Source organism: Pinus tabuliformis, chromosome 5_1 (genome assembly GCF_031772625.1).
Source record: "Pinus tabuliformis cultivar Carrire ecotype Pingquan chromosome 5_1, CPIR1, whole genome shotgun sequence".
NCBI lineage: Eukaryota > Viridiplantae > Streptophyta > Pinopsida > Pinales > Pinaceae > Pinus > Pinus tabuliformis.
This window is the reverse complement of record NC_142305.1, coordinates 810,042,848-810,187,026: the sequence shown is the minus strand read 5'-3', so window position 1 is coordinate 810,187,026 and position 144,179 is coordinate 810,042,848. Positions and strand designations below refer to the sequence as shown.

General features: G+C 38.8%; 1 protein-coding gene across 4 annotated transcripts; it reads left to right on the top strand.

The window, feature by feature from the left end:
* The first annotated feature begins 84,951 nt into the window (after window positions 1-84,951).
* LOC149167398 (Ribosomal protein L31) lies at window positions 84,952-133,738 on the top strand. Of its 4 annotated transcripts, none has more exons than XR_016260922.1 (3): window positions 84,952-85,525; window positions 130,611-130,696; window positions 133,388-133,738. XR_016260922.1 is itself a non-coding variant. In XM_089432970.1 (2 exons), exon 1 carries the CDS (start codon window positions 85,306-85,308, stop codon window positions 85,510-85,512), a length of 207 nt encoding a protein of 68 aa, XP_089289096.1. In that variant the 5' UTR covers window positions 84,957-85,305; the 3' UTR covers window positions 85,513-85,525; window positions 133,388-133,738. The 4 variants fall into 4 exon arrangements, 1 of the variants encoding a protein (XP_089289096.1); XR_016260924.1 differs by having other exon boundaries at window positions 131,054-133,489; XR_016260923.1 differs by having other exon boundaries at window positions 130,973-133,489.
* Window positions 133,739-144,179: the final 10,441 nt, after the last annotated feature.

The window sequence follows — 144,179 nt, the reverse complement described above, 5'->3', positions numbered from 1 at the left end:
TCAGTTTTTGCAGGTACCAGAGAAAAAAAAACAAAAGCAATCAAAAGTCTTTCCATTTCATGCCTCGTAGGAATCGAGATAAAACAGACAAATTCTTACCCAACACCCCCACTACATCACTGAGTCACCCTTCTCTCTTCTTCGGTGACAGTGATCCAGAAGAACCTATAGGTGAACCTCTTGAGATATACGAAGATCCTATAGCAGAAGAAGAGTTAGAGACCATTCCATCTGAAGCTATGGCTGACAATAGGGGAGAAGATGAGAGAATAGAAGGTGCCTTCCCCATCCGAGAGACCAATGGAGACATGAAAATGAAGAACATTAGCCCCTCCGCCTTACCTCACTTCCATGGACTGACTACTGAAGATCCTGATACCTTCCTGTTTGAGTTTGTTGTCCTTTGTCGAACCTATGACTATACTGAAGATGAACAGAAGCTGAAACTCTTCCCCTCAACCCTTAAGGATGCAGCATTACGCTGGTTCATGGGCTTACCTGGGAACAGTATCACCACTTGGGCTTAGATGCAGCAAGCTTTCAACACCAAGTACCGGGACTACTGTAGGTCCAAGGAAACCAAGGGAGAAATCTTTCGTATGACCATGGGAAATGATGAGTCCTTAGAGGATTACGAGGAAAGGTTCCAACTTAGCTATAAACGGGCCAGGTGCACACTTGACCCTGAATCCCTCAAGTTGGTCCTGCTCCGAGGAGTCCCTAAAGACCTCTTAGATACCCTTCACATGTTAGCTGGAGGAGATATTTACCAACTGCCTTATGAGGACATAAAGACTGTGTTTAGAAACCACTCTAGGGCAGCCCAGAAACGGGGTAGAGGAAACCTCCTCTCAGCTGGTATTCCTTTCTCCAAACATGAGTTTGCAAATCAATTAGAGGATCTCAAGAGTGAGGTGAGACAGACCATTGCCATGCAACTTGATACATTCAGGATCCAGCAGAAGAAGGAAGAAGCTGAGAGGGCCTTGGCTATCTTCTGCCCTAGGTGTACAAGGAAACACCCTAAGAACGAATGCCCATTACATTCGGTTGAAGTATGTTTTGTTTGTGAGGAGGACCATCCCACCAACCAATGTCCAACCTTACCTGGGCTCAAAGCCATGTATCAAGGGACAGAAGCCCCCACCGAACCTCTCTATTTCCTCAACCAAAGGAGGCCACAAGGACCTAGACCTTACCAGCAGGGGATGCAAGGGGCACCCCAAGCTTATTACAACCCCAACCAATCTACTCCTATGCCTTCCTGGGGTCCTCCTGCTCATCCTTCCTGGTCTGTGCCTCCTCCATGGTCTTACCCACCTCAGTACCATACTCAACCCACTACTCATTTGTATCACTCGCATGCCCAGCCACAGCCTCAGTGGAATGCACCTCAATCGGGGTGGAGGCACCAGTACAACACTCCTCCCGCCATTTTGCCTCCACCACCAGTTCAACCTCAACCATTACCTCCTGCTCCTCCAAGGCAACCTCAAATGCCTGCTCAACCGAACCCGAACCCCAACAACAGACAGGCCCAGCAGGTATATACTAGGGAAACATCATGCCCTACCTATGCTGTGGAGATCCAGGAGATCAATCTGCGATCTGGAAAGACTCTTCTGGATCGCCAACCTCCTCCCCCGGAGGACGAGGAAGACAAACAGGAAAGTGAACCAAAGGCTATTCCACCCTTTCCTGAGAGACTAACAGCCACCACAAAACCCAACCCAGAGGAGGATGAGCTTCTGGGAGAGCTCAAACAGTTGTGTGTGAAAATACCACTTCTCCAAGCCATCAAGGATGTACCAATATACAACAAACTGGTTAAGGAAAAGTGTTTCAGACACCCAGGCAGGCGAAAGAGGGATGCTTCCACCATCAATGTCATAGGACAACTGTCTGACCTTATGTTGGGACAAGTCATCTGCCCAAAGTATCTAGATCCTGGGAGTCCTGTAGTAGATGTCCACATCAATGGCACCATCATACCTCACACCTTGATTGATCTGGGAGTTGCCATTAATGTGATGACCAGGGATACCATGCTCAAACTCAACCTTCAGGGTTCCTTGAGGAAGACCTCGACAGTCCTACAACTAGCAGATCGCTCCACCGTGACTCCCGAAGGGATTGTGGAGGATGTCTTGGTCTCTGTTGACTCTTGGGAATACCCTGCAGATTTCTTAGTGCTGCAACCAAAGGAAAAGCTCACTGGATATCCTCTTATTTTGGGAAGGCCTTGGTTAGCCACTGCAGATGCTTACATAAGTTGCCGTGCAGGAAACATGACCATAAAAAATGGTCCTATGTCCAAGCAGCTAGTCCTATACCCTCCTGCCCAACCCTCATTAGAGCATGACTTACCACTTTGGTTGGAGGAAGGAGAAGAGGATGAGGTGTACTCAGCACCTTTGTGCACCCTAGACACCACTAGGGGAGACCCCCCAACTGAGGACGATTTGATTGAGACCTTGATCCAGAATCCACCTCCTAGTGCACTATCCTTAGAAAAATTGGTGGAGGATGCCCAAGCCAGCACCTTAATGGACCTTTGTGAGACCAACCCTGTCACTCCCAGAGTCAAGAATGTGGAGTTCGGCCCTGAGAGAACGTTAAAGATCAGCTCCTCCCTATCTCCTTCCCAGGAAAAGGAGCTGTGTAGTCTGTTGGCCAGTCATATAGATGCTTTTGCTTGGAACTATAAGGAGATGAAAGGAGTCCATCCTTCGGTCTGTACCCATCACATCTACATCAAAGAGGAATGTAAACCGGTTAGGAAACCCCAGAGGAGGATGAATCCAGCCCTTAAGGACATTGTCAAGGACAAATTGCAAAAATTGTTGGATGCCGGATTCATTTACCCCATCTCTGATAGCGAATGGGTGTCCCCTCTGGTGTTGGTTCCCAAGAAAAATGGGAAGTGGAGAATCTGTGTGGACTACCGAGAACTGAACAAAGCTACCAAGAAAGACCATTTTCCTCTACCTTTCATAGATCAAGTGTTGGATGGACTGGCAGGAAAGAAGTTCTTCTCTTTCCTAGATGGGTTTAGTGGGTACAACCAAATCCAAATCAGCCCAAAAGACCAAGATAAGACCACCTTCACTTGTCCTTGGGGTACCTTTGCCTACCGAGTTCTTCCCTTTGGGCTATGCAATGCTCCTGCTACCTTCCAGAGAGCCGTCCTGAGCATCTTTTCTGAGCTCGTCCATGATGCGGTGGAAATCTATATGGATGACTTCACTCCTTATGGGTCCAACTTCCAGGAAGCATTGTCCAATCTGGGAAAAGTCCTAACCAAATGCATTGAGATGAACCTGTCCCTTAGTCCTGAAAAATGTGAATTCTTGATGAATGAAGGGACCGTGCTAGGCCATACCATTTCTTGCTAAGGGTTACAGGTGGATCCTAACAAAATTGCTCTCATCAAGAAGGTTCCACCTCCTCAAAAGGTAAGGGATGTTCGGAGTTTCTTAGGATTAGCAGGGTATTACAGGAGATTCATTAAAGACTTTAGCAAGCTAGCCTCGCCATTGTTTGGCCTGTTGGCAAAAGATGTGGAGTTTAAATGGACTGACGATTGTCAGAGGGCTCTGAATGAATTAAAGGACAAGTTGGTGTCTGCCCCAATCTTTAGAGGTCCAAACTGGGCCCTACCTTTCCACATCCACATTGATGCCTCGAACAAAGCCATAGGGGCAGCCTTAGGACAAGTTGAACAAAAACTTCCGTATGCCATTTACTTTGTTAGCAAAAACTTGTCCAAAGCATAACTGAATTACACTGTAACTGAGAAAGAATTCTTGGCTGTGGTCCATGCACTGAACAAGTTCCGACATTATATCACTGGCTATCAAACATTTGTACATACTGATCATGCTGCAATTAGATATTTAATGAATAAACCAGTTGTGAATGCTTGTATTATTAGATGGTTACTTTTGTTGCAGCAGTTTGATTTAACTATCGTTGACAAACCAGGTAAAGAAAATGTTGTTGCTGACCTTTTATCTAGATTGGATTTATCTGCAGATGAGGATGGAACAGTGGATGACCAAATGCCCGATGAACATCTGTTTTCTATTTCAGTACTCTCTCCATGGTTTGCTGATATAGCAAACTACCTTGTTTCAGCACAGTTCCCTCCGCACCTATCCTCCCGAGAGAAGAGCAGAATCATCAGAAAAAGTGCCTCATTCACTTGGATCGGGGGCAACCTGTTCAATCTTGGCCCTGATCAGATCTTAAGGCATTGTGTAAGGGAGGAGGAATTCTTTGATATCCTCCTCACCTGTCATGATGGACCTTGTGGAGGACATTTTGCAGCAAAGAGGACTGCCTTCAAAATCCTGCAGGCAGGTTACTATTGGCCCACACTTCATCAAGATGTCAGAAGGTATATCAGCCAATGTGACCGATGCCAGAGAATGGGGAAACCGACTCAAAGGGATGAGATGCCTCTCCAACCTCAAGTGACTCTTGAGCCATTTGAGAAGTTGGGTATGGATTTTGTGGGTCCAATCAACCCTCCTTCGAGGCAAAGGTCTTACATCATTGTGTGCACCGACTACCTGACAAAGTGGGCAGAAACTAAAGCAATCAAAGCAGCGAAAGAAGAAAAGGTGGCTGAGTTCTTAAGGGAAAACATCTTCTACAAGTTTAGCTACCCAAGAGAGCTAGTCACCGACCAAGGAAGCCAGTTCACATCCAACTTGATTGAAGACCTACTAGCTCATCACAAAATCAAGCATAGGACTTCCACCCCCTATCATCCTCAGGAAAATGGGCAAGCGGAAGTCACCAATAGAGCATTGGAAGGGATTTTGACTAAGGTGGTGAGCAGCAGTAGGAAAGATTGGGCAAATCACCTGGTTGAGGCCACATGGGCTTACAACACCACTTGGAAGACCACAACCGGCTTCACACCTTATGAGCTGGTCTATGGGAAGAGAGCTCTGTTGTCAATTGAATTTGAATACAACACTTTGAGGATGGCAGCTCAGCTGGACCTAGATCACAGCCATGCCCAACAAGAAAGGTTATTGCAGCTGAATGGATTGGACGAGCACAGAATGCAAGCCCTCCTTCACTCAGAAGTGGTTCAACTCCAGAGAAAGGTGTGGCATGACCAGCACCTCAATGACAAGCAGTTTCAGCCAGGAGATTGGGCGTTGTTGTATGATTCCAGGCATAGATATTTCAAGGGGAAACTAAGAACCAGATGGCTGGGACCATATGCAGTGGAAAAATGTCATGAAAATGGATATGTTCTTATTCGGACCATTGATGAGGAGGTCATCCCCATGCTTGTCAATGGGCATCGACTGAAGATCTACAGGAAACCTCTCTCAAGACAAGAGTTCATCAAAACTGTGGAGAAATCAGTGTTGGTCATAGAGAAGGGTTCTGCCTCTGTTTTGGGCCTACCCTGAAAGATCTTAAAAATAAATAAATAAATAAAGATCCTTGGGTGAAAACCTTTCTGAGGTTCCCAAGGCAGATGGTAGGGGTGAAACCTCATTGAGGCGCCCCCGCTGTCCTTCAAAAAAAAAAAAAAAAGAGATTTGAAAAAGATCCTTGAGTGAAAACCTCTCTGAGGCGCTTAAGGAAGATGGCAAGGGTGAAAACCTCATTGAGGCGCCCCTGCTGTCTTTCAAAAAAAAAAAAAAAAAAGGAAGAAAAAACAATAAGCAAAAAAAAAAAAGACAGGGACAGCAAGTTGACAATGTGGCAATGCATGCAGGTTGCATGTATTCTATGAAGGAGGGGAGGTCTCTCAACTCAAAGTCAAGGGTCCTTATCATGCTACCAGGAGACCTCACCAGCACCTCCTCCAAAAACACTCATCTTCTCCGAGGTATGGGCACGATTTCATCACAGCCTAGTCTTCTACAGGAAGCTGCAGACTTTCTACAGGAAGTTCTGTATTTCTACAGGAAACTTCCTGTAGAAGTTCTGGACGGCCCAGAATTCATTGTGTGGGGAGATCTAACGACCAAGGTTCGACATGGATGCATGCAAGCTACTATTTCCTCCATCACACGTTGTTGTCACCTCCTTCTACCACCCCAGTTGACATGCAATAAAAGTACCTGCACAATCAAAACAGATCATTGAGTTATCAAGAGGAAGTGATTCTGAAATGGAAAAAAGATGCTGAGATGCCATGCAATACCCATCACAGCTATCCAAGGGCCCTGTGAGCGTGATCGTGATGCCAATGTCTTCATCATTCAGCATGCACCCGAGGAGGAAAAACTGCTACAGGACATCCTGCAGGAGTCCCGTAGCAGTTAAGCCAACTAGAGTGTACACCATTCAACCACCTGCAACATGCAATAGTAACGCGGGCACATGCAGCCGAGTCATAAGCTTCATCATCAGCAGCCTGCACAGAGGGACCTCCGGGCCTGTGCGATTAAGCAGCAGCAAGCAAATATAGTCATCGTCGTCCTGAAGCCTGAGAAATCGTGTCGCGGTCGCACAGGGAAGTGCCTCGCCCTTTCTTTCGTCGAATTACATGAATATTACTTTGAAATGTTTGCAAGTATGAAATGAATGGGTTGAGCGGGTGTATGGCCATTCGACTGGCCACGTCGACCAGTCAGATGGTCTAGTCGGATGTGTAAAAGGTGGTCGTGGCAAAAAGGAACGGGTAGTGGACACGTGAGAGCCATCCAGTCGGGGAGAAGCGCGTTTTAACAGAAATGACGGCGGCGGATCTGCGGAGAATGATGCGGCAGTCAGGGAACTTGCAGGAGAATGATTAAGTGACGTCGTCCAACGGTCCGGCAGGGACAGCTCACCCCCGCGCCACGGATTCCGCCGGATTCAAATCTATCAGCTAGATTGCCACCCCACGCATTTATCATCAACCGTTTAGAAGTCGAGTGAGCATCCGGATTCCTCTGAAGCTCGACACTCCAAGTCTTCAGCCGTTCGAATGTCTGATAGCAGCACAGAGAGCGCAGAACCACTGCAGTGTTCTCCAGACCCCGTGCGCTGTTTCTATAGGAAAGCTGCTTCTACAGGAAGCTCACTGCCACGAGAAAAAATTGGGCTCCTCACGTCAAAGGTGGCGAGTTAAAAAGGTAAGCCTGAACCTTGCCTTCCATGCAATTGGTTTCGAGGGTGGCGGAGTCGACGTTCTACAGTCTGCTCATAAAAGAATTGCAAGTGTTGTCTGTCGTTTGCATGAATTGTCGTCGGGGTGTATGAAAAGTTTCCTACAGGATATGACTTGTGATTAAGCCCTGTTAAGACTCATCTGGAGATAGTCTTCGTGAATTGTATGCGTGGCAGAGGCGTAAGTCTACGCTCTGTCCCAAAAGGCTAGTTTTTGCATCCGCCACCTCCAGCTAACGTAGCAGTTTTTCACCATGCCAGGTGGGTAGAGTTGTTCACTCGCGCGCAATGGATGTCGTTCTGTGACAAATGATGGGTGGCAGAGGAGTTCTTGCGGGCTCTGAAGCCAAAATCAAAGACATTAGCCACTGTTAATTTCAGGGGTTTGAGTCTTAGACTCACCCCACAATTCATCAGCCGAGTTACTGAGCTCCCAATGGGGGTACCATGGGACAAAGAAGAGAGGAAATTAGGCCAGCAGGCTAAGAAGGAATTCTTCCCACCAGAGGAGCAGTTCTCGGAGGATAAGAATGGGGTTCGCAGGACTAGCTTACTGCCACTGTGGAGCGAAGTCAGCCTCCAAATTATGAAATACATCACCTGCGAAGGTCGGTTTAGCATTGTGTATGGGTACCATTTTCGGCTACTTACATAATTAAGGCATCAGATGGACCTACCTACGGAGAACAAATTAAGTATTCCCTACTTTCTACTGCAGTCTATGACTGAATGTGCCACCAAGTTGAGAGAAGGCACACCAGACCAGGTAGCTCATCACGGGCTTATTAAGCTCCTCGTGGAGGATGCACTCCACACATACAAAGTCCCTCTCTCATGGGAAGCCTTCCGAAATTTGACCAAGGATGGCGATATAAAAATGTTGACTGAAGAGCTTGGTTCCTCCAGCAGCGAGGAGAAGGAGTCAGTACCCGCAGGGAAGAAAGAAAAAGGCCAGAGACCCACGGCCAAAGCACCAAAGACAGAGAAAAAGGAGAAACAAGAGAAAAAGGGTGCCAAAGAGAAGGAGGACACACCCATATTAACGCCCAGAGAGAAAAGATTGCAAAGCAGGGTGGACAAGACGGAGCAGGTCCACGTCAGCAAAGGCACCTCGACAGCAGCCTCGACCAAGTCAAAAAGCAAAACACCCTCAGCAAAGCAAACTAAAGTGGTGCCACCTGTTTCTACAGGAAAACCAAAACCGGCTTCTACAGGAAGCCAGAAATCAGCTGAAAAAGGGCCTTCTACAGGAAGCCCTGAGAAAAGAAAACCCAAGGAAAAGAAAGCCGACGTTCTTGCAAGGGAGGCAGCAGCCGTGCTGGCCGCCCTCAGTACACCTCCTAAGCCAAAGGAAAAGAGAAAGAGGGAGGCCCCTCTATATTTTAAAGCTAGGAGAAGTGTGAGAATAAAAACGGGCAAGCCACAGCCTCCATCCAGCAGCCCAATCACTATAGATGATGCCCCTACTTCGCCCAAGGAGAGGTCCCCCTCAAAGATATCAGTCACCTATGAGAGGGGGAGCCCGAAAACAACTACTTGGAAAGAAAGATTAGACCAATTGGCTTCAAAAGCCCGGCTACAGGATGCTGAGGCTGCTCTACAGGAAACCTTAGCCCGGCTCAAGGAGACAGAGAGAATGGAAGGAGAAGCACCCTCATCACCACCGAGGGAAGACGAAGTAGAGCCACCAAGAGAAGAAGAAAAATAGCACATTCCGGAGCCTAGCCCTCAGCCAAGTCTGAGCTCATACTATAACTTCTTAGAAGCTGGTAAAATTATACCACAGAAATTCACTGTGCCACTGTTCTTTGCATTGGAGGAAGAGAGAGTACGATCACACATGTGGATGAAAATAGCCAAATCAAAAGGTGTGGTGGACATAGGCCCCTTGGAAGAGCAACTCAAGGAAGCCAGAAGGGAATTAGCTATGGTTAAACACGTGGAAAATTGCCAACGGGTGTTCCTACAGGAAGAAAACGAAAAACTTAGACTACAGCTACAGGAGCTGAGGAGAGGAACAGGCACATCCTCCGGGGACATCATAGCAGAACAGCAAGGCAAAAAGGAACTACACATCGGTCTTGGGGAGCCAACCACGCATCTACAGGAAGCAGAGCTGCAAGCACAAATTGAGGTGCAAGCTCTCAAACAACAGCTGCAGCAGAAGGAGGCACAATTGGCCTGCATGGCCAGTTGGGCCATGGATGCTATACAATGCAGACAGCCGGCCAAATCCTATGGCCTGTACCTGAGAGACCAATGGCTACAATTTCAAATCAATACCTTGGCGCAAAGGGGTATCTCTCAGCTCCAAGACCCGCAGCAGTTCACTGAATTATGCAATACCAGTTCATCAGAGGATAAGGCCAAATTATCGGAGTTCTACCTCCATAATTTGGCCCTTCCTAATGTGACTTCATGGGATCCCAACACGGTCTTAGGGGACATGCAGTTAATGGCACTTGCCTCATGGTTGAACCATGAAGACAAAAGAGCAGCAGAAGCCAAAGCGGTCATGAACCGAGAGCTGAATGAACCATTACTAATTAGAGCAGAACCAGAGGATCCAACTGCATTAATATCAGCACACCAACACTTATCCACCGACCCTCAAGCTTCATTGAAATATATGGATCAGCAAGCCCAGGCCATAGCGCATTTTGATGATATGGAGAGACTGCTAGGGGACAACTGTGTTCACGCTTGCACCCGCAGATGGAATACATTGGCCCACAGTCTAAAAATCAGAGAATATCATACTCCAACTCGAATGAGGGAAGCTCTAGTACGGGTGCCCCTCTATAAGAAATCCATGCAAAACCTCCAGGCCAGCTGGATTGGCCTCAAGCTAAGCCCACCTCTGCTGTTAGGATTGATGGAAGGCAGCACAGAGAAAGATGAGCATGAACAGTGGGAAGAGGTGGAAAGAAAGGCTAGATTCCATGTCAGTAAGGAGGACACCACTGCAAAAGCTTGGGATGTGAGGGTGGCAGTAAAGGCAATGAAGGATGAGGAGCTGGATTAGTTGCTCAAGGATGAGCAATCATTTTAGCTGGGGGGTGATGATGAGCCCCAAATTTGGTAACATTTTGGGCTCATTTGGCCTACTTACCCTTGCTCAACCCTTCATTTTTCATAACTTATGCATCATTTTTTAGTATATTTATGTTATTTGTACGAATGAGGGCAGTCACTATTCCTAGGTGGCTAACACATGTTTATTTCAGGTTTTTTTGACATTTAATGGAGCAAAACCACGCAGATGAGGGCTAGGAGACAGCCAAGATGGGATTGAGGTTTTGTAGGAAGGTTGTCCACAGCATTGAATGGCCTTCCTCGTGATCTCCACCCCAACTCCGAGCTCCAACAGTCACCACCACCGAGCTAGAAGGCAGCCAAACGGATTGTGAGGAAACAGCAGATTACTCTTAGTTTGGACAGCCAAACCCCACTAATTTAGGAGGCCAGCTTGGCCCTTGTAATGTATAAATGATGAGGCTGTAGCCTTCGATGGGGACTTTTGAAACTTTGTTGCATATTCTGGATTACGAGCTGATAGCTCTGTTTTGCTCTTTGTAAGCCATTTTTGGCATGTTATTTGACTTATGACTATTATCTTTTAATGAAAAGCAGGAAGATTTGAGTTCAGTTCTGAGTTCTTAGAGGAGCCATAGCTCTCAGGGTTGGGCCCAACCTGAGAGCAATAGGCCTCCTTTCTTTGTATTGTTACTTTTCTTTCAGCATTATATTTCTTTTCCTTTACATGCACTTGGAAACACAGGTTGCTGAGTTGAACTTCTTGGTGTGATTAAGTAGGTTAGTTTTATGAACAAAGTTGCTTTCAGTAATTTAGATTAGCGTAAGGAGATTAGAGTAATTAGAGTCCAAAAAGGGTTGACTGCACGCTCACTTCCACCTCTGTTTAGAGACTGGGATTGCAGACCGTGCCACCCACCAAAAACACTGTTTTATACGTTCATGCAAGCTTTGATGCAATGTTCTCGTTCGTAGCAGCATCCATGCGTTCAGATCTTGTGGAATGAATCTTTGCTTCAATACCATGCAAGAGTTTCCTTACAAATTCACGTTGTTGTTCGATGGTTTTATAAAAACAGTTAGAATAGGTTGATGAAATCTCGGTTTTGTGCAAGACACGGATGATTTGTTTCATTTACACTGTGCAGTACTACTTCCTCACTCCCCTATCCTTCTAAGTCGTGCCTAGGCTATCCACTCATCCCTCAGTTAGACCACTTACCTCCTAACTCTTCTACCACCCACGTGACTGTACCTTTTCGGCCTTCCATTTCCTCTAACCTCCCCTAGGCCAACCAGCTTTGCACACCCCCTCTTCATCTCATCTCTCTCTCCATAAGCCATCACAAGCTCCCCTCCTACCTCCTTGACCATCCGTATAGCCTCTTCCACTCATCCATCACCCAAAAATCCTATTGCAGAACATCCTGTAGGAATTAGTGAACTTCCTGTAGAAATCCTGAACATCCTGTAGAACCCCTGCAGACTTCCTGTAGAAGCTTGTAAACTCGGTTGCCAAGCATCTGGACTTTATGAACTTCTCTGAAAGGATGCTAGGAATCCCTTAGACCCTCTCTGAGCCTCCCTAACCTTTTCCAAGCATTTCCCTCCTTGATCTATCCCTGCACAGTCAAGACCCAGTTAGAAGCACACACATAACAACTCCAACAACTTGAACAAAAATACAAAAATATGCTTTCTTTAGATCAAAGTAGTCTAGACACATGCATCTCACCTTCCTAGAAGTAATGGCACCTCTTTCAGTATTTTTCATTCCCACCTTTGCATCAGTAGGACTAGCTGGTAGAATTAGGGTTTGCTAGGGTTTTCATTTCTTGTTGGCTTTCAATTCCTTCCTACAGTAGGTTAATTTCCTTTGAGATAGCTTTCGTTCATCGGTTAAAAAGCTTCTTCTGAGAACTCATAGAAGTTGGCTTGAGCCCTAGCGGACTTGTGCCAGCTGACCAGGTGACAGCTGCGACAAGAGCTAGTACTTGTGCATACAGCACCGTCGCTTCCAAGTTTGTTACGAACTACCGGGTTGATAAAATTAGAGAAGGAACCTCCAGGAGTTGTAGCATTATTGCTACAATACTGGAGCCCACCACCCATCCCATTATGCTCAAAATTATTCAGTAATAAGAGTACATAAGTGTGCTAACAAAAAGAATGGCTAGTTTCCCCTTCAAGGAAACATTCTTCTGCAAAGAACTCTCACTCTAAACACATGACAACCTACAGTTAGTCATGAAACAATTAGCAATCTAAGGGCTCTCAAATCAAGACCCCATACTCCAACTTCCAAGAGCATAGACAATACTACAATCCACTTAAAGTACTTAAGAAACTCTCTTTCTCTAAACACATATAGAGAAAAGAAGAAATAAAGCTACAACATTGTTGTAATGGCTGGTGAAGAAAACACATGGAGGCTGGAAGACCCCTGCAAGGTCATCTCCATCTTCATACTCCTCCTTAAACTGAACCAAAACTCTGGTTGACCATGACACCCATATGCTTCACTTTTCAAAAATCCTATCCAGACATGCTCCTTTGATCCTGAAACCTATTCCAATCAGTTCATAATGCCCAAAAATGGCTATCTAGCCTCTTTTTGCATCCCATTTGGTCGAAAATTGTCTTAGTTATGACTTTTGTCAGTCTTTCCACAAATTTCTCCTCCAAATCTAGCTTACTGCCAGTTAAATCCATTTTCCGGAGCTAATTCTGGCAGTTCCGTCGAAATTGGCGGTCCCCCCAACTTCCTTGCCTATCTTGCAGTTAAGGCCGAGTGTTCACATGCAAAGTGGTTGTCCGACGGAAAAGGTGATGATTTTGCAACCATGTCAGATATCACAATTGGCGGAAAACCTCAAGTCCAAACAACAGGCACTCTGCAATACACGGACCTGTCGGGATTATAAAACACAACATATAGAATATCACATTTGAGGACACTATCGCAATCGCAATTGGCGGCAGCTGGGGTGTTACTCCATGCTCCCGCTACGATCTGTGATTGTGATTTTGTCGCATCACAACCGAGCTTCTCCAGGGGCCGATTCTTGTTCCTCCTCCGACCTCCAATATACGATATCGCAATCACAGCCGGGATCCTGCCAGGGGCCGATTCTTAACACTTCCCTTTGTGTGATTGCGATATGCGATTATTGCATCGCCACTTGCCTAGGGTTGATTCTCCTTAAGCCACTCCTCTGTTTTTCTCCGATATGAGATATGCGGGATCCAATGGTAACCTGCCACTTGGTGTTTACCCATTCACTAGAACCTTCTCCATGTCATCCAATCTTACCACCTGGACAAGTCAAACCTTAACTTTGACTTGCTCTCACTCCTGCATACAAGCTCTGATTTGAGTGTCATTCACACCATTGGATTCAGAATAACGAGATCTTTGATCTGAAGCTAAGCTTATCAAGATTCTGACACTTTGATTTTTTGGAAAATTTTGAGCTCTTGATCACTCTTCCCTACTAAAAAACTTTTGGTCTCCAAAAGTTTACTTTCAATTGTTCAACATTTGAAGGTACAGTTCCTTCATTTTTCCAAACTCAATCCAATTGATGTTTGCAGTGCCCTGACTTGTACTTGTCTTGGCTTGTTCTCAACTTGAACTTAAAATATAACTTGACCAAAGAATTTGAGCTTGATGTTCTTCTCGACTTGTCCATGTCACTATGGCCATCCACAACAACATCCTTTCCAAGAAGAATTCCAAGGTGCTCATCTACAAAATCCTTATCAAGGATAAGATCCTAAAAGACTCTGCCAAATGAACCAAAACAAGCCTCACATAGTGAATACTTGTATAACTTGAGTGCTAAACACATTTGGAACATACTAAATGTGTTGCGACTACTCATACAACAATTTTAAAATTCTTTCTCAAACTACAAATAGAAATTAATTTTTACAAAATGGAATAAACTTGACTCCCAAATTTTTCCACTCAAATTGACTATCAACAAGCCAAACTATCATTGTAATGCTTAAAGAAAACATTGTTGCATATAAGTGATTTATTTATGAACATCACTTTTACAAGTGACCCAACTATGGGGATATGCAACTAGTGCAAAATAGAAATTTACAAACTTTAGGTGGATAAATAGTTTGCCCATTTCTTACCCACCCAGGTGAATGAACCCTCTATTTGAACTTTCTCTTCTTTTGAAGTTGCTACATGGATGGTTGCATCTTGTGCCACTTTTTCTTTTGTCTCTTCCTCTTCTGGTGCTTGCATGATTTGCTTTCCTTTACCAGGATGAAGTTGTGGAAACAATTTCTAACACTTCTCGACCCAATGTCCATTGATATTGCAGTGAGTAAAAAAAAAATTTTGAGCTATTAACACTTTCCTTTGTGCAATTACGATATGAAATTATCACATCACCACTTGCCTAAGGTCAATTCTCCTTAAGCCGATCATCTGTTTTTCTCTGATATCCAATATGCGGGACTGAGTGGAAACCTTCCACTTGGCACTTCCCCATTCACTGGAACCTTTGCCATGTCATCCAATCTTGCCACGTGGACAATTCAAATCCAAACTTTGACTTGCTCTAAATCCTGCATACGAACTCGGATCTGAGTGTCGTTCACACCATTGGATTCAGAATAATGAGATCTTCGATCTAAAGCTAAGATTATCAAGATTCTTACATTTTGATTTTTTGGAAAATTTTGAGCTCTTGATCACTCTTCCCCACTGAAAAAAATTTGGTCCCCAAAAGTTTACTTTCAATTTTTCATCATTTGAAGGTACAGTTCCTTCATTTTTCCAAAATCGATCCAATCAATGTTTGCAAGGCCATGACTTGTACTTGTCTTGGCTTTTTCTCAAGTTGAACTTAAAATATAACTTGACCAAAGAATTCAAGTTTGATGTTCTTCTCAACTTGTCCAAGTCATTATGGTCATCCATGGCAACATCCTTTCCAAGAATAATTCCAAGGTGCTCATCTGCAAAATCCTTATCGAGGATAAGATCCTAAAAAACTCTGCCAAATGAACCAAAACAAGCCTCACATAGTGAATACTTGTATAACATGAGTGCTAAACACATTTTGAACATACTAAATGTGTTGCGACTACTCATACAACAGTTTTAAAATGCTTTCTCAAAATACAAATAGAAATTAATTTTTACAAAATGGAATAAACTTGACTCCCAAATTTTTCCATTCAAATTTACTATCAACAAGCCAAACTATTGTTGGTTTACTCCAAGGCCTCCTCCATTGTAGCCCATCTTGGTCAAGCGCTTGGATCCAATGCCTTTATTATGTTTTTCAAAGGCTGCAAATGAATTTATGTCAACACTTTCGCATAAGGAAGAAGCATGTAAATTCTTGCCATTTGCCACATCATTTGATTGACATACAAAGATGTTTTCAAACTCCTTTTGATTCTGGATGTGTCCTCTTGGACTCTTTATCTCTCTTCTTTAAACTCCTTGGATTTGGGTGTTGATAGAACCTCATCTTCCACATCATGTGGACGAAAGGTACAAACTTGTCCATCTACCTTCTTTGAGGAACTTTCTACACTAGCATCTTGCATAAGAGTTGTAGAAAAACATGAAGATTGTGGAGAAGATGGTGGTTTATCACCATTCTTGTTACCTTCTTCCGTTGGAGAACATTCTCCTCTTGGAGGTCTAGAGCTTTCACCTTGCAATTTGGTATTCCTCTCTTCATAGACGATTTTCACCATTGATGCCATGTCTAAGAAAGCCTTTCTAAAAGCCTTCACATCCTATGACATTCTTACAAGCTCACCTCCTTGGGACATGCTTTGCTTGAAGCTTCTACTCATGTGCTGGTGTGTGTGTTCTGTGTTATTGAAGCAACGGATCGATCAAATTGCCAATACACAGACAATAAAATGGAAAGACAGCAGAGAAATACAGTAAGAAAACACAAAGACACAAGCAATTTTAATAAGGATTTCACCCTATTCTCCAAGGCTACATCTCCAGTCCAGCTTTCAGTGGTGGCCTTGTTTTATTGTGACTTTAAGCAGAGAAATTACAATACATGGACTCAATGTGAGTTCCCCTGAAGCAAGTTTTGCTTGGCAGGGTGGTTCTTGGATTCCCCAAGCCACTTGAGTACACAGACTTCTTCTTCCTACCAGCTTTGTGACCTTCTGGTCTACAGGGGAGAGCCCAATGTGGTGCTCAACCCGGACAGATCCTTTCTGGGACAACTTGGATCTCTCAAGCCTCTAGTGCTCGATGTTGCCTCTAGTCAGCTCGACCCTCTGTCCTCTTCTGCTTTGCTTTATTGTTCCCTGTGTTCAGTCCTCCTCTCTGGGTTCACTATTCCACTTCTTCGTCTCTCGACTCTTGCTGTCTTACTTCCTTTTTTTATTCGACTGTCTATGTTCATGGCTTTAGCCGTTCAATCCCTATGCCTGTTTGGTTCCTCTTCTGCCTTTGTCTCTTCACCTTCTGTAGTTGCGCTTAGAGTTCTTAGTTCAGCGTCATCATGAATGATCAGGGAGTGTCCACTTGTCCTCCTCTAAACGGCGCCATCATACATCGTCAATTCATTTCTTCAGTTACATCGTGGATGAATATTTCCTCCACCATGGCGGTCAAAACAGATTCCAAATCCCTTCTAAAACGCGGCGTATTCCCTTGTCGATTCTGCTTCCTCCGTCGGGCGCGATCTCAGTCGTTCGATCTAGGCCCTCCAGATCCGATGCCATACGCACATTTTGCGCAGTTGACTTGCTCGACCGATAGCGCGATCAACGGTGGTTTTCTCTCAGCTCCGCTTGCCACGCGTCAATTGATGTATGGAATTGCTCCACTCTCGTCCAAAACCTCTTACCATTCAAGGGCGCCCCGATCAAAACCGCAGGTTTTTCCAGAGCGCGGGTCCCACCTTTGTACTTTAGCACTTTTACTTTTTCCGCCCGTGGTCCTCCGGTTCCCAACGCGACCGAGTGCCCAGGCTTCCTCCATTTCAGCCCTGTTCACCCAGTGATGCACGATTAGTGCTAGGCGCTAATCAGGCCATCAAAATCCACCTCCGTTTCCCAATCTGAGGCTCCCAGGGGCTACTTTGACCTCCCGCACAGTCTCCATGGGCCTCAATCAGCGCGCTTTGACCGAGGTCCTCTTCGTTTCACGCTGGCTGTCATTGCCACTGGTTCAGGGTGTTTTTGATCGTTGTTTTGGATTCTTTAGAGATTTGTTCCAACCTGATACAATCATGGTTATTTAACAGTCTTCTATGGATCCAAATCAGATCACGGCCTTCCCACTAAAAAAGCTTTTGGACCACCAAAAGTTGGTTTTCAAGCATCGACTAAGTGAGGATACTATTTCTTCACTTATCCAATCTCAATCCACTTTGCGTTGCTCGGCTTTGAACCTTTGAGCCCAATCCTGAGGTACTCAACATTTCCCCTGCACGTCATCCTTACCTTCCTTTCCAACACTGTGTCTTCCTACAACTCATTGAGGTATTCAGGTAGCAGGTCATCAATAGAAGGCAATTGACTCTGCTCTTCAAGGTCCTCAATCATTTAAGGTTCAAACAATCTCAAGCAATCTGCATTTACGACTGAGTAAATGTGCATGTAAGCTGGTAAATCAAGGCGAAAAGATTTTTCACCAATCTTCTCAAGTATCCTAAAAGGTTCATACCTGATAGGCTTTAGCTTTTTACCTTCATCTTGCATCCTGTCCTTGCTGATATACAGCCAGACTTGGTCTCCAACTTGAAAACTATGCTCCATCCGATGCTTGTCATGCCTAGCCTTATACTTGGCTTGGCTCCTTTCCAGCTGTTCCTTTACTGCTTGGTGGATCTCCTGGATTTGTTCAATGAACCTAGTAGCCTTGTCCACATCACTGTGTCCATCAACCATGGTATCTTTACCAAAGACAAAATCCAAAGGAGACCTTGGTGTGAAACCAAAATAGGTCTCAAAAGGAGATTTTTGTGTAGAAGAGTGCTTGGCTCTGTTGTAAGCATGTTGCACATAACACAAGTGTTCATCCCAAAGCTTAGGATGTTTGCTGCAATAACCTATCAGTAACTGGATCACTGTCCTATTTACTACTTCTGTCTGGCCATCTGTTTGTGGATGAAAAGTTGTGCTTTTCTTTAGTTTGGTGTCCATCAGTTCCCACAGACTTGACCAAAACTTCCCCACAAATCGGGTGTCTCGATTACATACAATGGAAGTGGGTAATCCAAAATGAACCCATACATGTTCAACGAACACTTTTGCAGTTTGTTTAGTTGTGATCTATTTACTACAAGGTATCAAAATACACATTTTGCTGAACCTATCCACAACAACATATAGATAATCATGACCTTTCCTAGATTTAGGCAGTCTTCCAACAAAATCCATGGAAACACTTTCCCAAGGGTGAGAAGGAACTGGCAATGGAGTGTACAAGCCTAGTTTTCTATTGTTGGGCTTGCTTTTAGCACACATGGCACACCCTCTTACATATCTAGAAATTGTCTCGTTCATTTTCGGCAAATAGCAGAACCTTTGCAGGTGTGCAATTATTTTACTTACCCCAAAGTGACCTGATATCAGAGAAGTGTGTGCTTCCCTAATTATCTTTATCCTCTCAATTTGTGGAATGCAAAGTTTCCCACAATGATATAAGAGTCGGTCCTTCACATGATAGTCCAATTCTTCTACTCTTTTGCCTTGACTCAAAGTTGCATATACATCTTTAAAGTCCATATCCTGAGCATAATGTTCTATGTAGCTTTCATGTAGCACAGAATTATGCTTAAGTATGGTAGATGCATTTATAATGGGTCTAGATAACATGTATGCAACCTAGTTATGTATGCCCTTTTTATGTCTGATGACTAAATGAAACAGTTGTAGAAACCCCATCCATCTGTAATGTCTTGATTGCTGCAACTTAGTTTGGGAGTGTAGATATTGGAGTGGCTGATGATCAATATGTATTACTGTCTCTTTGCCCATTAAATAATGTTTCCACTTTTTCACACTTTGAACTAATGCATACAATTATTTATCATATGTAGGATAGTTAATTACTGCAGGATTAAAAGTCTCAGAATGATAACATATGGGTTTACCGTGTTGTAGAAAACACTGCTCCCATGGCATAGTCACTGGCATCAGTTTGGATCTCAAATGGTCTTTGTAAATCTAGTAGTGCTAGTACAGGTGTTGTACTAATTTTCTCTTTCAAGGTTTCGAAGGATTTCTGATGTTTGCCTCCCCACTGAAACACCTTATTCAATCCTGTTAAAGCATGTAAGGGAGCTGCAATCGAGGAGAAGTTAGAAATGAACTTCCTCCAATATTCTGTTGCTCCTAAGAAGCTTCTCACTTCTATAGCAGACCTGGGTTTAGGCCAGTTCGCAATGACTGCCACTTTAGAGGGATCTATTTTTAATTCACCTCCCCCTACTATATGACCCAATTACTTTAGAGATGTTTTGCCAAATTCACATTTTGAGAGTTTAACATAAAGTTTTTCTCTTTTCAAAACATCTAATGTCTGCTTAACATGCTTTAAATGTTCTTCCCACGTTTTACTAAAAATCAGAATGTCATCCAGATACACAATAAAAAAATCATCAAGAAAAGGTTTGAGTACATCATTCATTAATCTCATGAAAGTAGCAGGAGCATTAGTTAAGCCAAAAGGCATAACCAGCCATTCATACAATCCCTGCTTTGTTTTGAAAGCAGTCTTCCATGCATCTTGCTCTGCAACTCTGACCTGATGGTATCCACTGTGCAAATCCAGCTTGGTGAAATAAACAGCTTCCTTTAATTGATCTAGAAGATCATCTATGCGAGGAAGGGGATAACAATTTTTTATTGTTATCTTATTCAGTGCTCGGTAATCAATGCACATTCTCCACGAGCCATCTTTATTTCTCACCAAAACGATTGGTGACCCACATGGTGATGTGTTAGGCCTGATGAAGCCCTTCTCGAGCAACTCCTGCACCTACTTCTTGATTTCAGCATTCTCTAAAGCAGACAACCTATATATCCAATGTTAGGCAAAGGAACATCTTGCTACAAAATAATATCATGTACTATTCCCTTTTTGAGTGGCAGACCTTTAGGTTCTTGAAACAAGACATCATACTCTGAAACAACCTTTTCTATATCAGCTTGATGTTCAACATTACAGCCCTCAAATACATTGGTTTTATCAGGTTTATTTTCCTTTACAACCATCAGTAAGAATTGTTTGCATGAATTTATCATTCTTTTCATCTGTCCTAAATTTATGAGAGTATAATTATTCTTGAGCTTATGAGCTCTTACAAAGTATTGGATTCCATCTTTAACAAGTAAATACTTGTTCTCAGCTCTATAGAAAATAGCCTTTCTATCATACAAGTAAGGGCTTCCTAAAACAATTCCACATATATCAAAAGGAATTATGTCTAACTCAACCTCATCTACAAATGCTAACCCAAAAGAAAACTTGAGTTTGCACTGTCTAGTTACTTGTAGTTGTGCTTTATCATTCAACCATCCTAATGGGTATGGTTTCTTGTGAGGTGTAGTTGCTAATCCCAATTTCTTTACAATTGCTTTGGAAATCAAATTTACTTGTGAGCCACTATCAAACAAAGTATCAATCTTTTGATTGTTGGAAATAACTCGAATATGGAAAAGCTCGTGTATTTTTCTCTCATTTTCTTCATCAATAACAGGTTGAGCAGAATTACTAGTAGATGCTTCAGAATTCTTACCTTTTATACCTGTGGCTGCTATAGTTGTTTCATCTCCTGAGTCTGACCCCAAATCTTTCTGAATAGCTACAGCTGTCGTCTTCCTCTTGCCCTCGGACTTCTTAGGTCTCAACTTTGGATGCAGAATCCAACAATGCTTATCATCATGCCCCTCCTTTTTACAGTGAGTACATGAAGCTTTGGCTTTCTGTGCAGTGTTAGCCTTCCTTGCTTTCCACTCCTGTTTTCTTTTCTCCTTGCTCTTGCTTACAGTGGGTTGGGATGGTCCCCCAACTTCTAGATTTCCATTCTTTCCTCTAGCTTCTAGATGAGTAGCTTGTACAGAACCTCATCTATACTAGTGGGATTAAACATGAGGATGGTATGCCTCATGTAGCTGTGTAGACCATCAATGTACTTCAAAAGATTCTTTGGTGAGTCTAATGAGATACCCAACATCAATGCTCTCTTTCTGAACTCTTGAGTATACCCTTGCACACTTTGCCCCATTAACTGTCGAAGAGTTTGCCAACTCATCATGGCTTGTTGCATGTAGGCCAATGGATAGAACTGCTTTTTTATTGCAGAAACAAAGTCACTCCAGAAAGAGATGGTCTTACCATGTCTTTTCATATCAGCTTAAGTTCTGCCTTCCCACCAAACCAAGGCAGTGCCTCCTAGGCGTAGGCTTGCCAACTGAATCTTACTCTTGTCTGAGTTTATGTTCTATACCCTGTAATACACATCAATTTGTCTAATCCAATTGTCCAACTTTTCAGCATTCAGCTCTCCATCATATATAGGAAAATCAAATTTAACATCTAGCTTAATCAAAGATGCTTTCTTATTATGCACAGGGCTATTAGGAGGTGTGAGAAAGCTTTCCTTTGGAGTGGTCATGGCAGTGAGACTCATCTTCTTCTTTGTCTTGTTTATAACCTGATGAATCTTCAACCTTTTGCTTTCTAAAGTCTCTGTACATTTCTTCTACCATAGACTTTATAGCTAGGAAACTCTCTATGAATTGAGGGTCTGGCCCAACAGAACCTTCCTCTGACATTGTCTTCCGAGAATAGACTCTCCCACTTTCAGGATTAGTTTCCACCAACTCTCCGTCTCCTAATTTGAGCTTTGATCTTGTGAGCATTCAGAGCTAAACCAACACAAGCTTGTCTAACCTTACAACCTAATGCTCTGATACCACTTGATCTGATATTCACCCTATGAGTGACATCAGTTAAAGATTTATTAAACTAAGGTATTACAGACTCATGTGCTGGTGTGTGTGTTCTGTGTTATTGAAGCAACGGATCGATCATATTTCCAATACATAGACAATAAAATGGAAAGACGACAGAGAAATACAGTAAGCAAACATAAAGACACAAGCAATTTTAATAAGGAGTTCACCCTATTCTCTAGGTCTACATCTCCGGTCCAGCTTTCAGTGGTGGCCTTGTTTTATTGTGCCTTTAAGTAGAGAAATTACAATACAGGGACTTAATGTGAGTTCTCCTGAAGTAGGTTTTGCTTGGCAGGGTGGTTCTTATATTCCCCAAGCCACTTGACTACACAGACTTCTTCTTCCTACCAGCTCTATGACCTTCTGGTCTACAGGGGAGAGCCCAATGTGGTGCTCAGCCCGGACAGATCCTTTCTGGGACGGCTTGGATCTCTCAAGCCTCTAGTGCTCGATGTTGCCTCTGGTCAGCTCAGCCCTCTATCCTCTTTTGCTTTGCTTTATTTTTCTCTGTGTTCAGTCCTCCTCTCTGGGTTCACTGTTCCACTTCTTCGTCTCTCGACTCTTGCTACCTTACTTCCTTTTTTTATTCGACTGTCTCTGTTCATGGCTTTAGCCATTCAATCCCTATGCTTGTTCGATTCCTCTTCCGCCTCTGTCTCTTCACCTTCTGCAGCTGTGCTTAGAGTTCCTGGTTCGACGTCATCATGAACGCTCAAGGAGTGGCCACTTTTCCTCCTCTGAACGGCCCCAGCATATTTCGTCGATTCATTTCTTCAGTTACGTCATGGATGAATGGATTCCAAATCCCTTCTAAAACGCAGCGTATTCCCTTGTCGATTCCACTTCCTCCGTCGAGCGCAATCTCAACTGTCCGATCTGGGCCCTCCATATCCGACGTCATACACACGTTTCGCGCGGTTGACTTGCCCGACTGATAGCACGAGATCAATGGCGGTTTTCTCTCACCTCCGCTTGCCACGTGTCGATCAACGTATGGAATCGCTCCACTCTCATCCAAAACCTCTTACCGTTCAAGGGTGCCCTGATCAAAACCGGCGGTTTTTCCAGAGCGCAGGTCCCACCTTTGTACTTTAGCGCTTTTACCTTTTCCACCCGCGATCCTCCGGTTCCCAATGTGACTGAGTGCTCAACATTCCTCCATTTCAGCCCTGTTAGCCCATCGATGCGCGATTAGCACTAATCACACCATCAAAATCCACCTTCGTTTCCCAATTTGGGGCTCCCAGGGGCTACTTTGACCTCCCGCACAGTCTCCATGGGCCTCAGTCAACGCGCTTTGACCGAGGTCCTCATCGTTCCACGCTGGCTGCCATTACCACTAGTTCAGGATGTTTTTGATCGTTGTTTTGGATTCTTTAGAGATTTGTTCCGACCTGATACAGTCATGGTTCTTTGACAGTCTTCTATGGATCTAATTCGGATCATTCAATGAGCTTCAAAACACATTCACTTGCAAACAACAGTCAATTCCTCCTTGCACAAAGCAAACATAAGCTCTGATACCAACTTGATTTGAAATGAAGCAGGTTAGTAATGTTGTGCTAATTCCCCATTCAGAATATAAAAATGTGCTTGAGGTTTGTACTCCAAAATAGCAAGTAAAAACATGAATTTTATGTGTGTTTACTTAAGTTAGTTTTCATGAAGAAAACTTAAAAAATGAAACCAAAACACTGAATGGAAACATGTATCAAACAATAATACACCAACCATTGTTAAAGGAGTTCACCCCTCCTGGGCTACATCTCATTGGATCAGCTCTAAAGGCATGACCCCTTCTCATTATGCTCAAAATTATTCAGTTATAAGAGTACATAAGTGTGTTGACAATAAGAGTGGCTTATTTCCCCTTCAAGGAAACATTCTTCTACAAAGAACTCTCACTCTAAACACATGACAACCTATAGTTAGTCATGAAACAATCAACAAGCTAAGGGCTCTCAAATCAAGACCCCATACTCCAACTTCCAAGAGCATAAACAGTACTACAATCCACTTGAAGTACTTAAACAAGTCTCTTTCTCCAAACACATATAGAGAAAAGAAGAAATAAAGCTACAACACTGTTGTAATGGCTGTTGTAGAAAACACATGGAGGCTGGAAGACCCTTGCAAGGTCATCTCCATCTTCATACTCCTCCTTAAACTGAATCAACACTCTGGTTGACCATGGCACCCATAGGCTTCAATTTTCAAAAATCCTATCCAGAAGTGCTCCTTTGATCCTGAAACCTATTCCAATGAGTTCAAAATGCCCAAAAATGGCTATCTAGCCTCTTTTTGCATCCCATTTGGTCGAAAATTGCCTTAGTTATGACTTATGTCAGTCTTTCCACAATTTTCTCCTCCAAATATGGCTTACTACCAATTAAATTCATTATCCGGAGCTAATTCTTGTAGTTCCCGCCAACTTCCCTGCCTATCTCGTAGTTTAGACCAAGTGTTCACATGGAAAGTGGTCGTCCAGTGGAAAAGGTTACGGTTTCGCAGCCCTGTCAGATATTGCAATTGGCAGAAAACCTCAAGTCCAAACAATAGGCACTCTCTGATACACGGACCCACCGAGATTATAAAACACAACATATAGAATATCGCATCCGGGGACACTATCGCAATCACAATTGGCGGCGGTCAGGGTGTTACTTGATGCTCATGCTGTGATCTGCGATTGCGATTTTGCCACATCACAACCGAGCTTTGCCGGGGGCTGATTCTCATTCCTCCTCCAACCTGCAATATCGCAATCACAACCGAGATCCAGCCGGGCCTCGATTCTTAACACTTCCCTTTATACAATTGTGATATGCGATTATATCATCACCACTTGCCTAGGGCCAATTCTCCTTAAGTCACTCCTCTGTTTTTCTTCGATATGCAATATGTGATATGCGAGACCCAATGGCAACCTGCCACTTGACGCTTCCCCATTCGCTGGAACCTTTGCCATGTCATCCAATCTTGCCACCTGGACTAGTCAAACCTAAACTTTGACTTGCTCTAACTCCTGCATACAAGCTTGGATTTGAGTGAAATTTGCACCATTGGATACAGAATAACGAGCTCTTCGATCTGAAGCTAAGCTTGTCAAGATTTTGACACTTTGATTTTTTGGTAAATTTTTAGCTCCTGATCACTCTTCCCCACTGAAAAAACTTTTGGTATCCAAAAGTTTACTTTCAATTGTTCATCATTTATAGGTACAGTTCCTTCATTTTTCCAAACTCGATCCAATCGATGTTTATAGTGCCCTAAATTATACTTGTCTTGGTTTTTTGTCAAGTTGAACTTAAAATATAACTTAACCAAAGAATTCAAGTTCAATGTTCTTCTCGACTTGTCCAAGTCACTATGGCCATCCATAGCAACATCCTATCCAAGAATAATTCCAAGGTTCTCATCTGTAAAATCCTTATCGAGGATAAGATCCTAAAAGACTGCCAAATGAACCAAAACAAGCCTCACATAGTTAATACTTGTACAACTTGAGTGCTAAACACATTTGGAACATACTAAATGTGTTGTGACTACTCATACAACAGTTTTAAAATGCTTTCTCAAACTACAAATAGAAATTCATTTTCACAAAATGGAATAAACTTAACTCCCAAATTTTTCCATTCAAATTGACTATCAACAACCCAAACTAGCATTATAATGCTTAAAGAAAACATTGTTGCATATAAGTGATTTATTTATGAACATCACTTTTACAAGTTACCCAACTTTGGGGATATGCAACTAGTGAAAAATAGAAATTTACAAACTTCAGCTGGACAAATAGTCCGCCCATTTCTTACCCAACCAGGTGAATGAACCCTCTATTTGAACTTTCTCTTCTTCTGAAGCTACTTTAGGGATGGTCACATCTTGCGCCACTTTTTATTTTGTCGCTTCCTCTTCTGGTGGTGGCATGATTTGCTTGCCTTTACCAAGATGAATTTTTGGAAACAATTTCCAACACTTCTTGACCCAATGTCCGCTAATATTGCAGTGAGTACAAAATTTCTTTTGAGCTCCTCTTGGCTCACTTGCCTTTAATTTTGGATGAGATTTTCTCTTTTCGCTCTCAACTCTATTAGACATAAACATCTTCTTGATGATTTCTTTCCTTTTATCACAATTATCTACACAATGGTTAGTTGAAAGGAAAAAGGTGCATGGAAACATATTCCTCAACACGTTATTCAAATCTGCGTGTTTTTTTCCATTATGAATAGCATTCGAATTAACAAAACGGATATACCTTTGTTTGTTGTCCTTTGGCTTATGTTGCTTGCATGAGGAAATCACGTGGCAAGAATAATTTAGCTTCCCTTCTTCTTCAACGTCTTCGTCTCTTTGGAGACATTTTTCACTTCAAGTCCTCCTTATGCTTGAGGAACCAAGAAGGAACCAATTTTGGATGCAACTCCCAACATCTTACCTCCTCATGTCCTTTCTTATGGCAAAAGGAACACGATACCCATGAGGTGTCGCTAGAAGACCTTTCTTCTTTTGTGACATAGCCTAAGCCTTCATATTTAGGCCTCTCCTTGGCCTCAATTGGATTTGAATGCCTTGCTGGTTTACGCCAAGGCCTCCTCCCATGTAACCCATCTTGGTTAAGAGCTTAGATCCAATGCCTTTACTACATTTTTCAAAGGTTGCAAATTAATTTACGTCAACACTTTCGCATAAGGAAGAAGCATGTAAATTCTTACCATTTGCTGCATCTTTTGATTGACATATGAAGATGTTTTCAAACTCCCTTTTGATTCTAGATCTATCCTCTTGGACTCTTTGGCTCTCTTCTTTCGTATCCTTGAATTTGGGTGTTGATATAACCTCATATTCCACATCATGTGGACAAAAGGTACAAACTTGTCCATCTACCTTCTTTGAGGAACTTTTTACACTAGCATCTTGCATAAGAATTGTAGAAAAACATGAAGATTGTGGAGAAGATGGTGGTTTATCACCATTCTTGTTACCTTCTTCCTTTGGATAACATTCTCATCTTGGAGGTCTAGAGCTTTCACCTTGCAATTTGGTATTCCTCTCTTCATAAAGGATTTTCACCATTTCTTCCATGTCTAAGAAAGCCTTTCTAAAATCCTTCATATCCTTTGACATTCTTGCAGGCTCTCCTCCTTGGGACATGCTTTGCTTGAAGCTTCTACTGCAATTTGAGGTAGAAATTGGCGCTAGAGATTGTAACAATATTTCTCTCCTTTCCAAAACCTTCTCCTCAATGAGCTTCAAAACACATTCACTTGCAAACAAAAATCAATTCCTCCTTATACAAAGTAAACCTAAGCTTTGATACCAACTTGATTTGAAATGGACTAGATTAGTAATGTTGTGTTAATTCCCCATTCAGAATATAAAAATGTGCTTGAGGTTTGTACTCCAAAATATCAAGTAAAAACATGAATTTTATGTGTGTTTACTTAAGTTAGTTTTCATGAAGAAAACTTAAAACATGAAACCAAAACACTGAATGGAAACATGCATCAAACAGTAATACACCATCCATTGTTAAAGGAGTTCACTCCTCCTGGGCTACATCTCCTTGGATCAGCTCTAAAGGCATGACCCCTTCTCATTATGCTCAAAATTCTTCAGTAATAAGAGTACATAAGTGTGATGACAAAATGATTGGCTAGTTTCCCCTTCAAGGAAACATTCTTTTGCAAAGAACTCTCACTCTAAACACATGACAACCTACAGTGAGTCATGAAAAAATTAGCAAGCTAAGGGCTCTGAAATCAAGACCCCATACTCCAACTTCCAAGAGCATAGACAATACTACAATCCACTTGAAATACTTAAACAAGACTCTTTCTCCAAACACATATAGAGAAAAGAAGAAACAAAGCTCAACACTATTGTAATGGCTGATGCAGAAAACACATGGAGGCTGGAAGACCCGTGCAAGGTCATCTCCATCTTCATACTCCTCCTTAAATTGAATCAACCCTCTGGTTGACCATGGCACCCATAGGCTTCACTTTTCAAAAATCCTATCTAGAAGTGCTCCTTTGATCCTGAAACCTGTTCCAATTAATTCAGAATGCCCAAAAATGGCTATCTAACCTCTTTTTGCATCCCATTTGGTCAAAAATTACCTTAGTTATGTCTTCTATCAGTCTTTCCACAATTTTCTCCTCCAAATCTGCCTTACTGCCAGTTAAATTCATTATCCGGAGCTAATTCTGGCAGTTTCGCCAAAATCGGAAGTCCTGCCAACTTCCCTACCTATCTCTCAGTTAAGGCCGAGTGTTCACATGCAAAGTGGTCATCCGGAGGAAAAGGCGATGGTTTCTCAGCCTTGTCGGATATCACAATCGATGAAAAATCCCAAGTCCAAACAACATGCACTCTGCGATACACGGACCCGTCGAGATTATAAAACACAACATATAGAATATCGCATCCGGGGACACTATTGTAATCGTAATCGGCGGTGGCCAGGGTGTTACTTCATGCTCCTGCTGTGATTTGCGATTGCGATTTTGTCACATCGCAACTGGGCTTCGCCTGGGGCCGATTCTCATTCCTCCTCTAACCTGCGATATGTGATATCACAATCGCAGCCAGGATACTGTCGAGGGTCGATTCTTAACACTTCCCTTTGTGTGATTTTGATATGCGATTATCGCATCGCCACTTGCCTAGGGTCGATTCTCCTTAAGTCGCTCCTATGTTTTTCTCTTATATGTGATATATTGGACCTAATGGCAACCTTCCACTTGGCGCTTCCCCATTCGTTGGAACCTTTGCCATGTGATCCAATCTTGCCACTTGGACAAGTCAAACCTGAACTTTGACTTGCTCTAACTCCTGCATACAAGCTTGGATTTGAGTGTCGTTTTCACCATTAGATTCAAAATAACGATCTCTTCCATCTGAAGCTAATCTTATCAAGATTCCGACACTTTGACTTTTTGGCAAATTTTGAGCTCCTGATCGCATGGTTAGTAGGGGTCCATTTTAGTCCTTGTTGATGTTTTTGCAAATGTATCTTTGTTGCACTTTGAAATTTTATTTCTGAAGGTGTCATTGAGTTTCGGGCAGTGACCTGGGCTCTGGGCATGAAAAAGTGGCACAAATCCTAGAGTCACAGGCACAGGACTAAGGAGAAATGTCCCTGAACACTCACTTGCCCTCGTTGTGGGAGCGTCTGGACCCTCTTGGATGCAACATGGTACATATCATGGGAGTGTGTAGGGGTTTGATGCATTAAAACTTTAGTTGGTCTCATGGGTTGGTTACTTGAGTAGGTTGGGATGGCTCCTGGGAGTTATGTTGTTGATGTGGAAGGTTTGTGTGAGGTGTTTTGTGGGTTCCACTTCCTTAACTGACACATAGGGAGTCAAACCATATCACAGTAACTTCTCGTCACATGTTTACCTTAGTTACTTGGGTAGATGTGGGAGGAGGGTGTTACAAGAGCCCTGTAATAGTTTGGGGTTCCCGATAGGCTTTGGGTTGAGATAGGATCCCTAAAACCCTGTAACGACTTGGCTCCCTGGAGGTTGTGGGTTGAGACAGATTCTCTAGAGCCCTGTAACACCTTGGGTCCATAGAGGCTGTGGGTTGAGACCGAGTCTATGGATTCCTATAACAGCTTGGGTCCCTGGAGGCTATGGGTTGGGATGTAATCTATGGAGCCCTATAACAACTTGGGTCCCCTGGATGTTGTGGGTTGAGATAGTAGACTTTGAAGCTCTGGACAACTTAGGAAGAGACTAATCCTAAAACAACATCTATAGAAGACTTGACTAAAGAACTCGGTTACTGCATTAATGTTACAGTGGATTATGGACTCCCTGGAAGGGAGTGAATCACTGTGTATGCACTTAGGGTGAGGTGAGAACCTCTAGACTCCCTGTGTTGAGAAGATGGTAATGTCAACTAGTGCGATTGAGAAAGAGTACCTCTGGATTCCTTGTTTTCGTTGGCAGTTGGTGTTTGAATTTCTTAAGCAATCACCCCCCTTAGAATCTGGAATCTGGCTCGAGGGTGACAACTACAAGTAAGTGTGGTTGCAACTGTCTATGGTTGGGTGGAGAGTCCTTGTCCCAGACTCAGTTTCCCTGCAACTTTAAAGATAAGTATTTGTTTGTGTTGCTTAAATATTAATGAACTTATGATGCATTTCTGGTTGAAATGGTTTGGATTCTTTTGGGACTGTAACAACGTTGTTAATGTGATGAGCATGTGGATGCCTATCTATGTAGAGAAAACTTTATAGTTATGATAAATAAATGCATACATAAACACATATGCCACACCTAGAAACTGAACAATGTTGATAAACAAGTTGAACTAGTGTATGTATCTGCAATGGAATGAAATGTTGTGTTAAATGCTCATTACCACAGTTCATAACATATACTTTGCAACAAAATGTGTAATGTTGTATACAAGAAACTAACTTGAGTCATGTTCTTGAACCAAAATCCTGTCTTTGGGTAAACACTCATACATATTGATTAACAATGCATAATACAAAGATGCCATGAAATGCCACATGTAGCCAAAGGATCCATAAGGATATTTAATAAAAACTTGGAACATTGGGCACAAAGACCCTTTTTATTAATATAAAATAAGTACATTAGAGATCATCCGATTGGCAGGGTCTGTACATATACATGGATGCTCCTTCACTAGGCTATAATCCCTTGAACCTGTGCAAAATTCGTTGAGTCAGTGTTGTAAGTGTTATCCTCCCTTTAAGTTTAGGAATAGTCAAGACCCATGCAAGCAGGCTTCGCCAACCTTGCATTATTAGTAGCCTGGATATCTTCTACTTACATTAAGGTGTAGCTAGCTCGACCCTGAAAGGATCTGCATAACGTCATGGAATTGCTTACAGGCCCGCTTTGAATCCTAGAACCCTTGGCGTGTGGTAGGCGAGGTGGAGACATTTCAATATTTCACACTTAGCTGGTGGTTGGTAAAGGTTACATGAGCACCTACTCCAACATGCATGGGATTCCCTATCCGAGAATGTGGAATGTAGAAGGGCCAAGAGCTCCTTGGAGTTGGATTGACTCAAGCTCAGGAGGGGTAGCACCATAGGGCACCTTAATAAGCCATCGATGTCAACACCAAGTACTGGCATTGATCTAAAGTTCTACAGGACCTCTGAGACTGAGCCATGGTCGAAATAACCAGTTTAGGAAAATTATGGTCGGGTCGAGACTTTCCCTTATGACAATCGTAAAGATCCTCGTTTGATGCATTTCTTAAGGCAGGGTCAAGATCCCTTAATCGAGCCATGGAAAAGATTAAAGGCAATATCGATGTGGTGCAAGAGGGAAAGCCTTAAACTTATAACAAAAATTTGGCAAAACCTTGTCCTTGTACTGATCCAAACCCCAATTGTGGAGACTCTTCATTGGCGCAGCCTAATTTTTCCTTTAACGCAATTAGATAAGGAAGTGACGACTCGACCCAGAGATGCAAACCTGGAAGGTTACCCCATAGGATTGAATTGCACGGTTATGGGATCGACGGGGATGATGTCAGCTAGGATGAGTTGGATAATGCACCAGCCCGGAAGTCCTGCGATCGGTCAGAGGTGGACCCTCTTGACAGGTTAGCAACAGGTTGATGCCCTTATGATGAGTTGGGAATTCAAGTAGATTTCGGAGGAAAAAAAATATGTTTTACCCCATTCCTCTAACAGTATGAGGGATTGGGTGATGTTACACATCCATTGTTACTACATTTGCTTCTCAATCTGTTGTTACCTACGTTTGTGCTTCTTAATTTGTTTTCTTGATCCCCCAAGTGTTGATGTAGTTTTGGGTGGCAGAAACACCTCTTTGGCTACCCACTTTTAAGCCTTGACAAGCAAGATGAAATGGCTTTCTACCCCCTCAATTGTTACAACATCCATTGTAATGGTCATTGTTTCAGTAGTTTCAATAGTATCAATTGTTATAGCATCAACTTTTATAACAGTTTCAACATTAATGGGTGTTACAACATCAACTGCTACAACATTTTTATCATATTTAACATTTACATGTTATTGCATCTGTTGTTACAACATCTGCTTCTCAATTCGTTGTTACCTATGTTTGTGCTTCTCAATTTGTTTTCTTGATCCCCCAAGTGTTGGTGTAGTGTTAGGTGGCAGAAACACCTCTTTGGTTGCCCAATTTCAAGCTTTGATAAACAAGATGAAATGGTTTGTTGTTACAACATCCATTGTCACAACATATGCTATGGCATCTGTTGTTACAGCATCTGCTTCTCAATCAGTTATTACCTATGCTTGTGCTTCTCAAACCTTTTTCTTGATCCCCCAAGTGTTGGTGTAGTGTTCGGTGGCAGAAACATATCTTTGACTTCCCACATTCAAGCTTTGAAAAGCAAGAAGAAATGGTTTTCTACCCACTCTATTGTTACAACATCTACTATTACAACATCCATTGTTACAACATTTGTTGTTACAACATTTGTTGTTACAACATCTGTTGTTATAACATCTACTGTTACAACATCCATTGTTACAACATCTGTTGTTACAACATCTACTGTAATGGTCACTGTTTCAATAGTTTCAATAGTAGCAGTTGTTATAACATCAACTTTTATAGCAGTTTCAACATTTTCAATAGTAATGGATGCTACAACATCAGTTGTTACAACATTTTCAGCAGATTTAACATTGACATGTTGTTATGGCATATGTTGTTAGAACATCTACCATTACAACATTCATTGTCACAACATCTGCTTCTCAATCTGTTGTTATCTATGTTTGCGCTTCTTAATTTGTTTTCTTGATCCCCCAAGTGTTGGTGTAGTGTTTGGTGACAGAAACACCTCTTTGGCTGCCCACTTTCAAGCTCTGACAAGCAAGATGAAATGAATTGTTGTTACAACATCTGTTGTTACAACATCTTAGTTGTAACTTATTTGAAATTTTATTATAATATGTACACTTTGATATGATTTAATATGATTATTGTTTCATTTTATATGTTGTAATATTAGATATATAACAAAGAAATTAATTATTGCATGAAATAAATTTGTAAATGTTTTTTTGCAGAACAAGGATCTTCCAAAAGATACAAATTATCCTCATCACATAGATCTATATTACGTTGGGTCTGATGCTGAAATGGCAGACGCTGCTCATGATGACACAAATACAAATGACAATGAGGTCGATGCCAATACAGAAGATGATGATGATGATAATCACGATGGTCATGATGGTCATGAGGCAGTTGTTGTTAGCAACTACTGACATTCATGATCATATAGACCGCATCATGGATCATTTTTTATATATTGTTATGATGCCAATTTTCATGGTTACTATAATATGTATCATTTTCACGACCTCTTATACCACATTATTGACTTGTATCATTTTGTCTTACATAATTAATCATTTATATTTATATCATTTGTACATGATGTATCATTTTTACTTATGTTGACTGTTGGAAATGCATCATTTTCACATGTTATTGATTTACTAGTATATGTGAGTTTCACTTGTTTTAGATGATCTTGTCAGTATTGACTTGTCAATTTTTATATGTTGAAAGTGGTTGATGATTTGGATGCAGATTTATTACTTATGATGGTTTTGATTTACTTCTCAAGATGGATGTTGTCAAATTCACTTAAGTTATAGATATTTGACTCACTTGTTCTAATTATAGATGATGATCATGTTACAATAATTATCTTGTTATTTTATATATACTCAATGTTGTAGATTCTATTTTGATGGAGATTTAATAAGTATAATGATGTTAATTTGTATGGATGTTTGTTTCCCTAAAAATTCTTTATAAATGTTATCTTATAAAATATTTCAAATGCATTCATATGATGTATAATAATATAACTTATTTAAGAGATATGATATATTTAACTAATTAAATTGAAATAAAACATATTATTTAACTGTATGCAAAACAATAATCATTTTTGGAAGAAAAAAAAGAAACAATAATGGAAGCAAAATTGGAAGCCAAACTAAATGTAAATCGTGGCATTATTCCTAACATTTGGAAGCAAAAAATGAAGTAATAATGGAAGTCACACTAGAAGCAATACTGGAAGCAAAAATGGAAGCCACAATAGAAGCAAAAATGGAAGCCACACTATAAGTAAAATTGGAAGCAAAACGAAAAGAAAAATTGGGCGTAAAACTAGAAGCCAAGCCAAGAACCAAATTGCAAGCAAACCTTGGCACTATTTCCTATGCTAAAACTAGCATTATTCCTGACTCTATTCTTGGCACTCTTTCCGGTGCTATTCTAGGCGCTATTTTTGGCATTATGCCTGGTACTATTTACGACGTAATTTCTAGTGTAACTCTAAGCAAGATTTTGGGCACTATTTTTCCGGCACTATTTCAAGCACTATTTATGATGTTATTTTCAGAGCAATTTACGACGCCAAATCTGGTGCTATGGTAAACATGCCTAGTCGCGACCATTTTTGCACTGGGAAAGGTGTCCAATTTGTGAACTAAAAAACAATAAATTCTACATTATTTTAGGCGTTATTTGCATGTTTTGTTGTAGTGGTTGAAGGGTTGATCGATTGGATCAATGCTATGGAAAAATATTTCGAATATGAGAATGTAGTAGAGATGAAGAAAGGTCAAATTTGCAATGACCAATTTGAAGGGACACACTTCACTCTAGTTAGATAACTTGCATATAGAATGAAGAAATAAAGGCAAGAAGAAGATTAACAGTTGGGACCGAATGGTGGAAAAAAAGGTAAATTTATGCCTAAAGATTATCAACTAAATCTTTTCAAGAAAATATAAAGTCTCGAACATAAATCAATGTTCGTAAAAGAATATACATAAAAATTTTATAAGCTAAGCATAAGATATGGTCATGTATAAGAAGGCATTGAAAAGGTTGCTAGATATATTAATGGTTTAAGATATGAAATCTAAGATGAGCTAAGTATTTTTCCTTTAAGAACTATTGAAGAAGCATATCATGTAGCTCTCAAGATGGAAGAGAAGCCGAGAAGGAAACAAATCTAGAGAGAAAATAAGTGAATTACAGTAGGAATTAGAGGACAAACAAGCAGTCGAGGAAGATTTCCATAACACCTAGAAGAAGGAAGCAGTTCCCATTAGCCACAACTATCATCAAGAAGAGGAAATTTTAGAGGAAGAAGATCATCTCAAAGAGGTAGAGGATGAAATTTTGTTGTTAGATGTTACACATGCAATACAATCAGTCATAAATATAATGAATGTCCAAAGAACACTTTAGAAAATATAGGAAACGTTCACATTACATGGGAAAATACAGAAAAGTCCTTCGTGGATGAGAATGCACCAAAAGTTGGAGAATCTCTGATAATGAAAGAGTCTTGTTGAATTCCGCTAAGGAGATTAAGGAGCCTTTGCAAAGAAAAGCATTATTTAGAACCATGTGTAAGTCAAAAGATAGATGTTGTAAAGTTGCCATTGACAGTGGATGTATTGACAATTTGGTGTCTACAAATATGGTAGAGAAGTTAAATCTAAAGAGGACAATGCATCCTACTCCATACAAAGTGTCATGGCTATAGAAAGGACACCAAAAGCTAGTAAACGACAAATGTGAAATAGAGTTCCAAATTGGATGCTATAAAGATAAAGTACTTTGTGACGTCAAGCCCATGAATGTATGTCACATTTTGTTGGGCAGAACTTGGAAATATGACAAAAAGGTAATGCATGATGGAAGAAGCAACACATACACTTTTGAAAACAATAGTGAGAAACACACTTTGCTACCATTGAAGGATGAATGTGTAGTAGCAAATGTTAGTAGTCAAGTACTAATGATGAGTGAGAAGCAGTTTTCGAAACAGGAAATGGAAGAGAAAACATGATATACATTAATTGATGAGACGAAGATAGATGTTGAGGTAATTGATTTGCCTTTAGAAAATCAAATTTTGGTAAATAAGCAGGATAATATGATGGGTGATTAATTGTTTGGTGAAGTATTGTTGAGATCAGAGATGGACCATCCAATGATATCTACTACAGAAGAGCATTTTAAAAAAGAGATTATGATGGACCAAAGTAGTGAATAAATTGCCATGTGTGAATAGCAGGAAGATGAAGAGCAAGAGGTTATCTTGAGAAGAATGAGGGGTTTCTGTGTAAAAAAACTCATTGATCTTGAAAATAAATATTTTTGTGAGTAAATCGTGGAAGAGGGAGTATTTGTGGGTTTGAGGAAATATGAGAATGAGTAACTGATATAGATACAATTCCATCAAGCACAAACTAAGATAATAGAGTGTACATGTTTGGAAGAAAAGAAGGAAGGGCATACGAATAAGAAGACACTTTCTTCTAAGTTTTCGTGGTCATTATATACATGGCAGTGATTATGATGGTTGAGGATGGGCTTCAAAAGCCTAATAAACAATTTGTTTTCTTTAACACGTTTGATTCATGTGCAGTTGAAATTGAAGAAGACAAGAATCGGTTGAAGATTAAAGTAGAAGAATAAATTACGAAAATATGTTAGTGATGCAAACAAGATTATTATGTTTTACCCAAATTCCATAAGAAATCAAGTTTCCAGATCAAAACACCAAAGTACAATTAAAAAGAAACTAGGTCTACATCTAGCAAATAGAACTTGGATTTAGGAGGAAAATCATAGAAAATAACACATTATGCACCTGAATTATTTAAAATGAAGACAATAACAATGAAAATTTTATGAAAACTCCATGAAGAATTTTGTTCCCACGGAGTCTAATGTAGGAGCATCCTAATAAAATGTGTATTTTGATAAATCTAACAAGTTTTTAGGGAATTCTAGGTTTTTTACATTTTTAGAAAATACTAGAAACAAATTGTTTTTAGGAAAAAATTATGAAAGACTCCTAAAACCAAGAGGCTTTCTCTCAACTTCCTCCAAAAATCGAGGAGAAGTATTGTCTCTTGAGAAATTCTAGATCTTTTCTTCTCAACTATAAATAAGATTGTAATTATTTATTGGAAACGAAGAAAGGTTTAGATACTTTAATAAAATTGTAGTTGAGTTTTTTATAAGTTGAGTTCTCTATGCCACCAATTAGAATGAGAGGAAGTATCTAGAGTGTTTCCTTGTGAAATGCATTATGTAAGAAAGAGAGAAAAAAATAAATATATATATATATATATATACATGTATGTGTATGTGTGGCTCCAATGGTTGGGAAGAAGGATTGTTGTACTCCCCACCTTAGTTATATTCTTTCCATTGACATATTGATATGACCTTGAGCCTTGAAGAATATAGTTTACCATATGTACCATCCTTGGAATGAGGAAAAGTGATTAGGGGTTTCCTCAGACATATATTCCAAAAATATTATCACTTGGGTCATGCTTGAGTGTTAGTGAAGAGAATTGTTATCATCTCCTCTCAGGTTCATTTTTCTAAAGTGACACATTGACTCCTCATGAGTATATTCTTGTAATAGCCTTGAGCTCTATGTTGACAATGTTATCATCTTCCAAAAAATCTAGTTTACCCTGCTTACAATCCTCAAAATGATAAGTGATCAATAAGCTTCCGTGGGATATACATTTCATGAACAAATAATTACAGACCAATAAAATGAATGCACGATCTATCATTGGTTATTCAACAACAAAACAAAAATATAGAAAATTCAGCTATGATGAAACAAAACCATACATATGCATCCAATATAATACGAGTATTGCATTCACATATATGAAGCATAGATTTGATTCACAACCAACATATTTTACACTCTTAGATATGATGAACTAAGAGTTTTAATGGGCTTTGGAGTTTGATCTACATATGGATTTTAGGGTTCTTTAGATGACAAGGATCTCCCAAAACTACCCTCTTATTTTCCTTCTTTGTTGGGATTTTTTGCTATACAACTTGCTCCCTTTTTTATCACTTATGTCAGATTTTGTAGGATGAAGATTTGGAATATCCCTAATATTATCTCCAAGTCCTCCAATGAATCTCCTATCTCAAGAATTTTCACTAAGTCCATGGGCATAGTTTCCTAATTCCATGAACTTTCACGCATACTCCTCTTCTATCATGATATCCTACATACTTGTCTTCTTCCTTGTAGTAGTATATCTTTCTTAAGTACTTGTCTTCAAAATGCTTCTTAAACTTGTCTAAGTCTAGATTTTGTTTGTCTAGTTTCTCTTTTTCTGGAGTTGATGTCATTAAAACTTTGCATCATCCTTGACTAATAACTTATGAACTTGTTCTTCTTTAGGGAGTTGAATTCACATTAAAATATGTGTTTATCGGTGTTAGCCAACCAAGCATATGCCTTGTTCCTCCTTCTAAAAATCTCATTGAAGTTGGAAGAATTTTCTTACTTAATTCATAAACCAATTTGTAACACTTAAATGGTTCCTCCTGACTAGGGTTCCCATATATTGACAGTCTCTTTCCCATTTCTCTAACTTCTATCCTAGGGATTCCAACATTCCCTTGACTTCTCAAAGGTAAGAAGATTATCATCCACTTTTCTATTCAATATATGAACTTTAAAGGGTAGCTCTTCTTGGCTTTAATTATAATTGAGGCAAACATGACGTTGACTAGTCCCCCTATTTTCAATCTAGATTCAACAACTAGAGGTTTCTGTACGAAATCTCCCCACAACATCAACATGAGAGTTCCATTAGCTTTTAGTAATGAATTTATGATCTTGGTGCAAGTGCATGGTCAATAATGAGGCCACTACATGTAGGCTCATCAAAGGAAATGGATATACATACATCTCTATAATCAATACATATAGTAGTAGTCATAATTGTTAATTGGATTAGAATTGGCCCTATGTCATGCAAGTACAAACCTAGCCTAGTTGATGATTCCTCTAGACAAAAATAATAATTATTATTATTATCGATAATTGGACATCAGGGTTGATTCCCTAGAGATAATATGTGTCTTCATAACTTCCTAATGTTAGTTCCACCATGTCTAATGTATGTATGTATTGCACCTAGTCTAGTCCCAAAGTAGTAGTTGACAACTCACCAACTTATAGACAAGCAACATGTCTGAAATTCATGGAAGCCTTTGATTAAAACCACAATGGGTCTCCTTGTATTTTCAATCAATAGCTTGGTATATTTGTATCCATGATACCTTCAAACTGCTAATATACCCAAGGATAAGGACAATCTACATCAATAATGATGTTTTCCCTAATGTGTATAAATGAAATGTTGGCTTTCATATGGATTGGAATGTTTTTTAATTAATATCAATAAAAATAATATAAAACTCTACGCTAAGCCTTAATAATGAAAAAATAGCAATGCTTAATATGAAAAATAATTGCTTCAAGGACACACACACAGACATGTGTGTGTGCTAATGAATCTACATATGCCAATACATGTATATACAAATAGTTTTATATGTACATGCATGCGTTGTCCTATTTAGCTAAATTGACATGTATATATGTGTGTGTATTCCATGATAATATCATTATGTTCCATATGAGAAATATTCTTGTTTTGGTCCTTGAGGGACTACTCAAACTTAACAACTAGGCTCAAAGCTATTACAAGAAAGATCATCATATCACTTATGGGAATTGATTTTGGGTGGGGAGGGTAACAATCATTCCTCCTAACCATTAGAGGTAAACTCAACTGACACACACACACACACAAATACATATTGACACACACACGCACACACATTTATATATATTGGCACAGACATCCCCATAGATTGGTATGCATATATGTGATATCTATATACATGTGTGTGTGTGTGTGTGTATATATAGAGAGAGAGAGAGAGATGTATTGAGCCTATATTATTTATTTATTCATGACATATGTAGTGGCCAATCTAGGGTACTAGATTAGACTAGATTTATTATCAACCAGGGTCAGTAAACTTCGAGGCATGCGTCTACAGTCTATAGACATAAAGGATTCCTAACTAAGTGTTTATTGTGATAGGTTGCAATACTTCTTTACAGAAGGTTAAGATATGTTTCCTCTCACCTTAACACTCAGATCACCTAACTTATCTAACTGTCCTAAGGATACAGCATATTACTAGACTGAGATTTTGATCCCCTTACAAGGATGCTATGCACAAAAGCTCTGTCCAGTTAACACTTGAGCATTCATGGAAAATCAAAAGCAATCAAAAGCACACTAAAATTTAAATGCATGAAAAACAGAGTCTATGGAGATGCTTCAAAATATAATGATAGATCAAATCTCTTACAAGATATGGTTCAATGATCTTAACGATGAAATCTTCAAGCTATCACCATAAATACCATTTATGAGAATTTCAAATCAAATCGACAAAATCATAAGCATGGAAATAACATTAAACACTATGCGTTCTATTCGAATTCGAAAACTGCTAAGGAAATGAAATTAACAATATACCAATCCACGCAGGGCCCGTCCACGTTTCAATGGTACACTGAAGTAAACTCAAGCAACGAGAGAATTAACGCATAAACACTGCTGGAGTAGAACCGTGACTATATTCAAGTACTGTAGATTGCAATTACATACCAAAGTTTTGTTCTCAAACGATGTACAGAGATAATAATCGTAATTGTCTCGTTAACAAAAATAATACACAGTCTTATCTGCCTGTCCCTATCGGGATCGAATGTACATTCGTTGAGCATTTGTTTCTGCTTTTACAAAGGAATGATTTTTGGTCATTTCTAATCTAAACCGATTTCCAAAAAGAAAACAAAACGAAACCGGTTTGGGAAACTATGGCTTTTACTGTCTTTGTAACCAAAACGCTGAGGTTTGACCAACGTGGACCACATAAATAGGAGCTTTTGATTTGCTGTAGAATCGATTTTTCACCATCCTTGTACATTCCAGTTTTCGTTCCTATCCATTCCTTTGGCTTGCCTGTCATGCCACGTGTTAGATGATAAACCATTTACAGGATGTTGTGACTTCCTGTAACCTTTTTATTGAAAATTCCTAATTTCTAACATAAAAACTCATAAATTAACTTTAATGCAAACTAACAACTATAATGCTATTAATTAATCAATTTCAAGGAATATAAGGGATCTATGGTGGAAAAAGATAGACAAATGATGGTGTTTTTAGAAGAAAAAGATGGTAATGGAATGGTACCAACATCTCCCCCAAGCTTAATGAATTAGCATGTCCTCATGCTAATCCTAATGTGTTGCCTCTAAACTCTATCCCTGCCTGTACCTCTGCTGCTTTCAACAATGCATCTATGTTCTTCTTAGCTTGGGCATCTTTCTGAATGTGGAGCTCATGTTTCAAACTCTTGTATTTCTCCTTGAGGGCTTTCTTTTGGGTATACTATTTGGTTTCCCACTTGCAAATGTCAGTTTGTTCAGCCTCGAGTTCTTTGATTTGCTCCTTCAACTTCTCATTTTTCTGTTGAGTCTCTTTACTCTGTGCTCTCAGCATTTCATTCTCTTTCTTGATGACTTTCTCCAGCATGTTGGCCTCCATCAATTCTTCTTTTAACTTCTCAATTTGCTTTTCCAGCCTCCTTTGTTTCTTAATTGCAGGTGGTGACTCTTTTCCTTGCCTATTGTTGCTCTCAACCTCCATTTCAACTTCTGGTCCAGGCTGTGAGTGAGCACTGCTCTCAATGTCCATTAGTGCATGTGCATTTGATTCTGGTTGGTCTTCTTATGGTTGGGTCTTTTGTGCTCTCCTGGATCTTCTTGTATATGTAGTAAAAATTTTATCTTGCTCCGTTTTCTGGGCATCCTCTTGTCTCATTTTTCTTGTCCTCACACTACTAATGGGTGGAGGGATATTACTTGATTTGCGCACAGGAATCTCTTCATCAATGTCATGCATAAATCCTCAGTGCTCTTGCTATTCTTGCTCATCCTCTTCATCTTTGATTTGGTTGGCAGCCAAAAATTCCTTCCACGTTTTTCCCCTTCTCTGTAATTCAAATTCAATGAGGATTTTAATTAGCCCAAAATGACATAAGCTTTTGTCTTCATTACCCTTTCTCTTTTGGATAGTTTTTGACATCTTGGTCAAGCTCTGCAAGAGGAAATATGGTAAACGAATGGTGCATTGCCCTTTTAGATGTAACAGGAGTTTGATGTGGTATAAAAAGACTATGCTGAAGTGACCCTCACACGTAAAAAAATTTGGATGATATACACCATTTCGTCCCATGGATGCATCGGCCAGCTCCTAGGGACACCCTTCTTCCAGTTAACAGATGAAACCCTCGACCTAGACATGAATTGGGTCCATGATTTCTCTTTGAATTGTTTTTTTTTGGAGTATTTTTCTCCTTCCGGGCTGATCCCCAAGGATTGTGCTATGGTGTGTTATGAGATCCTGAATGAAAAATTGCCGATCAATGCTTTCTCCCCATTAAATGTAAAGGCAAACTGTTTAGTTACTTCCTCATTGCTCCCATTAAACTTCTCCAAGAAGGGTAGCCATTGTTTTTCTTTTAAAATTGCAATGCAGTCATCGTGGTACTGAGAACTGTCAAATGTGCTTGGCTCTACCCTATTAGTCATTTTGACAAAGAAACCCCTGCTCTAACCCTCTTCGTTTATGCTTACTAATTTAACAAGGGTATTTTGGTTTGTTACCTCTGCTTTTCGCTCCACACAACTGACCTGGTAGCGCCCTCTGTTCTTCGAGACCAGCTCCTTCAATGGCTTAAGCAGTGACCGGGTGACTGTCCTTGAATTATGGCGGAGGTGGAAACTTGTGAGCCCGGTTACTGTGCTTTCCTTTCGTAGCACTTGCTGTTCTCGGCCTTTGTTTTTAAAATCACAGCACTTGAATTGCTTAGTATGGAACGCCCTTTTTACAACTGAAAATGAAATAGAATTTTAACAACCGACTTGACCCATTTCGCTATAATGATAACAGAGCGTACTCATATTTCTATGACAGAGGAGTGACTGTACTGGGTTGTATGAATATTATCATGAGAACGCCGCAAGCATGTATGGAGTACTGGAGTATAACAACGGATAGTTGTTTGCATGAGTCGACTTGATCGAACAATCATGTTATAACTCAGCCAATTCAAAAAACAATGAATGAAACTGTGTAACATTTGGCTTTGTAATAGTTCACCACCTGTCCCTTGCTCATTGGTATTTGGCCAAACAAGGAGATGTTGGACCGATAATAAAGTTTGATGGCCGATAAGGAGTTAATAACAAGGCTGGGAGGGTGGTATAATAGGGGATTTAAAAATCATAGGAGGAGGAGTATGGGGATAAACTAGAGTGTTGGGAAATGATAGGAATTAGGAATATGACGAGGGTGATGGATATGTGGGTGGTTTTGAAATTGATCATAAGCAGTCATAGTCATCACATTTAACACTAAAGTAATCTAAGAATTTAAATGTTAAAAATAAAAATTACAATAATACATTACACTTTTATTGGTTGATCAAGAGTTGAGTTGGCATGTATAGATAGGACTAGTCTTTCTTCTTCAGATATGACTAATCTTTGCTATCCATAGCAGGTCCCTCTAAGATAAATTTGGATGTAACAGGTCCCTCTAAGATCTGGAGAATATGTGTGCAGCTTCTTTGAAATCTAGAAAAGGACTATGTATGTGCAGGTTCCTTGATCTTTGGTGTTTGATGGAGCCTCGGTGACAAGCAACCTTTGAATCTCTGTTAAAATTTTGTTGAAGCTTTGCTCACTAGTAGCTTGAGATATCAGTCTCTAACAGGTCCCTTTTATGTTTGCTGAACAGGTCCCTCTAATGTTGATGCTGGTAACATGGTCTTTCGAACAGAACAGGTCCCACTGCATAGTGCTTTTAAACAGGTCCCTCTGATTAGAACAAAGACAAAAACAACTTCTTTATTGAAATCTGAAGTGTTGAAACAAACTCTTTAAGAATTTACAATGAGGAGATGAGATAAGAAAAAAATGCTGATACTTCTCCCCCACTAAAGCTTTGACTTGTCCTCAAGTCATTATTGAATCGATGAATCAAACAGGAAACAAAAAGAAAAGGAATTCTTACCAGCCAAAGAATTGGTTTTCAAGTAAGAATTTTGGGTTAGAGTGTGCCAGAGTCTGGTTTTCACATCTAAACCATTATTAATTTTTTTTTTTTTTTTTGAATTTCTAAATTGAAATGAAATGAACTAAGGCAGAGATACTACAGCTGAAGGCTGCAATATCTCAATATCTCTTTATTGAGATACAGTTTGAAGAAAATTTTGCTTGCTGATGGGCCTATTGTAAAGTTTCAAGGGATGGCCATTGACAGTAAAGGGGTGGCCTTCTCCATCAATGGTAATGAGCTTGATTGATCCATTGTCATAAACTTGAACGATTTCGTATGGACCCATCCAATGTGTGGTAAATTTGGCTTTATGATCTCTGAATTTAGAATCAAAGAGTAAAACCCAGTCTCCTTCTTTGAACTGCTTCTTCTTGATATGTGTATCATGCCACTGCTTCCTTTGTTTTTGAATGAGGAGTGTTGTCTCCTCTGCTTGCTGCCTCATTTCATCCAGCTGGTTCAACTGCTGAATTCTTTCTTGTTGTGCTTCATTAAGATCAATTCCAAAATCTGCAGCCATCTTAAAAGTATGTATTTGAAACTCAATAGGAAGCATTACCTCTTTGTCATACACCAACTGATATGGTGTAAATCCTATAGTATTCTTCCACGTGATTCTATAAGCCCAGAGTGCATCTTTGAGCTTCTCTTCCCAATTCTTTCTGTTCATTGCCACAGTCTTAGTGATAATTCCTTCCAAAGTTTTATTTGTGGATTCCACCTGGCCATTGGCCTGTGGATGGTAAGGTGTACTTCTTCTGTGCTTGATTTGATATTTTTCTGTGATGTCCTTAACTAACTTTGAAGTAAACTGAGTACCTTGATCAGTCACTATCTCTCTTGGTACTCCACACCTTACAAAAATCTCTTCAAAAAGGAAATTTACCATTGTTTGTTCAGTTGCTCGGACTAGTGCTTTAGCTTCAGCCCATTTTATTACGTAATCAATACATACTAAGATGTACTTATTACCATTGGAAGTTGGATTAATGGGTCCTATGAAATCTAGAGCCCATTTTTCAAATGGCTCTAGGTGTACTTGAGGCTGAAGTGGCATCTCATCTGTAGTTGTTGGCCTACCCATTCTTTGACAGCTATCACAACTCTTCATGTACTTCTTGGAATCCTTAAAAATAGATGGCCAGTAGTATCCAAGACTAAGAATCTTGAATGATGTTCATTTAGCTGCAAAATGCCCACCACACGGTTCATCATGGCAAGATTTTAAAATATCAATTATCTCATCATTTCTTACACATCGTCTAATAATCATATCATAACCAGTGTAAAATAAATCGCCATTAATCCATGAGTATCGAGCACTTTGTTTGACTAGCCTCTTCTTTTCCTTTGGAGTAAAGTATGGAGGTGTTCTTCCTGTGGACAAATAATTGGCCAAGTCAGCATACCAAGGATTCACTATTGAAATTGCAAATAGATTTTCATTTGGAAAAGAATCTTCAACCGGAACAACCTCACCTTGATTTTGCAGTCTAGAAAGAAAATCTGCCACCTGATTCTCCTTACTGGTCTATCTAACACTGTGATGTTAAATTCCTGTAACAATAATAACCATCTGGTAACTCTGCCACTAGTTACTCGTTTATTCATTAAATGCTTAATGGCAGAATGGTCAGTATGTACAAAAACCTCATAACCAGTTATATAATGTCGGAATTTATTCACAACATGTATGATGGCAAGCATTTCTTTTTCTGTGACTGTGTAGTTTAATTCTGCAGGTGTTAGATTTTTGCTAATGAAATAGATGGCATAATGACAAGACTCCTCTTTTTGGCCTAATGAGGCACCTACTGTAGTATCAGATGCATCTGTAAAGATGTGAAATGGTAGGTTCCAGTTAGGTCCTTTTAAGACTGGTGTGGTTGATAACTTTTCTTTGAGTGTTTCAAATGCTTGTTGACAATGCTCATTCCAGTTGAAAGGTGTATCTTTTGCTAGAAGTTTAAATAGAGGTGAATCTATTTTACTAAAATGTTCAATAAACCTTCTGTAATAGCTTGCATACCCAAGGAAAATTCTTACCTCTTTTTGAGTCTTCAGAATTGGCAAATTGACAATGATCTGGATTTTCGATGGATCAACTTTAATGCCTTGAAAAGAAATATAGTGGCCTAATACTATCCCCTCATTTAACATCATAAAACACTTTTCATTGCTCAGGGACAGATTAGCTTCAATACATCTCTTCAAAACTTTTTCAAGATTCTCTAATGCATGCTCAAATGAATCACCATACACTGAAAAATCATCCATGTAAACTTCAACACAATCATGAACTAAATCAGCAAAAATAGCTAATACAGCTCTCTGAAATGTAGCTGGAGCATTGCAAAGTCCAAACGGCAAAACATTATAAGCATAAGAGCCCCAGGAACAAGTAAAAGTGGTTTTGTCCTGGTCCTCTAAGGCTATCCTGATCTGGTTGTAGCCACTGAAACCATCAAGAAAAGAGAATGATGATTTCCCAGCTAATGTGTCTAGCACTTGGTCAATAAATGGTAGTGGGAAATAATCTTTGAGCGTTGCTTTGTTCAATTGTCGGTAATCAACACAAATCCGCCACTTACCATTTTTCTTGGGCACTACTACCAATGGGGATGCCCACTGACTGTCAAAGATAGGATAGATAAAATTGACTTTCAACAGTTTTTGTAATTCCTCTCTAACAATATCCTGGAGCATGGGGTTCATTCGTCTCTGCGGTTGCCTCACTGGTTTGATATTACTATCGGTATAAATATGGTGAGTGCATGTTTCAGGGTGAATCCCGTGCATATCGGTGTAGTCCCAAGCAAATGCTTTCTGGTATTTTCTCAATAATTGAATCAATTTTTCCTCCTGAGATGAGTCTAGGTGAGTGCCAATATTCAAAGTTTTTCCTAGACTAATCTCTATGGTCTTGCTCTGTGTGTTTATGATAGATTGAATGGGAAAAATGTCTTGAAATGTTGTTTGCAAAGATTGAATGGTGCATGTTTCCTGAAAATTTTGTGCCAAAAGTTCATCTGCAGCATGGTATTGGTCATTTCTCAAATTTTCGGAAACATCAGGCTGAGAAAGGAACAACTCTACCAAATCATCATTATTATGTTCTTGAAAATCATAGATTTGGTTGATGCTAAAAATAGATTGAACTTCTTCTTTGTCATTGTATTTATCGTCAAGCCATAAATTGTGTGCTACTGTCGATGATTGTGCTGATGGGTAAAGAGTGAGTTGTTTTCTTTCAGTTCCTCGTGAAATAATCATATTACCCAATCGACATCCTATGAATGCATCAGCAGTTGCTAACCATGGTTTACCAAGAATGATAGGGTGTCCTCCTAAATTGGATTTTGGTTGAAGAACTAAAAAGTCCACTGGATACTCCCAAGAGTCCAGTGAAACAATTATGTCCTCCAAAATCCCTTCAGGAATCACTTTAGACCTATCAGCGAGTTCTAGAACAATTGTTGTGTGTTGCAAATTTGTAAGCTGGAGTGTTTTCATGGTTTCAAGAGTCATGACATTTATTGCGGCCCCAAGATCAATTAAGGTGTTTGGAATATGTATGTTGTTAATGATTGTAGTGACTCTGGGAATACCAGGATCAACATACTTTTCCATTGAGATAGTGTTTGTCATAAGGCCAGCTAAATGTCCAATAACATGAATGGTTTGTGGATCAACTCTTTTCCTAGTAGGCTTTTTAAGGCACAGTTCTTTGATGGCTTTAGTATATATGGGAATGTCTTTTATGGCTTGTAGTAGTGGAATTTTTATATAGACATTCTTTAGCTCATCTAAAACATCAAACTGTGGTATAGACATTGGAAGTTTTGTTTGGACCAATCAGTCTGGAAAAGGTGGTGGATTCAACGGTTGCATTTGTTTATTTTTGATATCATCATTTTGTTTCTTTTGAATTGAAGTTTCATTTTCATTTTCTTCGTTTTCTTCTTGTTTATCAGTTGTTGGAGATTCTTTGTGAAGTACCTTACCAGACCTCAAATTGATATTTTGCAAGGGTAATGTAGGATATGAGGTTCCCTCATCTACATTGTAGGCTAATCTCTCTTCTTTGTTATTTGGATTTGGTACAGGTTGAGCAGGGATTTGAGTAGGTCTTGGAGGTTGTGAGTTAGATGGAAGTTGTAATTGTGGTGGATTTATTGGTGGAGGAGCAGGTAATGCTTGTTGAGTGGGTTGAGGTTGATGTGGGTAAACAACTTGCTGCTGAGGATATTGCTGATATGGTTGAGGATATGGCGAGTATGGCTGATGATATTGTTGATATGGTTGCGAATATGGTTGGTATGGTTGAGGATATGAATGATATTTTTGAGAGTATTGCTGAGATGGTCTCCATTGTTGTTGTGGGTAATTTTGGTGCTGCCATGGCATGGGTACATTCCACGAATTCTGAGCATACATCTGATCATGTACAGGAAATTGAAAATTCTGGTTTGGGAACATACCTTGAGGTGCTGGTTTTGGCTGCCATGGTCTCTTTGCGCCCATGTAATACACATTTTCCATTTCTGCGTTAGCTGCCACATTACAATTCTGCAAAACCTTGACTTTAGAGCAATGAAATATATCATGATTTTCAGTACAAAAGGCACAAACTTGAATGTTTTCTAATGGACAGTCTTTTAAGGCATGTTTCTTCCGGCATTTTGGGAAAAAGATAGCCATCATTTGATCTTCGTCTTCTTGTCTCTTCTTAGCTTTTAGAGTGTCAATTTGAGTTCCTAAGGTGCTTAATAGATCTGTTTTGGTTTCCTATTTCAGCCCTTGTGACACTTGCTGAAGCAGATTTTGTGGCTTTGGATGATATGGTTCTTTTTCCAATTTTGGCTTTGCTCCTAGAATACTTTTCACATAACTCAACAATTTCTTCAAAAGGCAAAATGGAAATATCACCTTTGCCCATCAAATTAAGATCATCTAAGTATTCCTCTCGAATGCCTTTCAAAAATATTGTTCGAATCAGATCAAGAGGCATGGTTCTGTGTTTTGATTTTTGTAAATTGTAAACAAACCGCTCTAAGTACTCCTCTAAATTTTCATCCTCTTGTTGGTTCATCCTAAAGATATCATCTTTGGAATCTTTCAATCTACAATAAGGTTGGTATTTCTTTAGGAATATTCTTCTCATGCCTCCCAATCAGTTATGCATGTTCACCAAGCCCCATGAACCATCTTAATGCTGATGCTTTTAATGTTGTTGGGAAGAGTCTAAGCCTATGGGCATCATCCATGTAACCATATGTTCAACATACAATGTCAAGCTCGAACAAGAATGAATCTGGGTCTTCTGAAGCCATGCCATAAAAGTTTGGTAGCACGGATGGGGGTATGTTTTTCATTTTTATTTCATCATCCTCCTCTGGTTCTTGGATAGGAAATTTAAAAGTTGACTCTTCCTCTTGACCTTGATTTGGTGGTCCTCTTTCTGATCCATGTCCTTCTTCAGCCATTTTGATAGGTTCCTCTGTTGATTTAATTTCTTGTTCAATGTCACTTGTTTCAAAGAGAAGTTCAAGGAAATATTGTTGAGTTACTGTGCTACTTTCTCCTTTTATAGAGGATTCAGGGGAATGTTTCTTCTGTGATTTGTGTGCTAATAGAATTTGCCTCTCGATTAGTGTGAGTCTTTGCCCTGATTTTTGTTTATCCTCTAACTTTTGTATGGTGACTTCCTCAGCTGATGTTGTGTGTTCAACGTTTCCTAAAGGGTCTGCTCCTGATGGTAGGTTAGTTTTTGGATGGGGGGTTTTTATGAATCTACCTTTATTATCTCTAGATCTAGGCATAAGTAAACATGACTTCTAAATCTATGTTTTTGCTTGTTTTTGTTTATTTAATTTTTATTTTTTTTTATTTTTATTTTTTTTCGAAACCCTCTAACTACGCCTCCCCGGCAACGGTGCCAAAATGTAGTGGCCAATCTAGGGTACTAGATTAGACTAGATTTATTATCAACCAGGGTCAGTAAACTTCGAGGCATGTGTCTACAATCTATAGACATAAAGGATTCCTAACTAAGTGTTTATTCTGATAGGTTGCAATACTTCTTTACAAAAGGTTAAGATATGTTTCCTCTCACCTTAACTCTCAGATCACCTAACTTATCTAACTGTCCTAAGGATACAACGTATTACTAGACTGAGATTTTGATCCCCTTACAAGCATGTTATGCACAAAAGCTCTGTCCAGTTAACACTTGAGCATTCATGGAAAATCAAAAGCAATCAAAAGCACACTAAAATTTTAAATGCATGAAAAACAGAGTCTATGGAGATGCTTCAAAATATAACGATAGATCAAATCTCTTACAAGATATGGTTCAATGATCTTAACGATGAAATCTTCAAGCTATCACCATAAATACCATTTATGAGAATTTCAAATCAAATCGACAAAATCATGAGCATGGAAATAACATTAAACACTATGCGTTCTATTCGAATTCGAAAACTGCTAAGGAAATGAAATTAACAGTATACCAATCCACACAGGGCCCGTCCACGTTTCAATGGTACACTAAAGTAAACTCAAGCAACGAGAGAATTAACGCATAAACACTGCTGGAGTAAAACCGTGACTATATTCAAGTACTGTAGATTGCAATTACATACAAAAGTTCTGTTCTCAAACGATGTACAGAGATAATAATCGTAACTGTCTCGTTAACAAAAATAATACACAGTCTTATCTGCCTGTCCCTATCGGGATCGAATGTACATTCATTGAGCAGTTGTTTCCGCTTTTACAAAGGAATGATTTTTGGTCATTTCTAATCTAAACCGATTTCCAAAAAGAAAACAAAACGAAACCGGTTTGGGAAACTATGGCTTTTACTGCCTTTGTAACCAAAACGCTGAGGTTTGACCAGCGTGGACCGCATAACTAGGAGCTTTTGATTTGCTGTAGAATCGATTTTTCACCATGCTTGTACATTCCAGTTTTCGTTCCTATCCATTGCTTTGGCTTGCCTGTCATGCCACGTGTCAGATGATAAACCATTTACAGGATGTTGTGACTTCCTGTAACCTTTTTATTGAAAATTCCTAATTTCTAACATAAAAACTCATAAATTAACTTTAATGCAAACTAACAACTATAATGCTATTAATTAATCAATTTCAAGGAATATAAGGGATCTATGGAGGAAAAAGGTAGACAAATGATGGTGTTTTTAGAAGAAAAAGATGGTAATGGAATGGTACCAACAACATACATGTTCCAAGGAAATCGATCAACAATTTCCTCTCATTCAAAAGATGGTATCCAATGTAAACTAGATTATGCAGAAGCCCAAGGTTTTGTCAACATATGGAAGTAGTATTAACAAGTCCATTGTTGGGGAGGATAATAATTATTATTCCCAATCATTAGAGTTAGATGCAATCCACACACACATGCGCGCACACACACACACTCATCTCACCTTATATTAATGGTTTCGAATTATTTTCCACCCATAGTAAGACAGAGCGAGGAGAAGGCCATAGACCCATAAAATGGCCAACTAGTTCTCTTTTTGCTAATTGCAGAGAGAGAGAGACTTGATCTAACTCTAATGGTTGGGAAGAATAATTGTTATCCTTTCAAACTAAGCTCTATTCTAACCATGGACTTGTTGATACTACTTCCATATGTTGACAAAACCTTGAGCTTTTGCATAATCTAGTTAACATTGGATACCATCTTTGGAATGAGGGGAAATGGTTGATCAATTTCCATGGAACATGTATGTCATGAATAAATAAATAAATATATGTCAATACATCTCTCTCTCTCTCTTTATATGTGTGTGTGTGTGTGTGTGTTGATTTTGGGCAGAATCAGATGTGCTCTAGCTCTGAAATTTTGTGGAAGGGCTAGAATACATAAGATCTCCAAGACCCAGAAATCGTTTAGATAAATTCCACCCAGATTGTGAATTATTAAAATAAGTAATATTGTTAATGGGGTTCCTAAGTCTACACTTAGGAAAATAAAAATATTAATGGGTATCAATAAAAATATGGGTGAGAAGCTTCTAAGAGATGAGGATCAAGTCTGTTTTAATCTTATCTGTTGATTAGGGACTTAATCTTGGTCGTTGATTCATCAACAAGAAGAGTATAAGAGGAGGCTTGAGGGTCAGTTGGAGATACACCAAGTTGATCAATTAGTTTGATTTTTCTGGGGTGTGGTTTGCTGAGAAAATCAAACAAGTGATCTAAGTTGCAGCGAGAGGGCAGAAGCAGAGATTTGGATCAGAAAGGAGTTCTGAACCAAAGAATACATGGTAGAGAGGAAACAATAACATCAAAGAGGCAACAATAGCATCAGAGAGGCAACACAGAGGCCTAAATAGGCCAGGAGGGGCTCATGCAGGCCAGGAGGGTCTCTTGCAGTGGAAGTGTAAAGTATTCGTCGGAAGTCTGAGATTTTGTCAGAGAAACAAGGTTCTGAGCCAGGAAGGCTGAACAACAGTCTTCCTCCATCAAATCGATCCAACAGAAGGGGTGACACTGTCTCTTAGAGGCAAGATGCTGGCCCTAGCAGTGATTTCTCAGGGATTTCACAGTTTTTACTGGGAGTCAGATCACTCATTGGATCAGTCGTGACTTAGGGAATGAGGTAAACCCTCATATGTATTTCTTGCCACAGATATTTCTCTGAAAATTTAGTTGGTGTGAGAGGCAACCTATTGTACTTAGATTCTTCTTGCTTAATAATGCCAACCCTCTATTTGTTGCACTAGTTTTCCCGCATTGGGTTTTTTCGGGGACGTGTTGTCCAAAAATAACGGTGTCCCTTGTGTGTTTGTCTCATTTATCATTTCAGTTTATGATCTGTATGTCAGTGTAGTCTGCAGTAGTGTTTTTCATCATTGTTTATAAATTAAATAACTTGTTTAATGAAATAACAAGTAGGAGATGTTAAACCAGTGACTGTAGTAGGATTTATGTTTGTAAATATTCAAAAAATTCACATGGTATTAGAGCATTGCAGATCATAGGACATTGAAACCATCAGCCGAGAGATCCAACAAATTTGTTGCAGAGAGGCAATTATCCCGAGTGACAGCATTGTTTCAGAGTCAAAGGAGCAGTTGAAGGAGTGACGTAGTGCCAAAGGAGTGACACAAAAGCTTATGTAGTGTCTGTATCAGCTTTCTAAGCTAGGAGGAGGAGACGCAGTAGCCAAAAGGAACTCACGCAGTCACTGCGTCAGCTTTCTTGGCCAACGTAGAGCCTAAGGGGCTTAGATCAATTAGTTGTCAGGGCAGTAGGAACAGTGCAGATTCGATTTGTGGTGCTGGTGGGACGTTGTTGTTGTTGTTGTGAAACAATGTCTATGGAGATGAAACCAAGGTAGATGGAGTCACTACCTTAACGGATTTCTTGCCAAAGAAATCTAGGTTCGGGTTGCTGAGCAGTAGCAAAGGAGGATTGGAGAAGGGCTTATTAGACATTATTTTGCGGGAGGATCTTGGTGAAGGAAATCAAGACTCAGAGGGAGTCTAGAAGGAACTTGTTCTTTAGAGGATTTCTAGTGCCAAAGAAATCTAGATCTGAGTCTTGCTAGAGCAGCAGCAAGACAGGGAGAAGAGAACATGTTCTATACTTGTTTGAGAAAATATGACAGTTAATGGACTGATGGATCAGGACAAATTGGATGGAGCATCCAACTTTGTCATCTGGAAGGCCAGGATTCTGGCAATCCTAGATAAGAATCGCATCAAGGGTTATGCCTTGAAAGTATTTGTTGTTCCGGTCGATGTTGATCCTCTCAAGAAATACGAGGAGGCTCAAGCAAAGGTGAAATGCATGATCTTGGACGGGGTCAAGGATCATGTGGTCCCACATATTGCTGAAAAGGAGACAACAAGGGAGATGTGGGAGGCCTTCATCACTCTGTATGAGGGAATTTCCATTCATCAGAATATGTTGCTTGAGAACTAGCTAAGACAGTATCAGATGTAGAAGGGAGAAGAAATCGATCCCTTCCTTCTCAGGTTGTAATGGATTCGAGACCAACTGAATTTCGTGGGGTCTACACCATATCCTGAGTTCATGATCACGACTGCCCTGAATGCAGTCACTGAAGACTGGGAGACCTTTGTCCAGAGCATCTTGGGCAGGGATTCTCTCCCCAGTTGGGAGGAGATGTGGGCATCTCTTTGACATGAAGAGATCAGGTCATTGACCAAGGCAGGAAGTAGCGGCAAAGGAGTCAGAGTCAAGAAGGAGGAAGAGGAGGATGTAGCTTTCGCATCAACGAAACAATAAGGGCAACAGAAGAGGAAAAAGAAAGACATAAGCAAAGTCAAATGCTTCAGATGTGGGGAACTGGGAAATTTCACCACTCAGTGCCCTCGGAAGAAGGGCAAGGAAGAGAAGTCTGACTCAAAGGCTGCTCCAGCGAAAGATGACAAGGAGGATGATGATGAGGATTTTGCCATGAGTGCTCATGCACGTCTAGAGAAGGGGTGGGGCAACAGTGAGATGTAGTCAGGAGGACTACACTGGAGCAGGATCCTTGAGGTGCCCAAACTCTTGGATCACATATGGCTACAGGAGCCCTTAATGACAGTAGCAAAATGATGAGATTCAGTTGGTGCAAGGGATGATGGAGCGACAGTGGCAGAGCTAGAGTGCCAAAGTCTAAAGCAGCGCAGTGGAATGTTGCAGCAGTGCAGGAGGCATAGAGCAGATACAACAACAGCGTAGTAGCATTAGAGGGTCAACACAAATTAGCAGCAAAGGTAGCTTCAACATCACAGGGTATCCAGACTGACCAACATGTTAGCTTTGGGTGCCCTTTCAGTTGCTTACTTCTCAGCAACTGAGTTGCAGTGTAGCAGTTAGTAGTGGCAGTGTTATGGGCAACATGATGCAACAAATTGAGAGGGAGTTGTAGTACATATGTAGCAATAACAATGGTGCTGTCATGGGAAGCAGTATAGGATGCAACAATGTAGTGGATGAAGAGCATCAAGCCAAGCATCAACAACATAGAGGACCGATGACATGGATCAATGTGATGCTTCTATTGGGAAGTATTGCTAGAGTACATTCCTTGCTAAGAGGGAGTGTTGATTTTAGGTAGCATCAGAGGTGCTCTAGCTCCGAATTTTGTGGAAGGGCTAGAATACATAATATCTCTAAGACCTAGAAATCGTTTGGAGAAATTCCACCAGGATTGTGAGTTATTAAAACAATTAATATTTTTAATGGGGTTCCTAAGTCTAAACTTAGGAAAATAAAAATATTAATGTGTATTAATAAAAATATGGGTGAGAAGCTTCTAAGAGACGAGGATTAAATATATTTTAATCTTAGCTATTGATTAGGGACTTAATCTCGGTTGTTGATTCATCAACATGAAAAGTATAAGAGGAGGCTTGAGGGTAGTTGGAGATACACCATGTTGATCAATCAATACAATTTTTCTGGGGCGTGGTTTGCTGAGAAAATTGAACAAGTGATCTAAGCTACAGTGAGAGGGGCAGAAGCAATGATTTGGATCGGAAAGGAGTTCTGAGCCAAAGAGTACGTGGAAGAGAGGATGCAATACATCAAAGAGGCAGTGCGGAGGCCTACGTAGTCCAGGAGGGGCTCACGTAGTGCTGACGCAGATCAGGAGGGTACCTTGTAGTGGCAGTGCAGAGTATTCGTTAGAAGTCCGAGATTTTTCCAGAGAAGTGAGGTTCTGAGCCCAGAGGGCTGAACAACAGTCTTCCTCCATCAGAAGGGGTGACACAGTCTCCTAGAGGCAAGATGATGTCCCTAGCAGTGATTTCTCATGGATTTCACAATGTTTGCTGGGAGTTAGATCACTCACTAGATCAGCCGTGACTTGGGGAATGACGTAAACCCTCATATGTATTTCTTGCTACCTAGATTTCTCTAAAAGGTTAGCCGGTGTGAGAGGCAACCTGTTGTACTTAGATTCTACTTACTTAATAATACAAACCCTCTATCTACTGCACCAGTTTTCCTGCATTGGGTTTTCCGGGGACATGTTGCCCAAAAATAATGGTGTATGTTGTGTGTTTGTCTCATTTATCATTTCAGTTTATGATCTATATGTCAATGTAGTTTGCAATAGTGTTTTTCATCACTGTTTATAAATTAAATAACTCATTGAATGAAATAACAAGTAGTAGATGCTAAACCAGTGACTGTAGTAGGATTTTTGTTTGTAAAGATTCAAAAATTTTCACAATATAGACACACACACAGACACAAAGAGAGAGAGAGAGAGAGATCACATATATGTGTACTAATCTATGTGTATGTGTTTGTACATGTGGATGTGTGTGCCAATATATATTTGTGTGTGTGTACATGTGGATGTGTGTGTCAATATATATTTGAGTGTGTGTGTGTGTTAATTGAGTTTATCTTTGGTGGTTGGGAGGAATGATTGTTACCCTCCCCACCAAGGATCAATTCCCACAAGTGATATGATGAGCTTTCTTGTAATAGATTCGAGCCTAGTTGTTAAATCCAAGTAGTCCCTCAAGGTAACTGCTCATAATATAGACTCTGGCTATGAGTCCAAACCCCATGGGTCAGGTTGATTTCTGAAGGTAACCCTTCTCAAGATCTATCTCCATACAAAACTTAACTCATGCAAACTAGGATCCTTTAGGTTCAGCCCTATCCATGTATTTTTCCACCCCATATCTGGTAGCTCCAAACAATTTTCACTCTATAAGACGAGAGAGGGAGTCAAGGAAGCTTAATCCATATAGGGATTGCATTTGTTATATCTTCATCTAGATAAAATTTCAATGACCATTTATTCAAGCACATACCTCGATTTCCGAAAAAATAGGGCTTGTTTCAGACGTTTAGATCTTTGTCCTCTTGTATTTGAATAAGAAAGTAAAGAAGTTATTTCTGCATTCATGCAGTCCAATATTGGCCTTCATTATTGGCTTCCAAATCTTGTCTAACCATATTTTCATGGATCGAGGGAAGGCCACATTCTAGTGAACTTTCCAACTAGATAATGATATGAAAAGGTCAGGGTTTTTCTTCAAAATCATGTAGTGAGTGCCACCGAAGGAATGGCTTCCGCCTTCTTCACAAACTTTGCCTGTGCTTCTTTGCTTCTGGGATTTTGTGATAGAGAAACCACAAGGGCTTGAAAGGTCACGACCTCGTATGGTTGAGGGGGAGAGGCATCCCCTAGGGATTGCATAACATGGTTGATCTAGGGTTTCTACAGAGATCAGGAGAAACAACAACAAAGTGGTTGAAAGCTATCTTAATGTTACCAATGAATTTAGTAGTTGATTTTATTTTGTTCAAGTTTAATGACTGAAAATGTTGATTAGACCACATAGGTGACCCTCTTCAACTTCATTATTATGCTTTTATTTGGATATCTTGTTGCTTCATAAGAAAACAACTCTTTCTTATTCCAAATCCACTTCCTATCCCTTTTTGTACAATCTTTTCAAACATGTTTTATATCATAACGCTTAAAAAACTTGAACTGTAATTCCTAATAATCCAAGGGTTGATTAAATATTTAAGACCCCCATACTATTTCCATTTCCTCCAATAAACCCTTCGAGAGGTCCAATTCCACACAAATTTTTATTATCTTCCAATCCACTTTGGAGTGGAAAATTGCATCAAAAGTAATAAACATGTCTAGACTACCCCCTAAAACTTTCAAGACATTTTGGTTTGATAACTTCATGGTTAATCTTGGCATCATTACCCAAATTGGCTACTTGAAATTTGTTTCCCTCTTGGGATCAAATCATGACCTACATTACTTAAGGCGTAGCCAAGGTGAATCCTAATACCATTTATTTTTATAAGATTTTCTCTAAGTCACTTTCACACCTAAATTCCAATGTAAGCCCTCCATGAAGTAGAGGACATAAATCTAGAATATATCCTAAAAGTTCATACTAATTCCTCTCTATCCATCCTTGTAGAAACTTTTATTTGAATTGTTTCCCTATGAATCACCAGGCAATGGCTTTCTCCATTGAGGTTTTGAACTCTTCCATTCCCATGTCGTCTATTGAAATAAATTTTACCCTCTCCTTTTGAAGTCTTATGAACTTTCTCTTCTGTTTACTGTTGAAAAACCCAAATCTTTTTTCCTTCTCCTTTATGATAGTATTTACCTCCCCTCTCCTTTCTAATTTAGTCCAAGATAAGGCTCCAAATTCTTTCCCTAACTTGAAATCTTATTAATAATGTAATTCATTACCAAAACCCCCAATCTTTGAAAATGCGGGATTTTTTTTTTGCCATTCATGTTCCTTTTGATGGCCTATTCTCTGAGTTTTGTAGACAACTTAAAAGTATTGTCCCTTTATATCAAAGAATTGATATTGCACCTGGAATTGAAATCTTCACCATGGGGTGGTATTTTCTAATGTTTTATTTGGGATTGAATCATCCCCTTTTCACTTCCTAAGTTTTTCATCGTTGGCCCCAATCCTTTCCAAATCTCAGCTAGTTTGCCCCTTGAACTAACGATGGATTTCAATAAAACCTCCTCACCCTCCTCATTATTCACAAACTCTTACTCCATTTCACCTATCTCATGTGGTTTTGAATATAAATCTAATCTATAATACACATTGAAAATGTCATTATATGTTTCTTGCTATGAATTGTATGAACATTTTATTAGGTTGACAATTATACTCCAAGTTCATGTTCACATAAAAAGGAAATATACAATGCTTGTAACAATGAGAACAAGTTAGTCTTTACAAATCTACAAGCAAAATATAATATTCATTCTCAACTTCAAACTCTCTTATTCATAAGGTTGGTATGAATAGAATAATTCCATTATTTATAGAGTTTCACATGAATTGCCTACTACAAGAAAAAAAAAACATAAACAAAATTGCAAGCGAGATGAATCAATATCTCATGAAGATTGATTGGGGTTGTTTTCTAGCTGCATATTGATTTCTTAAGTTACTGAGGGAAAACTTGCTTCTTAGTTTATTGTTCTAAAAACATGCTTAGAGGTTGACTAATGTTATTTATTGTCTTGATAGTTTGGTTAAAGACACAAATTGACAATTGTTGGATGCATGGGAGTGTGGATGCTGGTGCTGAATCGATATCAAGCTAAGGGCAACAACGACCATCATAATATGTTGACGTTTATTACTAAGTCAATGAGAAGTTTTGAAGAAACTCAATCTCACTTTTAATGACATCGTTGGAGTTAAATTTTGATATATGAGATTCAATCATCTCAAAATACAAAACATTAATTCAACTTTGAGTTGTGCTAAATAAGACATAAAGGGATATGATTGGTTAAAAAATTAAAATAAATATGTTTAGTAAATTGAAACTCGATAGATAAAGGACTTCATAAAAAGTAAATGATGATTATGATCATCATTATCCACCTAGACCAACTTTTCTCAATTAGACCCATTAACAAAAATAATAGCTTTGATGTGTTAGGTTATTTTTATGGTTAAATGATTTAGAACCAAAATTTATGAGTTCCCTTTAATTTTTATGAGTTAACAAGCTATAGTTCAATTTTATTATGAGGGTTTTGAAGACTTAGGTCCAATGCCATTATAAGATAAACATTCCAAGAAAAAGTGTTTTCATCTTCTACACTACTAATCTCACAAAAGTTGTAGATTCTGTCATGTTAGTGTGTTTTTGGTATTGTCGTGTTTCACTATAGAAAGCATAGGAATTTGTTTTTATCTTTGCAATTTTTTTTCTATATTAAGTCATCAACAATGAAAATATAATTATGGTCTTCTAATTTGGCCTTGGTAATTTCCTTGTAATAATTCAACATTATCTTATTCTCAATCTCTTGATTGCTCCACATTTGTTTTTAAACTTACTTACGATAAAGGTTTTAATCTTATAGATACCTTGGAGGGGATGTTCCTCCACTACCCCACAATGGTTTAATTAATAAATTACATCTCTAGTCCAACCTCTTTTGAGCCTTGTGTGTTTCGTGATGTTTGAAGCAATGATAGGGAGCCCGACATTCTTCATACTAATTAGCTTGCAATTGTGCAAAAATTATTTGATCATATCCTTACTCTTAAAGGGTGGAAGCCCAAATTCTAAAAGGAGGACACGATAAGGTGTATTGCACATAACTTTAAGCTTGTTTATTATTTCCTTATGGATTTGCCCAATTTTCTTCCCAAATTCTAAAAGGAGGACACGATAAGGTGTATTGCACATAACTTTAAGCTTGTTTATTATTTCCTTCTGGATTTGCACAATTTTATGGATTTGCCCAAGTTTCCTTGGAAATGATATAACCCCAAACCTCACAACCATATAAAATGATTGGGGTAACAAGGGTGTTGAATATGGCCTTTCCTTTTTTCTAAAGCCAAAATTATATAACTTTACAATTGTCCTTAGGACCAAAATATGTTTTCTAACCTACCATGATTCTCTTTCCAACACTTTAATTCTAACTTAGCTTGTGATGGAAATAAACTATGATATATATTATTTTCTTTGGAAAATCTTGTTGGGAAACCCAAGGGATGCTTTTACACATTCATTGATTCCATTCATAATAAACCCATTGATTTAGACCACTGACCCTAACCTAGGGTTTGAATTGAGCACCCACTAACATATTACTAGCTAAATGCGCAACAACATTAGTGACATGCCAATATAATTTTAAAATGAACTTCTTCAAAGTTGTTATTATTATACTTGCCACTCGCAGGATATAACGTATTCAGTTTTTCATTAACTTGCTATTAGTTTTTCTTTGACTAAAAAAATTAAAATCTATCCAAAGTTTAACATTATGAAATAAAATTTATTTCTATTTATCTCAAATATGATTGGTTGAAATGTCTCCCCTCTTATTGTGTAATGATGATAAGAATTGACTTTTGTGTACTCGATTATTAATTACTATGTACTATATCACTAATTACTATGTACAATAAATATAAATAATTTGAAAAATAACACTATATATTAATTACTATGTACCATAAACACAAATGGTTTGTAATTAAAGTCAAAAAATTCATTTTCTTATTGGTGTAAAGTATTGAATAGACAATTTTTATGGGTTTTATTTTTTAATTTACAAAAAAATAATTTAAAAATATAAATTTGAAAAAAAAATGTAAAAATAATATGTGTACAATTTGTACAACTCTCATTATATCAATCTATACTCTAATGACATGACATGTGTACTATAATATGAACATTATATAAAAAATTGACACCATTCAATATTAAATAAATAATTATTAATTTGTTATCGTTCTCTTCAATGTAAATTATATATATATATCTTTTTATTTACCAAAAAAAATGTTTAATTATATAAATTAAAAAAAGGTTAAACAAGTGTTGAATTGAGGCTTATGTGATCCATATCAAATTTACGAGAGATTTTTCGACGTAAATCACATGATATTTCATTTGTCGACGCGTTTCGAACCAACCAGTGTAGTTCATCATCAGGACAAGTTGAAGAATCAGATCCAACATTGCATGTTAAATAGTCCCAGCAGAACCTCCGACGGCTATAATCATAGACCAGACAACGACTATATTGACTAACGGCTAAATATGACTGGGGGACAGTTAGACGGACCAGGGGTATAAAAATAAGTTAATTTCATAGCTAGTTAGTTATATTATTATTAAACTAAAAGTCAGAGGGACAAATAATTATCCTCGGGGTTTTAAATATATATAAATAATAAATTAATTTTAAAAGATTATTAAGTAGATAGTTAGTTATTAAAGGTATTAACTAATTAATAAAAATATATAATTTAAATATTAGAATAAGTCAAGTGTTAGAAAAAATAAGATTTTAAATATTCATATTTAATTAATTGTCACATTAACCTAGAGATATTTAACTAATTTAATTGTTTATATTGAATTTACCTAATGGTCTTTACTATTTTATGAATATATATATATATATATATATATATATATATATATATTATCATACATATATATATAAATTTATTAAGATAATAGTTAGTATAAACAAAAATATAATGATAGACTAAGTCAAGTGTTGGAAAGAAAATAGTATAATTAATCGTTTATCTTAATTGTTAAAATTAACATATGATTAAATTGAAGAAAAAAAAGGACACGAGCAAGCCAAAAAAGGAGGGAGGGGAGGAAGGGAAGAAAACGACTAGGAAGAGAGTGCTGGGATCCAGCAACTACTAATCTTCCAGCCATCTTCTCTGTTGAGATTGCTCGGCCTTTTTTCAATCTCAAGAGCTTCCCTAAATTTCCGATGATGGAATTGGGAAACTCTAGCAATCACACTAGCCTCCTCAATACACACATGATGCTTGGTTCTTTCCGCATGTTCAGCTAAAGCAGAAGACTTGGTTCTCCTGTGTTTAAGGTCAGCTGCATGCTCACTAATCCTTTGATTAATGGGAGTGACTTGTCTCACCAATACAGGGGGTCCCACAGGAACAAGGGATAATATATACCCCTTTCATGTCCTTATGGTCGATAGGATCCTTCACTGATCTGAGGGACTTACGAATGGTGTTAAGGGGCCTAAAGGTTGCGGGGACATTATGCTTTTTAAGAATCCTATAACTCGTTTTACAATTTTATTATTGTTTGGAGTACATACAACACATCATGACATTAAAATATTTTATTAAACTAAGGGGCAGGGAGCGCTAGCTATGCAGCGTTGTTATATACAAAATCATGCTTATATTATTTTTTTCAATTTAATGTTCGTTACCTTTATTTTATTTGTCTTTATAAATATCTTAAATTCCTTTTTTTGGTAAGCTAAATTTTGATTATTAGAGGACAATTATATAAGTATGTAGCTCTCGCTTATTAGTGGTGCGCTGCTTGGGAAACTAGCTCTATGACAAAATAGGAGACTATCAAAAAAGACAAAGTGTCCATAAGACTAACAACATTACGCATAACTACTACATGTTTGATAATTTTAAACAAAGCGTCCAAAAAAGCTACAAATTTTATTTAGGATATGCTACATAAACACTAACTAAACCCATTATACGAGCCTTAATAAGGATGGAAGAAGCCAAAAAATGGAAAGACTAAAAGCAAAAGGACATGAAAATAACTAGGATGAGGTGGGGGAATCCACCTCTTTGTGGATGGTGTCTAGGGAACTAAGGTTGCTTGGACTAGCTCCATGGGCCACACCAGTCCCAATTCTCTTTATTGTTTTAATCATTTCCTTCAGCCGAAGCGTTATGCCATCGTGGACCAACAATATCTTTTCATTCAAGGCATTTTTGTCTAGGAGAACCTGAACCAACAACAATTTCATCCTCCAATACGAATAAATGGTGTGAAGTTATTAATTTTTCCATCCATGGGTGTGGCCCATTGTCGACACCTAAGCTTCCATTGCAACTACCACATTTGAGTCTAATAAGAATTGGTTGTTATAAATATTTTTTCACACTCCCAGTCTCGTATCCTTAAGTGTCGCACTTTGTGTCGTCAATATCGAACTTTGTGTCGTCAATGTCACAAGTGTCACAAAGTGATGAAAGTTGTCGCAAATAATGTATTCATGATGAAACATGTTTAGAACATCCCTAAATAAAAGGAAGAAAACTTGCCTTGAAAAAATTCTGAAGATCTTATCAAAACCCTTGTTTTGCAAGACCAACATGACTTTTACTAGGCAAATCTGCATTGGTAACCTCTGGCATAACACATGACTAGCGCTGGTAGCATGAATTTTTTCAGGAGAATTCGTGCATGTACCTCGAATTGAGTCATTATGAAGGGGGCATCTGTTATATAGTATTTGGTCACATTCCCAGTCTCGTATCCTGAAGTGTCACACTTTGTGTCGTTAATGTCAAACTTTGTGCCGTCAATGTTGCAAGTGTTACAAAGTGATGAAAGTTGTGTGGAAAATCCTGTAGATTCACAAGCTCATGTAATCTACTAAAACAAGAGACAAGAATCTACTTCTACTCTTTACAGCGGAAGCCCATAAAGATCGAGCAAAACAATAATCGACAAGAGGAAGAACATCAATGGCACATAACACAATAAATATCCGAGGAAAGCCACAACTCAAAACCCCACTATCTATATTGCATTAATCAGAAATCCAAGATGATAATACAATTCTTGTTCTCACAAGAACAATCCCAACACTTAGTAAAATCAATCTCCAACTCACAAGCAAATTCTTGGCCAACACTTTACCAAATCTCCTGCTCTCCAAGTCCCTATTTCCTTGCGCCCTTGGTCAAAGAATTCAAATGAATACAATATGCTCTACTCAACCTTGAGCTTAACTTGCACAAATATTTCCTATCCTCCACTTGATGACTTCCTTTGGCCAATACTTATCCAAATTTCCAAGCCACCAAGCTTCTAATTCTTTGCACAATTCCTAGGAGAATTAGCTCGTATTTAAAGGGAATTCCTCATCCATAACTACGCAATCCCTTCTAGGTTTAGTTCCTGATTGCATGCACCATTTGTACAACTCAGAAAATTATACAACAAATAGTACATTGTCCCCGCACTCTAGTCTTGACTGGGTCTTTCTCAGAATCGACATGCATGAATTTCTGATGAGGGAATCTTCAGTGAACTGGAGTAAAAATAGTTGAGTGCACTAATGCATCAACTCACTATTAGTTCCTCAAACAATTTGGAACTAATTTAACTGGACTTAACTCAATAAACTGAGTTAACTAATTACCACTCATACTTAACTCATCTTGGACCCTTATAATATAGGGATAACGTATACATGAATTCAGAAAGACTTCCAACTCGAAATTCCTAAGTTAACTAAGTCAACTCACTCTAGTTAACTATTACAAGTTGCTATGAGAATAAAATTCCATTGTAATTCTTAGTTTAATTCAAGGACAAATGAAACTGGAATTTCTGGATTCTATTTTTATCATTTCTTGTTGCTATTTTCAACAAGTTGTCGCAAACAATGTATTCACCATGAAACATGTTTAGAACATCCTTGAAGAAAAGGAAGAAAACTTGTCTTGAAAGAATTCTGAAGAGCTTATCAAAAAACTTGTTTTGCAAGCCTAACACGACTTTTACCAGGAAAATCTGCATTGGTAACCTCTGGCATAACACATGACTAGCGTTGTTAGCACGACATTTTTCAGGAAATTCCACGCTGGTCCTCTTCAAGCAGTTTTTCCCAAAATGGAGGAGATGCTTCTCTTACTAGAAAGCTTAAGAACTACGATGTGTTTTCTGGTGAATGAAGATTGGAACGAGACCTCCCATTCTTGGCCTTAAATCCTACTTCCATGGATCTTTCCCTTGAGATGTGGAACTCCTCCCTTTTCATGGATCCTCAACTCCCTCTCCTTCCCTATATATGAATTTCCCACCATCCACTAATGGTTGGTTGGTTGTCATCCTAGTGCTGAATTGTGCCCAAATGCTGCCCATTTGTAAAGGAGAAAAGGTGTTTGAAGGCTAAGGCTTGGACTTGGAATCTCACTTGAAGGAGGCTTCCAACATCAAGGCTTCATTGGTTGCAATGCTCCCTTTTTCATCTATTTATAATACAATATATGTTTTCTTTCCATGAATGTTTCAATTATTGTCCATTTATTGTAATACTCCTTGATCTGTTACATAATTGTATTAGAAAATGTTATGCTTTGCATAGTTTTGTTGTCTCCACTTGATCTTTCTTGCAGGCACTCATCTACACCAGCAAAGAGGAGATCGTGAGCGTGGAATCCAAAGAGTCAAGGTTGACACCAAGGGTGTTAGCATCATAGAGAGGTACAAGATCTATCCTCCTTTGTATTTTCTAGTATGAATTAGGAAAGATTGCATGTAGTTGTCTTCTGTAGTTGCTAGATCCTCCCATAGGACTAGAGGGATTGTTTATGTTCACAGAAAGGATTACCTCGTCAACAAAATGGCGACTCTGTTAGGGAGTGCATAACCCTTCAAACCTCCTTTTGTTTTTGGTCTCATTTGATAAGTTTGGCCAACCTCTTAGTGATCCATGACTTTGATTAATTGTGGATCCACATTCTGGGAGGTGTGTGGTTTAGAGTGTCAAATCTAGGTCTTTGTTCAACTTTGCTTGTTTCCTCCTAAGTTTTTCTCGCCCAACACTCTTTTCCTGAGAAACAAAAACGTTGGCAACGTGGATTTTGCCCATTATAGTCGCGCTGAAAATCCCTGTAAGCGTGGATTTTGACCATTATAGTCGCACTGGTCCAAAAATGAGATTTTTAGGGTTTTTGACAGAAGATCTGGAATGTCTTGATCTCTAAAGCTTTTCTCCTGCTCTGTGTGCATAGAATTTTGACTTATTCTTGTTAGATTCTTTGTGGTTTGCAAAAAGTCTATTCCATGTTTAAGTAGTGAAAACGAACTTTGGTTAAATTTTTAGTTCTTTGGGTAATCAAATGTATTGTTTTGTTGCTTGCATGAGTTATGTTGAGATTACAACAAGATGATGGAGCTTAGTGAAAAGAGTCGCCTTCACTAAGTGGGCCCGCAGGCAAATTATGGCGCAAGTTCTATTTTTTATCACAGTGTGGATGATCACAGTGTGGGTGATCACAGTGTGAGTGATCACAATGTGGGTGACCAAAGTGTGGGTGACCACAATGTGGGTGATCAAAGTCTATTTTTAGACTGGCTGTCAAAAATAGAAAAGTCAAATATTATTGTCTCATAATAAATTTGGACTATAAACTTGATCTTATTCTCTTGGAGCACCTCAGTTTGAGCTACAGATGTGGCCCATGCAGCTGTCAGAAGGAAGTACGCTTTTCTTATGAATCAGTTGAGTTGTTGCATGCATGACTTCAGTTAGAACTCAATCAGTTGAGTTTGGTGGAGTTGATTGTGGAGTTGATGGAGTTGTGTTCAGTTTGACTTGGTTAAACTAGTTGTAGTTAGTCTAACTGCAGATAGACTAATGATGAGTTGTTAAACTAATTATTAACTCATAATACAACTATAGAATACATCAGTTAACTCAGTTGCATGTCAGTGCATGTTCAGTTCAGCAGGGACAAGTGTTAGAGAATCAGATTGCTATCAGTTGTGACTATAGTTGTGCATCAGATCTTGCACAATCAAGGGATTGAGTATGCCAATGAGTTTGCTCGTGTATTTGCCCAGTTTGTAGCTTCTGCTCACGTCTTACACATTGTGAGTGATTCTTTGGAGGTCAAATACGAGTTTGGTAAGCCATTCTCATCAATTCTTGAGCAGGTATTGAGCAGTGGAGGTAGGCAAGCAGTGGAATAGATTTGGAGATCAGATCTTAGCTGTATTGTGTGTAACAGGTGGAGCTGGTACTGGATTGCTTGTGATAAGCATTGTACTTTGTAATGTTACATGGTCTCAATCATTAATATACAGATAGTGTGGGGTTTTTAGCGAGATGCTTTCCCCGGGTTACATACTGTGTTAATGTGTGAATGCTCTTGATGTTTTATTGTTATTGATGCTGCTATATTGATGATCAACGTAGAGGAGCTTATGTATTGTGTATGTATTCCGCAATAGTACATGATCAGGATAATCTCTGTTGAATATGTGTTAAATTATTCAAAATTTCTACATGGTATCAGAGCTGTTGATCATCAGATCTACTATTCAGGAAGTGTTTACATTCTATTTCTTCAGGCAGAGTCTGTAATCGGGCCAGGTAGCCTTTGGATTCATCCTTCTTTTAGAAGGTGAGATATCCGGTGAATGCCCATACAGTCAATCTCTGTACGAGAAATATTGTGTTCTCACGAATTCTAGATCGGAAGCGGTTGAGTTGGTTGCTGGTGGAATTCGAATTTGCAGCAGTGTTGTTGAAATGTCTTTCAACGGATTGCAAATGTTATTCCAAAGCAAGAGCGACCTGGCGCTCAAGGGTAAACTCAAAAACAATAAAGGTGAGAATGGAGCTTCATCAAAGGTATCTGATCAAGAGAATTGCGCTTTGGCTGCCAAAGCAAAGAAGGGGAAGAGCAAGAAAGCTTCTCAGTCTGGTGCGAAAGGCAAGAAGCAGGATATGTCCAAGGTGAAGTGTTTTCACTGTCACTAGCACGGACACTATGCCACTAATTGTCTGCAGAAGAAGAAGAACAAGCAGGCTGTTGGATCTTCAGCAGGAGAGGCTCTAGCCTCATAGTTTGAGCTTGATTTTTCATTGATCGCATGCTTGGTTTCAAGTGTGATGGGATCAGTGTGGTTCTTGGACAGTGGTGCGTCTTTTCACATGACGAGAGATAGAGATTTGTTCTTTGATCTGGAGGACAAAGATCTTGGAGTGCACATCGAGATGGGCGATGATGGTAGATACAGTGCGACCGGTATCGGTACCATTTCCTTTGAGAGGGAGTCTGGTAAACCCTTCGTATTGAAGGAAGTCATGCATGTTCCAGGATTGACGAAGAATCTCATCTCAGTGGCGATGTTAGAAAACAAGGGGTATGATGTTGTTTTCAGCGAGGGAAAGGCTTTCCTGCGCAGCAAGACAACTGGTGAGACCCGGAAGATAGGGGTGCGAGTGAGGAACCTTTATCAGTTGCATGTAGATGGATGCGAAGCAATGGCGGGCAAGGCAGAAGGATTGGTGAGCCGGGATGATGGCGAGTTGTGGCACAGGAGATTGGGTCACCTTCACCATGGAGCCTTGAAGATACTGCAGCAGATCACTACAGGGCTTCCTAAAGGCACACTTGCGTAGTCAGATCAGTGCAAGGGGTGTACTTTGGGGAAGTTTGTGAAAGCCACCTTTCACGAGAAGGATAGTCGCGCCACGACGATCCTTGAGAGAATTCACACAGACGTGTGTGGACCTTTCTCAGTTGCTTCGACAACAAAACACATGTATTATGTGATTTTTGTTGATGATTTCTCTCGTAAGTGCTGGATCTTCTTCATGCAGAAGAAGAGCGAGACATATTCAAAGTTCTGTGAATTCAAAGCACTGGTCGAGAAGGAGTCGGGGAAGAAGGTGAAGACTCTTAGGAGCGATAATGGTGGTGAATACATCTCGGACGAGTTCAAGGATTTCTGCAAGGCAGAAGGGATTCGTAGAGAGCTCATAGCTCCCCATAACCCACAGCAGAACGGGGTAGCTGAGCGGAAGAACAGAACGATTGTGGGTGCTGCACGGGCAATGTTGCATGATCAGGGCCTACCCCTTCACTTGTGGGCGGAAGCATGCAATATAGCAGTTTATGTGCAGAACCATTGTCCTCATAGGATACTTGGCATGAGTACACCTGAGGAGACTTATTCTGGTAAGAAGCCTGATCTTTCTCATTTGAGGATTTTTGGTGCTAACGTTTACATGCATGTGACGAAGGATGCCAAGAAGAAGTTGGAGCCGACCGCAGAGGTTGGGATATTTGTGGGGTACACTGATACGCCCCACAACTATCGTGTGTATTTGCCAGACAGTGGTAAAACTGTTGTGCGACGGGATATAAAATTTCAGGAGGAGAAAGCCATGAAGTGTTCGCTTGAGAAGGAGCTACACTTGCATGCAGATGAGGAGCTATTAGTTCCTAAGGATGAGCCACAGGACGAGGTTCATGGAGTGGAAGAGACCACTCATGCAGCGCCAACCATCAGAGGGCGAAAGCGCTTGACAGAAGCTGAGCGACTGGCTCAAGATGCAGAGAAAGTTGTAGGACCACCTACAGCCCAACGCAGGCAGAGACAGTCACCTGATCGGTACACTGGATACATGGCTCTGATGAGCAAATGTGTTGTGACTGAGCCATCCTCTTTCGAGGAAGCTGTGGAGGATCCCGCATGGGTAGACGCCATGGTGGAAGAGTATGATTCTATTGTCAGAAACAGTGCATGGGAGATTGTTCCTAAACCGGAAGGGAAATCAGTGGTGGGTTCGAGATGGATCTACAAGGTCAAGCAGGCAGCTGACGGGAGTGTGGAGAAGTACAAGGCAAGATTTGTTGCCCGAGGCTTTTCTCAGATAGAGGGGATCGATTATGAGGAGACCTTTGCACCTGTCGCAAGGTATTCTTCCATACGGACGATTCTTGCTCTCTCAGCGCAGATGGGATGGCACATTCATCAGATGGATGTGAAGACTGCATTCCTCAATGGAGTCATTGAGGAGGAGGTGTACATTGAGCAGCCCGAAGGCTTTGAGGTCTTCAGCAGCGAGTCGCATGTGTGCAGGCTCAAGAGAGCGTTGTATGGGTTGAAGCAAGCACCACGTGCTTGGTACACACGGATAAACAGTTATTTCACAGGACTTGGATTCTCCAAGAGCGAGGCGGATCCTAACCTATACCAGATTGTGGTGGAGGGTAAGTTGCTTATCATTGTACTGTATGTTGATGATTTGATTCTAACGGGTGATGAGCTGTTGATACTGTCATGTAAGAAGGATCTTGCTACAGAGTTTGAGATGAAGGACTTGGGCCTCCTTCACTATTTCCTAGGATTGGAAATATGGCAGCGCAGTGGTGGACTGTTTGTTTCTCAGGGAAAGTATGCTCGGGAGATACTGGAGAAGTTCAACATGCATGGCTGCAAGCCTATTGATACTCCTCTTCCTGGAGGTTGGAGGAAGGAGGATGCCACTTCAGGAGAAGAAGTGGATGCCACTGTTTATCGACAGTTGGTGGGGTCGCTGATGTATTTGGTCAATACACGACCTAATATATGCTATGCAGTTAACCAGCTTTCACAAGCTATGGTTAAGCCTACCAAGCTCTTCTGGAAGGCGGGAAAGCATGTATTGCGCTACTTGAGAGGTACATCGGGATATGGTTTGTGGTACAGACAGGAGGATGAGGTGAAGCTATGTGGCTTCACGGATGCAGATTGGGCAGGGAGCCCAACGGACAGAAAGAGCACATCAGGAGGGGTCTTTAGTATTGGATCGACAACAGTTTCTTGGTACAGCAAGAAGAAGAGATCCGTGGCACTCAGTTCAGCGGAGGCTGAGTATATGGCAGCAAGTTTGGCTGCATGCGAGGCTATATGGATGAGGAAGATCCTGGTTGGTTTGTTCGGTTCTCATTTGGATCCTACTGTGATTTACTGTGATAACCAGAGTTGCATTAAACTCTCGGCTAATCCTGTATTTCATGATAGATCTAAGCATATTGACATCAGGTACCATCATATCAGAGATTGTGTGCAGCGGAGGATCATGTTGCTTTCATACATTCCAACGGAGGATCAGGATGCTGATATTCTGACGAAGGCTCTCACCAGGAGCAAATTCGAGTACCACCGAGGCAGGATAGGGGTTGCTGATAATCCATATCTTGTCGAGAGGGAGTGTTGAGATTGCAACAAGATGATGGAGCTTAGTGAAAAGAGTCGCCTTCACTAAGTGGGCCCGCAGGCAAATTATGGCGCAAGTTCTATTTTTTATCACAGTGTGGATGATCACAGTGTGGATGATCACAATGTGGGTGATCACAGTGTGGGTGATCACAATGTGGGTGACAAAAGTGTGGGTGACCACAATGTGGGTGATCAAAGTCTATTTTTAGACTGGCTGTCAAAAATAGAAAAGTCAAATATTATTGTCTCATAATAATATTTGGACTATAAACTTGATCTTATTCTCTTGGAGCACCTCAGTTTGAGCTACAGATGTGGCCCATGCAGCTGTCAGAAGGAAGTACGCTTTTCTTATGAGTCAGTTGAGTTGTTGCATGCATGACTTCAGTTAGAACTCAATCAGTTGAGTTTGGTGGAGTTGATTGTGGAGTTGATGGAGTTGTGTTCAGTTTGACTTGGTTAAACTAGTTGTAGTTAGTCTAACTGCAGATAGACTAATGATGAGTTGTTAAACTAATTATTAACTCATAATACAACTATAGAATACATCAGTTAACTCAGTTGCATGTCAGTGCATGTTCAGTTCAGCAGGGACAAGTGTTAGAGAATCAGATTGCTATCAGTTGTGACTATAGTTGTGCATCAGATCTTGCACAATCAAGGGATTGAGTATGCCAATGAGTTTGCTCATGTATTTGCCTAGTTTGTAGCTTCTGCTCACGTCTTACACATTGTGAGTGATTCTTTGGAGGTCAAATACGAGTTTGGTAAGCCATTCTCATCAATTCTTGAGTAAGTATTGAGCAGTGGAGGCAGGCAAGCAGTGGAATAGATTTGGAGATCAGATCTTAGCTGTATTGTGTGTAACAGGTGGAGCTGGTACTGGATTGCTTGTGATAAGCATTGTACTTTGTAATGTTACATGGTCTCAATCATTAATATACAGATAGTGTGGGGTTTTTAGCGAGATGCTTTCCCCGGGTTACATACTGTGCTAATGTGTGAATGCTGTTGATGTTTTATTGTTATTGATGCTGCTATATTGATGATCAACGTAGAGGAGCTTATGTATTGTGTATGTATTCCGCAATAGTACATGATCAGGATAATCTCTGTTGAATATGTGTTAAATTATTAAAAATTTCTACAAGTTATTGATTTGTTGTCCGATAAGCATTTTTAGTTCTTTTGGAAACTAGAAATAAGTTGCGTTTGCATTTGTTAAGCCTTCATCTCAAAATTAATCATTGCTTCTGGAAATTGTATTAGATTACATTGCACTGAAAAGTTGTTTTTTAGATTGTCATTGAGCATAGATTACATTACTTGACGTTGAAAGCTAATAAGTGCATCCTCATTCATTTGAAAAGAAAGAATTCATGTAAGTGAATTTTAGCGAATTAAAAATCATTTTGTTTCTGATCGTTGCCTTGGAATTATGGAATTGAAATATCTAGTTAGGAAGCTATTGTTGGTTCCATGTTTGATTATTGCATCAATGTTTTCACTTCTTCCTTACACTAGATAACTTTCATTGAAAATAAAAAGAGTCTGTTTTCATATTAGTTGCATCATAGTTGTGTTCAGGTGACATCGTTTTTTGAGCGTTAAAACTGAAACATAATTCAAGACCAACTTTAAAATTTATCTCAATTAACCTAAGGAGCATTTGGAACATTAATAAAAACATCTAGAGGTCTAGGCTAGAGACATGTTCCGGCGTCGTTAAACATAGGAGTTGTCATTGTTTTCCAATGTTGCATCCTGGGGGTGAAATCACGTTCCACGTACATAAGTGTATAGGATCGTTCCCCACGTACCTTCAGGTATATCGGATGGTGATCCATGCATGAAAAGTATAAAGGAATGCTCTCATTGAATGGATACTCATTAGACAACACTACTACAGACTACACTCCCATGTATCGTAGAGTATATTTTTTGAAGTCCCCTATAGGTTGCTATCCATCCATACGTAACCAAGTTTGTTGCCTTGTACACTGTTATACACGAAACACAACATTCGGGGAGATTGGTTGTCGTACGTTAAGTCCTTGGTTCGCCAAGGTGTATATTGCAGTTCACGATTGCTTGGTAAACCTTTCTGCTAGTAACCCCTTTTTTAATTTATTTGTTGTTAATTTCTAAAATTAATTGACCGTGGAACAACATCCTTCTTATGGAAATACTCCTTAGTAGATCTTAGGTTGAGACTAATGGCAAAAGTTTTGGAGTCCACAAATCAAGGAAACCCATCTGAAGGGAATCCTAGTCCTTTTCCATCTTTTGGAAACATTGGTGCTCCTTATATGGAAACATTGTCCCTTCCCGGATTTACCATTGGTTTGCCAGTTTGGTTGTTTTTGACCCCTATGGTTCTGAATATCCAAACTGCTTCTCAATCGAGTTCTCCTTTACCTGAACAATATCAACCTTCGGTTGATCCTAAAGTTGAATCTTTTCCTTCTTCACCTGTTCGGTCTTCTTCCTCTTCATCTGGGGAAATCATACAAGTTAGTAACTAGGTGGATAAGAAGAAGAAGAAAAGGAATATTAAGAAGAAGAAAAATAATCAGGGGGACAACCAAGCAGCCATTGTTATGGATGCAACTAGTAGGGAGAAACCTTCCAATCTTCCCAGCAAAGTTAAATTCCCTTGCATGCTTTGTAAGGGTGACCACCTTCTTAGAGATTGTCCTAGTATTCCCAAGGCATTAGAAGTGTGGTCTATAGGCACACATCAGCCTTCATCCTCAGCCTATGGAGATTATGCAGGTGATAAACCCTCAACTAGTGATAGTAAGGTCCATGGGAAAAAGGGTAAAGTTAAATTTCCCTGTAAGTTGTGTGAAGGGAGTCATCTTATTCACCTTTGTCCTTATATGAATGAAGCCTCAAAAGTGTTGGACAACCTTACAAATTCTTAACCTCATCTTCTACTGGTTATCGAAATATTTCCACTGATCCTCCGCTAGTTGACCTAATGATTGATCAAAATTCATCTCTATTCAACCTCACTCTCCTGAATGTGAATCCCATGAGCCCGTTCCCGAAAAACCATTGGTTGAGAAAATGGTTGAGTCGATTCCACTTTCAGTTGATCGTACCCTTCCCGTAGAGAGTGAACTTAATACCACTCAGGTTCTTCTTATCTCTTCATATTCCAATGAAATGGGGGGGCAATCCTCCCATTCCCATGGTACAAGGGTGTGATCCTCCCATTCCCATAACGCAAGGGGGAAGTTCTCTCATTCCCATGACACCCCCTCCAAATAGTCTTGTCACTTCCTTTGTTTGGAGTCAACTTACAAGATATTGCCTTCCTTCTTACATGACCTTCCAAACCATAGTACATGCTTATAATGTGGTCGTACCTAACACAATCACAGATGAAGATGTGTCAATTAGTATTCTATCTTCAACTACTTGGAAAGATTTAGGTTCTCCACAACTTGTGCATGTTACCCAGAATCTATTAGCTTTTAACAGAGGAACCAGTCAACTGTTAGGGATATTTCCTAAGTTGCCTATTACTTTGGGAGGAAAAATTGTCCATATCAATGTGATGGTTGTCAAGGGCCCTTTGGATTTTAATTTACTTCTTGGACGTGACTATGTTTATGTCATGGGAGCTCTTGTCCCTTGCATATTTCGTGTGATATGTCTCCCGCATGAAGGAAGAATTGTGACCATTGATCAAATTTCATTTGTTGGTCCTAATTTGGCTCCCAATCAACCATCTTCCCTAAATGGTCCTTGTATGCAAGTGGTATCACCCCCGCCACAGGTTAATTATGTGGCCTTTTGTTCCATGCCCGCATCTATTGATGATCTAGTTGGTGATATAGTGCATCATGTACAAGGGGCATTGGAGCCTGATCTTTCCATTAGATCCCATGATATGTATCCCTTCCAGAGCATTGTTCTCCCATTTGACAGAGAAAAGTTCCTTTACTTGTGTCAAGCTCGTTAAACAATGAAACAAGGTGTCATGAGCATGGTTCTTTTCTTGTGTCAATCTCATTAAAAAATGAAACAAATCCCCTTCCAATTTGAGACTTTGACTAGATATCGTAAATTCCCAGTCAAGTCTTTCACTTGATCTTGTAAATGAACCTTCATTTCATCCACCTATTAGTAACCAATAGTCTGCTTATGTGAATGAAATGAAGCTTGGGGGCCATGTACCTCGAATTGAGTCATTATGATGGGTGTATGCAAACTTACCTCAAGCATAGTTTTTCTTTGTTTCAAACTTGTGTGAAAATGAAACCAATCGCAATCATAGTTTGTATTCATTTCAATCTTGTGTAAAAATGAAACCAATCTCAAGCATAGTTTGTCTCTGTTTCAATCTTATGTAAAAATGAAACCAAATCCAAGCATAGTTTTTTCTCATGTTTCAAGCTTGTGAAAAAATGAAACCATCTTCAAGTATCCTCAAGCATAGTTTCCCATGTTTCAAGCTTGTGTAAAAATGAAACCATTCCCACTTTACCTCTCGTGATTTCTGCTTTTATCAACCTGTTTTTGCTAGATGAGCCTTGGTTTTTTCATTCCATCGTCACCATCTCTTTGGCCAATCATACGCTTTCACTTGGTTGTTTTACCCTTGCCTAAGGAACATCTGCAATGAGTGGTATTATTAGCCAGCCTCTTGACCTTTACATGTTTTGAGAAGTTCCATCATGACTGGAATCAGTTGCTATCCTTTTATACCACTCGTTCCTCCAGGTGAAGTCCTCTTTCAGCTCTTTTTAGACTCTGAAAATATGAAAAGATTGTCGAGCACTTATCTTATCGAACTCGTAAAAGTAAATTAAAAGATGTCTACTCAATATAAGTTTAACCCTTTTCTGGACTGAGATAGACTAGCTACGAAAAAAGAATACCTTAGTCAAACATGGCTAAGAGGTTCTCTTGAATATTGTTTTCTACCTTTTCAAATTTGAGAGACTATCTATGAAAAGGGACTTTTGGAGTTTTCTTTTTGCCTCTTTTTCAAACTCTCTAAACATGAAAAAGATGTCGAGTTACCCCTCCGTCGAACTCGTAAAACTAAAACGACGAAGGACTTGTCACCATGATGAGACCAAGCTACTCCTTCCTAGGGCTCGTTATAAATACTAAGATGGATTCATTCGAAGGATGAACTTATACGACAAACATATGGTATCCTATTCAAGTTTGAGATTAAAAATAAAGAGGTGCTAGCTAGAAATATTGGGAGAAAATGGAAAAAAAACATATGTCTTGTATTTTGTATGAAAGGCAGCATGTCACTCTTGAACATGACACTTATTTGTATCTCATGTCAGGTTTGGGCTATCCTCACTTCGTCACTTTCCTTACAGGGTTTGGGAAATCCATTTGCCTGTCATTTGATTATATCATATTGTCACCATGACCTCTGATCATATGTTCATGAGAAGTCCCACCTGCAAATTCAAACCACTTATACCCCTTTGACTTTTTCTGCAACATTCCTTAATCACTCTTGCCAAATCTACAAAATCCTATGTTTCGTGTCGATGATGTGGGAAACATTATGGCCCTCCTTCGACGGATCACTTCCTGTAGGCTCCAGCCCATTATCTAGGAAGATGATCTATAAACTCCCTTTCAGTACCTTGGAGCTTGCATGCCTTAATGGCAGGTTCTTCTTATTCGAAGATAGGTTCACATCATTGGCCTTCGATCAAATGATTATGTGAGTGTTCGACTTCAAATTCGTTGTTCACACTCGTGGATTGTGTTGTTGTACTTTGAGAGCCATCATCATCATTGGTGGTTTCTCTTATGCTTGTTAACGGTTTACGTCATTGACGAGTAATCAAGTGGTTTCTACCATGTTCGACTCTGATACATCTATTCACAAGGTGGGATTCGTACTCTGGTTAGATCGGATAGAGTTGAAGACCCTAGGTTCCGTTTGATAAATCCATATTGCGTGGAGTTATTAAGTATTCATGACTGTAAACATGATCCTTTCTATACAAATGGTTGCGTCCATGCCGTGGATCCATGTATTGTTAGATGCTTACACTTTAAGCATACTTACATTAGAGATGTCAGATATATTGTATTATGTGTCATTTGCAGGTCTCTTGACGATGGTTCTCTAAGTCCTTGCCTTTGCTTGTAAAGCACTTTAGCCATCACTTCTCGTTCTGACTTCATGCTTTAGGGAGAATCTGTTATACAGTATTTTGTCACACTCCCAGTATCGTATCCTGAAGTGTTGCACTTTGTGTCGTCAATGTCGCAAAGTGATGAAAGTTGTTGCAAATAATGTATTCACCATGAAACATGTTTAGAACATCCCTGAAGAAAAGGAAGAAAACTTGCCTTGAAAGAATTCTGAAGAGCTTGTCAAAAACCTTGTTTTGCAAGCCCAACACGACTTTTACCAGGCAAATCTGTGCCGGTAACCTCTGGCATAACACATGACTAGAGTTGTCATCATGACTTTTTCGGGAAATTTGCGCTGGTAACCTCTGGCATAGCACATGACTAGGGCTTCCATCACGACTTTTTTCGGGAAAATCCACGCTGGTCCTCTTCAGGTAGTTTTTCCCAAAATGGAGGAGAAGCTTCTCTTACTAGAAAGCTCGAGAACGATGATGTGGTTTCAGGTGAATGAAGATTGGAACGAGACCTCCCATTCTTGGCCCTAGATCCTACTTCCATGGATCTTTCCCTTGAGATGTGGAACTCCTCCCTCTTTTCATGGGTCATCAACTCCCTCTCCTTCCCTATTAAAGAATTGCCCACAATCCACTAATGGTTGGTTGTTGTTTGGCTGGTTCCCATCCTAGTGCTGAATTGTGCCCAAATGCTGCCCATTTGCAAAGGAACAAAGGTGTTTGAATGTTAATGCTTGGACTTGGAATCTCACTTGAAGGAGGCTTCCAACATCAAGGCTTCATTGGTTGTAATGCTCCCTTTTTCATCTATTTATAATACAATATATGTTTTCTTTTCATAAATGTTTCAATTATTGTCCATTTATTGTAATACTCCTTGATCTGTTACATAATTTGTATTAGAAAATGTTATGCTTTGCATAGTTTTGTTGTCTCCACTTGGTCTTTATTGTAGGCACTCATCTACACCAACGAAGAGGAGATCGTGAGCTTGGAAGCCAAAGAGTCAATGTCGACATCAAGGGTACTAACATCAGAGAGAGGTAGGAGATCTATCCTCCTTTGTATTTTCTAGTATGAATTAGGAAATATAGCATGTAGTTGCTAGATCCTCTCATAGGACTAGAGGGATCATTTATGTTCACAAAAATGATTGTTTGCACAACAAAATGACGACTCTACTGGGGAGGAACGAGTGGTATAAAAGGATAGCAAATAGTTCCAGTCATGATGGAACTGCTCAAAACATGTAAAGGTCAAGAGGCTGGCTAATAAGACCACTCATCGTAGATGTTCCTCAGGCAAGGGTAAAACAACAAAGTGAAAGTGTATGATCGACCAAAGAGATGGTGATGATGGAATGAAAAAACCAAGCCTCATCTAGCAAAAATAGGTTGATAAAAATGACAATCACGAGAGGTAAAGTGGGAATGGTTTCATTTTTACACAAGCTTGAAACATGGGAAACTATGCTCGAGGATACTTGAAGATGGTTTCATTTTTCACAAGATTGAAACATGAGAAAAAACTATGCTTGGATTTGGTTTCATTTTTACACAAGCTTGAAACAGAGACAAACTATGCTTGAGATTGATTTCATTTTTACACAAGCTTGAAACAAAGACAAACTATGCTTGAGATTGATTTCATTTTTATACAAGATTGAAACAAAGAAAAACTATGCTTGAGATAAGTTTTCATGCCCCCATTAAATGACTCAATTCAAGGTACATGCCCCCCAAGCTTCATTTCATTTACCTAAGTAGACTACTAGTTACTAACAGGTGGATGGAATGAAGGTTCATTTATTAGATCAAGTGAAAGACTCGACTGGGAATTTACGAGATCTAGTTAAAGACTTGAATTGGAAGGGGATTTGTTTCATTTTTTAACGAGCTTGACACAGGAAAATAACCATGCTCATGACACCTTGTTTCATTTTTTAACAATCTTGACACAAGTAAAGGAACTTTGCTCTGTCACCTTGTTTCATTTTTTAAGGAGCTTGACACAAGACAAGGAACTCTGCTTCGATACCTTGTTTCATTTTTTAAGGAGCTTGACACAAGACAAGGAACTCTGCTCCGAGAACCTTGATTCATTTTTTAAGGATCTTGACACAAGACAAGGAACTGTGCTCCATGAATCCTTGAATCATTTTTAAGGAGATTGACACAAGACTAGGAAATTTGATCCGATACCTTGTTTCATTTTTTAAGGAGCTTGACATAAGACAAAGAAGTCTACTCTAAGAGCCTTGATTCATTTTTTAAAGAGATTGACACAAGACAAGGAACTGTGCTCCAAGCATCCTTGATTCATTTTTTGAGGAGCTTGATATATATCCCTTCTAGAGTGTTGTTCTCCCATCTGATGAGAACCTCTTGGAAGCCATGGCCTCTTATGGGCCATGATCAAGGTTCTTGGAGCATAGTTCCTTTTCTTGTGTCAAGTTCCTTAAAAAATGAAACAAGCTTCGAGAGCAGAGTTCCTTTACTTGTGTCAAACTCCTTAAAAAATGAATCAAGGTTTTCAGAGCAGAGTTCCTTTACTTGTGTCAAGTTCCTTAAAAACTGAATCAATATTTTTGGAGCAGAGATCCTTTACTTGTGTCAAGCTCCTTAAAAAATGAATCAAGGTTTTCAGAGCAGTGTTCCTTTACTTGTGTCAAGCTCATTTAAAAAATGAAACAAGGTGTCATGAGCATGGTTCTTTTCCTGTGTCAAGCTCGTTAAAAAATGAAACAAATCCCCTTCCAATTCGAGTCTTTGATTAGATCTCGTAAATTCCCAGTTGAGTCTTTCACTTGATCTTGTAAATGAACGTTCATTCCATCCACTTGTTAGTAACCAGTAGTCTACTTAGGTGAATGAAATGAAGCTTATGGGGCATGTACCTCGAATTGAGTCATTATGTCGGGGGCATGCAAACTTATCCCAAGTATAGGTTTTCTTTGTTTCAAGATTGTGTAAAAATGAAACCAATCTCAAGCATAGTTTTTCTTTGTTTCAAGCTTGTGTAAAAATGAAACTAATCTTAAGCATAGTTTGCCTCTGTTTCAAGCTTGTGTAAAAATGAAACCAACTCCAAGCATAGTTTTTTTCTCATGTTTCAAGCTTGTGAAAAATGAAACCATCTTCAAGTATCCTCAAGCATAGTTTCCCATGTTTCAGGCTCGTGTAAAAATGAAACCATTCCCACTTTAACTCTTGTGATTGACATTTTTATTAGCCTGTTTTTGCTAGACGAGCCTTGGTTTTTTCATTCCATTGTCACCATCTCTTGGCCGATCATATGCTTTCACTTGGTTATTTTACCAAAGCCCGAGGAACATCTGTGATGAGTGGTCTTATTAGCCAATATATTGAACTTTACATGTTTTGAGTAGTTACATCATGACCGGAACCAGTTGCTACCCCTTTATAGCACTCGTTCCTCCATGTGGAGTCCTCTTTCAACTCTTTTCAGACTCCAAAAACTCTTTTAAGTCAACCTTTTGCCCAGGTAACCGTTGGTGTCTCCGCTCTGGCTATTTAAACAGGCTAAGCTGGATCTGCTCTTCAACTTGTCCTGACGATGAACCACACTGGTTGGTTCGAAACGCGTCGACAAATGATTTCTCATGTGATTTTCGCCGAAAAATCTATCATAATACATGAAAAGATTGTTGAGCACTTGTATTTTCAAACTCGTAAAAGTAAATGAAAATACGTCTACTCAGTATAAGTTTAACCCTTTTCCGAAATGAGATAGACTAGCTACGAAAAAGGAGTACCTTAATCGAACATGGCTAAGAGGTTCTCTTGAGTATTGTTTTCTACATTTTCGGACTTAAGAGGCTATCTATGAAACATTTGGAGTTTTCTTTTTGCCTCTTTTTCAAACTCTCTAAACATGAAAAAGACGTTGAGTTACCCCTCTGCCAGACTCGTAAAACTGAAACAACGAAGGACTTGTCACCATGACGAGGCTGAGCTACTCCTTCCTAGTGCTCGTTAAAAATACTAGGATGGATTCATTCGAAGGATGAACTTATATGACAAGCATATGTTATCTTATTCAAGTTTGAGATTAAAAATAAAGAGGTACTCGCTAGAAATAGTGGGGAAAATGGAAGGAAACATATATCCTGTATTTTGTATGAAAGGCAGCATGTCGCTCTTGAACATGACACTTATCTGTATCTCATGTTAGGTTTGGGTTATCCTCACTTCGTCACTTGCCTTACTAGGTTTGGGGAATCCATTTGCCTCTCATCTTATTATATCTTATTGTCACCATGACTTCCGATCCTATGTTGAGTCAAATGCTGCCAAATTCTAGAGTCGTGTCGCCCATATGTTCAAGAGAAGTCCCATCTGAAAATTCAAACCACTTATATCCTGTTTGACTTTTTCTATAACAATCCTGAATCACTCTTTCCAACTCTGCAAAATCCTATGTTTCGTGTCGATGATGTGAGAAACATTATGGCCCTCCTTTGATGGATCACTTCCTGTCGACTCCAACTTATTATCCGAGAAGATGATCTAGGAACTCCCTTTCAGTACCTTGGAGCTTGCATGCCTCAATGGCAGGTTCTTCGCATTCGACAATTGATTCACATCACTGGCCTTTGATCGAATGATTCTGCAAGTGTTCGACCTCAACTGCATTGTTCACACTTTTGGATTGTGTTGTTGTACTTTGAGAACCATCGTCATCATTGGTGGTTTCTCTTGTGCCTGTTAACGATTTACATCATTGATCGATAATCAGGTGGTTTCTACCATGTTTGACTCCGACACATCTATTCACATGGTGGGATTCGTACTTTGGTTGGATCAAGACAAAGATGAAGACCTTGGGTTTTGTTTGATAAATCCAGGTTGCGTGGAGTTATTAAGTATTCATGATTGTAAACATGATCCTTTCTATATGGATGGCTTCATCCATGTTGTGGATCCATGTATTGTTAGATGCTTACACTTTAAGCATACTTACATCAGATATGTTAGATATATTGTATTATGTGTGATTTGTAGGTCTCCTGACGGTGGTTCTCTAAGTCCTTGCCTTTGCTTGTAAAGCACTTCAACCATCACTTCCTGTTCTGACTTCATGCTTTAGGGGGCATCTGTTATACAATATTTTGTCACACTCCCAGTCTCGTATCCTGAAGTGTCGCACTTTGTGTCGTCAATGTCGCAAGTGTCGCAAAGTGATGAAAGTTGTCGCAAATAATGTATTCACCATGAAACATGTTTAGAACATCCCTGAAGAAAAGGAAGAAAACTTGCCTTGAAAGAATTATGAAGAGGTTGTCAAAAACCTTATTTTGCAAGCCCAACATGATCTTTTCTAGGAAAATCCGCACTGGTAGCCCCTGGCATAACACATGACTAGCGCTCTCAGCACGACTTTGATCAGGAAAATCTACACTAGTCCTCTTCAGGCGGTTTTTCCCAAAATGGAGGAGACGCTTCTCCTATTAGAAAGCTCGAGAACGACGATGTGGTTTCAGGTAGATGAAGATTGAGACGAGACCTCCCATTCCTGGCCCTTGATCCTATTTCTATGGATCTTTCCTTTGTGATGTGGAACTCCTCCCTCTTTTCATGGATCCTCAACTCCCTCTCCTTCCCTATAAATGAATTGCCCACCATCCACTAATGGTTGGTTGCTAGTTGGTTTCCACCCTAGTGCCGAATTGTGCCCAAATGCTGCCCATTTGCAAAGGAGAAAAGGTGTTTGAAGGCTAAGGCTTGGACTTGGAATCTCACTTAAAGGATGATTCCAACATCAAGGCTTCATTAGTTGTAATGCTCCCTTTTTCATCTATTACTATTACAATATGTGTTTTCTTTCCATAAATGTGTCAATTATTGTCCATTTATTGTGATGCTCCTTGATCTGTTACATAATTTGTATTAGAAAATGTTATGCTTTGTATAGTTTTGTTGTCTCCACTTGATCTTTCTTGTAGGCACTCATCTACAACAACAAAGAGGAGATCGTGAGCTTGGAAGCCAAAGAGTCAAGGTCGACATCAAGGGTATTAACATCAGAGAGAGGTAGGAGATTTATCCTCCTTTGCCATTTTCTGGTACGAATTTGGAAATATTGCATGTAGTTGTCTTCCATAGTTACTAGATCCTCCCATAGGATTAGAGGGGTCGTTTCGGTCCACAGAAAGGACTGCTTGCACAACATTGGTGCTCCCTAACTATGTTATCGTGTAGCTCCTATATTCATTAGTGACTTTAGGTGGGAGTTGCTCATGAAAGGTCTTGTGAGGGTCTCTACTTGCATCATTGCTTTTGAGCCCCTCGACGAACCCCTTCCTCTTATTCCCCTTTAACAATGAGCTCTCTGCCTCACCATTTGAACTACTAGATGAAAACTTAATGAGCATAACTCATGTGGAAGGGCTAGCTTACCTAGGCACCTCTCTTGAGCCAATTGGCACATGTAGACTAGCCTCTCTCTTCAAGAAAAAATGGCACAACTAATATAAATCATGTGGAATCTCAAACTTAGGAAAGGAAGGGCCACAAAAGGTTGTGACCATAGAGCTTTCATAATACACCCAACACAAATAATGAAATATGCATTAAAAGCCATTAGTCATACATTCCATGAACAAATATGATCAGGACCTAGCTTGTAGCCAGACATCGATTGTAGCATCTGAAGATTGAGTCGAGGATACAAACAAGTTGTGACATTAAACTCCACCACCCTACACTCATTAACAATGAAATAACTTGTTTTACACGTTGAGATATAATTGCAAAGTTAAAGATACATCGATCTCACTCATTGAATAAAGTGGCAATGTCGTCACCGATTGCTAAATAAAACACATCCCTAATTACTTTATACAAAGATATAAACATCAAATAATTAAAATAAAAATCTTTGAAACGCTTAAATTATTAATCAAAATTATAAAACACCTTTCTAAAATAAAATATCAATTACATTAAAAAGAAATAAAATGGTACCAATCCTTACTTCCTTTATACAATCCTCAATCTTATCCCCCACCAAACCAAAAAAATATAAAAATACTTAACCCATTTTTAAAAAAATTACTTAACCCTAATATGGCATTTCTTTTAACTATCACCATTTTTTAAAACTCAAAAAATAATCCTCTCAAAATACATCTTCAAATAAAACAAATAATAATCATATCAAAATCATTTCATATAATACATGTGGAAACGAATAAAATATTGTGATATTTGGCTCAACCTTTTTCGAAATCATTCAAGGTAAAATATACTGAAAATAACTTGCATTGGTGAAGAACACAGGGTCTTTTTGGAAATCGCTTTCATCGGCGAAGAGCACAGGATCTCTTTTGAAATCACTTGCATTCGTAAAGAACACAGGGAATCTTTTGGATATCTTCTCCTCGCCTTCTTTCAAGTGAGCCTGTCCCTCGGTGGAAAAAAGGTTTCATTGCTATCCTCGACAATTAGCTGGAAAATTATACAAAGAAAACCCAATAAAACCCTAAACCTTAAATTTGCGGATACCAGAGTACTACAAGACAGTGAATCCATAAACGGTATATACACAAGGAGAAATGAGGAAAGGGTTGCATCCAGCGCAGCAATGGATATCAATCGTGATGCCATCAGGGAGACTTCTCCGTTTGTTGGCCACCAAAGTCACCAAAACTCCCAAAGTCTATAACATGAAAGCAAGACGCCAGATGGCCGAAGCTGTTGGCCAAATTGCCAAGTTCAAGCGTCGTTATGGAGGCGGTGAGGACGACGAGAAGTCTAATTAAATAACCATTTCAGGTCCGTTCACTGGTGTTTCTTCTTCTTCTGTCTGTTTTTAATTGGAAAAAAAATGTTGTTTGTTGTGTCTTAAGGCCCAGTACCAAGTTCGTCTAAGCTGCTAATACTAGATGCATACTTTACTCTCTCGACAAACAGTGTAGTTAAAGTACAAAATTGTTTCGGAGTCTCACTGGATTCGAATGTGTTAATTTGCAGGCAGCATCTTTCCCAGACCCTTTTAACTTGTATCTTCTCTTCCACAATGATAATTTTTGACATTTCTCCTGTTATTGAGCTACATTCTAAAAAAAAACTGCATCTGGCTTCCTGATCTTCATTGTAAAGCACGCATATTGAAGGTCCTTTAATATCTCTTCTCAGATTTTCTGCAGCGAGAAACTTTTGCTGAGCCAGTAACCAAAATTATATGTTCAATCTGGCCAGTGATTCTCTTGCCCATACAGGATTATAATTGTAATCAGGTGTACTATGACTATTTTGCGATATCTGGATGGATGCATATACTGATGCTATTGTGTGTTTGCCTGATGTGCTTCCCCATATCAGAGGGTCTTTTTTATTTAGATCGATCGGGGCTAGTGTTTTATGGAATTAAATGTCAATGAAGATTCGCCCCTACTGTAATATACTGATCCAATCCCACTACTGTAATATACTGATCTGGATTGGATCATTATATTTTTTGTCATCCGTCTTGATGTTTTTAGAGTGAAAAAAATGGAGGAATCAGCTCACGAGGCCCAGTCAAGCAAAACATGGTTTGAAATCTTTCAGGAGTGTTTTGAGGCATTGAACGATGTTTTTTTGAGGATATAACTTTGTCGCTGTAGTGCAATACATTTTCATGCTTTTCTACACTCAAAGACCTTTCCATTGACGCAAGATCACATCAATCAGAATCTGTATGCGAATGTTATGCTACTCAGAAGTTGACATTTCTGTTTTGACTACCATAGTTCAAGAGGATGCCACGTCAGCCCCCAATATTCATGGAAAAGGGGTTAGCCACATGATTATGATGTAGAAGGCTCTAGAAGAGTCCATATTGTAACTTTGGTTAAGAGTTGATGTAGTCAAACCTAACCACTAGTAGGCTATCAAGCTGTGTTATAACTGAGCCACGAGGAGGAAAAGGGGTTCCATTCTTTTGAGTGCATTTGTTCCATCGCTGAGCAAAAATAGCAAAGAGGGATAGGAGGTAGAGCACACAAAGAGGATTTGTGCACTGTAGCACACCATGGGCCACAAGCCATAGTTCCTTTTACTCGCAACCATATTTCCATTCAGAGAAACAAAGCGGAGTGACCTTACCTTCTCAGCTGAGTTTTTCCCTCGAAAGGGTTTCCTAGAGCATATCTTGTGTCAAATGTTTGTGTGAGCTTTTTATTTTCTGTTCTCTATTTTCTGCATAATTTTTGTTCGAACTTCGCATGCATGTATTATTAACAATAAATCTATAGATTCATAAATCTAATAAAACTGTAATAGTGTAGAATTTCAGATTTTAAATATAATTTTATCAGATCTATTGTGACGAATTGCCCAGTGGAATATCTACGATAGTTTACGAATCATATGCTTCCATCATAGCCATTTGAGGGAATTACCATCTCCACAAAATCACAAGATAAGATAAAGTAAGATAATTTTATTAATTTTCAACAAATGATCACAAAAAGTAGGTCACTGGAACTGAAGAGTACAACCAGTAGGAATATAAGATGGGAGTGCAAACACAACTCCTTGAAAATGATGAAAATAATATAAAGAAAGAAACCTACATAAGTATAGCATGAAAATAGAGGTATAAAGACAAAGGGATTATGATACAAAATACTAAAGGAGTCTGTCTAAGAGTAGAAAGGTTGCCGACCAACTCATGAACTTGTCAAGATAGATGTTGATGAGGTCAAGGTATCTTGAGTCTGATGGTCGAGGGTGAGGGGGCAAACTGGGCGCCAACACATTGTTGGAGTCCTTTGGAACTATTTGGGGTCCAATTGTGTGATCATTGGGGACGGGTGCGGATGTACGAACAAGGGATACTCCTAGCACCTGAGGTCAAGAGAAGGAAACTTCAAATGGATTTGTGGTTGCTCCCTTGGAATTGGGAGGTAGCTTGACGGGTAGGAGGTGGTCGACACTAGATTTGTTTGGAGCTAATTTTTCTAGTGCTTTGAGAACATGTGGCCTGATTTATGGTCCAACACCTCTAAACCAGTCTCTATTATTGGTTGGTCTCCTAGGGTGGAGGATGAGGAGAGACTCGAGGTCTCAACATTTTGCTGCCTAGTGCACTTTGGAACTCCACCTGTTGCTTGTTGCTCTGATTTGGCAGATCAACATGGAAGTATGAAGTGAGTGGCCTAGTCCTCATAGGGCAAGGCATGGCATACAGGAGTTGAGATATGCGGTCAAAGATCTCCCTGATTAAGCGGGCTAATCATCTTTGGCCATGGTATTGAAAGAAAGTAGAGAGGGAACCCCTTGAGTTTGCTAGATCATTTACATGATGTTCAGATAGCCATTGTTTTGATTTGTAATACTATTTTTTCTTTAAATGGAAAGTTGCCAAGTTATTGTCATCCATAATCTTATTCTTTCTTCGTTTTTTGAAAACTAAGAAAGCCAAGATTGAATTAAGTGGCAATGATGTTTTATTTGTTTCTAGATTTGAGAGCTTCCTCCTAGACCTAGAAGTCGAATCCAATTGCGTAGCAATCTTTTCCCATAATCTGCATTACTGCACCTTTTTGCAGCACTTCTTTCCACATTGCACCACAAAAAGTAATACGATTTCGCAACACCTTAGCAACCAAGGACAAATTCATATTCAAGGGGGATTTTATTGTCCAGGGTGGGATGTATGGACGAGGGATACTCCTATCGCTCGAAGTGGAAAGAAGGAAACTTGGAATGGATCTTTGGTTGCTCTCTTGGAACTTGGAGGTAGTTTGACGAGTGGGAGGTACTTGATACTAGATCTGCCTAGAGCTGATTTCTCTAGTGCTTTGAGAACATGTGGTCTGATGTATGGTTCAACACCTCTAAACTAGTCTTGATATATTGGTTGGTCTCCTTGGGTGGAGGTCAAGGAGAGACTCAAGGTTGTTGCATTCCAGTGTCTGGTGCACTATGGAACTGCACTTATTGCCTATTGCTTGATTTGTGGATCAACAGGGCAATATGAGGTGAGCAACTTAGACATCCTAGGGTTGGGCATGGCATGTTGGGGTTGAGAAATGTGTGGCTAAAGATCTCCTTGATTAAGAGGGCTAAACATCTCTGGTCTTGGTATCGAAAGAAAGTAGAGAGGTAGCCCTTTGATTTTGCTAAAGCATTTACATGATGTTTAGATAGCCATTGTTTTTGATTTGCAATATATTTTTTCTTTAGATTGAAAGTTTGCCAAGATAATGTCAACCAAAATCTTAATCTTTCTTCGTTTTTTGAAAACTTACAAAGCCAAGATTGAATTAAGTGGTGATGTTGTTTTATTTGTTCCAGATTTGAGAGCTTCCTCCTAAAAGCCAAATCCAATTGCCTAGACATCTTTTTTCATGATCTGCATTTTTGCAACTTTTTTGGAGGACTTCTTTCCACATTGCATCACAACAAGAAATAAGGTTTTGTAGAACCTTAGCATCCAAGGACAGATTCATATTCAAGGGGGCTTTAATCTTCAAGGTGGGGGGGGGGTTGTACGAATGAAGGATACTCCTAGCGCTTGAGGTCGAAAGAAGGAAACTTCGAATGGATCTTTGGTTGCTCCCCTAGAATTGGGTGGCAGTTTGATAAGCAGGAGATGCTCAACACTAGATCCATTTGGAGTTGATTTCTCTAGTGCTTTAAGAACATGTGGCTTGATGTACATTCCAACACCTTCGAAAAGGTCTTGATAATATTGGTTGGTTTCCCACGGTGGAGGTTGTGGAGAGACTCTGGGTCTCAACAATTCCGCTGTCTGGTGCACTCTAGAACTCCACTTGTTGCTTGTTGCTTTGATTTGGCAGATTAATAGGGAATCATGAGGTGAGTGGCCTGGCCATCCTAGGGCATGGGCATGGTGTCTAGGAGTTGAGATATGTGGTTGAAGATCTCCCTGACTAAGAGGGCTAAGCATCTTTAGCCCTGGTATCAAACGAAAGTAGAGAAGGAGCCTCCTTGCAGTCGTGATCTTTCCATTTCTTCCAACCTCTTCTGTAGAGTGATCTAATTAGTAGTCATTTGGTTAGAATGCTAAACTTTTATAACACTGATTTTCCTGGCATGATTTTCTTCCATAGTTTTTATTTGCTGTGCGTGATTAACCTTCATGGCATTTATCATGTTTTGAAAAGTGATCATTTGATTATACTGAGTAACTTCCATAGCCCGTAACCTGTTCTAAAGAGAGATTTGACCAACTTTCATGGTTTTTAGCTCCTCAACATGCTTTTCTTCTATAGCTAACAACTTGGTGTGCATGGATCTCATTTCCTTAGAGTGATTCTCTTGATTGAGTTCCATGGTTTTCATCAACTGTGCTTGACTAAATTGCATGTCTTTAAGCATTTGAGTTAATTCCTTGATAAGATGCTTATCATTTTCCTTTTCATCATCAATATCAATTTGATCATTTGTCCCTGCCTTTCCACTATCGAGGATTCTTCTTACAACGACACAAGTGGATTCATCATGAAAATTCTCACAAGGTCTGCAATATGGCAAAGATTGATGTGACACATTCTCTTGAAATGTTTCTACGATAGTTAGGTTTTTTACAGGATCACTTTCATCTTTCTTTACATTGTAAATGGCACAAGGTGAATCCTTTTGATCTCCATATCTATTTTTGAAAGCATTGACTATGACTTATAGAGAATCAAAAGAATTGTTAGGAAAATCATAAAACCAATCCATAGCATCACCTTCCAAGGAAAGGACAAAGAGTCGCATTTTGATGTCTTCATGATTGTAATGTGCAGAGCCACAACTCCTTTCCACACAAAAATTAAACCTCTTGAGATGATCTCTAGCAGTAATTGCATTATTACCTTGAGAAGAAGGCAAATTAGCAATGGCATTTTCCGGAATATCATGAGGATAGCCTTGAATGTTAGTAAAACGACAAGGGGTGAACAAGTCATTCATGATGATCTGCTCAAGGGAAAAATGAGCTAATGGATGTTAGAGAGAGATCCTTGTTCAAGAAAAACAAGAAGTCTACAAGAAGCGAGCTTCTAGTAGAAATTCTTGTAAGAAATGAAAGAAGTGGAGTCGCCACTTGAACATGAATCTAACTCTAAAATCCAAAAGGCAAAAACTGAAAAGTTAGTCAAGAATTAGGGCCAGAAAATGTTGTGATGATGCTTGATTAATGAAAAGATGATGATGAGATAAAAAAATGTCGTGAAAGCGAAGAACCAAAAGATTGCTCCTCGACAACGACGCCTTAAAATGTTGCTACAATGTCAGATTAAGAAAAAGGTGATGATCAACTGCTAGAGAATGTGTTGATTGATGATATAAAGGGATGATGATGAAAATAAAAGATGTCAAAGCGCTAAGATCAATAAACTTATCCCTGACAACGGTGCCAGAAAATGTTGTCACTTAAATTGTACACTAGAATGCGATAACGCTTAGGGTAGGGGCTGTCTGTCTGTCACTTTGATCCCTGCCCTCTCCATTTAAGTTGTCTTCTAATTGTAGACTAAGGGGGTAGTCCTATGGACGAAGAGATGAACTACTTTTTGGAAACAGTAAAGGAGACACAACTGAATGGCCTAACAACTTGGTGAAGATTATTAGGCAAGTATGATTATTAAGCACCACTTGATTATATTTATTAAGATTTTTAGTTAGAGACTAGTGCCTTTAAAATTGATCACTTGTACAATATAGATTAGATTCCAAGTTACTAGATGAACAATTGCTGCGGGATGCAAACTCTATCCTATATGAAGTGCAGGACCTAGACCTATGTGAGATGCAAGCTCTTGGTTACTTTTAATTATATGCCTACCTTAGATGAATCCTTCCTCTCAATTCTTTTGAAGCTAGTCTCGAACGCAAGTTGTAGAGAGAAGTCCAAGGGAAGGAGTCTAAGGCTTCATTAACGATATCTCTCGTGGAGTTCTAACCACCTAAGTACCTCCGTTCCTACATGGGATTGCCCACAAGAGAGTTGCAAGGTCACCTATGTTAACTGTGAATGAGGGTCTAGACCTCTCAAATTGTGCGAAGAAGGTGGTCCTATCTTCTTACAACCAAGCTTATGCTTGGAGGTATATTTTATAAATGCACTTCTACCTAAAATGTAATGCAAGATGTGAGTGACTAAGATTATTAAATGAATCAAATGCTTCAAAATTACTTGAAACAAGATGCTCAATGATATATAAAATGGCAAGAGTAATTAATGAAGCACGTAAAGAACAATTAAAGGCTATCTCAAGGAAACAAGCCTAGCAATTCCAATGAAACAAAATTAGCAATTCCAGTTACTTAGAGCTTATTAGAGCTTGTTAATATGCTAGTTAATTTCTCTTATGATAAAAAATTATGCACAAGAACAAATTAGAGCACCTTATCACTTAGATTATAGGCCAATGAAGCACAATAGATAATAATAACAAGCACTAATAGAGACAAGGACAATAAGAGATTGCTAACAGTGAGATATGCAATGCAAGAAAAGACTAACAAATGCATCCAACTAGCAATGAGATGCTTATGCAAGGGTGCAATAATTAGCATGCAAAAATGATAGCCTATCTTCTAGATCAACAAGAAACCAATGCAACAAGCCAACCAATGCTCTCAACAGCACAAAGGTAACGCACTAGACTTTGATATGACTCAGATCAGCCCATAATGAGCATGTAAACAGTCCCAAAATTCTACTTGAAAATCAATCAAGACAATATTTATTGAGCCTTCAAGTTAATATGATGATTCTCCAAGTGTATCAGGCTTATTTTCACTTATTTTTAGGCTAATCTTCAGATATTTTACTGCTGTAACAATTATATCAGACCTATGAATATTTATATCAGATCCTAAAGATGCACAAAACAGTCACAAATCATCCACTAGAACAATGTTTTAAACCTTTACAATCGATGTATGATGCCCTTTAGGTGTTCTTAGCTTATTATGGATTAGTTCTTGACTTAGATCTTGATGATATATCACTGTAGTGTTAATGTTCAGATCTGATATATTTTTATGACAGTCAAAAGAGGAGAGCAAGATTTAGAGAAATCAAGCCCTTGAGGCCAAATCGGCTAGTACCAATGTAAGGTTTCTTCAAACTTCTGCAAAGCAAATTGTTAGCTTCAAAACTCCAATCAAAAAGTGATTTAGTCCAATTAGAGCACGCGGCTTACGGCTTTTATCCCTTCTCGTGCTAGCAGCCAAGCTAGAATGCAGCCCTAAGGCTAGCGGCTAGGCCTTGAAAGGCTAAAATGATGATGAAATGGAAAAACGAGCCTCTAAAGCCCTTTCTCAATGGATAATGAACCTGCAAAACTAATGATCAGCCAATAAACTCAAACTTTCATGGATCAATGGAAAAAATATGATGAGAAACCACTCCAAAGTCCAAATCCTTGCCAAAAATCACTTTAGGCCTGCAAAACAAATTATTATTCCTTACAGTCACTTGCAAAGGTGAAATTAGGCCCCCTTAGGCCTGTGACTAGCTTTCAAAGGTCACTTGGGGGCTGCGGCTAGGGCTAGAGCCCCTAGAAAACCTTGCAGCCAAGCCAATTTGGCCTCAAAACCCTAGCATCATTGGTGAAGAATGCCTCCCAGGCACACGGCTAGGCTAAATAAGCCAAAAATTGCTAAATGGAAGCCCAAAAATGATTATGACCCTGCAAAGAAACCTTTGGATGAGAAAAAGCTTGCACAAACTCCAGTTTCTGCAGTGAGCCAACCCTTCATGGCTAGCGGCCTCCTTAATGCTTGCAATATTAGTCTCAAACACTAGTCTTTTAGGCTGGGTGAGGGCTAGGGCCTTCAGAAAATGGGTTTCTCCATTGATTTGAACATAACCAACCTGCAAAAATGGGCTCAAAAACCCTAGACGTCTAGGGTTGTAAGCCTTAAAATCTAATATATCCACCTACAAATCCAAAAAAAACCCTAGATGCTTTGCAAATAAAATTTAATTTGAAAACCTCAAATGGTTAGTATATACAAAAGGAAAACCAAAATATAAATACAAGGGTTAATTTACAAAATAATTTACAATATTCACAATATTTACAAATAAAATTACAAGCTCTAATAGTAGATAAATCTTTGTAACCCAAATAAAAATTTGAAAATAATTGACGGAAATATTTTGATTTAATGTACAAGCTAGAACCTTGCACCAAAAATTGTTAAATAAGCTCAGAGTCCAAACAAGACATGGTCACCTCAAAGTCCATGAACTTTGGTTTTGCCCCAAGGGATGAATACTTGAAGATCTCTACACAAAAGATAGATTATTAGTTCCAAAAGGGTTCGATTCACACAAGAAAACTAGGTTCAATTTGTTTACTCTAGCCCAGTACCTAAAGCAAGATACCCGTGTAAATAGATAATTCAACCGCTGGCTATGAAACAATAATACTCAATAATGAATCAATAAAGCAATACAAATTATTCAACACATACCATGAATCATCAAGAGAGAGACATCTCAAATTGAAACCCCAAAGACTTTTATTAAAAAATTTCCAATAGATCTTAGCTCAGTACATCAAATGATTTTCTAATGAAATACATTGTCATCAAATGAGGAGCTCAATAGCTTCCTTATATAGATAATGAGAGTATCAAACCCCTCCAAATGGAAAATAATGGCTAGTTCCTTGATCCATGACTTGATCCTCGTCAAAATAATTTGATTCGTTGATCTTCTTGAAAAAATTTGATCTCCTTAGTTGATGGAGAAAATTCTTTGATCCCAGTCAAAATTTGAATTTTATTCCTTGATTTTGAGGAAAAATTCGAATTCCACATTAAACCCCTTTTTTCTTAGTCCAAAAAATAATATTTTGAACTTTTACCCTCAAAAAATCTTCTTTGACTTAACCACCATGGTCGAAAGGGTCAATTTCTCTTAAAAATTTGATTTTTTCTTTGATGGATGACCCCAAAAAATTAATTCTTTTTGACCCACTTTCTTTTGATAATTTTCCACTTGGAGAGAATTTAATTTCTCTCAAATTAATTCTTTGACTCAATTTAATTAATTTTCTGGCTAATTATTTTCTTTTAATTTTTGCCAGAAAAATTAATTAAAAGACTCTAGAGAGGAATACATATTTTTCCACCCTCTAAGTGGGTCTAAAAAATAATTTAGCCATGATGTCTAATTATGAGTAACCATGCATTAAATTATTCCTAGACACACTTTTACATCAAAACATTATATGAAACATTTATAGAAGGGGAATTTACAAATTACACAACCCCTTAGATTTAACCCAATTCTGCGACACAAGACACATGATCCAGTATGAAAAATACATTGACTTGATAACACTAGGACTCACCTAAGATCTCATCATTGAGTTCCACTCTAGCTTTGGGGTATATCTGGGAGAAAAACTTTGCCAATTATCTGTGTTTACAAACACATATAATTAGGGAGGTTGAAAAACTCCTTAGAGTGAAACCCTTTGACAAAAATCATAGGTTTACTTAGGTGTTGTTACATGGTTTAATATTCATACTAGAACCATTTTTACAAAAAGTTGCAGAATTTGGGATTACAGTGGTGATAATGACTAAAAAATTTTGATCCACACTTCTGTACTCTGCTTCTTGGAACTGTTGACATGTACATGGTCAACATGTCAGCAATGAACTTCAAGGTCTACAAGAAGGACCTTTAATGGAAGATAACCTTCGCCATCCAAAATCAACTATGACTTGATAGACTACTCAATACTTCAACCAATGAACCATAAGGAAGAACAAAGCATGGTATCGAGTACTCAACAAATCAACAAAGGAAAAATGAGGACAAGCCCTAAGTTTCTTTCCTTCATGCGATAATGTCTATCCCTCAATGGATGATCTTGAAAGGCGTGAAAAAATTCCACCATTAATCTTCATGCATCAAAATAACACAAAGTAGGAAAAGCTTCAACAATTGAGAACATGCATCTACAAAGAAAGAACCCTTAACACTATAAATGCTCCAAGAAAGATATATCGATTAGGTTCCAAAAAGAGCTCCCAAATATCCAACGAGTACAAATGAGGAAGTGCATCTCTTGATATAGATGATGCGAAAGTTTTCTTTACAATAAAATAATAATATTTCATGTAATTCCTTAGATCTAGGTTAAGAATGTTGAAATATGTAACTAGGTTCAGTCTTCATGATGTCTTATGTAATCTTGATTTTATGTATTTGATGTAAAAAGAAAAGAAATTTATTATTGTTATTTTATAGCATGGGTTTCATGCTCAAGGTCAATTTATTTATAAGTCAAAGCACCCATTGTGTGCTTCTAGGATTTGTCATGAAGTCAAGAAGTCAAAGGAGTCATTGTTATATGTGTAGACCCTATTGGGCATCTTGTATCAAGTCAAATAAATTTATGTAAGTCAAATTTGTGTCATAAAGTCCCTCCAAGAACAAGTCGACCTTAAAGTAGACTATTCGGCCTAGCAGAGAACAAGTCGGCCTCATTAGGGTTGTTCGAGCCTCACAAAGAAGCCTATATAGAAGATGTCATCGACCTCATTTGGAGGATAATCAACCAAGCTCATTGAAGTGCACAAGAATGATAAAAGAAGCGAACGAAGAAGAGGAGAACTAAAGGAAGAGAGAGCGAAATTTTGAAGTTTGTTTTGGGCCACATTATCCCACACGTGTGAGAAAAAATAAGGCACACTTTGCAACTACTAAATCGAAATTGCAACCATCTTGAAAGGTTGAAATTTGGTGTCAAAAGGATCAAACTTGGAGACTGAGTTACGAATGAAAGAGAAGCATCCTAAGCGAAGAAAGAAGGAGATTTGTTTTATCATATTCCTCCCACACGTGCAAAGTTGTAGGTATTTCAGGAAGGCCGAAATTGCAGGTCTGAAGAAGGAAGCGAAAAAGTACTACAGGGGTCGAAGTTAAGGACTAAGAGAAGTTTGACTACAAGTTGAGTTTGTTGAGTGGGCCTAATGGTTAAGAGCATGTGTTTCCTCGTAAGAGGTCACAGGTTCAAAACCAGAGGGGGGTAGAGTATGTATGCCTTCGTAGATTTAACAGTCAAATCACTACGCGGAGGTGGGTCCCTCGTCCCACAAACAAGGGGGTCTCCTACACCAATTTGGTGTCTGGCTTGGCTGTGACCTTAAAAATGGATATTATTATTATTATTTATTATTATATTGAAGGAAAGGTTGACTTGGTCTTGGAGGGGTCGTTGTCTTGGGTCTAAGGTGTTGGAATTCATCATTTGAAGTTTCTATAAGAAGAGAAGAATTACTTGTGGGTTTTCCTCTCCAGGAGAGGTTTTGGCCCTGGCTAGCAGCGTATATTTTGTGTCCTCTTGTTCTATTGATCTCCATAGATTGGTAGCTGTTTGATGATAAGAACATTATAATAATCAAGAGAAGAAGAAGCTAATTACAAATACTACAAGTTGAAGTAAAGAACATCACAAGCAGTGATCAAAGTTAAGAGAAATCACCCTAATCTAGCTGCCATTGATTTCTCAACATGGAATCAGAGCTAAGGTGACAAGAAGAGGCAGCTTGAAGATCACTCAATTGAAGAAGGAGACATAAGGGCCAAATACAAGAAGAAGAGCATCAAGGAGAACTAGTCAACACATCACAAATACTCTATCATCTTGAAGGAAGAACTCTTGGAAGAAGAAGACCTCAAGTACTCTACCTCCATTCAAAAGAAGGACTCTACACAGTTAAAACATCTTGGGAAGTCTCTCACATTCGACATCCAAAGGAAGCAAGAAGAGCACTTCATCATCAAAGGAATTAGAGCAATCTCAATAACATAGAAGAAAGGATCACAAGCATCTTTGAAGAAGATCATCTCTCCCTATCTTGAAGAAGAAGCATTGTCTTTTTGAAGAAGGGAGATCATCAAGAAAGCAATCATCATCAAGGAAGCATCTAGTAGAAGATATCATCATCAAGGAGGCATCTCCATTTTTCAAGTAAGTACTTTGTAAGTTTGTATCAATGTCTCAATCTACAACTCAAATGATTTCTCTCTGCAGGGAGAACAATAAACTTGTTGGCACATCGAACTACCTTGCATGGAAGAAGAGAATAGATTTGATCCTCTTAGAAAATGAAGTTACTGAATATGTATCGGGCCCAATCACCAAACCTCCACAAGAGCAATCTCAACCATTATCAAAGTATATGAAAGGATAAGTGAGGGCTCAAAGAATCCTCATCGAATCGATCAAGGATTCTCTCATTCCCTATGTAGCAAAATTGAAGACATCAAAAGAAATCTATGACAAGTTGGTGGAATTGTTCTCTGTAAGTACAACATGAGAAATGATATTTGTAAGAACTGAATTATTTAAGATGAAGGTATCAAGAGAAGAAGGTGTAGCCTCATACCTCATGAAGGTATCTCAAATAAGAGATCAACTACAAGAGCTAGGAGAAACATTGTCTAATCTAGAGATGACCGCCGTTGTACTCAATGCACTACTAGATGAATGGGGCAACTTTGTGTCAAGCATCTATGGGATGAAGGAAGTTACTCCATTCAGTGATCTATGGTCATTATGTAAGACTAAAGAAACCAGATTAAAGGCAAAGAATGACGTTGGATCAAAGGAACAAACACAAAAATATGCAACTATGACATGGAGGAAAGGTTAGTTTGGAAAGTTTGATCCTTAGAAAAGATTTCAAAAGAAAATTGACATGTCTAAGATTCAGTGTTATGAATGCAATGAATATGTCACTACAAGAGGAATTTGCCTAAACTCATGAAGGGCAACAAGAAAACAAAAGAAAGAAGTGAAACCCATGTGACAAAAGAAGTAGAAGAATCGAAAGAAATGAAGTCAAAGAAGGAAGAAATAAAAGACCTTTACTATTGAAGGTCTCACATAAATTTAAGTTCATTTTTAGTTTATAGAAGAAAGCAAGTCTTGGTAGGATGCATTACAGTCATGACAAGATGCATTATAACAGTATTGAAATGACATCACTCTAGAAACATGAAAGATAACTGAAGTAGCAATTTATATGGTTGAGGCATGTCATCTAGCAAGATAGAAAGACAAGAGATCATCACACCTTTTCATCATTAAAAAGAAGCATTTGCAAAATGAAGATCATCAAGGTCCTCTGTTGGAATCTTTGTTAAAAGGTTCACCTCTACTTAGAAGAAGCAAGTGTCACATAGATAGTCTACATTCCAACTAGTATGGGATCCGCTGTTTAGAAGGATGAAGGTATGATGATAGAGAAGTGCAACATGACAAGTTAGTTGAAGCACTTTCATCTTCAAGCAAGGAAGGGAAGCTGCTGGAGAAAGCCTAGATGACACATGAAGGAAGAGGTATGCATATATTTGATAACTTTGATAGATAGATGAGTCATATCATCCCTTGGTTGTAGATAGGATGGTTAGAAGGCTCTATCTCAAGAGCGTGGTTGAAGAAGAAGGAACTCTTCCTCTGAATGATACATGAAGGTATAAATACAATGTGCCTTGAACTCTTCTACATAATGACAAGATGGAATCAACATTATATGACCTCATGAAGAATATGAGGTGGTTGGCAAAAGAAGCTATGTATAGTAAACCCGAGTAAGTAGTATATGAAGAAGTTAGAAGGAGAGTTCGTAAAAGATCTATCTATAGCCACTTAGATGAGATGATTGATCAACATCTGATAACAACTAGAAAAATTAGCTATGACATCTCCATGGAGAAGGTATAAAGACCCTGATAAATATGAAGGAGTAGAAGAATCTTGGTAATGAAATTGGAGATGGATTCGAATAATATGCAGGATGTTGATGTTGAAGAAGTAGATGATATGACGAAAGACCGTCATAAAGGTAATTTTGGTTTAATGATTCACTTTTGATTTTGAAAACAAGCATCTGGTTGGGTTGGAGCATGGTCACCGAAAGAGGGTTGTAGAAATGCACCTACAACTAGTACACATAACATTGATAGATAATTCTGAAAGGAACATGACTTGGAAATAAGTAACAACATGAAGGATAGCCAGATGATGATAAAGAAGGTCTTTTTCCGATGAAAAGAAGGATGACATGACTAGCATTAATTGATTGAAGGGAAGTGATGTAGAAGATGGTCGAAGCCCTACGAAGAAGAAGATGGCTCCACAATGAAGATAATGAAGTACATCCATGACATGATGATGCAAAGAGGAGCCCTACAAGCAACTGATAATACCATGATCTCCACTAAAGAGCAGATAGTTGTTGTTGAATACAAGTCCCTAGTTAAGAGGGAGCTTAGGTATATTCCTTTTATAGGAATGAGTATCTCCTCCCTAGTTGAGAGGGAGAGATAAACACATCATTCTTGTCTTCACATAATGAAGAAAGGATGGAGGATTGGGTAAGCATCTAAGACTGATATCGATACTCTTTGAGGGTGAGGTAGGGCATCCAATAGGTAAGAGTAGTCGAAGAGGAAATTCCATGAGGATGTGCAAATCCAAGAGGGAAATGGTCCTAAAAGGACATACCTTGTGAACATTCAGATGGGGTATGTGCCTTGAGAGACAATGATGAAGGTGTCTATAGTTCATTGTCTCCCCAACATTGTGCTCCCCAATATTGTGCTCTAATCTAGTGGAGAGATAGAGCTATTAGTCAAGGCCTTGCTATATGACAATGCTGGTTGATATGATGAGATGCATTGATATAAGTTGAAAAGATAGCTTATGAGATGGCTTACCAATTCGACTCTTCTTATGAGAATTCTTTTGTATGAGAATGTCCATGTACCTTCTATATGAATACCTCCCTAGTTAAGAGGGAGTGTTGAAATATGTAACTAGATTCGGTCTTCATATTGTCTTATGTAATCTTGATTTTATGCATTTGATGTAAAAAAAGAAATTTATTATTGTTATTTTATAGCATGTGTTTCATGCTCAAGGTCAATTTATTTATAGGTCAAAGCACCCATTGTGTGCTTCTAGGATTTGTCATGAAGTCAAGTCGTCAAAGGTGTCATTATTATATGTATAGACCTATTGGGCATCTTGTATCGAGTCAAAAGAAATTATGTAAGTCAAATTTGTGTCATAAAGTCCCTCCAAGACCTAGTTGGCCTTCAAGTAGACTAGTTGGCCTAGCAGAGATAAAGTCGGCCTCATTAGGGTTGTTTAAGCCTCATAAAGAAGCCTATATGTAAGAGGTCATCAACCTCATTTGGAAGACAATCAACCAAGCTCATTGAAGTACACAAGAATGATAAAAGAAGCGAGCTAAGAAGAGGAGAACTAAAGGAAGAGAGAGCGAAGTTTTGAAGTATGTTTTGGGCCACATTATCCCACACGTGCGAGAAAAATTAGGGCACACTTTGCAACTACTAAACCGAAATTGCAGTCATCTAAAAAGTTGAAATCTAGTGTCAAAAGGATCAAACTTGGAGACCGAATTACCAAAGAAAGAGAAGCACCCTAAGTGAAGAAATAAGGAGATCTGTTTTACCATATTCCTCCCACACGTGTGAAGTTGCAGGGATTTCAGGAAGGCCGAAAATTGTAGGTTTGAAGAAGGAAGCAAAAAAGTATTGCAGGGGTCGAAGTTAAGGACTAAGAGAAGTTTGACTACAAGTTGACTTTGTTGAAGCTGAAGTATATTGAAGGAAAGGTTGACTTGGTCTTGGAGGGCTCTTTGTCTTGGGTCTAAGGTCTTGTAATTCTTCATTTGAAGTTTATTTAAGAAGAGAAGAATTACTTGTTGGTTTTCCTCTCTATGAGAGGTTTTGGCCCCGACTAGCAGCCTATATCTTGTGTCCTCTTATTCTATTGATCTTCATAGTTTGGTAGCTGTTTGATGGTCAGAACATTATAATAATCAAGAGAAGAAGAAGCTAATTATAAATACTACAAGTTGAAGTAAATAGCATCACAAGCAATTTTCAAAGTTAAGAGAAATCACCCTAATCTAGCTGCCATTGATTTCTCAACAAAGAAAAGTAAATTTAACTAATTCTAAATAACAAACAAAAGTGGTCAAGCCACATGTATAATGAATAAGATGAAACAAACAAAGCCCCAAAGAGAGGTTTCCTCTCCTCCAAAGAAGGGTGCATGATGTTCTCAAGGTGCCACATTGGTGTTCGAAGGTCCCAAGAAACATGTAGATGCTCCCAGAAATCCATCAAGATAATTGAATAGTTTTTGATGGTCAGGTACATCATTAAAAGGGTGACATAATATTAGAAAATCACAAAGGCAGAAAGATTTTCTTATCTTGATTATTACTTGTGATGTTTTTGTATTCTTATTAGCTACTTTTATGTCTTCTTTTATCTTTTAATCATCAAACAACTGTCAAAACCAAAAGCATGAAGATCAAAACAACAAGGACATAGTATGTAGGTTCTCAGCTAGGGCAAAACCCCTCTCCTTGGGGGAAACCCAACCAAAAATTCTCCTCTTCTTCAAGAACCAAGTCAAATGACACAACCAAGACCTTTAGACCAACAACAAGACCTCCACTCCACCAATCCAACCTCCCATGATAGACTAGTCAAACTCTAGTGAAGTCCTTCAAAGTCAACTCAAGTCAAAATATTTCAAGTCAAGTCAACAAGGGTCTCGACCCTATTCCTTGTTTTGAATTTCTTGGCTTGCAATAGTTTGGACCTCCAGTACTCTGAATTGCTTGCACGTGTGACAAAAACAAAGATATTTTCATTCTTTCTTGCTTTACAATTGTTACTTCTTCTCTAGGGTTTATCTTCTCTTGCAATGGGATAGATCTTCCTTTTATGTCTTTTCTCACTTCCTTTCTTCACTTGTGATTGTAGATCGAATGTCTTTAATGGATGCCCAATAGGTTGAATGCACTGCTTATATATATAGTCTCTTGTGTGGTCAAATCATCTTCAATGAGTCTGACTTGCTAGGAGATGAGGCTGACTTGGTGAGGGAGGCTTAACTTACAATTTTGACACGAAAACAAATTTCTTTCTTGATACAAAAAACCCAAGAAGGGTCTATTACATGATGACAAGGACTATAACTTATGACTCAGCCCTAGAATAACTCAATGGGTGCTTTGACCTATAAACATAATCATTTGAGAATGAAACCCATGCTTATAAGAATAACTTTTCTTTGATCTTTACAATAATTTTTCTTTTCTTCTCTTTTACAAATACATAAGAATTACATTATGTCATGAGCCAAACAATTATGACGACTGGTACTAGTTACATTTTCAACACATAAAACTCTCCAAATGGGGCAGCTCCACGAAAACGACTCCATAAAGTGTGCTATAATGTCCCAAAACCTCCAAGTAAGCCTTAATTTGATGGCCCATGCCCATATCTCAACTCAAGGCACCTCCATGAGGCATGGGATTGTCTCCCAAGTCAAATATTAGTCACAAAACACCCCAACAGCCATGTTGACATCCAACTATATGGAGTCAGCCCTCAAGTTTAGCTGATTGGTCTTCAAGTTATTTTCACATCATCCAAGTCATTCCAAGTGAATGCAACATCATTTGTTCAACATAAAAGACACTCATGTCACTCTCTCTACATCATTTTATGCTCCAGATAAACCCCACGGCTGTCATAGTAACCACACATGTGCGTCAACTGTCTAAACAAATGCAAATCAGTTGATAAATTGACCAATGAAGAAAGCATTATGGGATCTTTCCCGTGGCATGGATGGAGGAGGTCCATGTGTGCACAAAAAGCCCCTAAAATGCCTTAGAGGGTGTGACGAACACCTTGAGATACATGAGCTTCCTTGAAAAACATAAAAAATCCCAAAACTTAGAATGAAGCTGCCTGCCCAAACAGTGTCATGATATGTCATCTATACTGTCCTACTCATCAAAAAATGCACGGGAATAGCCCAACTAAGAGGAGGGGTAACAATTGGCGCCAACTTGGGGACATGTGCTCTTCTTGGGAGTGTGTGATAATCTTAGAATCTCATCCTTGTACACATCAGCTCCACGTCAACAATCAAAAGAACTACTACTCAAGAGAGCTTATTTCTGCTAAGCCACTGTTCAATTGATCTTATTCTGGCCCTACCCTACTTATGACATGTGCTAGTCAATGTTGCTAGGTGAATCTGCCAACCAATGAAGCCATCGGAGTTCTTTGTCAATCCAAAATCTTCTCCCTTTGTGTTTGGTCATCATGTAGAATAGGGATACCCTAAATAGCCGATGCTTGTGGGCTGGAACCTGTGTAAATGCTGGGCTGAAAACAGGCCTGGGTGATGAAATATGTCATCTGTCATATGCATAGATGACCATGAGCTGCCACATAATCTGTCAATGCACTCTTGAAGTGGTCTTCTATAGTCACTAAGAAAACATAAAACATCCTTCAATTCCCCCACTTATTTGCTATTGTCATACTGCTGTTGTTGAGGACCCATCCTGAGGATTGTATGGAAGGTCTGAGAAGTTCTCATAAGGTAGGCGTGATGTCTTTCCCACAAGTCACCTATAGATGATAAGCATTCCCCCTTAAATTCTGCCAGGGCTTCTTTCACCTTTTATATGCTATGGAGGATACATCTGGACAATTTATAAAAGACGTAGATATAAGTGCAGTCCATCACTGTATTGTTTAATGCCACAATGAGCTCAACAGACTGGTCCGTACCCAAGATTGTTTGGAGAATGCAAAACTTAATACTAAATTTGAATTCTTCAAGAAGACTCGTGTTAGCGTTCTGTGTGAAGATGACTGGAACTTGAGCAAGACCTTGAGGATTTCTATGGTCCTGTGTGTAGGCTTTTTGAGATGCTTGGGAAAGGAGGGTTTATTTATCATACTCCCCCACTTTCTTACTCTGCAAACAACCTTCCATGCATTTATCCTTTGATCAGACTTGCTCCTAAAATTGCTAAGGAATGCTGCAGTCCTGTTGTCGAATAGAGAATGATTGCTGGTATTGGCATGAAGGATGGAGTGTGATCTAAAATCATTGTGCTTCATCAATGCCACAATACCTTCCAGTTGCCTGATTAAATTTTTTTAGTGGATTATTAGTATGTGTGTGATGGTCAATTCTTTCGCCCAAGATCCTGATAGCAGAGTGATGCCTTTCACTCCAGTGTATAGCCTGAATGTGAGTATGATGAGCCACGTTCTCCATGTGCCAGAACTTCTGGGGGCAAATATGCAGCTTCAGTGCATTCTCCTTATGAAAAACATCCTCAGGCACATAACTGTACTTGAAATTACTAGCTTCACCAATAACCCTCCATCCTGTTTCATGTGGTTCTCGGTCTAAGTTCTGCCTTTGGAGCTTGTCGGCAATGCATCTAGCTTCATCATACCTTTTATGTTTCACTATATTCTGGTTTGTGCAATTTTTCGTCTCCAGGAGTTCAATACTGTGATAGGTAAGTCCATCTCCCATGTATGTAGCATCCCATGGCTTGGGTAGGTGTGGATACTTACGCATATTTGTTTTGCATGGGGAATCAAACTTGACCACAGTTAAATCAACCCTTTTGAATGCAATCGGGCAAGATATCAACAGACTGGTACTATTTTTTCTTATTGTGCTGTGACCACAAATTTTTGTAGGTGTCAATTTTCTCATTGTGCTGCACATTTATCATGTCCTTCCGTGACATTGAATGTGAGTGTGCAGCCCCTGTCATCATTTTGTCACAGGTATCACAAGGAGATCAATCCATCTCTGAATTAGGCTTCTGGGAAACAAGATCTGCTCCATTCATAAAAATAGGGGAAGACAACTGCCCAAGAAATCCATTTTGGAGCATGATGTTGTTTCACTGCATTGGTTCTATTTTGTTCACCGAACATCCATAAGTTTTGTGGATTAAATCAAAATGACCACATTCTCTGCATTTTCATCATTCTCAGTGTCATAGGCTGGAGGGTCATTGAAATACATGATGTAAGATCTAGAACATTGTGCTGTAGGTAAATGGCTCCTTCATCTGCAGACTCGTGGGAAAAAGGACCAGGCGTTTCCACTTCTACAAACCGATCAACTTGCCTGATTTCAGTTTTTGTGAGGGTGTGATCATCTACTCAGGTGGACTTGGCCTATTTTCTTCCAAACTCATTGCAAAATTTATGCAGGGTTGCTCTTACACTTTCAGATTGAGGCTCTGTTTGTTTGTGGACAGCATCTTGGTCATTTCACAGGGAGCAAAAAAATTACTATTAAAATGCCTCAAACCTGCAACTTGACACAAATTCCCTTCAGAAAGACTGCATGTATCATTGTCTTCAAAATAACAGTTTGTGGTGAAAGGAAGTGTTTTGTCAGTGTGATTTATAGGGTGGATTTTCCATATAAACTGGACTATCTTCATCCATCTAGTCTGCTGGAACATCAGTACTTTATTGGAACTTGCTGGTGGCTTATTTGCTGTGGAAAAGCTAGACAATTCTTTATTACTCAGAACTTCTAAATCTTTACCATTACAAACTAGGTTTTGTTGTAGAGCTGGAAAGACTCAGGGCTTGGTCCACTTCTAGCCTCAAATCTGAGTTGTCATTTTCAACGATGGCTTCATCATAAATTTTGATTGCACTCAAAGATTAGCTAAACTTAGGAAATCATGGGAGATAACTGGATGCATTGTTATGTTAGATGGTTGGACAGATGGGAAAGATAGGCCCATTCTCAATTTCTTGGTTAATTGTCCTTGGGGAATAACGTTTATCGATTTTGTTGATACATTTACAAATGCTAAAGATGCACATTTACTATGTGAGTTGTTGGATGGTTTCTTCTAGGAGATAGGTTTGCAGTATGTTCTTCAAGGCATTACAGACAATGCTGCTAATTATGTTGATGCTGGCATGTTGCTTATGGAGAGGTATCAAACCTTGTGTTAGACTCCTTGTGCACCCATTACATTGATTCGATGTTAGAGGACATGGGAAAAATTTCTTAGATTAGGGAGATTGTTGATTCAGCTAGGAGTGCTAGCTTCATTTCTCTTCAATTTCTCTACAGTTCGATGTTGGTGTTATAGAGAATGTTTATTTTAGATTTGTGGAATGCTTGTGTCTACAACACTAAAGAGGATGGGCAAACCATAACCCAACTTGTGAGACACAATCAGAGTTTTTAGATGGGAGTGTAGGAGTTTTGTGCCATTAGTGGACCTTTGGTAAAGATTCTTTGCTTGGTTGATGGTGACAAGTGTGCAATGGACTACTTGTATGAGGCCATGGATAGGGTTGAGGAAGCTATCAATTGGTACTATGAGGGCAAGGGGGAGGAATGATTCACTAGATGAGCCTAAATATGGAGTGTGATTGATGACTGATGGAGCAGTACTCTCCATCATGGGATTCATGCCAACTAGGTTCTACCTCAACCCTACAGACTCTTATGTCTGTGGTTTTAGATTTGGTGTTGAGGTTATGGATGGATTCTTCCAATGTGTTTAAAGGATGATGTTGACTCCTGCTGGATGCTTTGAGATTCCTAGACAAATGGAGATATTTAGGCTGGCCATTGGGGCATTTGGTTATGATATGGTTATCTAGAACGAGACCGCTAGGATGTGAGGTAGGCTTCATGTACAATTTGTTTCAAAACTTCAAATTTCAGTGTCTTTCCTTTATTTCTATTTGCTACTTGATGGAAATGTAATTTGTTTTTTTTTTCCTTTCCATTTATTTTAATTGTTTTGTGGAAAAACTATGGCAGAAGTGTCCCAAAGTTACAAAATCTCGCCATTCAGGTGTTTAGTCGAACTTGCAGCTATTCAGGGTGTAAGCGCAATTGAAGTGTCTTACAAATTAGAAATGTTCTAATTAAAATTTTTTTTTTTTTATAATTTCATTAATTTAATTTATGTCCATGGCCCATCATCCTCTAATTACAAAATGGTCCTCATACAGGTTACATGTCTACTGCCTTAATGACATGGTTTATGTCTACTACAATCTCAGGTTATGGGGGAAGTAGATTGACAAAGCACCTGACATGGATGCATTTTATTGATTGTGATTGACACCATGAGTTCATGGAGGGTGGAGATCAAGAGGTCTATTGTGCAGGAGGCACTTGAGTGGTTGGAGCTTGGTGTTAATGCATTGGAGGAGGAGGAATTAGAGAAAGATGTTCCACTTCCACTAGAGACACATTTGGAGGAGGGGATTAGCGCGCATTGTAGTCACCACTTCCAAAGAAATAGGCAGCGCGGGGAGGAAGAGTTGGAAGACTTCCCACTCTGGTTTCCACCTTTGTCCCAACACATTCCACCTTAGCCCCAATAGATGCACCTTCCACTTGAAGCTTAGCCTTAACACATCCATCTATTGCTTCTAGAGGAACAGTGGTGACACTTGCCCATAAAAGGGTAGAGGGAATCGTCTATTCCATAGTGCATTATCTGTGTAGTATCGAGATGCCCCATGATTTTTCATCTCATGAAATGCATTCACTTTTGTCTTGATGTGATTTTGTATCATCTTGTAAGGATAGAAATCATATTTCAGTATCGACGTGTGACATAACACTTCACATATTATACATCTTATATACCAATTTTAGTTTCATATTTAAGTAGTAATGTGTTTATTTGATGTTGTTGTTGCTTTAGATGTTTACAAAATTGAAAAATGATTATTTTTGTAGTTTGTTAAGTTTTCCAATATTTCCTCACATTGTCGATAAGTTATATTCTAAACCCTTGGGTGATAAATTCATCATGACAATATGTGTAACATTGGATTTGAGGCATGCAAGCAAGCATCCTCCTAGAGATTTGTGGTTCTTATCTGTATGCATGTGCCTATTTGAACTTAGATTAGAATACTACTTAATAAACTGAAGTTAACACATGCAACTACATGTGCCCCTCTTTACTTAAGTTAAAAACAACATACAATCTCCTGGTACTGGAATCTAAGGGTAATATTATCCTATCCTATCTATAGTGGGTGCATGCAAGCGTGCATGTGCCTTCAATGATGGAACCCTAGATAAAGTGATGCACCCTCTAGCATTGTTTAATGTTACATCCTCATTTACAAACCACCATAGAGCATGGAAATCAATGCTATATGGATTTGCTCTATGTGTGATATTGCAGTGATAGAAAAGCACCTAGATCAACAATACATCTGCACAATGCTATATAAGACTATTCGAGGTACACTCTAATAGCCAGACCCTGTGGGGATAAAAATAGGAATCTACATAGTGTGTTGGACTACCAACAATGTCCTAGCAAGTGGCACCAATCAATTGAGGCAACCCTTGGGGTTGTTTGTTTTTGTAATATCAAAACATAGTCCTAGTTCAACCTCCTCAACATGAATATATGTGCCTTATATTAACATCTTTTATGCATAAGGACTATAATGTTGAGGCGCCAATAATTCGAATAAATATAGTAGCTGTTCACCTTTTGTTAAATTTAGGTATGTTCTATGCTAGAGCAATTTATTTCAATTTTCACAGTTAGCTCAATATCTTTTCCAGATTAGCAATCACATCAGCATTAAAGTAAACTGCAGATAGAACATAAATATAAATCGCAGAAGACAAGCCAAGACAAGAGGACACAAGATGTGGCGCTAGCCAGGGACAAACCCCAATGTGGGGAAACCCTTCGTCAATTCTTCTTATATGATCTTCAATAGTTCAACAGAGAGAGAGAGAGATAGAGATAGTACATTTACAACATAAGTCAACACTTTGACTTATCTAGATAAGAGCATAGATCATCTCCTAGGATGATGATACATGAGATCAGTTGAAGACATGCTGCTTCAACTGATTCTCCAAGGTGACTCCTTCACCTATCATAGTGCTGCATCTCGTCATCATGCTATACCTCACCGCGCTGCACCATGTTGCACCCATCATCACAATGATGGACCTCATGTTGCTGCTGTCCTAGTGTTTAGCACTGCTGCACCATGCTTACTGCTGTCCCAATGTACTTGCTGCACTGTACTTGCTGCTGTCCATGCTTTACCATGCTGATGCTGTCCATGATTCTTCATGCTTGCAGCTGTCCCATGTTGCAGCTGTCCCACTTGTAGCTGTCCTAGTGTCATTGCAGCTGTCCCATGTATAAGCTTGCTGTATTTAACTACTGTATGAAGACATGTAGCATCCAACCATATAGCTGCATCATACATAGAGCTGTACTATGCATCATACCATGCTGCACCCTTTTTACATTATGCTGCATTGCTACCCATCACTGTATGTTGATAGCACTATGCTGTACTATGTATACAACTGTCATATACTATGCTGTGTATGTCACAACATTCATCACATCAGACTGCACTCCTTTGGGGTATTCATCACTCCATGTTGACCCAACATGTGGCTTCCACAGGCTGTTCCAAGTCTGATCCAAATCTGGTCAATATCCTTGACCCAATGCACCTCTAACACTGCTTCAAATCTGCTTGACACTTTGTTGTCCCTCACTGTTCTTTTTAGGGCACTTGGGCATACTGCCGCAACCCTAAGTTCCTCTCAACAGTGCTTCAAAAACTGCGGGCTAGGCAAGGAGAGATGCTCCTCCTCCACACTGAAGGTAAGGGCTCAAGACAACCCTCAAATCTGCCCATGCTAGGTTTGCTGTAGTGGTATGGTATGTGGCCTACCACACAACACTACTGCTGCTCATGACACCCACCAACAATGATACAAAACATCTGTTAGCCTTTAAACAAGCTAGCGTTTAGCTCCCAAGGCCTGGGCCTAGCACAACAAGCATCACAGCTTCCTACAACAGACTTCGGATTTTGTTCAACCCATGAAACAGTCCTCCAACCCATGCTGCCCTAGCCTCTCATGCTGTGGTCTCAAAACATAGATCTCCCTTTAGACCTGCGGCTAGGGCTAGGGCTTGAACGCATAACAGTTTAGGGCATATAGTAAACCCTTATAGGACAGCGAGGGAGCCTACTTCAATCTCCTTCATGACAGCGGTGAGGGTCTCCCTTTGACTGCGTAGAGCCTTCTTTGATTAACTGCGTTAGGGCTTCTTCATTAGGGCAGCGTAGAGCCTTTCTCCGTTAGGGCAATGTTATCCCTTAGGATCTCTTCTCCTACTAAAACCCAAAGACAAGTAGAGAGGAAGAGATCCCAAGTGTGTGTAGAAATGACTTGAAGGCCACCTCTATTTATACTAAAATGTTGAGCACAAGTGGGGTTTATTTGGTTGCTAGCCGACCTTGACAAATTGTCCCATAACACTAATAAATTCATATCTCCATGAATACTTATCGGAATCGGATGATATTTAGATCAATCCTACACCTCTCGATGAGAAGGATCTAAGAAAAATATCAGCGGCCATTAATAAGATGACCCACATGGAGTTTGGCCCTAGTTGCCAATTTTAACACTCCCTCTCAACTAGGGAGAACTCCATCTGCTGATCCATATGTTCGACTGTACTATCTCTGCCATCAGTGCCCTGCACTGCTCTGCTCTGTTGAACCTTGAAGAAGAAGGATTGATCGAGAATGTCTCATACCATTCTCTACTGACCCAAAGTCGGTTTCATTTGAAGGGAATGTGTCATATCACTCTTACTGACCCGAAGTCAGTTTTATTGATCCCAGATCAATATCACAAGAGAGTGTCTCAAACCACTCATACTGATCCCCAATCAGTTTCATTGATCCCAGCTCAATGGAGGTCATCCTAGCATAGGGAATACGGTAGATACAACGATGCGTCCATCGATAGTACTAGTATGGTCCCAAACCCCATTTCCCTGCTCATTGATCATATGAGAGGTACTTCCCATGAGTCCCAGAATGCATGGGTAGGATGCCTCGACAGGAGAACTAATCATCCTGTCGAACGGTTGCCACGGGGTATCACAGGGGAAGGCTGAGCCATTTACCCTGTACACAACGCACCATTAGGGGAGGGTGAGTCGCCCTATGGTCGTGTCTTGCTCCAGTAAGTACCCCAAGCCCCCCAGAGCTCCCAGAGCTTAATGCATGCAACATGCAAGACCCTTTTAAGAAGGTTTCTCAACGACTCCAAGTCTTTCGGGAAAGTCACAGGTTTGACCTTTCCGTGGGGCTTTGACAAAATGTTTGCGACCTGTACATCAGTTTCAATGCGATGGAGCCTCCTCGCTCATCGACTTACCATATCCTAGATAAGGTAGTATCTGATGTCTATCTGCTGGAGCAATCATCGAATACGGGATTCCTCAACAATTGAATCCCCCCCTGGTTGTTGCAGAGGATCACAATGGTATTCATCATGTGTACAAACAACTGACTCAAGAGCTTCCACAACCAGGTAGCTTCACACGAGATCACACTCGTAGCTATGTATTCGGTCTTGGCGGTGCTTATAGCAACGGACTTCCACTTCCTGCTCATCCATGATATCGAAGCAGAATCCAAAGAGAACCAGCACTAAGAAGTACTCTAGTGATCCTCCACACTGCCTGCCCAGTTAGCATTCGAATAATCATGCAGCTTCATATTTCCGACAGTGTATCTCAATCCATGAGAGATTGTGCCCCGAAGATATCTCAGAAGATTCTTGGCACCAATCCAGTGAGGCTCAACCAAATATGAGCTCACCATGCTAACTGCAAAACATATATCTGGACAGAAGTTCACCAAGAACATCAATGCAAATGAGTTTATGAAACTCAGAGGCATTTCCCAAATCTGGTCCAGCATCATCACCATATAACTTCTTAAAGTTAAGATCCTCGAGGTAGTCACGGGCTTGCAGTTTACCATTCCACATCCGGAATCCAACTCCCTCTTACCTCTACAAGTGAGAGGGTCAGCACCTATCAGAAATAGATCGTTCTTAGATTGTGCCGATATGAGAGGTCTATTATCCACAACCTTCAAACAATGGTTTGGATCGACTTCACTCTTAGTGAATCTCAGCTTCATCTGACAACTATCAATCCTCTCATATCAAACCCCGGGTGATTTGCTTCAAGCCATAGAGGGCTTTCTTCCACCTTTATCATGAGATTCCCAATCACGAATCTCAAACTCCTCGGGTTGTTCCAAACTTGTGGACCTGCTACATGAGGGGAATGGTCCCCTTGTAGGATTCTCCTTTGGTACATCTCAGACATTTACCTTCATGCTCTTCTTGAATTCAGGCATCCCTGTCACCATCTGACTCACATCGGGTAGGACCCCATAAGTAGACATCCGGTGTTATAGATGAGGTATGTCAATTGACATGATCCCCAATGGACCATCCTGCAACTTGATACAAATTGCCAACCCTGAACCCATGAGAAAAAGCATCTTTTGAAAATTCTATTTTCAAACACGTACCTTTCCATCGATGAATGCTTCCCTGTAACCTTTGACTTCCATTGCCGAAATGGACACCAGGTTCTTCTTGCGATCAGGTACATAAAAGAGATTTTGTAGATGAATCGAGTTACCCTCATTCAATTGAGGGGTAACATTTCCTACACCCTTTCCGGGATAGGTGGCATCGGCTCCAAGTATAATCCCACGATTGTTTCCATCTCTATCAAATTAGAGAGAGCACCCTTCTATCTGATGGAGTGCCTTGAAGCACTACAATCAATAAGCCAGATTCCCAAAGAATCTGAAGGAGAGGGCCAATACAAGATAACACTTCTTTATCTTATCAAAAACAACATTTGATTCTTCATACTTGGGGTTCCTTGCTTTCTCTGAAGAGTCGGCCGTTTCCTTGATGACCTGCATTACCTGTCATTCCTCTGATCATTGAAGATGTCCCTGGAATGATTGTTATCTTCATCAAGAGATGTGTCCCAGCCATTTGGACACTCCTTCGCATAATGGCCAAACTTATTGTAAGCAAGGCATCTGCCTTTCCTTTCACCCTGAGATCTAGACTTCCCATTGAAGTGATCTGTAGGTAGGCCATCAGAAGCTTCCGCTGCGCCATAATATACTCTGCTTCGACTTCACCCTTGGTGAATTTGAAGAGGGATGAGGAATCCATTGATCCTTTTGTCCTTTCCCAACTGTCTTCGGTGATTGCTCTTTCACTCTTGCTTGGGCATTATCTTCACCTCAACTTTGATACCATGCATTATCTTCACCTCAACTCTGATACCATGTTAAATTTAGGTATGTTCTATGCTAGAGCAATTTATTTCAATTTTCACAGTTAGCTCAATATCTTTTCCAGATTAGCAATCACAACAACATTAAAGTAAACTGCAGATAGAACATAAATATAAATCGCAGAAGACGAGCCAAGACAAGAGGACACAAGATGTGGCACTAGCCAGGGACAAACCCCAATGTGGGGAAACTCTTCGTCAATTCTTCTTATATGATCCTCAATAGTTCAGCAAAGAGAAAGAGAGATAGAGATAGTACATTTACAACAGAAGTCAACACTTTGACTTATCTAGATAAGAGCATAGATCATCTCCAAAGATGATGATACATGAGATCAGTTGAAGACATGCTGCTTCAACTGATTCTCCAAGGTGACTCCTTCACCTCTCATAGTGCTGCATCTCGTCATCATGCTGCACCTCATCGTGCTGCACCATGTTGCACCCATCATCACAATGCTGGACCTCATGTTGTTGCTGTCCCAATGTTTAGCATTGCTGTACATAGTGCCACTGCTGCACAATGCTTACTGCTGTCCCAATGTACTTGCTGCACTGTACTTGATGCTGTCCATGCTTTACCATGCTTCTGCTGTCCATGATTCTTCATGCTTGCAGCTGTCCCACTTGCAGCTGTCCTAGTGTCATTGCAGCTGTCCCATGTATAAGCTTGCTGTCTTTAATTGCTGCATGAAGACATGTAGCATCCAACCATATAGCTGCATCATACATAGAGCTTTACTATGCATCATACCATGTTGGACCCTTTTTACATTATGCTGCATTGCTACCCATCACTATATGTTGATAGCACTATGTTGTACTATGTGTACAACTGTCATATACTATGCTGTCTATGTCACAACATTCATCACATCAGGCTGCACTCCTTTGGGGTATTCATCACTCCATGTTGACCCAACATGTGGCTCCCACAGGCTGTTCCAAGTTTGATCCAAATCTGGTCAATATCCTTGACCCAATGCAGCTCTAACACTGCTTCAAATCTGCTTGACACTTTGCTATTCCTGACTGTTTTGTTTAGGGCACTTTGGCATACTGCTGCATCATTGAGTTCCTCTCAACAGTCCTCGAACAACCCTTCAAAAACTGCGGACTAGGCAAGGAGAGATGCTCCTCCTCCACGCTGAAGGTAAGAGCTCAAGACAGCCCTCAAATCTGCCCACGCTAGGTTCGTTGTAGTGGTATGGCATGTGGCCTACCACACAACACTACAACTTCTCACGACACCCTCCAACAATGATACAAACCATCTGTTAGCCTTTAAACAAGCTAGCGTTCAGCTCCCAAGGCCTTGGCCTGGCACAACAAGCATCACGGCTTCCTACAACAGACTTCGAACTTTGTTCAACCCATGAAACAGTCCTCCAACCTACGCTGCCCTAGCCTCCCATGCTGTGGTCTCAAAAAAGAGATCTCCCTTTAGACCTGCGGCTAGGGCTAGGGCTTGACGCATAGCAGTTTAGGGCATATAGTAAACCCTTATGGGACAAGGAGTGAGACTACTTCAATCTCCTTCATGACAATGGTGAGGGTCTCCCTTTGACTGCGTAGAGCCTTTCTCCATTAGGGTAGCGTTATCCCTTAGGATCTCTTCTCCTACTAAAACCCAAAGACAAGTAGAGTGGAAGAGATCCCAAGTGTGTGTATAAATGACTTGAAGGCCACCTCTATTTATACTAAAATGTTGAGCACAAGTAGTGTTTATTTGGTTGCTAGCTGACCTTGACGAATTGTCCCATAACACTAATAAATTCATATCTCCATGAATACTTATCCGAATCGGATGATCTTTAGATCAATCCTACACCTCCCGATGAGAGGGATCCAAGAAAAATATCAGCTGCCATTAATAAGATGACCCACATGGAGTTTTTGGCCCTAGTTGCCAATTTTAACACTCCCTCTCAACTAGGGAGAACTCCATCCGCTGATCTCTGCCATCAGTGCTGAGCTCTGCTCTGCTGAACCATGAAGAAGAAGAATTGATCGAGAATGTCTCATACCATTCTCTACTGACCCAAAGTCAGTTTCATTTAAAGAGAGTGTGTCATATCACTCTTACTGACCTGAAGTCGGTTTTATTGATCCCAGATCAATATCACAAGAGAGTGTCTCAAACTACTCATACTGATCCAAGATCAGTTTCATTGATCCCAGATCAATGGAGGTCATCCTAGCATAGGGAGTACGGTAGATACAACGATGCGTCCATCGATAGTACTACTATCGTCCCTAACACCATTTCCCTGCTCATTGATAAGATGAGAGGTACTTCCCATGAGTCCCAGTTTGCATGGGTAGGATGCCTCGACCAGAGAGCTAATCATCCTATCCCACAGGAGAACTAATCATCCTGTCTAAAGGTCGCCATTTACCCTGTACACAGCGCACCATTAGGGGAGGGTGAATCACCCTATGGTCGTGTGTTGCTCCAGTAAGTACCCAAGCCCCCAGAGCTCCTAGAGCTCAATGCATGAAACATGCAGGACCTTTTTAAGGTGGTCTCTCAACGACTCCTAGTCCTTCGGGAAAGTCACATGTTTGACCTTTCCCGGGGGCTTTGACAAAATGTCTGCGACCTGTACATCAGTGTTAATGCGATGGAGCCTCCTCGCTCTTCGACTTACCATATCCCAGATAAGGTAGTATCTGATGTCTATTTGCTTGAGCAATCATCGAATACGGGATTCCTCAACAATCAAATCCCCCCTGGTTGTCACAGAGGATCACAATGGTATTCATCATGTGTACAAACAACTCACTAAAGAGCTTCCACAACCAGGCAGCTTCACACGAGATCATACTCGTAGCTATGTATTCGGTCTCGGTGGTGCTTATAGCAATCGACTTCCGCTTCCTGCGCATCCATGATATCGAAGCAGAATCCAAAGAGAACCAGCACCGAGAAGTGCTCTAGTGATCCTCCACACTGCCTGCCCAGTCAACAATCGAATAATCATGCAGCTTCATATTTCCGGTAGTGTATCTCAATCCATGAGAGATTGTGCGCCGAAGATATCTCAGAAGATTCTTGGCACCAATCCAGTGAGGCTCAACCAAATATGAGTTCACCATGCTAACTGCAAAACATATATCCGGATGGAAGTTCACCAAGAACATCGATGCAAGTTAAGATCCTCGAGGTAGTCACAGGCTTGCAGTTTACCATTCCACATCCGGAATCCAACTCCCTCTTACTTCTCAAGTGAGAGGTTAGCACCTATCCAAAATAGATCGTTCTTAGAAGGTGCCGGTATGAGAGGTCTATCATCTACAACCTTCAAACAATGGTTTGGATCAACTTCACTCTTAGTGAATCTCAGCTTCATCTAACAGCTATCAATCCTCTCATATCAAACCCATGGTGATTTGCTTCAAGCCATAGATGGCTTTATTCCACCTTTATACATGAGATTCCCAATCATGAATCTCAAACTCCTCGGGTTGTTCCAAACCTATGGACTTGCTACATGAGGGGAATGGTCCCCTTGTAGGATTCTCCTTCGGTACATCTCAGACATGTACCTTCATGCTCTTCTTGAATTTATGCATCCCTGTCACCATCTGACTTACATTGGGTAGGGCCCCATAAGTAGACCTCCGATGTTATAGATGAGATATGTCAATTGACATGATCCCTAATGGACCACCCTGTAACTTGATACAAATTGCCAACCCTGAACCCATGAGAAAAAGCATCTTTTGAAAATTGTATTTTCAAACACGTACCTTTCCATCGATGAATGCTTCCCTGTAACCTTTGACTTCCATTGCCGAAATGGACACCAGGTTCTTCTTGCGATCAAGTACATAAAAGAGATTTTGTAGATGAATCGAGTTACTCCTATTCAGTTGAGGGGTAACATTTCCTACACCCTTTCCGGCATAGGTGGCATCGACTCCAAGTATAATCCCACGATTGTTTCAATCTCTATCAATTAGAGAGAGCACCCTTCTATCTGATGGAGTGCCTTTGAAGCACTACAATCAATAAGCCAGATTCCCAAAGAATCTGAAGGAGAGGGCCAATACAAGATAACACTTCTTTATCTTATCAGAAACAACATTTAATTCTTCATACTTGGGGTTCCTTGCTTTCTCTGAAGAGTCGGCCGTTTCCTTGATGACCTGCATTACCTGTCATTCCTCTGATCATTGAAGATGTCCCTGGAATGATTGTTATCTTCATCAAGAGATGTGTCCCAACCATTTGGACACTCCTTCGCATAATGGACGAACTTATTATAGGCAAGGCATCTGCCTTTCCTTTCACCCTGAGATCCGGACTTCCCATTGAAGTGATTTGTAGGTAGGCCATAAGAAGCTTCCGCTGCGCCATAATATACTCTGCTTTAACTTCACCCTTGGTGAATTTGTAGAGGGATGAGGAATCCATTGATCCTTTTGTCCTTTCCCAACTATCTTCGGTGATTGCTCTTTCACTCTTGCTTGTGCATTGTCTTCACCTCAGCCTTGATACCATGTTAAATTTAGGTATGTCCTGTGCTAGAGCAATTTATTTCAATATTCACAGTTAGCTCAATATCTTTTCCAGATTAGCAATCACATCAGCGTTAAAGTAAATTGCAGATAGAACATAAATATAAATCACAGAAGACAAGCCAAGACAAGAGGACACAAGATGTGGCGCTAGCCAGGGACAAAACCCAATGTGGGGAAACACTTCGTCAATTCTTCTTATACGATCTTCAATAGTTCAGCAGAGTGAAAGAGAGATAGAGATAGTACATTTACAACAAAAGTCAACACTTTGACTTATCTAGATAAGAGTATAGATCATCTCCTAGAATGATGACACATGAGATCAATTGAAGACATGCTGCTTCAACTGATTCTCCAAGGCGACTCCTTCACTTATCATAGTGCTGCATCTTGTCATCATGTTGCACCTCACTGTGCTACACCATGTTGCACCCATCATCACAATGCTGGACCTCACGCTACTGCCGTCCCAGTGTTTAGCACTGCTGTACATAGTGCCACTGCTGCACCATGCTTATTGCTGTCCCAATGTACTTGCTGCACTGTACTTGCTGCTGTCCATGCTTTACGATGCTGCTACTGTCCATGATTCTTCATGCTTGCAGCCGTCCCATGTTGCAGTTGTCCCATGTGTCACCAAGCTTGCAACTGTCCCACTTGCAGCTGTCCTAGTGTCATTGCAGCTGTCCCATGTATAAGCTCACTGTATTTAACTACTGCATGAAGACGTGTAGCATCCAACCATATAGCTGCATCATACATAGAGATGTACTATGCATCATACCATGCTGCACCCTTTTTACATTGTGCTGCATTGCTACCCATCACTGTATGTTGATAGCACTATTCTATACTATGTATACAGTTGTCATATACTATGCTGTCTATGTCACAACATTCATCACATCAGGCTGCACTCCTTTGGTGTATTCATCACTCCATGTTGACCCAACATGTGGCTCCCATAGGCTGTTCCAAGTCTGATCCAAATTTGGTCAATATCCTTGACCCAATGCACCTCTAACACTGCTTCAAATTTGCTTGACACTTTGCTGTTCCTGACTGTTCTGTTTAGGGCACTTGGGCATACTGCTACAGCCCTAAGTTCCTCTCAACAGTCCTCGAACAACCCTTCAAAAACTGCGGACTAGGCAAGGAGAGATGCTCCTCCTCCACGTTGAAGATAAGGGCTCAAGACAACCCTCAAATCTACCCATGCTAGGTTTGTTGTAGTGGTATGACACGTGGCCTACCAAACAACACTACCACTGCTCACGACACCTTCCAACAATGATACAAACCATCCGTTAGCCTTTAAACAAGCTAGCGTTCAGCTCCCAAGGCCTCGCCCTAGCACAACAAGCATCACGACTTCCTACAATAGACTTCGGACTTTCTTCAACCCATGAAACAATCCTCCAACCCATGCTGCCCTAGCCTCCCGAGTTGTGGCCTCAAAACAAAGATCTCCCTTTAGACTTGCGGCTAGGGCTAGGGCTTGAACGCATAGCAGTTTAGGGCATATAGTAAACCCTTATAGGACAGCAAGGGTGCCTACTTCAATCTCCTTCATGACATCGGTGAGGGTCTCCCTTTGACTGCGTAGAGCCTTCTTTGATTAACTGCGTTAGGGCTTCTTCATTAGGGCAACGTAGAGCCTTTCTCCATTAGGGCAGCGTTATCCCTTAGGATCTCTTCTCCTACTAAAACCCAAAGACAAGTAGAGAGGAAGAGATCCCAAGTGTGTTTAGAAATGACTTGAAGGCCACATTTATTTATACTAAAATGTTGAGCACAAGTGGGGTTTATTTGGTCGCTAGTCGACCTTGACGAATTGTCCCATAACACTAATAAATTCATATCTCCATGAATACTTGTCGGGATCAGATGATCTTTAGATCAATCCTACACCTCTCGATGAGAGGGATCCAAGAAAAATATCAGCTGCCAAGAGTTTGGCCCTAGTTGCCAATTTTAACACCTTCCCTTGTTTAGATTCTCCCTTGATGAGCCACATCATATCTTGTCGACTAGATGGGTATTGAACCAAGCTGTTAGACATGATATCTGTAGAGTGTACATTCAAGTCACTTGGATCTCACCCTCGACAAGCCTGGGCTCAAAGATGTCTTTCTTCCTATAACACTTTTTGGAGTTGTGTGATGGCATGATCATCAACCCTCGTATACAAGCAAACATTGGGTGCACTCGCTTAGGATCCCTTTGGAATAGCTCCATGTCACTTCCCATCGTTTTTGAATAGAGACATATCACCATATACCACGATTTGATAGGATTTTCTAGGTGTGCCACCTTTAGGAGTTGGTGAAAGAGATGCACCTCATTTTTTGAAGTCCCTTATACTATGAGATCAATGAACATTATCATTGCCTCTATAGCGAATCAGAAGGCTCCCTCTCTACTTTCTTCTGGTAACAAGATCTATGATGCTTAGTTCTCTTCACTAGGGAGATTTTCAACCATAGATCTCAAATTGCATGCCATGCCATGCCCTGAATGACTAGAACGATTACTTCATATTTCCTTGTTGATCCATTAGACCAGAGCAACAAACGACAGATAGAGTTCCATAGCGCACTAGGTAGTAGGATGGTGAGACCTCGGGTTTCTCCTCAGCCTCCTCCTCTGGGAGACCACTTGATGTTATCAAGATCGGTTCAGAGATGTGAGAACATGCATAAGGCCACACATTCTTGGAGCATTAGAGAGATCAACTCCAATGGATCCAAAGTAGAGCATGCCCCATTGTTATACTACCTCCCAAATCCAGAGGAGCAACCAAAGATTTATTATGAGTTTCCTTCATTCCACCTTGGATGTTAGGAGTAGGAAACCAGGCTCCTCAATGGTTCAAAAAGACTTCGACAATGAGCCAATGCCTAGTTTTCCCCTCTCGCCCTCAACCATCAGACTCAGGAGATCTTGACATCATCGACCCCATTGTCTAGTCTCCCTCTCTCTCTCTTGACAAGTTCTTGTGTTGGGTTGTCCACCTTTCCAATCTTGGAGAAACTCACTTAATGTTTTATATCACCATACCTTCGTCACAGTGTTATACATATATGTAGGGTTCTTTCGTTGTATTATTTTTGGCATTTTCTAGGAGTTTCACTAACACTCCCACATCGTATTCATATTGGTTGTACTCTTTAGTCCCATTGGCCTACTTTTGTGGTCATTTGTCGTACATTAATAAAGTTATTTTATCTTACCTGTCATAAGGACATTGAAGCAATTTCCATCACAATTGCCATCTCTCAATATCTATGCCTTTAAATATGCATGTTTTGTGGTGTCCAGACTAAACTCAGTAGCCAATTGAAGTGGCACAACAATAGTGGTTTGTTATTTGTTCTATAAGGGTATAATTTGAATTCAAGCAACATAGTAAATGAGAACTTTTGAGTTTTACTTGAACCATGTATATGAAGCAACATTTGGTTTGATTTGAGAGTAGATTACCCATAGAGACCTTAAGATACTCATGCTCTTGTTTAATTTATTTCCTAGAAGTATTAAAATCTCCTCTCCATTTAGATAATTAAGAGATTCCATAATAGGAGGTATAGTTTTTTTTGGAAAAAAATGACTTTTTAGCAATTTCCGTGTGAGTTTGTATACTTATTCCAAGCAAATCCTCGAGCGTTTCCAAACAAGGGATGGATCCAAGCTAGATATGGATTTGGATTTGAAACCAGGATACTGCCCCTAGAGGGCAGATCTAGTAATTCATTGTTTGGTCAATGTTGAGGAAGTCCTCAGCAAAAAGGTACATTTTCTTAAGACAAGGCTTACCTCAAATTTCTCTTTATACAATCAAGATATTTTATCTTGTTAGGGATTTGAATTCGAAATAGAATCTTGCTGCTGAGAAGCACTAAACAAATTATCATTCCACTAAGATCCTTCCTTGGCCCATAATGCCCACAATTTAGCAATCATTGAAAATTGTTGTCAAAGACATCCCTAGGCAAACAAGGCATGATGGAGTGATTGGATAATGTTAGACACCTAATCCTTAGGGATTGGGTGAAATTGTAAATACTTTGTAAATATGAAAAATATAAAATGTTAGAATAGGAAGACATCAAACCTTGAAGTTTAAATTAAAGGTCACGACATCATTGTATATGTGTGCTTGGTTAATGGAAATTCATTCAAATTTTGGGAGATACCTCACTTGTCATGACATGGTATCAGAACCAAATTTAGGCACTTTTGTCACTCAGTGTAAGTCCTTTTCCTCCTACATAGACCCGTCTCTCTATTTTTCTGCCATTTTGTCTTGTCATAGTTGTTTATTCTCTTTGCTAAGAAAACCCTAATCGCGTTTCCTTGCTATGCGATACCATGGTATCTCCCTAAATGTTCATGGAACCTAATGCTCCTTGCAAAACTCATTCTCTTCTATGATAATGGACTCACCTCTCTACCATCATTGGCTCTTCCCTAACTTGTTGCAGATTGGAAGGCTAAACACCATGCTCGACTCTTTGGCTTGAATTCGTAGCACCTGTTGGCCCTAGCATTGGCCATGCATTGTGGAAAGCTACAAAAAGAGTTAGCTCCTCTCAGGTTTTGAGATGGACGTTGCCTAGGGATGCGAGAGTTTTGTCACTACTTGCAAGCCAAATGCGAAATACATTGCGCACAAATCACGACAATTCAAATGTGAAATATACACTGTGCACAAATCACGACACTTCCAATGCTCACTCTGCATTTGTCACTACATTGACATCATTGACATTGCCATTGCTAGCATACCTTCAAACTGATACAAAAATATTTGCATTTGTTTCCAAAATAACCTAAATGCGGAGGGCATTATCGCCTTCATAAGTGTTAAGATCGATCTCCTCGTACCATTTTGAGCTAGATTTGCAAACATATTCACCATTAGTAGTTTTTGAAATTATTAGTTTTGGAAGTCTGCGTTTTTTGTTTTGATTTGGAGCTAAAAAAGGCTATTAATAATATTTATATAGAAATTTCAATATCTAAGTACAATATGTTTGTCTAGATAATCCCTGATTTTGCCACATTAATGGTGTTTTTAGGCAAAGTGACAGTGCACCCAAGATAGAAACCACTCCAAGTTCAAGGATACCGGATGGTGCTTTGAGCTCATCTTGAAGGTGCGTTCTCTCATCTCCATTGTCGGAGTAACACTGACTAGGAAAGAGAACTACAAGGAATGGTCAAGAAAGATCAAACATACCTTCATGTTTAATGGCTTATGGAAAGGCATCTATGAAGGAGAGGAGGATAAAGCCCCTACCAAGTCCACATCAAATAAAGAGCTAGCCTTTGGGAGAACAAGGACAACAAAACCTATGCCCTGATTTTTGCTTTTGTAAGTGAAAAAGTGAGTTGTCATATAGTTTCAATTACAAATTCTTATGGTGCATTAAAGAAGTTGAAAGATCGATATGACTCACGTTAGAATTGGAGGTTGTTCAATTGATGGTCAAACTCTTCAACCTTGAGTTGAAAGACGATGATCCCCTAGCCCTAGTCTTTGAAATTAGAGCCATAATGCATGATGTGGATGCCATTAGAGTTAATATGGACATCCTCTCACAACCTTCATCAAGGCTCTCTACCCTAGATACGCTCATTATTTTGAATCCTTGCATGCTAGTGTACAACTCAAGTCTATTACTTTTGACATCATGGTGGAGAAGTTTGTAGAATGAGAGAAAGCTTTCAAGAAGAGGAAGACAACAACTCGGTTCCCTAAAGAAGTTATGTGCCTTGCTGAGAAAGGGAAGATCAATCACATGATTCTCCTAAAATAAATGGCAATAGAAGAGGATGCGAAAGAAAGAATTTTAGAGGTAGGGGGTTAAACATCATCAATGAGAAAGACCTAATCTTCATTGCATTCACTACGATAGAGATGGACATGATGTGACATGCAAAATTCCTTGGGAAAGAATCAAAGAGAGTCGAAACCAGAAAGAAGACAAAGGTAGATTTTTAGATCCAGTGAAAGGTAAAGCACATGTATCTGCTCATTATATTGTTGCTCATAGCAATGTTGGAGTAATTGAAGATTTGTCTGACACTTCATTTGCTTCTTGGAGAGATGCATGACTGCATGATATAGGTGCAACTTGCTATATAACCTTTCAGAAAGATTTCTTTGAAGATTTCAGTGACAATGTAGACATCACAGTGTATTTTGCAGACAAGTAAAGTTTCAAGCCCTTTGGACTTGGCACTAGTAGGCTTAAATTGCCTTGACTTCCTGATTTTCTTTTGCATGATGTACTCTACTTTCTAGAGCTATGGAGAAATCTTCTATGCCTTGTTCACATTTGCTAGCAAGGCTACTCTATTCATATGTTTGATGGGAAAGTAGAGATAAGGAAAGCATTTGACAACACAATTGTCATGACTGGAGTAGAGGAGGAAAGATTGCTGAAGTTGGAAGGAACATCTACTCATGCAAAGAACTTTGCATACCTCTCTTAGCACAATGAAGGTACATTGCCATCTAGTCTTCTATGGCATGCAAGATTTCGACATCTTGATTATGACAGTGTTCGTTTGCTGAAAAAGAATGGGGTTTTTAGTTTGCCAATTATTCCTAGGAAACTGAAACAATGTGATGCTTGTATCCTAAGAAAACATAGAAAATAACCATTTCATGATTATGCTTCTAGAGCACATGGAAAACTTGCAGTGATTCATTTTGAATTTTGTGGCCTTATGCTTGTTTCTTCTGCAAATGGAAATAAATATACGATGACTTTTATTGAAGGATGTGTTGGGTATATTTGTTGAAAAGTAAATCACATGCTTTTCAAACTTTCAGAAACTTTCATGTATGGATTGAAAATGATGCACAATCACATATTTGGTTTCCTTTGTTTCGATAATTGTTAAAGAGTGCAACTAGGGGCTAATTCCCCTTCCCAGAAGCCTGTTATGAATAAAATATATATAAAAATAATATAAATAACTATAAATAATAGCAATAATAAATAATGAATAATTAACTAATAATTAGTGTTGAAGAGTCATGTCTCCAAGGACATGACCATTCGTGAATGGTACCTACCTAGGTATATAATTGAGACCCTCAATTGTAATAAAATCATCTCATATCTTCTTGTATGTATTGTTGATGTTCTATCTACAATTACTGTCAATGATGATGATACATTGAAGTAATTGTTGCAAGCATTGAACATACCATAAAATTCAACATGGTATCAAAGCTTTGGTGGAGAAAGGCCTCAATGGAGTGCTAACATTTTTGGGGTTGTTACAAGTATATAATTGAGACCCTCAATTGTAATAAAATCATCTCATATCTTCTTGTACGTATTGTTGATGTTCTATCTACAATTACTGTCAATGATGATAATACATTGAAGTAATTGTTGCAAGCATAGAACATACCATAAAATTTAACATGGTATCAGAGCTTTGGTGGAGAAAGGCCTCAACGGAGTGTTAAAATTTTTGGGGTTGTTACAATCTTTACGTACAACATATTTAATTTTTACTCCTACCTAAAGAATGCAAAGAATTCCATAAATTATGGTGGGCAGTAATTCTTGGTAAATATGTCTAATTACCAAAATATAAAGAATGCAAAGAATTCCATAAATTATGGTGGGCAGTAATTCTCGATAAATATGTCTAATTACCAAAATATAAAGAATGCAAAGAATTCCATAAATTATGGTGGACAATAATTCCTAGTAAATATGTCTAATTACCGAAATATAAAGAATGCAAAGAATTCCATAAATTATGGTGGGCAGTAACTACTGGTAAATATGTCTAATTACCGAAATATAAAGTATGTATCTGCTAATAGTAATTTTGAATGCTCTTGAAGACTATATCTGTCAATATGGAATAAGGCATAATTGAAAGTCTATGATTCAAGCATATGTCTTTTGAAGTCAGTTTGCTCAAATAAGATTGGTTAAGACCCTCTTTCATAAACCTTAAGTGGCATTGGCAATAAAGAGGTGACAAGATTGAAGAGCTTTCAACTTGACATATTACTTGGTTCCTAGCTTGATAAAGGTTTCCATGCATAACATACTATAATGTGAGAACTAAGTTTAAATATCGACGGTGTCTCGAATCATTGGAATGAGAGCTACGCATCTCACTACAATCTTGTTTGAAGTCTCCTTTGTATTACAACATGAACCTTAAACGAAAGAGAGTCTGATCGTATGAAAGCATTGGGGCATCTTCATGAATTAGACAAGCTTAGGGTTGTGGTCTCCATGAGTGAGAGGGAGTAAGGCTAGTTAAATATTTTCTTTAACATGGTTTTGATTTGGTATCTTGGATGTACAAGAAACAAAGGATTACTAAAATCACTACTGCTAGAATGGCTAGTTGTAAGATAGTGTATTTTGAAGAAGCTATTCAGTGAGCTGTGTGCCGTCATACATCTATATGCTGCTGGGAGGAGCACTGAGGCTCCCATGGATGGATGGTCAAGTTATTGATATCCTCACAAAGCTTTAAGGAAGGCAAATTTCTTAGCCTTTAGAGAGCAACATTCCCTATATGGAGGGATCTTGATTAAGTTGGACATTGAGCTCTGTGAGCTCCTGGGGGTTTGGGTTACTTCTTGGAGCTATATGAGTACAGGGTGAGTGGTTCACCTTCCCCTATGAAGTACGCTATATGAGAATAGGGTGAGTAGTTCACCTTCCCTTGTGGATACCCCAACATACATCCTACCCTTGCAGTCTGGGACTCTTGGGAAGTACCTCTCATCTGGCCAATGAGTTGGGAAAAGTGGTTAGGGTTAATTAGTACTACCGACAGACGTGTTAGGTACTACTGTATTCCCTATGACTAGGATGCATGATGTTCAATAGCTTGATCACTAAGGATCAAGCCTGGTAGGGGTTCTATCCCTGGACATGAGGACTTGCCTCTGTCATTTTGGCGAGGATGGCAGGGTCTTGTGACCCACCCTCTTTCAATCCTTTCTTAGTGGACTATGATATCAATCTTCAACAGAGACGAGACAAGTTGCAAAGATGGCACATGATGGACACGATGGCATAGCAATGGATGGATGTTGACAGGTGGAATTCCTCCCTAGTTGAGAGGGAGTGTTAAAGAGTGAAACTAGGGGCTAATTCCCCTTCCTAGAAGCCTGTTATGAATAAAATATATATAAAAATAATATAAATAACTATAAATAATAACAATCATAAATAATGAATAATTAACTAATAATTAGTGTTGAAGAGTCATGTCTCTAAGGACATGACCATTCGTGAATGGGTACCTACCTAGGTATATAATTGGGACCCTCAATTGTAATCAAATCATCTCATATCTTCTTGTATGTATTGTTGATGTTCTATCTACAATTACTATCAATGATGATAAGACATTGAAGTAATTGTTGCAAGCATAGAACATACCATAAAATTTAACAATAATTTAAAAGAATATACCTTTAATGAATTTGAAAGCTATCTTCGCCAACATGGGATTCAACATCAAACAACTGTTCCATACAATCCTCAATAAAATAATGTAGTTGAATGAATGAATAGGACTAGATTGGATATGGTTTGCTCAATGTTGTTTTTCAGAAATGTAAAGTTGATGTTGTGGGCTGATGTGGTTCTATGTGTAGTATATGTGAAAAACAAATGTCCATCTCATGCTCTCAGAAATAAGATTCCTTATGAAATGTGGTATGGCCACATTTGTTTGGTAAGACATCTTAGGGTCTTTGTTTCCACTTGCTATGCCTTGATTCCTAAGGAAAAAAGAAGCAAGCTTGATGCAAGAAGTTGCAAGTGCATATTCTTGGGGTATTCAGACACCACCAAGGCATATCATCTTTATGATGAGGTAAACAAGAAGTTTATTCTGTTTGGAGATGTGATTTTCCTTGAACCTTCTAAGACTGACAACATTGTTCAACTACGACTTGATTGTTTGGATAGATTTAATCATGCAAAATTATATCATGACTTTGATAATGAGATACCACATCTTGAAGGGGGGATCCCTATCTTGGATCAATCTATTGAAATCTTCTTTTGAAGCATTGTCCCCCCCTCCTGAAGTCCTAGCCACTTCTTCATATCAGGAAGACCCTTTGAGTGATGTGATTGAAAGGATCTGAAGGCTAAATGTTGACACAACCCCATCTCACTTAGTGGAGCAACCTAGACCATCTTAGAAAGGTTCCCCAAAACGGCTCACCAAAACATTTGAAAGTGTTCATCTTGTTGAGGCTAGAAAGATAAGAACTAAAAGTTTGACCAGACAAGAGGGAGGTGATGCATATAATTTTGATTTAGTTGATGTAGATGACATGGATGATTCATATGATTGTGAATTGAATTTATCTACTAAATTTGTACCAACTTCCTTTTTAAGAAGTTGGTTCTCATGATGAATGGAAAGAAGCAATGTAGAGTGAGGATGACACTCTCATAAAGAATGGAACATGGAATTTGGTGGACCCTCCATTTGGAACCAAACCAATTGATTGCAAATGGGTCTACAAGAACAAGTATAAATTAGATGGTTCACTTGACAAGCACAAAGCAAGGCTCGTGACAAAAGGATTTGCACAGAAAGGTGTTGATTATGAAGAGACTTTTCTCCCGTAGTAAAATGGGCCACCATCCAGACTCTCTTTGCCTTGGCAATTCAGAATGGATGGAAAGTTCATCAAATGGATGTGAAGTCTGCTTTCTTAAATGGAGACTTGAAAGAAAATGCCTTCATGGCTCAATCAAAAGGTTTTGTTGTAAAGGGAAAAGAATAGAAAGCATGTAAACTTATCAAACCCTTATATGGCCTAAAGCAAGCACCACGAACTTGGTATGAAAGCTAATTAAGCATTTTTGGATATCAAACACTTTAATCTTGATGATGCAACTCTGTTTGCCAAGAAAGTTTGCAAAACTATTGTATATCTTGTGCTTTATGTAGATGATCTATTAATGATAGGGAACAATGAAAACTATATTGCATCTAGACCTTCAGTACTGCTGGGGCATTGAAGTGACCCAATATTCAAAGTATTTATTTTTCTCTCAAAAGAAGTACATTGGACAATTGTTGAACAAGTTTGGCATGGTTGAATGCAATCCTTTATCGACTATGATGGAATAGAATCTGGAGGTCACATCAGAAGAAGGGAGTGAATTTGAGGATGCAACCAAGTACATGTAGCTCGTGGGAAGTCTTATCTACCTCACCACTACCAAGCCAAATATTTTATTTGTTGTTGGAATCTTTTCAGATTTATGCACACTTATGGAAGTCTCTCAAAAGATTTATGGAATCGTTGGAACGACATTGGTCTGCTGCGAAAAGAGTTCTAAAGTACTTGAAAAGAACTCAATACTTTAGACTCAAATATTTACAGGTGGATGACTTCAGTTTGATTGGAGATTCCGATTGAAACTTTTACGGAGACAAGGAAAATGGAGTATCTTCTTTAGGCTATCTTACGAGTCTTGGATCAGGAGTTGCAAACTAGATTCCATGACATATACGAAATATGTGGCAGTGGTAGAAGCAAAAAAGGAGATTGCGTGGCTCAGGGAAATTCTTGAAGACTTGCAGGAGAAACAATTGAATTCTACTCGTCTTTTGATTGACAATACTTCTACAATCAAGTTGGCCAAGGATCTCGGATTTCACGATTGAAGCAAACACATCAATACAAAGTGTCACATGATTCATTATCATGTAGAGATCAAGATTCAAGACTGTTTATCTAAGGCATTGTTTCACAAATGAGCAAATTGCAAACATCTTCACCAAGGCACTTGGAAGAGAAAAATTTGAAAAATTCAGAACGATGCTTGGGCTCACTAACACCTCTTTAGATTAAAGGGAGGAATGTTAGATATCTAATCCTTAGGGATTGGGTGAAATTGTAAGTATTTTGTAAATACGTAAATATGAAAATACAAAATGTTTTGGAAGTTGAAATGAAACGTCACAACATCTTTGTATATATGTGTGCTTGGTTAATGGAAACTCATTCAAGTTTTGGGAGTTACCTCACCTGGCCCGACAGATATAGAAAGCAATCTTTTTCTTTTATATGGTGTTGTGTTCAAATAATAACTTAGGCTAGATTATTAGGTTTCATTAGTGGGCTTAAGATTTGTAAATTCTTGCATATACTATTACATTTTAGAAAAATATTTTGGTCATGGAGACTCCATCTTCAATCTTAACACAATGAATGAATGTACTAAATCAGTTGTCAGAGACTTGAGACACATCAAGAGAAGATCACTGAAGGCAAAGCATCAAGAGAAAGCAAAAATGTCGGAGTAGAAATCTGAGGTAAGAGTGTACTTTGTCAAAGCTCAGTATGAGATGAATATGTTGAAAACTACTAATGTACTCAAGAAATCTTATTCTCGCATATCAAATGAAGTGGTAATTCATTAGTGGCGTCTCCAACAAAAGCTCCAACTTTGCATTGCCATTTTCTTTGGGACTTGTATACCATTTTATTTGGCAGATGTTCAAACTATAGGATTTTCTTTGTTTTTCCCTCTTCGTACCCTATTTCTAATTTTCTAGTCCTGCTAAATTTTTAATGTTTGCATCCTCTAGAAGTGATGCTGCAATCCTTGTGGCAAGCCGCAGATGTCGCTGGTGTCCTTACCTATATGGAATATGCATTTTTTTTCGCAGTAACACCCCTAGGCGGGCCCACCCAAAGGGGTCTCACGCCCAGCCAACTCAGTTGATGGAGTCTAACCCTGATGGACCCAAAGAGAATTGAACCCATGCCTCATGACAGAGGGCCAAAGACTTGGCAGGGGGGGCTTTAACCAACTGGGCTACCTATATGGAATATGCTACCCACACAGTTAATTCCTTTTCTTTTATGTTCTTTGAAGATCTTGTATTAGCTCTTTAACTGAAACGTGATGCCCAAATCTAGGAAGGGAGATAGATGTTAGCAAGAATTTTGTAAGTAAATAAAGAAGTAATATTAGAATAAGTTTGTTAGCCCATTGAGAGTCTGCATGGACAGGGCAGGACAGGACGATATCCTAATGGTTCTCTTCAATTCTCCATCTTTTTGAAAATGGCAAGAACTTTGAATAAGAGACTTGCAGAAGATAATGGAGGTAGACATTCTTTGTGAGTCTTAACTTTGAATAAGAGACTTGCAGAAGTTAATGGAGGTAGACATTCTTTGTGAGTCTTACTGTTTCGCATTATCTCTGCCATGGAGTCTGAAAGATGTTTTTCTGTACAATCATTTACTACTATAACTGGCTGTGTCCATGTGTGTGCATAGTCATACGTGTCTCATGTTGTATCATGTTCCGTTCTATGTTCCCTTCATGTTACTCTGAATTTCCCCTTCTGTGTATTCTCAGTCTGGGAGTTTCTCAAATTATATTGCAACAAGCTTTACTGTCTCTCACAAACTCTTGTAATCTACAAAAGTCAATTATTTTATTTTTGTTTCAGTCATTGTGCATATTTATTGGAAATCTAATGATAACAATGAAAAAATATAATTGTAGACTTGTTGCTTTATATACAATCTTGGAGTCTTAATGCCTATCACACAAACTTGTTATAGAAGCAATCCACAGTGTGTGACATCGTATTCCAGTCCCTTGTCAAAGGAAGTGTAAGAGGGAACTTTTGACTAAATAATTTCTTTTTAAGTGTTTGATGTGAAAGCATATTAAATATTGCACTTGCTTACATTGTAGATGACCGATACAACTTATATATACATTGTACAAGGTCAGTTGAATGGTTTCAAAAGTGCCTTGTTGCGACATTGAGAACCAATGGAAACATTAATTGTTATCAGGAGAGCATTTGTTTAATCTCAGGAAATTCAATATTGTAAGAGAGGTAGTGTTTCCATAGGTTTGGGCCTCATGTTCATTATTGTCTAATCTGAATGCAAATTCAACCATCCATTGCATGCAAACCTCCTTGACTGCTTTCCTATAGGGTTTATATCATTCATGACGCTTTGGTTGGTGTGTAATAAAACATGGTGTAGGTCACGATATAGATTGCACTCCATTATTGGCAAAAAAGTTCAAAATAGATTTTAGTCCGGAGAAAAATTTAGCATAAACTGTATATTGTAATGACAAACTATGAGACCCGAGTGCTAAAAATGTGCAAGAATTCAGTTCCCAAAATGTTGGTTGAATCTGCCCAAGGGATCTTTTACACGAGTCAATTAGCAAACCTAAATATTTGAAAAGCTAAATTCACAATTTACGTATTCTTGTGTGCCATATATAATTTGACAAAGTACTTGTTGAAGCATTCCAGTAGTATTCAGGATATAATATATATTTGAGATGTCTTTTGTGGTTTTCTGGTACCACATTGTGTGCATTTCATGTTTTTGCTTTTTCATTACTGATTTTACTTGTTGAGGTGCATGTAGTTCTTATTTTTCTTTGTCTTGATTCCATTCCTGCAACTTAAAGACATGTAATTGTAAAATCTTGGAGAATAGTTGGGTCTCCGATATTTAAATCCCTTAACATGAATTGTTGTTAGGATGCATTCCATGCGTTGATTTTATATTTGGATGGGCTTTTATATCAATAGTCTTCAAGTCAAAGCTTAGGAGAATTGCTGCAAATGCGTGAGCAACCAATGAACAACCCTCCATAGGCATTCATTTTGTAGCTGGATGCTGGAAATTGCCATACAAATTATGCATGAAAACTCTTACATTTTAATTTCTCCTGCTGTATACGACAAACTGTAACTGGTGGTATGCTTTCCTCTACTTAGCAAACACCAAGAAATGCGAAATGATACAATATGTTGCAAAGGTCTTGAAGAGATGCCAAAAAAATGTTCTTAGAGAAAATTAAGGCAGGTATAGGAGGCAGTGTCTTGTTTTTTCCCATCTAATTATCAGGCTAATATGACTGTGTTATTGAAGCATATAATGTGTTTCTTTGGTTTTTTAGCCTAAGGAAATTTAGTGCCGCGTTGCTGATCAAGTTGATTATAAATGTGCAGAAAGAGTTTCTTCTTAGGAAATGAAGTACATAAATGCCAATGCGAGTCATAAATGCACCAGCAAAACTTCCTGGGACATTTCTCACATTTATATATGGAACATTTTTATGTGGTAGTTTCTGAAGAAAGTCAACCTTTTGGCATTAGGTGTAGTTTTCCATTGCCTGATGTTCCTTTTGGTAACTATTAAGAAGGTTAACAACTACATTTTCAGTGCTGAGGTGGGATTTGGCTAATATTTATGTTTTAATTTGAGGCACAATATGATGAATGTTGTTCATATTGTGTGGGGTTAAATCTATTTGATTGATCAATTTATGTGGGCCTGCATTGTTTCGGCTTTTAATGTTATCGTTCTATATGCAATTTTACATGAAATTCCTATGAAAATAACTATTTAAAAAATTTCTTATAAAGTTGCCCAATGTAATTACAATTTCTTGTCTTTGGTCTATCATGCGTGATTCCAGGTCAGATTTCTGAAAAGAGCTCTCATATTGATGCTAAGTGTTGCCATATTACATAGCGTTTATTTACGATACATGTATATCAAGAGGAAAAGCTTTTGTGTTGGTGGTTCTTTGTTCACAACAGAAGCATGATTTTATTGCATTTTCCTTTGACTCGAGCGTTGGGAAAGGATTTGGATGAAACTTGTGAATATTTTGTTGGGTTGCATTATGTTCCAACTTGGATTTTGATTTTTCCTATTATGTTTGTAGAATAGCGTCCTCTTTTTGTTGGCCGATTACATAGGGATGTGATTTTTTTCAATTCCAACTGAAACAACCATATTTAGGGCATTTTCATAGTCAACCTCTTGAGTTGAAGTTCAAGTATCTTCATCTCTTTTGTGAAAGAAGTTAATTAATATTAAAACAAGACGACTCATATCTTGAAAGGTTGTTTTTCCTAAATTTTATTGGTAAAAGATGGTAATCTTACTCGGAGGATGTCTGTGGAGTTCTTTTCTCTAGTATTAAACTCATGGTCCAACAATGCGTGGATGTGTTTGCATTGTTAATATTGTTAAAGGAATCAATGACTTCTTTTTAGCAATCCTCTTTTTATTTTCAAGTGGAAACAATAATAAATCATTTTTTTGTTTGTTAAATGACAAGTTGATTAGTCTTTTTGTTAAATTGATAGGCGTGTTTATTTTAGAATATTGTTTCCAAAATTTTAATTTAATTATCAATAATTATTAGATAGCTGATAGGGATTTAACCTCCACAAAATATCACGAAATACTTTGAGTAGCCAGGGATAGAGGGCTGAGTTTTATTTCAAAGCGGTTATGCACTTTTTGCTTTTCAATTTAATTAGAAAAATTTCATATTCACAATGCTAAATCAAGGAGAGTAGGCCTTATTACACACACCAAATTGCTGAGTGCTCTATTCCACAATATAATGGTACAAATATAAATACATAAAATGCTGCCCCAAGATAGATAAACTATTTTGGACATAATCACACGATTGAGAGAATATCTCAAACATAATCCAATCTAGGAAGCTAACTAGTTGGAGAAAATATCTCAACCAACTATGCATAACAACCTCCTAAGTAATAAGTACAAAATCCTCTTCATACAACCAAGAGCTCTACCAATAATGACCAAGAAACTAAGCAATAATTAAATTTATAATCACACACACCTATAAGACAAGTAGCAATTACATTTTCTAACACTCCCTCTTAACTCCAACTTGTTCTAATTTTCATTTGTGGATGTCTTCGTTTATATATTTTCTGTAGCATAGTCGAATGAAGATCCTCCTGTTCAACGAAGTCTATCTATGGTCCAACCGAGCACTTTCTCCTTGTACCTCGATTATGTATACATCACCAAATTTTCAACGTCCATATAAAGGAACAACCATCCATCAGAATGCATGGGTACTTAACTGTTGTAGTCGCTGGTTCACTGGGATGCCCCTTCGTGTACATGGTTCATTCAATCTATTAATGAACTTCCCTGAATGTAAAAAAATACCTCTTAGAGTCTACAATCAATCATGTGGTTGGCTCACTCTTAAGTGTTAAAGAATTCCTTGATAGAGTCTATTGAACTAAACTAAACAAGATACCCAAGGCATCATCAAAGTCACATGATAAAGAGGTATGCATGCCTCTTTAGGTCTTATAATGATATTGATCTTTTCATGTTACATAGACACTGGTACATTCACACTCCAACTCATGGAGATATGAGGTACAGTTTCTAGGATCACTACATCAACTTAAACACGACTCTATAGACTTGCTTGCAAACACGTGTGACTCACATTACAATATGGTCACAAATCTATTTTATTATTCTCCACACCTATCTTCACTATTATTGCCACATGTTTTTTGCTGCTATAGTGCTTCAATAGTCATTGTCTTTGTTATCTCTTCTACAAGTACTATAATTTGCTTACTTTGGACCAAAATCCATACATCTCTCTACTATATTGAGGACTCTATTCTCCCTGCTGCAAACTCATCATTCCTCTCCAACTTGTAACACTAGGTTTCTCAAGTGAGAACAATGGAACTCACTTCCATTAGAAAGTTTCCATGCTCTTTTCATCAAAAGAACTATCATCATGTACTAGCTAGAAATCAAATGAACCATTGATACGTTAGATTAACTCGGAACTTGTCGTACTCGAAGACATAACATCAATATAACCATGAACACTGATTCACTAACCATCCTATGGATCTACTTCCATCTACCTACATGGATGCCATCCATTGTACTTATTGGGTAAGTAGTCTGGATACATGATGTATCCTAGTCTTACATTTTAAGCACTTGCCAATTAGGCCTTATAGTGCACCATTTAAGAGTGAAAATCCTAGTTAGAGCTCATTTATGACTACAACAATGTTACAAAAAATTAACGGGAACTATAACTTCAATCAATAACTCTAGCCCCAAAAAAACATGAAAATACACTCCTAAATCTAAAAGTGGTGATGTTGCATCACCCTCTTTTTTTTAGGGATGAAATTCTAACTTTTTTTTAACCATGGCATTAAAAAAAATCATGATCATGAAAAACCTTAAAATTCTAACAATTTTCAATCATGGTGATAGAGATGAAATAATATGACTAAAAAACCTTCAAAATTTGACATTTTTCAACCATGGAATTAAAATAAGATATAATAAGTACAAAAAATCTTAAAATTTCAACATTTTCAACAATGACATTATAACCAAATATCATGATTAAAAAAACATTAAAAATCAACCCCTGAATCAAAGCCAATTTTTTAAGGTTAAAAATATAAAGCTTTTGATATCTAGCATAAGACAATTTGACCCATTTTCAATGGGGCGCTAAAATTGCAATATTTTTTAATTATGACTTATAAAATCATACAAGAAATTATGAAAAACACTCTATAAACGTGGTTTTTTTAATAAATTAAAAATATGAAATTTTATTTTTATTTTTTTAAAACAAATTAAATAGTTAAAAAATATATTTATGAATATATTTAAAAAACACATGATTATAACAAAGAAATTAAGATTATTTTGAAAACAAAATTGAATATAAAATTAAATTCAACAAATTTTAAAAACTATTAAAAAGCCCATGCAAACAGTGACAGGGTGTTTTGTTAAGGCACTATGTGGTATAAAGATCACTGATTCAAAATTGGGTGTTTTGTTAAGGCAATATGTGGTATAAAGATCACCGATTCAAAATTTTGGGGGCAAAAATTCAGCCATGCTAAGGGATGGTGTGACCCACAAGTGCGATCGCTGGGTGATTTTGATGACTTAAATGCCCCTAGATTACGGCAACTCAAACCACATGTAAAACGTGCTTGTAATCTCAAAACTAATAAACAAAAAAATTATTTAAAAAACATTGTTTAAAAATGCTATATAAAAAATGATAATAAACAAATTATTATTATAACAAAAAAATAAAAAACAAAAAAGTTTTATAACCATAAAAATTAAACAAAAATTAAAATGTATATTAAAGAAACTATATATATATATATATACGCCCAATGATCGCACTTGTGGGCCACACCATCCCTTAGCATGGCTAGATTTTTGCCCACAAAATTTTGAATCGGTGATTTTAATACCACATAGTGGCTTAACAAAACACCCTGACACCATCCCTTAGCATGGTTGGATTTTTGCCCACAAAATTTTGAATCGGTGATCTTTATGCCACATAGTGCCTTAACAAAACACCCTGTCACTGTTTGCATAGGCTTTTTAATAATTTTTTAAAAATTGTTGAATTTAGTTATATATTCAATTTTGTTTTCAAAATAATCTTATTTTTTTTTGTTATAATCATTTGTGTTTTTTAAATATATTCATAAATATATATTTTTAATTATTTAATTTGTTTTTAAAAAATAAAAATAAAAATTTATATTTTTAATTTGTTAAAAAAATTCATGTTTATGGAGTGTTTTTCATAATTTCTTGTCCATTAATGATAATTTTATTGGTCATAATTAAAAAAACATTGCAATTTTAGTGCTTCATTGAAAATGGGTCAAATTGTCTTATGCTGGATATCAAAAGCTTTATATTTTTAACCTAAAAAAGTTAAAAATAAAAATAAAAACAAAATTTTTTTATAACCATAAAAATTCAACAAAATTAAAATATATATTAAAGACACTGAATCTATATCTATATCTATATATATAACATTTAAAATTAAAATTAAGAAAATCTATAAAATAATTTAATAAATAAAATAAAAAACATAAAATTGGAAAAAAAATAGAAACTATAAATTATAAAATAAATTAAAAATAAATAAACAAAATTTAATTAAAAAAAAAAAGAATGCATAATGCTCATAGGTCATTTGGCAGCCATGTAGGCGGAGAGGTGATGCCAGACATTATCCTCCCCTCCACAACACATAATTTAATATATTTATTTACAAATTTTTAAAATTTAAATTAAAATTATAATTATAATTATAATTATAATTATAATTATATATATATATATATATTTTTTTTTTTCCCTTCCGAGGAGAAAAATCCGTAATTTCCATTAATTTCAGAAAATTACATGTTGTAGATGCTAAACGCATATGCAGAAATGTGGGCAAAGCCACTTACAATAACTATACTTCTAGAGAAGTATACAGAAAAGCCCTCAGACAGGGCATCAAGTAAATGGGTATGTAAACCCCAAACCAGTCTGCTGAACAGACCAGTGGAGGATACCCATACCCATCACAACAAACAACAGTAAAAAAACAGCTCCTGAGGAATGTGTAGAAAAATCTAAATCTGGCCGCCTAGACAAGGAGGAGAGGCACGAAATGAGGTAGAGAGCAGCCAAGGTAGCCACTCCTCCCCCGCCCCCTCAAACTCTCCTCCTGAAACCGAAGAAACCAGAGGTAGAAACCACCCATACATCCTCAGCAGCCTGCAGAAACCAACCAGAAAACAACCAAGATGACGCGGCTCGAAACGATGCAGAGACAGTTTCCACACCCCAGTTCCCTCAACGCTTCAAAAAACTGCAGAGGTATGCCAGCATGCGACCAAAAATAGGACTAAAATGCCTCAGCAAAGGAACCCATCAGGTCCCAACCAGAGCAGAGGCGAGTCCGGGGGCAGAGGCGGCTAGGGTAGCCACCTTGCCCCCATGAAGAGTAAAACTAAATACCAAAAATACCCCGCACCTGTTTCGTGGCTCAGATCAATAATGCCAAAGGCCAACTCCTTGGCTTGTCCGCCAAAGCAGAGCGGCACAGAAGGTCGAGCAATACACTGCCGAAACCAGCAAGACACTAACACTCGCTGCCGCCTCCCGACTCAATGCACGAAGCAAGTCCCCCGAAACTCTTCCGTTGAACTCAGAGCCCAAGACGAGCGGACCTCCAACCTGGGATCGTCAGAGCCGAAGACGAGGAAATGGACTAAGAGCCGCGCTATGGAAAATGAATATATTGCACGTTGTGAGGGTTCGGATCTGCAGGAATGGGGGTAGCGGAGGCCGAAGTTGTATCTCCGCCACAGGCAGAGCAGGAACCGTAAGAACTTCAAACCCCAACTGAATCTTCGAACCCCGACACTGATATTTCAAAAAGCAGACTTCGGCAGCACGACAAAGCGTCGAAGCTCCAAACGATGGCGTCAAGAAGGGCAGCCAGAAACCACACCAGAGGCGGCCCTGCCGCCGCAAGCGCAACGGCGGCAGCAAAAGCAGAAGAAAAACCCTATCTCCTCCGCAGAGCGCTGTTTTCTGGTTGCTATATATATATATAAATTACATTTATATTTTAAAATTTCTAAAATTTTATTTTAATTTTAATTTTTAAAATTTAATTTTAATTTTTTAAATGTGTTTAGGATTATTTATTTATTTTTAAAATTATTTATTAGTTTTTTATTTATATTTATGTTTTTGTTATTATTTTTTTCGAGTATAAATATTTTCATTTTTTTTTTTTTTTGTTTTTTTTTTTAAAGATGTTTTTAGGATTATTTATTTATTTAATTTTTAAATTATTTATTAGTTTTCCTTTATATTTATATTTTTGTTATTATTTTTTAATTTAAATGTTTTTATTTATTTTCAAGTATATTTTGATTTTTTTGAATGGTTTGAATTTGTATTTTATTTTTTAAATGGTTTATTATATATATATATTAAATTAATGTAAATTACTAAATAATTAAATATTTATTAATAATTAAATAAATTTTATGTAATGTTATTTTTAGATTTATAGTCAGTCTTGTGTTTTTAATTTTTAATAGTATTAATGGTCAAGGTTGTAACATTAATTAATTGGTAATTTTTTTAACAAAACAATTATTTGTATTAGATAAAGAGTTGGTTTTCATGGCCATCTTCATTTACATTTAACATTGATATTATCAACATCAAAACTCTAGTAGAGCCATAACTTAACTTTCCTAGCACCACACACCTTCTGCCTTATAAGATTACATTGAAAATGCCCATAGATCTTACATAATTGCCCCAAAAAGATTTAAAATTTACATAACATAATACATTATTTACTAATTTTCCCTAGAAAGGCCAGGGTCTGTCTTGTTCCTAGTTGCAACCTGCTTGTCGTGCACTGCTCCTCCCTCGCCTTCCATGCTTCCTTCAATCATTTCTTGTAGAGACAATACAAGGTCCATAAAGTCCTGAGAATGTTCTTCCTCCGAGCTTCCCATCAGGGTCCTTCTGTTGAGTCCTCAGAACCAACAGATCTGTCTTCATTCCATTGAGCCAATGCTCCATTCTTGCATGCATCCATTCAAGCTTGAGGTTGACTATCTTGGCTTGGATATCCCTCACTTTTTCCAGAAATTTAGTCTCCTTCCCAACAATTCATACATTCTAAACAAATTTTTAGATGTTTCCCCAAAACATTCTTCCAGCTCTCTAAATTCTCCATTGCATCATTGTTCTCCATCATTGACAAAAGCTGATTCTTCAGATAAGGACTCTAGTAGAGGATCATGTCAATGCATCGATGGGTGAGTTGGCTCCCTGAATTCAAAGATACCCACTTGTCTCGAGATCCATTTCCTTTCATCTCAAGCATTAAATTCCTTAGCTCTTGAATTACCAACATATGATCTCTATCCCGAGAGTCAATCCTCTTGTAGGGGGAGTACATTGTAACATTAATTCTCTCCTCAACTGACTTCGCATCCCACATTCTTTGTCGCAGAAATTGTCTTTGAGAATTTAAACGTGTTTGATCTCCTTCATGGTATCTCTAAGTGTGGTGATTGCCGAGCTTGGATTGCAACATGGGCAAGATTTTTTGGTCTTTCATTTGTCCTTTCCCATTTCCCGTTGTGGGATTGTGTGCCTCCATCTGTCATTTGCTGTTAATTCTCCTTAATTCAATTGACATCGAGGTCAATTATTTTACACTCTAGGATTTCCTCATCTATGATGAATATTACGGGATTGGCACAACAAAATGCCTTCCATCAACCAAAATTTCTCCCCGTTCTAACAATTAATTGGTAATTTTAACCCCAAAAATAAAATAAAATAATATAGAAGTTAGATAAATTTGAAAAACACTTAAAAAAATAAGTATCTAAAAAAAGAAGAAGAAAACATAGAAAGGTAGACATACTTTAACTGTCGAGTTTTAGGGTTTTTTGTAGTTATAATATTTGGTCATTAATTCAATGATTGAAAAAAGTTTGAATTTTAGCCTTAAAAAATGATGGGGTGATGTTACATCACCACTTTTGCATTTCAATGTGTTTTTTCATGTCTTTCGTAATCATGATTTTTGATATTTAATGCCATGATTGAAAAATGCTTGAATTTTAACCTTAAAAAAAGAGAGGTGCTGCTGCATCACCACTTTTTCCATTTCAACATAATTTTTCGTGTCTTTCGTAATCAATATATTCAACTTTTAGTAGCATGGTTAATAAATGTTGGAATTTTAACCCTAAAATGAAAAAGGGGTGATGTTGCATCACCACTTTTGAAAAACAAGAAATCATGATTTAATGTGATCTGCAAAAAAAGAGAACTCGACAAAGTTCTGTTAAGTTGGTAACATTGTTCTACAAAACTTCTCTCTAAGTAAACTCAAGAATGATTTTACAACACAAAAAATATGCTAGTACTAAATATATCAGCAAGCGATACATGCCACAAGCACATAAATATCATTTTGTTTTGCAACTGTTCACACGTTGGGCATCTTGATGTTTTTTCTTTGCTTTATGTCTTCATCTTGTCTTCGTAAATCTGGTAGACCATAATTCCTACAAATAAAACTTGTCTATTGTTGGAATGACCAATTCTAACACAGACTCATGAAAATATTGGCCACACTAAATGTCACTACAATAACAACGATACTTACCATTATGTATTTTAATGACATGACATACTCTATAAGCTTATGCACATCTACTTTAGATTTTGAACTATGCTTTTCTTTTATTTGGTGTCACAATGCATCTATTTCTGGTGTTTACAAAATACATGTCCGGAGCACCAACGTTGTTCCTAGTAGCACACTTACATAACCAAACATAGGATTTTCCAAAACTCGTGGATTCCAAGATATGGCCCTTAATCACTCGAGTGTAGAATAAAATGTGCCATTCATCCAAGGATGGCTTGATCCATCTACTTTCCAATGATTATGCTGTCCAAAATTTTGGTTGGTGTTATCATTCACTGATACAAATATTTAGCGTAGTCTAAACATGTGACAATTTTTCCTAGAAAAAAATGGTTTTTTTGGCACAATTTTAACGAAATCCAATCTAAATTTTTTTAAACCCAAGTTACAACTGTCAAGTTTCAAAATTTTAGGTGCTCCAGGGGTTCTTGAGGTGCCAAATCCATTTCCACCATTAAAAAAATGATTCAAACACTTGTAGTATTTTTTTTTGAAAAATAAATCATCAAATTCCAACGAGAAAATCGTCGTCGAGAAAAAATTGTCACCTGCCTACAAAAGTCCAATATCGTGTTAGCTTTCTTGCACTATCAGTGTCTTCACATCCATGCTTTTGAGAACTTGATGGGAAGCACTAATAGATCACACAAATCCATGTTGTTTCCCTTTCCTTGCTTGTGATGACACGTGGGGTCTCATATCTCAACAACATACACAACACAAAGTGTACTCTCCATCTTTCTCTGCCAAACTATCAATCTCATCCTTGCTTGAGTAAATAGACAGTCGCAGGCCCTCTATAACTAAGACACAATTTCTAGGCGATTATGACTCAAAAAGGTGTGTAGGATATACACTATTTTTGATGAGATCAAATATTTGAGACCTCAAATCTCCTTTCACGTAGATTGCTCATCATTTTGATAACTATAAGTTATAATATCAGAGATAAAACACACAAGAGACTCAATAGACACAATATGAATCACACTTCATTGATGCAAAGGTGAATTTACAACCATTTGATTTATAGGAACACATGATCCTTCTCTCGGACATTCGAGATCCATAAAGCTTTGATAACCTTATCCACTTGACAACTCAACAAACATATCAACATTCTGGACTCTTCTGACTTTCTATTTCTACATTATTCTAACATCCCCCCTTAATGTAGAAATGGATTTTCTACAAGGCCTAGTTGCTTTCTACACATTTCAAAGTTCATCTTACCAAGTGGCTTGGTAAAGATGTCAACAACATTTTCATTTGTATTACAATAGACTAGATCAATTTCTTTTAACTGGATCTTTTCTCTTACAAAGTGGTGTTGAATTTCAATATGTTTTGTTCTTGCATGATACACTGGTTTGTGTGCCAATTTAATGGAGCTTTGATTATCACACTTAAGAATGGTTGGCTTGGTTTTTTCTTCACCTACATCTTCAAGAATGCGTCTCAGCCAAACAACTTCACAAGTCACACTTGTCAAGGCTTTGTACTCTGCTTCTGTTGATGACAAGGAAATAGTTGGTTGTTTCTTGCTGCTCCATGACATGATCCCTGATCCAATATTGAATGCATAACTAGAGGTTGAATTTCTGTCATTAGGATTTCCTTCCCAATCAGAATCAGAATAACCTGCCAACTCAACACCAAATTCATCAATATACAAAATACCAAAATTAATAGTTACTTTTAGATAGCAGGGAACCTTGTTTGCTGCTTGCCAATGATTTCATTACTCTTAGCCATGAATTGACTAAGGATACTGACAATATATGCTATATCTGGTCTAGTAGTGGTGAGGTAGTTTAAACTTCCCACCAGATAATGATACAAAGTACCATTTACATATTTAGTGCCATCATCAC

Coding starts and splice junctions, on each gene's coding strand:
- LOC149167398 (XM_089432970.1), top strand. CDS start 85,306: ATGAGGAAAGGGTTGCATCCAGCGCAGCAATGGATATCAATCGTGATG.